Source organism: Atractosteus spatula, chromosome 17 (genome assembly GCF_055471065.1).
Source record: "Atractosteus spatula isolate fAtrSpa1 chromosome 17, fAtrSpa1.hap1, whole genome shotgun sequence".
In the NCBI taxonomy this organism is placed as follows: domain Eukaryota; kingdom Metazoa; phylum Chordata; class Actinopteri; order Semionotiformes; family Lepisosteidae; genus Atractosteus; species Atractosteus spatula.
The window spans coordinates 5,432,736-5,573,983 of record NC_142722.1 but is presented as its reverse complement, the minus strand read 5'-3'; the positions used below and the strand labels follow the sequence as shown (position 1 = coordinate 5,573,983).

At 44.7% G+C, this 141,248-nt stretch overlaps 8 protein-coding genes, 1 long non-coding RNA gene and 1 pseudogene across 15 annotated transcripts; 8 read left to right on the top strand and 2 right to left on the bottom strand.

Moving 5' to 3' along the window:
* Positions 1-4,614: 4,614 nt before the first annotated feature.
* On the top strand, positions 4,615-5,484 carry LOC148818905 (uncharacterized). The gene has a single exon (XM_088936184.1). It carries the CDS (start codon positions 4,615-4,617, stop codon positions 5,482-5,484), a length of 870 nt encoding a protein of 289 aa, XP_088792310.1.
* Positions 5,485-6,835: 1,351 nt separating this feature from the next.
* LOC148818904 (uncharacterized) lies at positions 6,836-8,816 on the top strand (annotated as a pseudogene).
* A 13,166-nt stretch (positions 8,817-21,982) lies between these two features.
* Positions 21,983-29,507, top strand: ube2l3b (ubiquitin-conjugating enzyme E2L 3b). Its single transcript, XM_088935815.1, has 4 exons — positions 21,983-22,030; positions 24,460-24,555; positions 26,025-26,211; positions 26,545-29,507. Exons 1-4 carry the CDS (start codon positions 22,004-22,006, stop codon positions 26,697-26,699), a joined length of 465 nt encoding a protein of 154 aa, XP_088791941.1. The 5' UTR covers positions 21,983-22,003; the 3' UTR covers positions 26,700-29,507.
* On the bottom strand, positions 28,803-38,673 carry ydjc (YdjC chitooligosaccharide deacetylase homolog). Of its 7 annotated transcripts, none has more exons than XM_088935808.1 (6): positions 38,029-38,673; positions 36,416-36,609; positions 35,041-35,200; positions 33,707-33,806; positions 32,650-32,827; positions 28,803-31,126 (listed from the first exon to the last, which is right to left on the bottom strand). In XM_088935808.1, exons 2-6 carry the CDS (start codon positions 36,577-36,579, stop codon positions 30,766-30,768), a joined length of 963 nt encoding a protein of 320 aa, XP_088791934.1. In that variant the 5' UTR covers positions 36,580-36,609; positions 38,029-38,673; the 3' UTR covers positions 28,803-30,765. The 7 variants fall into 7 exon arrangements, with proteins under 7 accessions (XP_088791934.1, XP_088791939.1, XP_088791938.1 ...); XM_088935813.1 differs by having other exon boundaries at positions 38,541-38,652; XM_088935812.1 differs by having other exon boundaries at positions 38,522-38,584.
* Positions 38,674-39,121: 448 nt separating this feature from the next.
* Positions 39,122-40,464, top strand: LOC148818901 (uncharacterized). Its single transcript, XM_088935572.1, has 2 exons — positions 39,122-39,880; positions 40,039-40,464. Exons 1-2 carry the CDS (start codon positions 39,122-39,124, stop codon positions 40,462-40,464), a joined length of 1,185 nt encoding a protein of 394 aa, XP_088791698.1.
* A 1,863-nt stretch (positions 40,465-42,327) lies between these two features.
* On the top strand, positions 42,328-47,281 carry sdf2l1 (stromal cell-derived factor 2-like 1). The gene is made up of 3 exons (XM_088936090.1): positions 42,328-42,630; positions 43,819-44,015; positions 45,971-47,281. The coding sequence occupies exons 1-3, from the start codon at positions 42,447-42,449 to the stop codon at positions 46,247-46,249; spliced, it is 660 nt and encodes a 219-aa protein (XP_088792216.1). The 5' UTR covers positions 42,328-42,446; the 3' UTR covers positions 46,250-47,281.
* A 38,242-nt stretch (positions 47,282-85,523) lies between these two features.
* On the top strand, positions 85,524-88,663 carry LOC148818899 (uncharacterized). Its single transcript, XR_016094360.1, has 3 exons — positions 85,524-85,660; positions 85,962-86,063; positions 86,170-88,663. It is a non-coding gene; the product is annotated as an uncharacterized LOC148818899 (long non-coding RNA).
* A 5,846-nt stretch (positions 88,664-94,509) lies between these two features.
* top3b (DNA topoisomerase III beta) lies at positions 94,510-119,592 on the top strand. Its single transcript, XM_088935989.1, has 18 exons — positions 94,510-94,578; positions 95,078-95,234; positions 101,779-101,910; positions 102,579-102,685; positions 103,182-103,256; positions 104,857-105,053; positions 105,937-106,093; positions 107,193-107,306; positions 108,482-108,572; positions 108,928-109,082; positions 110,000-110,105; positions 110,889-111,035; positions 112,253-112,426; positions 113,617-113,745; positions 114,581-114,730; positions 115,329-115,429; positions 117,670-117,871; positions 119,027-119,592. The coding sequence occupies exons 2-18, from the start codon at positions 95,165-95,167 to the stop codon at positions 119,503-119,505; spliced, it is 2,586 nt and encodes an 861-aa protein (XP_088792115.1). The 5' UTR covers positions 94,510-94,578; positions 95,078-95,164; the 3' UTR covers positions 119,506-119,592.
* On the bottom strand, positions 96,747-98,781 carry LOC148818898 (interleukin-17F). Its single transcript, XM_088935597.1, has 3 exons — positions 98,689-98,781; positions 97,794-97,984; positions 96,747-96,969 (listed from the first exon to the last, which is right to left on the bottom strand). Exons 1-3 carry the CDS (start codon positions 98,779-98,781, stop codon positions 96,747-96,749), a joined length of 507 nt encoding a protein of 168 aa, XP_088791723.1.
* A 1,267-nt stretch (positions 119,593-120,859) lies between the features above and the next one.
* Positions 120,860-139,274, top strand: ppm1f (protein phosphatase, Mg2+/Mn2+ dependent, 1F). The gene is made up of 8 exons (XM_088935918.1): positions 120,860-121,039; positions 122,312-122,512; positions 126,316-126,422; positions 129,142-129,341; positions 132,023-132,211; positions 133,013-133,156; positions 134,001-134,094; positions 134,757-139,274. The coding sequence occupies exons 2-8, from the start codon at positions 122,340-122,342 to the stop codon at positions 135,113-135,115; spliced, it is 1,266 nt and encodes a 421-aa protein (XP_088792044.1). The 5' UTR covers positions 120,860-121,039; positions 122,312-122,339; the 3' UTR covers positions 135,116-139,274.
* The last annotated feature ends 1,974 nt before the right edge of the window (positions 139,275-141,248 follow it).

Genomic DNA, 141,248 nt, shown 5'->3' with positions numbered 1-141,248 from the left:
TGACATTTAATGCTTATCTTTATTAGTAGCTGCTTTACAGCTAATGCATGTAGAGCCTTTAGTATGTTATAGTGAATTTTGGGGAGTGAAGAGAAATAAAATAAAAACTAAGGCCCTTTGGGATTTGAGTCTGATATATGATTTTTACATCTTTATGTTCTTGCATACACTCTCAATTAAACTGATCAAAACAGTGAAGGATGTCTAGAGAAATTATTTAGAATGTTTTACTGGTTTTGTAGTGACGTCAAGCCTTTTTCTCAAGGGAATATGAGAACAAAAAGTTGTCATGCACTGAACAATTAACTGGGTGTCAAGGCTAGGTCACTAAAATATTTTAATTTGCAATTGTGCACTTTACAGCAGATAGCCACCTCTATAACTACCATATACAGCATCACTAATAAAGAGCATCTAACCACTAACAGGAAGGTGCTTAGTGCTTGTAAGAGTGACACCAATAAGAGCCTTTGAATCTCTGAAGCAAGGGGCAAAAACTGGAATTATAATAATAAGGGAGGCAATATTTAAATATAATTATATTTAATTAAATTGTATGGGTAATACACAATCAAATCTGAAGGTTTGTACACTTCATTAATTTAGAGACCTGAAATTAAACAATGGTTTATGATTGTCATACTGACTCAAAGGAATGAAATAAACGTTTTGTCCGATCATGTCCCGTCTTCAAATTATTGGTTTGCATACACTCTTGAGGTCACTTACATTTTAAGGTGTAAGTATTGGCTGCATATAATCTTTATTTCTAAGCAGTTTTCAACAAATCCAAAGCAATCTACAACAGTACACACATAATGTATCATAAAGAAGTGAAAATGCCCACTGTTGCAGTATCTAGTGGGCTTGAGTGAATTCTGCAACTGTGCTACTGAACTTGAAAAGTTGAAAAGGACTTCAGCAGATTCAGAAAGCCATAATCAGCAGATCTCAGACTATACTCATACAAACAGTCCTTAAAAGAATTTGGACATACAGTCCAATACACTTCTTTATATTAAAAGGGGACAACCTTTATGTGCACTCTAAGTTTCACAGAAATCCTGTTCATTTTATAAAGGGCCAGTGTTATGTACTGATTAAGAACAGTTGCATTTAACACACAGTCCATAGAATTCTGGATATATATAACGCTATGAATTCTTACAAACTGGCGCCAATGAAGAAGCAGAGCACCAGATGGTCCACCTCAGACCAGATAACTTTTAAATCAACTTTATTTGTCAGTATACTTACAGAGATGCATAGGATCATGAAAAGTATTTCTCATTAGTCTCTCAGGTGCAGTATATACAGAACAGCAGACATGACAATAGACAGTAAATACAATAATGTAAACAACAATTATGGTACTAGTATGACAGCACCCATATCTGTTAAAAACAGCGCAAAAGTACACCGTGCAAACTAATACAGCATTCAATTCAAGTAGTACAACTCAATCAAGTACAGTTTTAAATTCAAGTTTGGCTTACATTCAGTTGTCTGAGGTATGGTGGATGTAGTGGTGTAGGAGGAGTCGTTGTGTGGTACAGGAGGAAATGAGGAGAGATCATAGTTTGGTGGTGGGAGTTGGGGGGGGGGGGGGTCACAGGGTTGACGGCTCTGGGGAAGAAGCTATTTCGGACTCTTGTTGTGTGCGACTGGATCAGCCGGAACCTTCTACCAGAGGGTAGGGGGACGAACAAGTTGTGACTTCCGAGTTCTCGCTCAGATCACACCTGTTTCTTACCACCTGGCTCGTGACAGGTACGATGGTATTAAACGCTGAGCTCAAGTCGATGAACAGCATTCTTGCAAAGGTGTTCTTTTTATCCAGGTGGGGTAGTGTGGTGTGTAAAGCTGTAGAGATCACATCCCCCATGGAGCGGTTTGTGCGATAGGCAAACTGGTGAGGATCAAGTGTATTTGGGGTGCTGGCCTTAATGTGTGGTATAAGTAGTTGTTACGAGTTCGGCCTGTAAAACGGAAACTAAGAAGTGAACCCAAATCCCGGAGCTGGAAAATAACCCTGCAAAAGATCTTTTCCGCAATACAAAATATCAAGTCAAAAAGGGAAACCAGTAATCCTAAATCCAGAGAGCACGATTGTGGAGTCGAAGCCGTAGTCCAAGAGCCGTACTTCAAGGGAGAAAGCCAGGAATCTGAAACCAGGGAGAGTATTTTCCAAAGCCAAGCCGTAGTCTAAACGGAGAAATGCAGGTCCAAACCGGAAAAGTAGTGAAGGGGAATGAGGCGTGACGCGGCAAAGTCGCTCACACAGAAAACCACTACTGAGCGAGGAGGCTAGGGAAAACTGTGCTTAAGTATAAAATGAGATGGAGGTGTGGTGGTGAATAAGTGATCTGAGAGGTTGTCTAATTCAACTTGGTCTACGCCTTCTTCTGCTGACAAAACTCCTTTGCCGGGAAGCAGGGATCGTAACGGTAGTTTTTCAAACCACTTTATTACGATGGGGTGAGTGCATTAGGGCGGTAATCGTTCAGGCATGTGGGTGCAGATTATTCTGGTACTGCTACGATGGTGGCTGTTTTGAAGCAGCTAGGTACAGTAGCCTGGGCCAAGGACAGGTTGAAGACGTCAGCGCAGACATCAGCTATCTGCCGGGCACATCTTCCGAGTAAATGGCCAGGGACGCCGTCAGGTCCAGCAGCTTTCCGTGTGTTCACTCTTCTTAGTGATTTCCGATAATCACCTCTTCTGACAAGCGGCTGAGAGCCCATCTGTTCTTCAAACGTCGGACTGCGATAGTGATCGGTTCTGATGTTAATCAGTACGAGGTGGAGCAACGATTGCTCTCATGAGTAGTGAGTAAAATAGGACTCGGATCACCCAAAAACACCTACACGGTCTCACCAAGCTCTCGTCTCACCTACAATCCCAGCACACCCACCTTCACCTGATTTTGAGTGTCAGGTGAGAGAGCACGTGGCTGGGGTCTTGCCTGAAGTATCTACCTGCTCACGACTTCCGAGTTACAGTCACAGCTCAGTCATGACGCCTTCTGTTGCTGCCTTCAGAAATACAGGACATGTGAGGATTTTGCATTTAAAAACGATTACCACGCAGGTGACAAATCAATACATTTCAATTTATTTTACTACATAGGTCTTTATTTCTTCGTTTCAACACTCATGTAATATATACATGACTGTAATTGTTTTTACAGAGCACTTGCTGTATATCTCTAGAATATAACTGGTCCCCAGTGAAGTCTCTCTAGAGAGGAAGACACATGGGCAGCTTTAAGTTAATTTCACAAGCTGGGTCGCTAAATTCTTTTGAAAAACTCCGTTCCTTGGTATTTTGGAAAGGAGTGTATGTGTACATGTGTATTCACAAATATATCGATCACTGAAAATGAAGCTTTTGTACTTAATGTAACTCTTGAGAATATACAAGTAACAGGTTTATTCCATGCTGAAAAGAGAAGAAAGGAAACACAACGTTTCGGCTGTACACCCGAAGAAAGCTCCGCAACCGAAAAGTTGTGTTTTCTTTCTTCTCTTTTCAGCATGGAATAAACCTATTACTTGATCCTTTGCAGCCCACGCATGCTGACGCAGCGACCCACCTGAACTACTCTTAAGAATACAGTCATTCAGAATCACTCACAGACGATTTTGTAAATCCTTTAACCTGCTGCTGTGATTTTTTTCTTTTCAATTTTGTTTTGTGCAGAAAAAAATGAAAATTGTGTAAGATTAACCACGACTACAACTATAATTACGTTTACAACAATCTTCACAGCAAGATACTATTGTTTACAAAAATAAAAAAAATCGAGAGATAGCTATGAGACTGTAGGAATATTATTTACAGTCCCTCAAGCGCCTGACCTGCTCGATTGTGGCTGTCTGATTCCATGAGAAACAGTACCTCTTTCGGTTTTATGGATTATGGCGCCATCTTTTGTCCATTAGTGGTATTTTCACAGGACTAACTGCTCTCCTGAAATAAAAATAATAATTCCTTACACATATATAGGAGACTCCACTCAAAGCGCTTTACAGGTAATGGGGATCCCCTCCACCACCACCAATGTGCAGCCCTACCTGGATGAAAATAATTTATGTTATTATTAGAATCACGACTAAAGGAAATGCGACTTTTGATTAAATCCTATAAATCATGCAATTTTGTTTTGTTCAACACGATAAGGGTTATAATAGAGAGGGAACCATTCGGTGTGAACAGAGATGAGCTCGTCTTATATTACCATCCTGATCGTTTTATGTTTATGCCAGAGAAGCTGCTTCTGTCCTCACAATGTCATGATGAACACGCTGTGTTAAAATACAGAAAAGCACTGACTTCAATTTTATGATTTCAGACGTTTTCCATTCAGCAATTTTGAAAATGTCATACAACGCTTCTTTAGGTAACAACACTTTTCAGAATGTAACTGTCATATTTGATAAAATGATAAAAATGCAACCTACCTGCAGATTCTGAGATCGCAAGTTAATTATACCCGGGAGGCCGGAAAAAAAGCAGACGTGCTGATACCGTGTTAACTCAGATCATCCCCTGGGATGTGTTCGCCTATTAAAATTCCAAGTCAACGTCGCCGGATCCTCATTTCGCCAAGCGATGGTTTCTCTGAACCTCACTGTGCCGTTAGCGGTGGACTTTAATGACGCTGCAGATTATTTCATTTTTATAACCAATCTACTAATTGCGACCAGTTCTGTTGTCGTGGCTGGTTCGGTTGTGTTGGGTATTATTTGTAAAAAAACACTCCGAAGACAAAACAGGTTTATTTTCATGCTGAACACCAGCATATGCGACACTCTGTCTGGGGTAGGTGGTTACTACATCGGACTGTTTGATGTGCAGGAGGGTTATCCGTCCAGGAACGGCACCTATTACATAGTGCCTTCGCTACTGGGAGTCAATATTCTGACCATTATGTTTGCACAGGTGGATCGATTCCTTGCTGTAGTTTATCCTTATACTTATAGTCATTATATAACAAGAACTATAGTTATAGGAGTTTGTGTTTTCTGCTGGTTTTACACTTACTTCACGTTAACGGTACAAAACCTCGTTACCATCGACGTTGCTGCACAAGTGAGCGCTTATGGCACTCTGTTGCTCCAGGCAATAATAATCGTGAAAGTGCTGTTGAACGTGAAACTGTACCTCATCGCTAAATACCAGATTGCTCGTGAGCCGCCGGGTCCAGAGAGAGACAGCAAGAAAGAGTCCCTGAGACTCATCATCGTGGTGGTAGTCTGCTTCCTGGCGCTCTGGACTCCTGACTTTTACTACATTATCCTGGTCCAGTTGACCAGATCCAGGTACATGTTCAAGAACAACGCCAGCGACCCCCTGGCAATGATGATAAGGTTCACTGCAACCTGTACCCCCGGACTGTACATCTGGGGGAGCCCCGCTCTCAGGGAGGCTGTGCTGAAGACCGTGTGGGGGAGAGTCTGTCCCCCACTGAGAAAAAGGTAAGAACTGTATCAAGAGAAATTGATTCATAGCGTTAGTGGTGATCGGAGAAATGTACTTACAAATATTTTACACTCTGTTTTATCTATACTGTTAAACAGTTCATAACTTTACTGGTGATTGTAGTACCAGTAGTACAGGAAGCTTGTACACTCCCCGTTTTATCTGTAGTGTAAAAATACAAATTGAGAGAATTGTAGTGTCAATTGTGTTAAAAATCAATTTCTTTTCCACAAATGTTTTTTTTTCGGATGAATTTTCAGTTCTAAAAATTGTTTCCTTGATTTTTCTAATCACGTTCTTACATGTTTTAACTTCAGAAAAGAAAAGTCACAAAGGAGATGACCCCGATCTGCCAGTCTTGTCCTTTTGGTCGTTAGCTGCTGATTCATTCAAGGATCTAACCAACTGTTTATCAGAAAAAGCCAGGTCATCACCACAAATGTGTATATCAGAATTCTGATAATTTGTAAAATTATTTTTGCTGTATAGTGGAATATTCTAGGGGGAGGAGATTAACCTAGAAAAGGAGCTCTTCCAGATATGAGGGGGGAGATAGGAGCAAGTTTGTTGTGAGGTAGAATAGGAGTTGTCTACAACAATTTATTTTTTTACATCTATTAATGTATATATTATTGTACTATACCTTTGAGGTTTTTTTCCCCTTGGTTTAGTTTGTATTTTTCACTTTGTTTTTGGGGTGTGGACTTTGGGACCACAGTTCCTCTTAATAAACACCGTTGCACATCTTTGCAATTGTGGCTGTGCCATCCTTATTGCTGCATCCCACCTACGCCTCTGAACTCTTCAAGGAGGAGACGGTGACAGTACTCCCCTATCTCAGTGCCTTGCCTGTCTAATGGTGCCATATACAAACAATCCTCAAGAAATAAAGTTTCACAATGCGAAGCTGTGAAAAGTCAGTCTTTTGTATAAAACATTTGGTTTGAACATCATGGGTGCTGTTTTTTAAACAGCTGTTGATAACAGAAGAGGATGTTTCCTACTGTCAGCAGTAATGCATATACACGTATAGTTGACTCTTACCTGAATGAAAACAAGACATAAGGAAAGGGTTTCAGAAATACAACCAAGCTTTATCCCCGTGCTGACAGGCTGGAAATTGGAGACTACTCTGAGTTTGTCTCTGTGCTGCTCCGCTTCCTACGGTCGTATACGGGTTGTTTGCATGAACGATGGCGTCACTCCTCGTGAACAGATCTCAAGTTAATAATTCGCAGGAGCCTAGAAACCCCAGACTTGCTTTGACCGAGTTAACACGTGACATCTCCTGTGTTTTATTCGCCTATTAAAACTCAAGAGCAGAATCGCCAGATACTCATTTTACCAAGAGATGATTTCTCTGAACCTCACTGTGCCGTTACCGGTGGACTTTAATGATGCTGCAGATTATTTCATTTTTATAACCAATCTACTAATTGCTACTAGTGCTGTTATCGTGGCTGGCTCAATTGTGCTGGGTATTCTTTGTACTGTAACGCATACGGCCAACATTACAGGTTGTGCTAGCCGGTTTACCAGCGCGGTGACGTCATGTGAGGGGCCGACCTGAGGTGGCAGCGGCGAGGGTGCAAACCCACGTGAACCCAAGAGTGCTACATTGGTGTTATAATGGGATGGGATAGCGCTTCTCCGAGGACGGCGAATTAAGCGGGGGAGAGTGTAACGCATACGGCCACCATTGCAGGTTGTTCGAGTCGGCTTATCAGCGCAGTGACGTCACTGCCCTTCCCTGTGGATAGCAGGGACCGCAGCCGCCGGGCTGACGGGAGAGCTCCCTTTAGCTCAACTGGCTGTTTCCCTGTTGAGTGACGCCGGAGGCCGGATTTGAGTCCCCAGCGGTGAGGGCCCGACCTGAGGCGGCAGCGGCGAGGGCGCAGACCCACGTGAAACCGAGAGTGCTACAGTACAAAAACACTTCGAGCTCAAAACAGGTTTATTTTCATGCTCAACACCAGCATATCTGACACTCTGTCTGGGGTAGGTGGTTACTACATCGGACTGTTTGATGTTCAGGAGGGCTATCCGTCCAGAAACGGCACCTATTACATAGTGCCTTCGCTACTGGGTATAAATATTATTACGATCTTGTTTGCACAGTTGGACCAATTCATTGCCGTAGTTTATCCTTATGCTTATAATCGTTATATAACTAGGATGGTCGTAATACAACTGTGTTTTTTTGCCTGGTGTTACACTTAATATTAACGGTTCAGAATCTTGTTACCATTGATGTTGCAGCAAAAGTAAAGGCTTAGAGCACTTTGACCTTCCTGGCAATAATAATCGTTAAAGTGCTGTTGAACGTGAAACTGTACCTCATCGCTAAATACCAGATTGCTCGCGAGCCGCCGGGTCCAGAGAGAGACAGCAAGAAAGAGTCCCTGAGACTCATCATCGTGGTGGTAGTCTGCTTCCTGGCGCTCTGGACTCCTCGCTTTTACTACATTATCGTGGTTCAAGTGACCAGATCCAGGTACATGTTCAAGAACAACCCCAGCGACCCTTTTAGCATGATGGTAAGATTCACTTCAACCTGCACCCCCGGACTGTACATCTGGGGGAGCCCCGCTCTCAGGGAGGCTGTGCTGAAGACGGTGTGGAGGAGAGTCTGTCCTCCACTGAGAAAAAAAAAAGGTAAGAACTATTTTAATAAATTTGGCTCATAGCGTCAGTGGTGATCGGAGAACTGTATTTACAGAGCTTTTATATTCTCCGGTTTATTTGTCGTTTTAAAACTACAGGGTTTCGTCCTTTGAAATAAAATTCTTTCAATGAAAGGCTGCCTCAGCCGTGTGTTCCTGCAGCTGTCTTATTTACTTATTATTAAGTTATTAAGCTTATTATTAAGCTTAATTAGAGATTGTAATGCTTGGTTTCACATTCTAAATTTTACAAGATTCCGAATAACGAGCTCTTGTAATACTGTTCTTTAAACTTAGGTCTCAAGTGGTTCACGAGCTGACAGGTTTTAAATTATCAACCAAGCGAGCTATGTCGGCTAAATTTCTTCCTCTCGATTGTGGGCTTCTGGGCTCCGAGAGGTATTGTAATTCTAAAATACTGGGTTCAATCCACTATCCCTATATAAAGGCAAAACAGGCAAAAGGTTTTTATTTCTCCCTTCATCAAAAAAAATGAATAATACGAGAGCGAATAGAAATTCCAGCTAGAAATCTCCTTATGAAACACAAAAAGGTATTAATCTATTTTTAAAAATGGTAATTGATTATGAAACATGGATTGTTTTTTTTTTCTTTTCTTTCCCAGGATCTCCGCAATCTCAAGGAACAACAACAACGCAGAAGAGATAGCGAAGGAGATATCATGATATCAGAATCCGAATGTAGCACATTCGGAGTGGAAAGACCACATCTGGAAATTCTAACAGCCTTTCAAGAAGAACTGATTTTCACGGTAATCTCCGGCTCCCCTGCGACCTGGAATTGGATGAAGTGGTTAGAAAACAGATGAATTCATGCACCTCTGTCTCTATATATACTTATATCTATTTTTTTTTTTCGTTCCTGCGGTATGATCGCTGTGTTTCGTCCGTCTCCACACTGGAACTGACGTGTTTGAAGTCGATACTAAAACAGTTTTAAAATGGTGATAACTGATTACTTTAAACTTTCATTTCTGTATCGGCACTGGTTACAATCCAACAATGACCAACAAATTCATGAAAATATTTTGGTAAAAGCGATTCCATTATTAGTACATTCTTGTTGTGAGATAGACAAACACTCGCGCAGGATGAACAGAAAGTTAAGCTTATGACCTGTGTCATTCGGTTACGCAGTTTAAAATATTTTTGAGGTATATAGAATTCTCTATTTCATTTTGTAGATGGTGTGTTAATATAAACCTTTTCTCCGTTCGCACGAATCCTACAGGTTACAGAATTCACGACGGTTCCCTACAATTTCACAGGAGCTCTTTACGATGTTTCAGTGAGTGTGAATGAATGGATCGAGGCTTTATAGATAAGAACCAGAATTTAGACTCATTCTCTAAACTCAAAACAGCCTTCCTCCTTGTGTTTTTTTTTCCTATTTCGAGAGCGACTTCAAACACCGGCTTCTTTTTCTGCTCTTGAAAAACCCGACTCTTGAAAAAGGTGCACCAGGTTAAGACAAGGGTAATATGTGTTTGAGTAGCGAGGGTACGTGACTTAGATGTAGGTGCCTTCGTTTTAGGCTAAAGATGCAGATGACTTGAGCAAAGTTACTTGACCTCCTATCTTTCTTACGGTAAGAAAAATATACAATCTGCTTTTCGGGAATCACGACTCTATGCGAATTAAAAATAGGTTAATGATTCCCTTCACATGCTTAAAATGGGCTGTCGTAAATTTTAAGCTAGCTACGACAAACACTCAACAAACCTTTCAATGCGCTTAATTTTAGGTGTTGTTATTCCAAGTGGATAGTGCATTGAATACACGTGTCTGTGACTTAAAAGACAAACGGCTGAATTAAACATTTGGGATCACCGCTTGCTTGTCACCGTTATTCTGTTGACAAGACCGGAGCTGTTAAAAACTTGTGATCAACAGCAGGAGCGCGACTTTTGCAAACACGGAGCTTTTTCAAGATACAGAGCCGAGTGCTCCCCCACTCCTCATCCCAAAACTTCAACTTCCTATCTTCTTCAGGCCAACACTATCTTGGAATCTGTTAAACAAATACATTTTATATAGAAACTTCGACTGATACATTACAAATATCCTACCTAATTCTCGGAGCTATATGAGTGGTCTACTGTAGACACCCTGCTCTGTACGTCCCTGATCTCTGAAGCAAGGGGCTCAAATTGTGATTAAACAGTACTTGAAAGGGAGGCAATATTTAAATATTATTTGTACCATCGTTGGGTATATACAGTAGACAAGAAAATCTGAAGGCTTTGGTTTTGTAGCTTGAAAAGATTTAATACTGTCATACTGTGACTCAAAAGAATGAAACACAAAAAACATGCTTTCTGAATTCTTGGGGGTCACTTACATTTTATGATGGTGATATTAGCAGTGTATAATTTTAAATTCTGTGTAGTTTAAAAAAAATTCAAAGCACTCTCCAATGGTGTGCACTTTATATCTCCTACTGAAGAACAGATGTCCAAATGTCACAATACCTGAATGAATATTAAATGAATTCTGCAGCTGTGCTACTGAGCTTGAGAAGACCCGATTGCACATTATGTAGAGCTTGGATTTAATTAGATTCAGAAGGCCATAATCATCAGATCTCAGACTATACTTATGCAAATAACTGATGCAAATAACCTGGACATAGACAACTTCATTGGATTATGTTTGAAGTGGACAACCTTAAGGTCCACTCTAAATTTCACAGAGATTCTGTTCATTTCATAAGACTGCGGGTTATGCACTGATGAAGAGCAGTTTTATTTAACACACAACCCATAGAGCTCTGGACGTATATAAAGCTATGAACTCTTACAAACTGGCACAAATGGAGAGGCTGAGCACCACATGCTCAGATAGTCTCCTCTTCTGAGGACAACAACACAGACCACATGGTGAGTGCCTCTTACTGGTTCCCCCAATACCAGCAGCAACCTTAGTTTTTCCCAGGAGGTCTCCCACCCAGGTACTGACCAGGCTCACACCTGCTGTGCTTCAGTGGGCTGCCAGTTAGGAGTTATACTGTTAGTGATATACTGTAGCTGCTCATCACTCTGTTCTCCTCCCCACTGAGAGCTGGTGTGTGGGGAGAGTACTGGTGCACTCTGGCTGCCGTCTCATCATCCAGGTGGGGCTGCACACTGCTGGTGGTGGAGGGGATCCCCATTACCTGTAAAGTGCCTTGAGTGGAGTGTCCAGAGAAGCGCTATTTAAGTGATAGGAATTATTATAATATTATCTTGTTAATTAGGCATTAATGTGGTTTGGTTGTTTTTCTTATTTTCAGAATTCAACTAACCCTCTTCCCTTTTTTTCTGTGAAATCCTTCCTTTTTATTTGGGGGATTTAATTGTGAAGAAGATAAGAGAGACACCCGGGAAGTGAGATAATATCATTTTCTTGTTTTTGTATGTTTTTGCAAACTATGTGTCGCAAGCAGTTCTTTCCGGGCCCTATGCGGACGACACGATCCAGAATAGTGAAGACACAAGGGGAAAAATGGTCATGCAGGAAAAGGGCTGGAGACGGGGGGCGTGTCCATGCAGTGCAGGTGTCCAGGGGAAGTGAATCCAGGCGAACAATCCATGTAGGAAATCCAAACGGGAAATCAGAAACAAGGGCTGAAGTCCATAGCCAGGCGATCCATCTGGAGGGGGGGAACAGGAACCGGGTCGGAACCGGCGAGGGGAACCAGGAACTAGGAACAGAAAGTTAAAAGCGTAACGGAGCCAGACGCAGCAGGACCCCGGGCTCTCATGATGTGGAAATCAATGAGGAACCAGGAGTGAGGTCCGCGTCTGGCTTTTAAGGGGGAGCGGGATAGGGACCAGGTGCAGACAATGGGGCAGAACAAGGAAGGGCTGGAGCTCCCTTAAGAGGAGGGGTTAGCGATCGTGACACTATGCAGTCTAGTGGCTTGACGTAGGCTTTGGGCTCAAATATATATAAGGATGCTGCCTGTCCTTGGTCAGTAAGATAAGGGGCATGTATTTGGTAAGATGGCTGTATGCCCAGAATATGAAAAGAACTAACTGTTGTCTAGTCTGCAACTTAGATATAATTAATTGGCAGGTGTTGCTGTTTTATCATTTGTTTAGAATATGTCATAGTAACTCTTTGTGTTTTAAGGTATAAAGGACCATCTTCAGCTACTTATTTTTTAAGTCTGGTGGTCGCAAGCCAGACTTCCATATGCATATGAATAAAGGGACTTCTGCTTCACAGACACCTGAACTTTGTCATTTGTTTGACACTACAATTTGGCGCTGCGAGCAGGGTACTCCCAGCTGAGGGGACTCTGACAGAGAGGTGGAGAGGAAAAGATAGGTGGCCGCTTCTAAAAAAGAGGTAAGGACTCCTCTTTTCTAAAAAGTCCCTTATCCTCTCCATGTTGCTGTCGAGGGTTTTTCTGAAGCTGAAGCGAGTACAAAAGAAAAATGAGTTTATGGTGTATGTGTTTGTAGACGCCTGTTGTGTGAAGGTGGGGTAGAAAAAGAGGGATTGCTGAAGGAATAGTGTCCCGCCCTGCCCGTGCGGTAAAACTGGGTGTTGTGTCCTGGTACGCGGAAAAATCCAGGTGTTGTATCCTGGTCGGGTGTTGTATCCCGATTCGCAGAAAAATCCAGGTGTTGTATCCTGGTCGGGTGTTGTATCCTGATACGCGGAAAAATCCAGGTGTTGTATCCTGGTACACAACTGCAGTACGGCTGAGGGTAGTAACTCAAACTGTACTCGCAGAAGAGCCGAGGGTGGTAACTTGATTCAAATGCGTTATTAAAGCCAGGATTTGAAACCTGGTCCGTGTTCCCGAATTGTGATAGTTCGTCAGTTTGTCTCGGTCGCGTGGGAGATGAGAACATGGTTTGGTGTGAAGAAAAATTAGTGGAGGTGTCTGACTGGGTGTCAAAAAAAAAGAAATTAGATTAATGCAAAGTGAAACTTAAAAAGAAATATGGACTGTCAGACGGAATTTAGGCTGAACAGGAATGTAGAAAAGTGTATGAACAATGGGCTAAAAATAAACAGAGAAGGGTTTATTTTAGTAGAATATTTAAGAATTCAACAGAATATCATAAAGAAAACGAAACGAAGTTATATATGCAGAAAAAGAAAAAGCAAAAGAAGAAATAGAATGCCTTAAGAGAGAATCTGGGAGAAGGGTAGGAATTAGTGTGGAGATTTTTGAAAGAGCATTACCCACCGAAAACTGAGTGGAGAAAAGTAACAGCATGTCAGCAGAAGGAATGTGAGGATGTTTCAGATTTTATGGAAAGGTTTATAACTTTATGGATAGTATACTCGGGGTTAGCCGATGAAAAGGAAGTGAATAAAGATACTTAAACTGTAATAAAACAAATTTACTTGAGTGGGTTAAAACCTGATGTTGCCAAGAATGTACAAATATGCTTTCCTGATACTACGGAGAGCGGAGACAGATTTGATTTAATAACTCGCGAAGCATGCATGCAGAAGTGCGAGCGCTGCAAATGGGAGGTAAAAAGACTCCCAAGGAGGAGAAAAAGGAGCCGCCAGTTTGTCGCAATAATAGTGTAGATTATATTAAGATTATACCGAGATATAAGACCCCTTCAAGAAAATAATGAGGACTGGGATAAATCTTCTGATTGGGCATATCCAGATGGGGGAAAAGGGAGACAAAACTCCAAAGATAAAACTACTAATAAGCTGGTGCGCAGTTAAAAAAAAAAACGGCGTTTTTTGAAGAAATTGTAAGAAAAGAGGCTTGATTTCACATTTAAAGAACATGTCAGAAGCTGTAACGTGAACTAATAGATTTAATCTAGTAAGCCCCTTTGTAGCCTTCCTAAATCTATCTCAGGATTTAAATAAAAGTGAAATAATCTTACAGTGTGCAGTAACTGGGGGACACAGGAGCACAGCTGTCCTGTTTTTAGACTAAAACAGCATAAAGATGTGATATATAGTTTTCTAACGGGTAACAGGAGGCTACAGGAGTAGGGGGGCAAGGGTTGTGTTTAAAGCAGATACAAGCTGTCACAGTATGCTTTGGAAAAGATGTACAGTTTCAACTACTGATGTGGGTGGGGGACATCCCAGACCTATTGGGCTAGGATGCCCTGCAGCGTTTATAAGGAATTTCTGTATGAAATAGCATTTATGTGAACTACCTCAATAGAGGTGTGTGATATTGTGATTGTTTTACCTAATGAGGGAATCCATAAGGCCAAGCTACTCCAAGTATTAGATCTTCGGACGGAAAAAAGGGTATAAAACCAACTACATGATAAAGCCAGGGTGAATGCCTTCTCAGAACGAGCTCGTCTGGTGACGTTTTGGCTTAAGGGGGGTAGTGCAGTCTAAAGACAAAATTGCCTTGACCCCTGCAGCAGAAACCGTTTTTAATGTTTTGAAACAAGCTTTCTTGCAGGCACTGGCCCTGGGCTGGATTCCCTCAGAAGGATCATCTGTATGTTATCTGTGTGTGAGTGAAAGAAATGGGTTGTGAGCTGTTGTGCTGGCGCAGGAGCATGGAGGTAGGCGTCGTCTGGTGGGTTATTATTCAGGACCCCTCGATGCGGTGGCCAAGGGGCCGTGTTTATGTGTTGTGCAGGCTACCTGCCTGGCTGTATAAACTGTGAATAATCTGGTGTAGAACCAGCAGACCGAATGAAAAGATTTAATTGAAACTTGTAAATATGCTAAATGGAAAATTGTAATGATTTATACAGACTCTATATATACATTTGGTATATGCCACAATTTTGGATGGCTGGTGAGGAATAGGGATTTCCCCAACATGGCAGGGACTCCAGTTAAGAATGCTGGGTTTGTCTCTGAACTGTTAGAAGCTTTGCAGCTACTGACTGAAGTAGCTGTGGTAAAGTGTAAATCACATAATAAAGAAATGTTTCCAGTAACTCAAGGGAACAGCTTTGCAGATGCAGCTGTCAGGTGAGCAGCCCTGGTAGAGCAGGAGTCTGAGACCCCTGTGAAACCTCCGTTGGTAAAAAGGGGACAGCTACAGGACATTCAGGCTGAGGCCTCTAAAGCAGAGAAATGGACATGGTTAAAAAAGAATGTGGGGCTGCATGATGATTGGGTGTGGGGCTGCTAGCACACTGGACGCCCTGCATGCCCTCACAGCCTAATGCCCTTTGTAGCTTGACAAATGCACTCTGTTGGACACCCGGGTGTGAGTCAAATGGTGTGCCGGTTACCCAAAACTGGGTGGGGACCGGGTTTGAAGCAGTAGCCACTTATGTGGTATCTCAATGTGATGCTTATCAAAGGAACTCAGCTACAGTTCAGGTGCGGGTGCTACAGCACAAAAGGCCTGCTCCTGAGGAACCTTTCATGCACTGGCAAATTGACGATTGTAAAGGGAAACCTGGGCTCTTATAATCAGTTTTCCCAGTGTGTTACTGCCACTGCTTCTGTGTCTACCAAACACTTGATGATGGAGATAAGCCCCCGGTGGGCACTGCTTCTATTATGATGAAGGGACGCACTTCACAGGGAAAGTGTGTCAGGCTGTGGCTGCATTGTTCGGGGTGAGATGGACTACAATCACCCTCAGTCTGCTGGAACAGTGGAATGAAGGAACAGAACTCTGAAAGATCGATGAAACATCAGACTAAAGGAACACCATGGGTAGATGTTCTGCCTGCTGTCCTGTGTAGCCTGCGGGCTGGATCAAACAGAACTGTGTAACAGAGCCTGTTTGATATCATCACGGGCCAACCAACGAAACTTCCTGGAGGGCCAAATCTGGCTAATGGATCGTTGAATTTGCGATCTCATTCTCTATTGCAGTATTGTAGGTTGTTAATTGAAGCGGTGCACTGGGCTGGTGAACAGGTGCTGGACGCTTGGAGACCTCCAGGAGAGGGAAGACACGACCTGATACCTGGCCAGTGGGTGTGGGTGAGGAAGATATACCCTGCCAGGTGTTGCAACCCTGCTGGGGAGGGACCATATCAAGTGCGACTGACTACTGACTCTGCCATCTGAGTGACAGGATGAGATCACTGGATCTACGCGTCGCACTGCCACCGAGCCACTGCACCAGAGACTGAGTGAACATTAATTATTATATTGTCACTGTTTCTGTGTTTGTTGAGCTTCCTGAGGGGGGGCCGACAGTGTGCCTATTAAGTGTAAGGAGTTTTACTTTGATAAATGGGGATATGGAATCAATACTGTATCAATCAGCCACAAATAATAATCAGAGCTCATGTTGGGTTTGTATTGCTATAAAAGATGCTCATAGGAGTAATCCCCTTTGATAGAGGTGATTATTTAGGTTTATTGGCATGGGTAAATAGTTCTGCTATTATGTAACTTAAATGTATTAGAATGGAACGAACCGTATGCTCCCTGCTATAAACACAGTTCTAGGCCATCCTCTATTAGAGTGATAGACAGCTGTTTAGGTGAGCGAAGACTAAGCAGTACTTGTATTCCAGACAATTCTGAGCACATTAATGACTTAGCACAGCACATCTATGATGGAGAACAAAAAAATATATCATAATTATAATGACTGGGGCATTGGTGTGTGGCAACAGTCTGTGCTAGGAACATGGGGAGGGTCTCTGGTTCAATACATATCTGTGGGTCTGGTATTATTTTTTATGATATTTTTATGATCCTGTTAATATCCTGCTTGAAAAACATGTGGACTAAAGCTGCTGCTTCTGTGCTAATTGTACGCCCTGAAGGGTTCCTTTAGTCTCTACATCTCTTATAATATATACACTATATACACTTATATAGCGCTTTTCTGGACACTCCACTCAAAGCATCCTGCTTCACCAGCCCAGTGCACCGCTTCAATTAACAAAGCACTCCACTTTTCTGGACACTCCACTCCAGGTATGCAGCCCCACCTGGATGATGCGACAGCAGCCATAGTGCGCCAGAACACTCACCCCACATCAGCTATCAGTGGGGAGGAGAGCAGAGTAATTAAGCCAACTTATAGAGGGGGTTTATTTCCCAATGGGAAATTTGGCCCTACTCTTTTCGAGAAATGCCCTGGGATTTTTAATGACCACAGAGAGTCAGGTTTTACGTCTCAGCCGAAGATCGGCATCTGTTTACAGTACAGTGTCCACTATACTGGGGCATTAGGACCCACACAGGCCCCACTAACACCTCTTCCAGCAGCAACCTTAGTTTTTCCCAGGAGGTCTCCCATCCAGGTAATGACCAGGCTCACACCTGCTTAGCTGCAGTGGGTTGCCAGTTGTGAGTTGCAGGGTGATATGGCTGCTGGCTATAATATAGTTCTACCACTATATTATCTAGTGGTAGAACCTGATTGGTAGAACAATATGGTTCTAAGGAAGTGAAATAATAATATAATTTCTTGTTTTTGTATGTTTTTGCAAACTATGCAGTCTAGTGGCTTGACGTAGGCTTTGGGCTCAAATATATATAAGGATGCTGCCTGTCCTTGGTCAGTAAGATAAGGGGCATGTATTTGGTAAGCTGGCTGTATGCCCAGAATATGAAAAGAACTAACTGTTGTCTAGTCTGCAACTTAGATATAATTAATTGGCAGGTGTTGCTGTTTTATCATTTGTTTAGAATATGTCATAGTAACTCTTTGTGTTTTAAGGTATAAAGGACCATCTTCAGCTACTTATTTTTTAAGTCTGGTGGTCGCAAGCCGGACTTCCATATGCATATGAATAAAGGGACTTCTGCTTCACAGACACCTGAACTTTGTCATTTGTTTGACACTACAATTGTTTGCAAAAATCAATGAAACTTAAAAACAATAAAAGGGTATACCAATGTGAGAGAATTCGCACCTTTCATTAATGTCCTCTCACATGCTATGTTAGAGTCCTTCCTCCCGTAAACTTGTAATTGTGTTAATTTACTGTGAAAGCAGAAACAATGAAAACGAAAATATTCTTGTTACCAACTGGGGGGTTACGAAACTGGTGCAAATCAGGAATTGATCGAGCAATTTAGTCAATAAGCGAAATAATTATTCATAACCCCAACTTGTAAGTAATTTCTAGAAATATACCTGAGCAGTTGGTATAACCGGAGGCACGTGAATTCTTTATTCTCTGGCACAGCTTTGTTGAGAGGAGTAATAATCCAGGCAGATTTAGTTATTTATTACAATGACACAAGACACAAACTACACTACACACAACAAAACATACAACACACAAGTTACTCTATGTACAGTATTTACAAACAAGGCGTTTCAGAGGCCTAACATTATGGTCACCCAGAAAACCCCAGACTGCTACTAAGCGTGAAACTCTTAATGCCTACAGAGGCTTCATAAGAGATGAGCTGCCTTCTAATTAAATACAAAGCAACCTGCAGTGAAATCTCTCTCTCTCTGCACCCCGGCTGCCACAAAATAAATGGGAGCCTATATCTCTATCCATAAAATTGCACCCTAAGCAGGAAAGATGTTTCTAACTGAGGTATCTTTTTCCCAGGAATCCCAAGTTCCCTAAAAACACGGAATAGCAGGCTCTCCCTAACCGGGTTCGAAAAACTCAGCTCCAGTCAGGTTTGGTTTGGATGATCATGAAGTAGGAGCTTAAGCTTCAAGTCCCAACTCCTCCGGACTCCTCTCTCTTCTCCTTGTTGCAGCTTCTTGATCTTCTTCCCTCTTCTCCTTCTGTGGTTTCTGCTCAAGGGACCCCCCAGAACTCAGCAAACATCCTCTCTGCCTTGAAGTTAGAAGTGTTCACTCTTCCAAGATGTGGACTGTGGGAGCACCTGGAGGAAACCCACCTCACAAGGAAGAACATACAAACTCCACACAGACCGCACCCCAAATACAGAATTGTATCCAGGGCTGCATTGCTGTAAGGCACCAATGCTGACCACTGTGCCACTGTGCTGCCCTCTAACCTTGTAAGTTATTAAAATAAACATTATCATCACATAACATAAAAACAATTACAGATGAGAGGAGGTCATCTTGTCATCCTGTAAAGCGCTTTGAGAAGCCACCTTTAAAGGCGCTATATAAAATAAAGTTTATTATTATTATTATTATTATTATTATTATTATCATCTAGCTTCAGACATGAATGTGGAGTACTGGATATAGTAGTACTGTTACTGTTATATACTGTAGTATAGAGGTGGAGTAGCAACATGTGGTATGATAGATGGTTTAAATTCAATACCCAGGTGAGGCATTCTGGTAAGTATTCTTTCAAATAGGTAAATGACTGAGGTTGCACTAGTAATTTGTTGCTCTCTAGGCCAGTGGTTCTAAACCTTCATTGCAGCTTCTCCTCTTAGGTTCTCAAAATCTGTTGTCAGACCCCTGATGAAAAAAGTTGAAGAAGTTCAGTTCTTAAAACCTAAGATTGATCAGAACTACAGAATGAACGAGCTAGAATTATATATGTATTTGAATTTTGCAGTAAAAGTAAGAATGCATGAAAAATTACAGTTTTTTTCAGTTTACCTTAAAACGTCTAGGTTTGATGAAACAAAGTAGCTAGACTTACAGCACATGCCTGTGCTTAATTAGTGTTTTTTCAACGATTCGCCTTCTAAAAAAGTGGGGGACGTCTCTCAACCCCAGAAGGGGCTTCTCACACCCTTAATGGGTGCAGGCGTCCGAGGTTAAGATCCACTGTTGCTGGCAGTCTTTATAAATGTCTTCATTTCATTTACAGTAATTGTATAAACAGGTGATTATTGTACAGAAACGTTTATGGTACAGGAGCCACGGACCCTACAGTTTGAGCTCCAAAACAGTGCCATGTTTCAAATCATGTGGAAAAACAGAATAAAACAGAAAAATATGATCAGTTGTGTTGACTTTTTGCTCTAAATACTGTTACTTGTTTACTGTTCATGAGCATGTGGCAATGCAATGATTTTTAAATATATATATATATATGTTCGCCTGTATAACTGAAATGTGCCTGTTATAATATTCTATACACCACATCAATGATTATGAGGTGGTTGCAAGCACTTCTGCAAAGCATTATTTGCAAGCTTGGGACTGTGCGACCTCTAGTGGAGATTGTTAAAAAGACAGCTTCCCCAGGGGCCTGCAGTATGTTCATCAACAAAACTGTAAATCACAATTGATTTCATTTGTCAGGCACGTTTCACCCAACACGATGGTAAAGCGCTTCAAATATAGAGGAAGACCCATGTCATTCACCAGTGCACTGAAGTACCCATCTAGGTGAGACATTGCCACCATTTTACACAGGTTGTCCGCTACACAGCTGTTCAAGCTGAGAAGTGAGAATCTGCAATTTGGAAATGAGATGAATATCCATCCATCCGTTTTCTAACCTCTTCTACCATTTCATTTCCCAGAAGCCAGCTAACTTACCAATAGGTCTAGGCTGAGGGAGGAAACTGAAACAACTGGAGGAAACCTATCCAAGCTCTGGGAGAACATGCAAACTCCACACAGACAGCACCCCAGGAATTGAACTCAGGGTCCAAGCACTGCGTTGCAGCAGTGCTAACCGCTGTGGCACCCGTAAAGATGAACAATGAAAACAAATCGAGAATAAGTATTTCATTCTTCATGAAATTCTCCATTTTCCCATGCAGCTGGGAAAGAGCTGAGAGCTCACTAGCCATTTGATCTGGGCCTTGTGGGTTGATGTGTTGGTTGTGGGTTTATAATACAATGAGTCAGACTCACAGAAGGTCACAACTTCACAGCACTCACACGGATCTGCAGCCAATGTGAACAGGAAGCTGATCGGTCTGCACTATGAGGTCAAATAGTTCCAGCATTTAGTTTCTGACGATTTTTTAGAAATCTTCTTCTCCTTTGAAACCAATGAAAGCACAAATCTGAAACTTCACGCAAAATGTGACCAGGACTTCTTCCGGACGGAGGGGTTAGATAAGATCACTTTATAAGATACGATCACTTTATTGGCCATATACAATTTCTTGTATTAGGAATTTGTCTTTTCGCAGACCCCAGCTTGCTCTCCATGAGACACACAGACAGGGAGAGAAGCTGGGGGTCAGAGCGCAGGGTCAGACATTTATACAGCACCCCTGGAGCAGCTGGGGTTAAGGCTCAGGGGCCCAACGGAGTAGGATTCCTCTGCCGGCCGCGGGGTTTGGTAAAGACGTGAGATACGGACTCTTATTGATCTAAATGATATCACAGCCCTACGCTGCTTGTATTGGCGCAGTGCTGGGCATGTCTGCCTTTATTATGTGATTAGTCACATTATGGCAAACACACAAGGTGCATGGCCAATTGGAAAACAATCTGGAATATATCAACTGGGGCTGGTTATCACACCCCAGACAAGTTGCTACATTAAAAAATATAGCTGCTGTTAGCCGATTAACTTTCAGGTAGGCTTAACAGATGCATCTTTGCATGTGTTGCTATGGGAATTATAGTCCACAACCTACTAATGTTGATTTGTCACATAAAAAAGTTACAAATAAAAGGAGGCTATTCAGCCCACCAAAGGTTGTGGAGAACCTGAAGCCTATCTCAGCAAGCAACGGGCTCACGGCAGAATACTGCCTGGACAGGACACCAGTCCATTGCAGGCCAGACACACAGACACAAACACAGACACTCACACGCTCTCACCGAAGCCCAATTTTCCTTGAAGGAAACCCGTGTGAACGCGGAGAGAACATGCAAACTCCACACAGACCGCACTCCTGGTCTAGTATTGAACCCAGGGCCCCCATGCGACAAGGCAGAAATGCGTAGGACTGTGATATCATTTAGATCAATAAGAGTCCGTATCTCGTGTCTTTACCAAACTGGCATACGCGTTTAATAGCAGTGCAGGAAGTGCAATAGCTTTAGCCGCCCTGCCGCCGCCGTGTATTCTGGGAGTAGTCAGTAGATCCAAGATGGCGGCGAGCAGGAGGCTGCACAAGGTAAGTCTCCTGATCTATTTTATTTTTGTTAGTAAAATAAAAAAAATAGGCCGGGATTCGATCGCTACGATTGGTAATACCTAACATTTTATCGATGTGGATGTTCCTAAACACGATTCGAGGACAATATGTCTCCGTTTTTAAGATGGTGGTGTTGCTGTGGTGAACGAGTGGCTAAATATATTGTCTGACAGCGAGTGAGGAACCACCGGCATTATTAGGCCGGAGATGAAGAGAGCGATTTTTGCGGATTAAGCAACTCATTTTCCTCCATATCGAAGCTCGGAAAGTGTCTGTTAGTTAATGATACACGTCCATGAGCGTCTTGTGATCCCCGGGCGCCCCTTTAAAACAAGTTTGCTTTAATTCTTTTGAGGTAAACGGACGCCTTGAATGTTAAATACACAGAAAGGACGCTTGGGTTACTTTCTGACACACAGGAAGTGCAGTCTTATTGTCTGAATCATTGTGGGATTATTACTTGAACTCCGAACCGCAGCGGTACGAGTTGAAAACTGTTTTAAAACCGGCCGGTTTCGACTTTTTCACCGTGTTAACGACCCGGTTGTTGAGGCGAAATTAAAACCCAGAAAATCCGGGGCTGTAGGTATCGATACGTCATAGTTTATATAATTCGTATAAGTCATCTTGACACTGTTATCGGACTGCCGATGGCTATGACAACATAAATCGGTCGGTCGTTTTTTTTTTTTTTTTACCCGATCACTAATTTTATAATGTATTTTGAAAACGATATATGTTTTTTTTTTGGCGCTTGTGTCACCGGTTACGTCGTTACCGGGACGGAACTGCTGCCCTTCCTTAAAATGCAAATAGAGCTCGGAAGTCGAGCTGTGAACTAAGCTATTTCTCTAAGGCTATTTTTTTTATAGTTCACCCAGCGACTAAGGATGGCGTTTCCCCCCCCCCCAGTTTTGAGGAAGCCTGGCACGGTAACTTTACAGTAGGGAGGTACGCGATACTGTATTGTGTTTTCCACCTCCCTTCTTCCAGCCTGCGTATCCGCAAATTGTCATATTTACTTTCTGCTTTAATAGGAATTCCCCCCCCTGTAAAGTCCTTCCTGTTCAACACCAGAAACAAAACCGAAAGTGGCGAAGCGAGTGTGAACGGCCCTGTCTCGGTTATCGCTGATTTCTGTGGCCGCAGAATCGCGAGTATTGCGGAACCCGAGCGTGGTGTCAGTTCGGTGCGGAGCAACAGGCTCTCGGGTTTCTTTAAATCTGTTCTTGAAAGATCAGGGTGGCACTGCAACGGACGGGGGTGGGAGATCATTGCAAATAATAATAAAAAAAAATGGTCGGTCAAAATTTGCAAACCGTTTTCAAAGTGAATTTATGTAAGAAAAGTTAAAGAGTGCATCTACAGCAGCTCTCTCTAGAGCACTGGTGCAATAACATTAAATCAAACTTAGTCTCGCCTTAGAGTATATGTACATATTGGGGAAATTGATGAAAGGAAGGAGAGGGATCTGAATGTGTAGGACGTTTGTGTGTTTAACTGAGCAGATTGTCCTGTGTCAAACTCGGAGGGATTCTTTTTATGCTTAGCAGCTTCTGGTGTCTGTGCCTGAGAGGCCTTCACATCATGGTGGTTCATTTTGATCTGTGCGGCCGGTTTCTGGTGTCTGTCATTAGAGTCAGGAAGTATGTTCAGAAAGTCCGGAACATCCTCAGGGATCCTGCATGCTGTTTTCCATGGCTGGCTGTGTGATTCGTACACGTGTAAACTGAGCCACACTGTCTGAAACCTGTCTTAGAGGTACGGGTCTTCGTTGAGGTCCAAGCAGACTTGGTTTGACTCTTGGTACCCCCCATATGTAATCTTTTGCTTATAAAACAACGGCTTAGGTTAGCACTTTTTATGCTCATATACAGAACTAGCTTTGCAATGTCATCACAGGCTCATTGGCATTCTGGTGGAACAGAGATATCAAAATGCGAGCTTGCCTTTGGAATTTACCATTCACACCTTAATGTGACACAGATCGCTGTTTCGTGGGTCCAGCTTTGTGACGCATTTCTTCTAAGAAATATTAGAATTAGATAAAATTGCTGTTTGTAGTAGTAATACAGGTTCTGAAAACAACGATGAAAGAGATTCCTTGATCAGAAAAGGTGTTTGTGTTATTTCATTGTTTGTCTTAAATTCCAACTTGTATGAGATCAATTGGCTCCAAATTCACCAGATACCCTCCTCTGATTTGCAGATTTGATTTTTTTTAATCTTGTGCTTTCTGCCTGTAGTTAAGGGGAAATTGTCTATGTTACCAAAACCACTGGAAAAAGAGTCAGATGAGGATGAATAACTTGAAACAGGGGGTGCTGCATTGCTTCATGTGGAAGAATTGCAATAAAACAAGTGTGTCTTCAGTAGCTAATCAGTTGTTTTCTTGTTTTGTTTTTAAGGAGCTTGATGAAATCCGCAAATCTGGAATGAAAAATTTCCGTAACATCCAAGTTGATGACTCAAACATATTGACCTGGCAAGGCCTTATTGTTCCTGTAAGTATTCAGTCACTTTAGAAATGTTCAAGTAGATGACAGGGGAATTTAAGGAAAGAGCAGTTGCAAAGTGCTGTCTGCCCCTTACGATGCTCAGGGTTCAACTGCTACCATTTTCTCAGCAGTGTGAGGCAATCAGACTTCATGGTACTGCCTGTTGTTTCAATGTTGTTGGTTTTCTTTCTTTTCACTTTTCAGTTTCTTAACCAAGAGGTATCAATTAGTTTTCCAAAGCAAAAGCTTGTAAACAATCGGAGTCAGATGTCTGAGCTCATCCCCTTTGTCCTCCCATTTTTTTTCCATAAAAGGCAATGAAAACTAGTGTGCCCAGCATTTTTTATTTTAAGCTAGCAACCTCTTTCTAAAATATTCCTAAATGCCCATGTCCCATTGCAATGGCCAGTTTTGGTGTTTTGTTTTCGCCTGTGTTTTGGTATGTTGCCTGCTGCCAGGAAGTAATCACTGCCAGGTCTGTACAATGATGCCATGCCAAAAAAGGAAAGAGAAAATGTGATGCATGCAATGGAGGACTTTTCTGTTAGCATTTGTTCACAGAAAATGGAAGTCACGTTATTAAATTGTTCGTTCTTCATAGATCACACATGCCTGCTTTTGACCTAGTCCTTCCACAGTACTGTTCCTGCACACAATAAGAGCTGAGGTTGAGCTGCTTTTGTGGTTGTCCACCTTTCGTCACGCACAACTGCTTGGTTGCGTATGCAAAGAATCCCAATTCGTTTGCAATGGAAACAAGCATGAAACGTGATTGAGAGTAGCATCAAGTAGTTAATTAATATTAACAACAATAATATTAAGTCATTGGATTTCACATTGTAGAGGTCCTTGAGGAAAGGACCCCCCCCCCCCCCCTTCAAGCTCTGGCTGGGTTATTTCTGAGTCTGTGAACAGAGCTGGCCTTGTCCAGGTGGCCCAGCAGTACTCTGGCGTGGGGTTAGTTGGACGTAGTTTCTTTGGTTTTAGGTGCAGGTGGGAATCTTGTCCATATGAGCCTGTGAGCTTTTGGTCGCACCAATCGGAGATGCGCAGCTCTCACTGTAAGGCAATGTGGAGCTTGTGCTCCGACAGGTGGGAATATCAAAGGAAATGCTTTCCCAACTCTGGGTTCTCCTCACGGGCAGAAAGGAATATGGCCATTAAACCAAGCTGATAATAACAATTTTCAGCTCCAGAATTAATTAGATCGTTTTCTGTTGTAAAGGAACAAGCAATAGGTTTATTCCATGCTGAAAAGTGAAGAGAGAAAACTCAACGTTTTGGCCGTGGAGCCTTCTATAGGTTTTTTGTTGTAGTTCTAAGGTGAATGGCACATGTGTATATATAAACGAGAGGTTCCAGAAAGAATCCGTCATTGATGGAAAACACTTCAACAACGCCCTCATGAGTTGTTATAACCTGTGTTGCCTGGTGCTTGACCTTTATTTGCCCTGTGTGCCTGTGTCTTTCTGAAGGACAACCCTCCGTACGACAAAGGAGCGTTCAGGATCGAAATCATCTTTCCTGCTGAGTATCCTTTTAAGCCCCCCAAGATCACTTTTAAGACAAAGATCTACCACCCCAATATCGATGAGAAGGGCCAGGTGTGTCTGCCGGTCATTAGTGCAGAGAACTGGAAGCCAGCTACCAAAACTGACCAAGGTAGGTGTGCACGCACAGTTATTGTGGGGCGCCGTCAAACATGGGGGTCAAAGTTCAAATCGTTTTATAGGCTGAAATCGCAGGTTTGTACTAAAGGTCATCTTGTTTTTCTAAAACGTAAACTCCAATTTTTGAAGGATTAATTGTCCGATTTGTTACAGCAAGCATATATTTTTTCATGATCTTTCTCTGAAGATTTGCTAGGCTGGTGTGCCCTCAGAAAATCCGCACCGAAACGGGCAGGATTGTGTTTTTTTTTTTTATTGCCACGTCCTTTGTGTTGGCGCTGTGTGGCATTTCCTAACACTTATGATTTTTTTTTTCCTGACATAGTTATCCAATCCCTCATCGCCCTGGTGAATGACCCCCAGCCAGAACACCCTCTGAGGGCTGACCTAGCAGAAGAGTACTCAAAGGACCGTAAAAAATTCTTTAAGAACGCAGAAGAGTTTACAAAGAAACATGGTGAAAAGCGACCAGTGGACTAATACTTGACAGTGTGACCCCCCCCCCACTCCACCCCCCGCCCCCCCCCCCACACACACGTCATTCTAGCAAACCTGGAGCAGTGCATTTCAGTCGCACCTCAATCTCGAAGCAGGACTCTCTGTGGATCGCGCGCAAGTGGCACCCTTTGGTGTCAGCTTGTGGCTGTTACTAACTTTCTACTGTTTTCTTAAAATCAAAAAAGGCAAAAAAAAAACCTGGTTAGAAAATAACCTGTAAAGATGGGGATTACAAAAAAGTTTTAGTTCTGCTTTCCTTGTTTAAAAAAAAAAATCACTGCTTCAGTAGCGTATGCATATATGTCGCCGACATTTTTTTTGACTAATGGTAACGAAGCCTGATATTAAGCCCTTCAGGAAACCAAACTTGTGGGAGTTATGTTATGTTATCTCGTTTTTCTTCACTGTCCCATCTTCTGTGTTATATCCCTCCCCCAAAAAAAACATGTCTTAGTAAAAAAAAAAACAGCAAAGTCCTGGAGGTGTGTGAGAAATGTTTCATATTTCTTTTTATATTTGCTTCTAAAGTTGCACTTGATCTGTCGGACTAGCCTTCTAACTTATCCTTACTTTCAGTTTGTAATATGCCGGATAATTGGATCTGCAGCCTAGAATCAATTTTGTCATCAATTCCAATGTGTCAAAAATAACAAAAGAAAAAAATGTGGGGTTGAACAGAATTTTAATAAGGTTTCTGTGCACTTCAATACATGGTTCTTCTCTCACAATTGTAACTGTATCCTTAGTATCCTTAGGCCAATTTGGTATTTCACAGCTTGCCATTAAACATGGTCATGGTCAGGTTATCCGAAACTTTTTAAATGACGGGGCAGTAACAACACAAAAACAAAACCCAACTGCACACTTAACATACAGAAAATGTCATTGGAGAATTTCTTAAATTGGAAAATAAAGTGAACAGATACTACCCTTAAATTCAAGCCCATGAGATGTAGATTTACAGAATAAATTCCTAAGACTAGGTAATATATATTTTTAACTCTAAAAATAATTGATCTGAATATCGGTAGAAATGTTTGCTTCGTATTTTGCCTCCTCCAAAAATTACATTAGTGTGCATCTTAGATCTTAAAGTATCTTAACTCATTGTCAATAATCAACTGTGTCTGGACTAAGCATTGTAGTTGTATATGTTTAATGGTTAAGCATTTTTTCTTTTAGATTGTACTTCACTTATATTTATTTAAATAGGAATACACAGTGAAGTATTGAACTTTTGAATTGGCCCCTTTAATGAGTCTAATATGCTGCTTTCTTACATCTTTTTGTCCGTCAGCTTTTTTAGGTGGAAACTTGCTTTCTCGGGACTGTTTATGATGGCGACCATTTTTGTTTTTACCTGTACAATGGGGGGAGGGGGAACCCCCAGCATGTTAGCCATTACCAGAGCTGTCTGACTCGGTCCTCTCTTTTGTAAAGCTCAGTGGAGCGTGGGTCCTGCCCAGCCCGGCACACAGCAGTCAATACAGCAACAGCAGTTCGATGATCAAGAAGTGAACAAGAGACAGAGGGGTGTTAAACTTAATTTTGATGAATTTGGAAGAGGAACTGTAAATTAAGTGTCATCTGTAATTTGGCCCAATATTTGATAATAAAGTAGGCTAACCATTCGCTGTTGTTTTTGGTTTTGGCACTAAGGTCTTGGTTTCTTACCATTGGTTTAATAAACATTCTGATCAAACGCTTGAATTAACACAGACATGCTAAGTTTCTGATTTGAGTCTCCCTCCCAGCTCCCTTTCTCTCTCTAATATAGCGTCTTGTTGAGGGGAAGTAGGAAGACCATCAGCCATACTTAGGAAACGAGAAGGCAACAAATAATGGCAAGACTGAAGCCTTTGTTTTCTCAAGGATCTATTTCCTAGCAACTTGAAACAATGCCTCCTCACTGCAGAGAAACCTATTTTTATCTAGATCTGCCAGGATCTATCCTACGGTCATCCTTTGCAAATTAGTGAAAATGTCCGTGGATGGGGTGGTTTTACCAAATCTCTTAAGGTCATGAGGTATAATTATAGTCGCATATTTTTAGTCCTCAAAACAAAAATAATCTGTGCTGGCTTAGACTGTTTAATTTGTTTTATTTTTTTTTGTCTGAAGATGAACATTCCTTATTGCCATTACATTTGTGTTGCAATGATTTAATACTTCAACATAATTGTAATCATGGGACATACAGTAATTGCAGTTTAAAATAATATCCTATAAAACTAAGAACAAAGGCTCTTTTGTATTCATGGTCTAAAATTTTTAAACGTTGAGTGCCTGTACGGTGCGTACCCGGTATTGCTGAGGAATAAATTTTGGACCATGTAAGAAATTCAGTTTCACAAGTGGGGTTGATAAGTAACTTGATTTCACCTTTTATACGTAGGACAGTCTCATCTTTAGTTTTATGTCCCGGGATTTCACAATTGCCCCCTTCCTTTTGTATGTATTTTCATTTCACCTAGACCTCAAATACGAAGTGAATTTGTGAAAAGGGCATTTTGTTCTTTTTTTTTTTAAGAAAAGTGAGTTCAAGATATTTACACAAATCCAGGGTGTATTGATGGGGGGGTTCTCCAGGGGTGGACAAGGTATATAAGCACTGAACCTGTGGATGGAGGCAGGTCTAACTGTCCGGGTATCCTTTTACAGGTGTGTATAATTACATAGAACTACCACAGAGGGGAAGCATACTACAGATAGTACACAGGAGTAGATGTAAGGCACCTGGTCTTGTTTCTGGGCTGCACTATTAAACTATTAAACTTGGTTTTGACTGAAGTCTGGGTTTTGTCTGTTCTATGTTGGTAAGGAGGAAGAGTACTGTCCTGTCGTGTCTGCCTTGCTGTAAGAATGCCCATGTGAAATTGCTTCCTGGAACGCCACCCACAAGGAAGTAAATGAGCTCTTTATCGTGGAGATTATTGTGTGCAGTCCTGTACTTTCCAACCAAGGGCAGAAATCCATGAACACATTTTGTACTCCAGGCCAGTAAATTACTGCAGGGCAACAGGATAGCAGGCTTGTTACTAAACACGTTTGCAAACCAGTTGCAAGAGGTCTACACCGAATAGACCAGTTAGATTAACAGAGTTTTTGGACACATACTGTAAGTGTGGATCCGGTGTATGAATGTCTGACACTTCCAAATAGAAAAATTGTCGCTAGCCATGTTTAATGTAGTTACAACAGCCTAAAACAGTTTCATAATACCTGTAACACTTCATAGGAAAAGCCTATAACGGTATAAATATGTATAGAAACTAATCAATTAATTTAGATTTTAATCCCTTATAAAAGGCCTTTATTAAAAAAACAGATTTTGGTTAAACTCAACGTGAGCAAAGTCGCTATAGTATATCCTTCAGCAGCAGGATAAATGTGCTTTCTTACGTGTGGTAACTGAACTACTAAGCAATGTAAATGCAGTCTTGCTTTAATTTTGTGTAAAACACTTTTGTATTGCACAATTACAACATGAAACACTTAACATAGTTTAACAGGGATTTCAGAAATGTAAATACAGTACTTGGTTTAAAATAGGAATCTGCAAGAAAGAATTCATGTGTGATCAGTGAAGTTCTGTTGTAAAAATATCAGTTTTTTCATAAGTCTTCTTAAGGTGTGTAGTGTTCATATATATTTCAAGTTTATGCACTTGTTTTTTCAAAAACCGTCTTATAAAACTGTGCTTTTAACGTCTGTCAACCCAAATCACCATGGCTTTGAAATAACTGATTTGTGCAGAACAGCACTGAATAATTTTAAGAAGGTAAACATTACACATCATACAAATTAAAATTAATAAAAGTACATTCTTTTGAGATACAACTAAATAATTTTAAGCCCCCCTTCAGTGGCCAATATGCTGGTGGAGTCTTTGGAATGAGGACAAGAGGTGTGTTCCATTGTGTTTCCAATAACCAACACACTAGAATGCGTGTTGACCGTATTGTGTGATTTCCACTGCAGTGTTAGCCAACTATAGTGACCCCCTGAAACACAAAAGGGCCTCAGACGAATTTATGTGCCGGGCTGTTTAAAGGTCTTTGAAAGCACAAAGCTGGATTTTTTTTTCCTTGTAAAATGTCAGCAGTCTGGGATCCTTCAGGGTCTCCATCTCGTGCTGGCGGTCGGAGGATTGCGAGAAGTCATCCGGCCCCTCCCCGCAGCCCCCTTCCAAGGGCAGGCTGGGATAGCCCGGGTGGACCATCAGCTCCATGGTCAGGACGTGGTCCCGCTCGGAGAGCCCGGACACCAGCGCAAGTTCAGGCCGGTGGCTCGTCATTCCGTTCTCTTTGGCAGGTGGCGTCTCCAAGGCATGGGAAATGGCCGTTTTAATTCTGGCGACTGACATGTTTCTGCCCATAGTCGTAAGGCCAATGTAGACATCAGGCCACCTTAGGAAACAACATTTAAAAAGAATAATATCGTTACACTTCCCCGCCTCTATCAGTTTTAATACCTACATACAAGTCACTGTTCGGGATATTCTTTGCAGAATCTAAATCTAAAGAAGTTTTAAACTTAAAGTATTTATTTCCTTTCTGTCCTCTTTCAACTTTGTTTAAAGGAATGTTCACTGAAGATCACAGAGGAAAATCACTGTCATTTATTTCATAAAGATATAAATGAATCTAGTCTTCCCCTTGTGGTTTTAAACGGATTGTGCAAGCTTCAGAATACACATTGAGCATTAAGCAATTGCTCTACCATTTGCTGTGCTCAGAATGCAATAACCACACTTTGGGGTATGACAAATTGTAGCCTCCAGTCATGTGCCACAGAGTATATTTATTGTGCATCTTACAACCATGTGCTGTTACAACTGTAGGGAAGGCAGTTCAATCTGAATTGTGTAAAAAACACCCAAGAGTGTCAATTCCACACCACACACCCACTAGTGGGATTGGACATGGACAAACGTTTAACATTGGAATGATCTGTCCTAAATGATGATAAAGACAGTTCCCAACATCTTTGCACAAAGCTACCGGAACTGGACAGATTCTTTGTGAAGATGGTCAAGACATGAGCTACAGAAACAGGGTTTTGACACTTGTTTTTAGAAATCTCAACAGCTGCATTCAGTCACCGAACCCCAAGTTCCTTCTTTTCTCTGTTGGCAAACCACACACTTCACAGTACATGAATTGGATGCACAATCCGCCCGGAGGTTTCCACAGGGAAACCCGTGCTGTTAGGGATATTTTGGAACTATATTTTCCTTCCAATCCAAGTCAAAATGTCCTTTTTTTAAAAAAAAAGATTCTGTAAACTGGGTGTTTTAAAGTGGAACTGTAATGCTATTTTTACGTTTCAGGGTTAGAAACAGCAATCAGCATTAATGAGTGCATTTCAAACCACTGTAAAAGTAAAATGTACACAGTAATTTGTAAAACCTCCAATTTACATCACAAAATAGACAATTTCCGGATATGCGCAGCTGCCTGTTCTGCAATTCAGAACAAGGCAACAAAACTTTTGGCAATGTGTTGCGCCCCTATTACACTGTAAACAAGGAGTCTTGTGAATACCTCTCTTTTAGTCCAATAGAAATATCACTTTCGATAAATTCTACCTATTAACTCTGCCTACAGGTCACGTTGGCAACTTTCTGCGGTGAAATGTCTGCTACACAACCTGTACATCACATTACAACAGTCATTACAGTGACTAGTGAGCAGGAAGGGCCGCATCACGTCGCAATTCATGGGAACTCAAATGCGGGTTTGCGACACCACGGTGACTTACGGTACTTTCACAAAGGTCACGCCTTTCTGCCTAATTCGATATTTGTCAGATTTTTCAGTTCATTTTGTTACCGAGTCATTTAATAACCAGTCTGAGGACTGCGGTTCCCCTTTCAAATCGCCTTGAGCCTCCACAGCGCAGGCCCGAGTCTGCCGTAGGCTCTCCCTACCTGATGCCATGCTTCAGAAAGATGCCAACGGATTCCCGGGCATCCTGCTGCACCTGGGTGTAGAAGTCCCTGAGGTGCAGAGGAAGCCAGGAGCAGGCTTGCAGGCCGGGCTCCAATGGGACACGAGTGAACCGGATCCGACAGTCGGACATCACGCAGGCGAACACCTCCCGCACTCCTGGAGAGACAGACAGAGACAGGGCGCAAAAAAAACAGCCGTGATCGTCAATGCTACGCTGCATACGCCGAAACCTCCAACTTGCATGCAACTTAACCTCTCTTCCTCGCTGTCACAGTCTTTCAGGTACGCCTTCCTGCAGCTCAGGGAGGGGCAAAGACTCCAACTGGGCCCCAGCTCTCTGACTTAGTGAGCAAGTAGGGGTGTCACCCCGGCGTCCTGCCAAATTTCCCCATGGCCTTTACCCATCATGGCCTCCTAATAATCTCCCTCTCTGAACTGGCTCCATCACTCTGCTCTCCTCCCCCCTGAGAGCTGGTGTGTGGGGAGCAGACTGGCGCATCATCCAGGTGGGGCTGCACACTGGTAGTGGGGGAGGGGATCCCCATTACCTGTAAAGCGCTTTGAGTGGAGTGTCCAGAAAAGCTCTATGTAAGTGTAAGGAATTAATAATAATAATATTAAATATGAATATGCAGCAGAAACGCACACTTGATCCATCTCGTCCCCCAGTGTTTTCATGCCATGCCTGCTCTTACTGATCAACACAGCTGATCAGTCACTTAGCTGGGTGAGTTTAACGCTCCTCCAAAGGTCTTTGGGCATTGATTTAAAGAGACCTAGGAAACATTCTTGCCTTAGAGTACTTGGGAGTAGAGCGCTTGTGCCTCAGCCAAATGGGCTTCAGCAAAAAAAGGCACACACAGACACACCTGGAAACCTTAAGGCCCACGAACCAGGAATGAATCCAGCTCCCTGGTCAGACCGCTCTCCACCCACAGCAGTGAGAGAGAGAGCTGCGGCACTGCGAGCCAAGACAGCCAGCTCTGTGCAGCGCCAGGAGCAGCAGGGGCACGTCTCCCAGTTGGCAGCGCCTACCTGGCAGGATGTGGACATGCTGGTGCCCGTCCATGTGGTGAGGCAGGTGGCCAGTCAGGTCGCAGAACAGGGTGACCTGAGCCCGGAGCTCCAGCTCCACCTGGAGAAACCGGCAAGCAAACACGAAAAGGAAAAAAAAAACACTTACTTGGTGTGTCTGTGTGTATATATATATATTACCGTATCTGATTTCAACAGCTGAGGCCGACAGCATTTTCACCACTTTAATGAAACACTTAGCAGGCAGTTCAAACATCCAATCATTGCGGGTTAATTTCTAAAGAGAGCTGGAGGCTTAAACAAGGTCACATACTGCACAAGGTATGTGTCAAACCGTTCTGCTCATTTTTGTTAGGTTTCTCCACAGTCAGACATTTTCTGAACCCTTCTAAAAACTTGTTGCGAATCATGCAGGCGTACCGGCGGCGGTTTCGTTTCCTATTGTTAGATCAGGAATGGAAGCTGGAGGAAAATCGCTAATTAATACATTTAAGTAGCTTGACTTAAAATAACATCAACGACCTCATTAATTACTGTTGGCATGCTCTCGCCAGCACTCATCTATGCAACACTATACCACACATATTAATGGCATGAAACCAGAAGCAAGCTATTAAAAATATACCTGATCCAATTTCTGCACTCTTGGGAGGATTTAAGGTCAACAGTCCGACAGCCAAACTGAAACCTGCATGCGATCTCAATTGATAAGAAGGACTTCAACCAAAAAGGCTTCAGTTAAAACAGCCGAGTTGAACATTTCTTGGTAAATGAGTAAATAAGTCAAAGCTGCAGCTCACTTCTATCCAGACTGCAACATCAAATGAAATCTGATATCCGATACAAAAATCTTCACCTATGTAACCATTAAGGAAATTCATCATAGTGCTGTTCATCAAGTACAGGCTACAGACCACATTCCAAACAAGAAAGCTTTGGATAAGATTACAAGCATCGTCCTTCTTCTCTTTATTCCTCCTAAAAGGCCGGAATTTGTACTGGTTACATTTTTAAAAGCTCTGTGAGAAACATTTTGTATTGAAGAAATATGTATGGAAGGTGACACAGTGGTTAGCTTGGCTGTGTCACGGCACTGGGGCCCCCCCGAGTTCAAACCCAGACCTGGGGTGCTGTCTGTGGGGAGTTTGCATGTTCTCCCTGCGTTCATGTCTGTGTGCTCGCCTCCTCCCACAGTCCAAAGGCATGTCGGTAGTTTAACTAGCTTCTGGGAAAATTGGCCCTGGTGTTTGTGTGTGTGTGTGCACATGTGTCCTGCGATGGACTGGCGACAAAAATGGATCTATGCATTTAAAGATTTTGCTGCCGAACCATACCTCTGCCATATTCAGCTGCCCATTCCATAAAGCCTTCCGGAAGCCCATTTTTCCATGGAAATACCCCTTGTGGTTTACCAGCGAGGATCCCTTCCGGAGCTGCTCGCAGATCGGGAGACCCTCCGAGAGGTTGGCGTGGAGGCCGATCGGAATGCTGTACCTTAAGCAGCAGGAAGAAAGAAATGAGTGGAGTTTTCCGATGACTGAAGAAATTTGTTTGAAGAGCAAAAATGTATATTCACATACCTGCAGAAACAGAGCTAATAATGGGAATATTTAAGCAGACAACAGCAGTGCCTCACCTAGGAGCTCGGGGAACAATCTTCCCATTGTGAGTCTCCATACTGCTCAATACAGTAAATATATATTCACACGCTACACTGGAATGTACACTTATGCCAAATGGACACAGTAGCTTCATGTGGGGAGCTGTGTCAGTGTGCACTGGCTGCAAAGGAAGCAGCCCCTTGGGCCTTCTTCAAGTGTGAGGTTAAATACATGGCCAGCAGCCATGTCACCCTGCTGCTCCCAGCTGGCAGCCCACTGGAGCTCAGCAGGTGTGAGCCTGGCCAGTACCTGGAGGGGAGACTCCTGGGAAAGCTGAGGCTGCTGCTGGAAGAGGTGTTAGTGGGGCCAGCAGGGGGCGCTCACCCTGCGGTCTGTGTGGGTCCTAATGCCCCAGTATAGTGACGGGGACACTGTACTGTAAAAAGGTGCCGGACTTTGGATGAGACGTAAAACTGGGGTCCTGACTCTCTGTGGTCATTAAAAATCCCAGGGTGTTTCTCGAAAAGAGTAGGGGTGTTACCCCGGTGTCCTGGTCAAATTTTCCCTCTGGCCCCTTACCAATCATGGCCTCCTAATAATCCCCATCTATGAACTGGCTTCATCACTCTGCTCTCCTCCCCACTGAGAGCTGGTGTGTGGGGAGCGTTCTGGTGCACTATGGCTGCCGTTGCATCATCCAGGTGGGGCTGCACATTGGTGGTGGTGGAGGGGATCCCCATTACCTGTAAAGCACTTTGAGTGGAGTGTCCAGAAAAGTGCTATATAAGTGTAAGCAATTAATTATTATTATTATTATTATTATTAAATACTCCACATCAGTGAACTGGCTTCACTCTGCTCTCCTCCCCACTGAGAGCTGGTGTGTGGGGAGAGTACTGGCGCATCATCCAGGTGGGGCTGCACACTGGTGGTGGTGGAGGGGATCCCCATTACCTGTAAAGTACTTTGAGTGGAGTGTCACAAAAAGGGCTATATATAAGTGAAAGCAATTAATTAAAAATGATGACTATAAGAAAACTAAGCTTTTGTTATTCTCAGTTGAGACAGAACATTGGGCTGAAGCCCCAGCGGGCAGTTCGCCACTCACCGCCTGGCTAGCTCAGCGCCGTCCTTAGCCGAGCCGGCGTTGACCAAGAGCGAAACGTTGGAAACCGCCCCGGACAGGAAACACTCGACGATTCCCCGGTTCCTCCGCGGACAGTACCCAAAATCGTCGCCGGTCACCACCAACCTGATCCTGGGCTGTGGCATCCTCTCTGACCGCAGGTACGCCCGCTCCTGCTGGGAAGGGGAAAGGACAGGGGGGAGCGCTGTAGCGTTGCAGGGCGTTAGAAATCCAGCACGCCGCTCCTGGGGTGAGGGGCAGAAGGCACCCTGAGACAGACCTGCCCCTTCCCTGTCACCGTCTCGGCAGGAAGTCGGCTGCAATTTACTGGAACCGAGAAGTTAGCCAAGACTGACACTGTTTACGAGCCTTTTACACTGATTATAAACGCCTTTTATAGGGTTTTATGTAATGTACTGTAGATGACACTATATAACGGCTCTGTATATAGGCAATGTAGCTCTTTCGCTGATATATTACGATATTTGTTTAAAACTCCGATCATCATTCCAACCTGCCTAGATGGTTCTTGCAAAGGCGTTGAAAATACGCTAAGGATAAAGTATTTTTTCCAAGTCCGCCCGACTGTTAATCCCTTACGTGACCTTTAAAATATCACTTCCCTTTAATTGCCTTTAAAGCTGGCACCGGCCGGCGCACGGCTTTATTTTCATCGTCCGTTTTCGACAGAGGAAAAGGACGACCTTTCCGTCCGAAATACGCGCGGCCGCGCCTCTCGGGGAGAGACATGGAAAACAAGTCGATAATTTGGAAAGATTTCGCGTTGCGGTGGCTTCGGTTTTTCAATTGCTCGAGCGACAGCAAGGCAAAAAAAAAAAACGGCGCAAACAGCAGCAGGATGTGAAAACGCACCGCGTTTGCCTTCGCTGAACACTTGCGATTCAGTTCAGAATTGGTTCTTAAAAGTTAGCACGCAATAAAACCGACTACTGTTGGTCTCTGAGGGTGTTTTCAAAGGCGGCCACTTACCCATTTTTAGCACACGTGTGTGTCCATTTAAGCACCGGATAACCATTCGGAAGACGATTACAAGCGCCTGTAAATATCAAGGTTCCTTTTCCGGATTACCGCGCCCTCTAGTGTGAGCTACGGGAATATCTTTGTCACGGAGTGTTTGTTTCAGAAGTGTAGCTTTCGTGCCAAAATTGCTCTGGGTAGGTGTTGTAGTACACAGTAGAAATGATCGCGTAGCCAGATCAGATAACCTCGAAAATAATGTCCACGCTGTTCTAAATCGATATAAGGCGTTCTGTGCCTTTGCAACAACGAGCCGTTTCATTACAAGACATTTTGCGTCATTTCTCACTCCTAATCTGAAAACTGTACCGGGAAGTAACTCCTGATGAACTTGTTATATCAGTGCTAAATTAATAAATATGAGCAGGTGTCATTCTTACAGTACTATATGTTAAATATTTTAGTTTTTTTTTTAGTTTAAGACTTTATATTAGGTTTATAGCCGACATTCACTCAGAGATTTAAAATTAAAATGGAAAATTTTTTTTTTTTTCGAGCCAGTTTATTGACCTCGGAAAACTTTTGAAATCGAACTGGAGATGAAAACCAAGTCTTACCAACTCGCGCCAGATGAGTAATTCGGGGCTGGGAGCGTGTTCAGCTATAGTCTGTGTCAGAGTGTTATCTGTTGTCTTCGTGCTCCGTATGCGGCAGAGAAACTAGAGAAACGTGTCATTAGTTCAGGTCAAACACAGGTGCGACCCGCCTGCTTACACGTCAAAAGCGCTGCCTGGAGTTCTTTTCCATCCCGACGTGCGCGTACATAACGACGCTGTTTTTCTGACTCCCCGGGGGAATGATTCAGGAGTTGCGATATTAAGACAAACAGACTGGCGCGCACAACATTATCAAACTGATGGACTGAGGAGAAATAGTTTATAACTGAGTAAAACGTTCTACAAATACCCACACTAGCGCCTTCATACTACATTTCACATAACATTTCCTCATTTTACTGAGAACTAAAGGGACACTATATCCAGCCTTTTCAATACTGGATAGCCAATGTCGGGATAATACGTTAGGAAAAAAAAATGGTATTTTTCTTACGCTACATTCTCAGAAATACCCACTGAACCGGCGGGGTGGAGAGGAGCGCTGCTGATTCACATGTTCTCTTGAGTGCCCCGGTCTGCGCTTGCAGTCCAAAGAGGTGGGTGTCCAGGTTAATCAGAGTCTCTGGACGGACTCCGGCCGGTGTGCGTGTGCACGGCGAAGGCTTCAGCGTGCCCCTCGGGGACGCGCCCGTGTCTTCCAGCGGGAGGCTTGAACAGGATGACGCCCCCCACCCCGATCTAACCTAACAAGCGACGTCCTGAAAGGTCTGGCACGGGCACTACCAAAGAAAACGCCCGCGGGGGCTGTTCTGCAAATGCCCGGCTCCCTCGCAGCAGCTGTTAGAATGTCGCTAGAATATCTCAATCGCTTCCGACAGTGACGCGACAATGGATCTGTTTCTGTTATGCGTGCAGTTCTATTTGGCGACCAACCGCGCAGGTCTAGTGTCGGGGAAGGCAGAATGTCCACATTGCAAGAGGTTCGGCGTCTATGATGGCAGGGCGCTGGTCTTGAATGGGGCTGAACGAAGGCCGCTCATCGGTTGGGTTGAGTCCGCTGTAGCGGTGGGTTTTGCCCTCGAACCCGCTAAAAATGGAACCGTGGCACCAGAGCGAGGAGACCTCGTTGCCCGCAATAACGCCCGATTCAAAACTAGACGCGACCTGCTCGGCGCGCAACGCCTCTGAAGACCCAGAGAAATTCATCAGACGCCTCGGGGTGGAAGAAGGTCAGAGTTTGATGGCGGACAAAACCCACTATAGGAGACCGTCGTGGTCTCCGAACATCCAGAGTGACCAGTCCCGCTCAGAGATGGCCGCCCCCGGGCTTGGTCACCCCCACGCCGACGTCAAGGGATTCATCGAACAGCGCGGGGTTCTGGACGCTTTGGAAAAAGTTGTTTCTTTGCTCTTTCATAAACTGGTGGAAGCCAGGAACTCGGACGGGCACCCGCTCTTTAACACGGACCGGGGGAGCGACCGCTGCCACAACGTCGAGTCCAGAGAAGTGGCTGACATGCTGGACAGGGAGATCCGTCTGTGCGGGCTGGTGAAGGGCCGGGAAAGCGTGTCGACAGCTGCCCCCGACCCGGAGCCGGCGCCGGTCCAGGAAGCGGTCCCGGGGTCCCCGAAAAAAACAAAGACCCCGAAAGAAAGGTCCGAGCGACCTCCCGCGACACACGCCCAGGACGTCGCTTTGGGAGGGGCGGCGTGTCCTCACTGTGAGAAAAACACGGGGCACCCCGCGCGAGAAACCAGGAAACCCGGCCCTAAAACCGCTCCCCCGAAGGCAGGCCAAGGAAGACAAAATAAAGCAGCAGAAATCTCGGATAATAACGCCGCACGGAAGAAGGTAAGCAAAAAAAAAAACACCTCACCCACGTGTATTTTTTTAATTACTAATAAAAGTAGTCTCCGACAGACCTGTTCTCTCGCGTTAACACTACACGTGCGTTCGTGCAGGAGATCAGACAAGCCAGCCAGAGTCAAGGGACTGTGTTCTTTGCACAGACTGGCGGGGGAGCCGCTGAGCAGCCCAGTGATGAGCCCAGGGTGAGCCTCAGACGGATTCTGGAGGAGGCCTACTGGAACATGAATGACCGGATCAAGAAAGACGCGGAGCTGTCTCACAAACTGGGCATACTTTTGACCCCGTCTGAAAGAAGCTGGCAGGAAGTTAAGACCCTGGGTGGGAAGGCAGAGCTCAGGTCCCAGGGCCTCGTGACTGAGGGTCCGGCCCCCCCACACACTGCTGCCGCCGGGCCCTGCGAGACCCCTGTCCAAGCTGAAGCAGAGGCGACGCTCTCTGGGCTCGACACTGCCATGGCAGCACAAGAGACCATCTCTTCTTCCCACAAGCTCCCTGCTGAGAAGGAAACAGCAGAGAGGCCCATCTCTCCCACAGACAGTGCACCTTTCCCACAAACAGAGGGATGAGGAGTGTTTGGGCGACTGTCCAGCCAGACTATTCCATGTTTCAGCAGCCCTTCAGCCACAATAAAAACAAAGAGGTGATCACGTGCTCTTGTACCATGTAGAAAATGCCAAAGAGCCCTGAATTATTGATACCCTGTATGGAGAGGTCAATGTTTTGTTTTAAAACAAAAGCTTTTACTTGCTTCCGATCCTAGTCAATTAACCAGTTTCTGCCCTCTCCCTCTCTCCCCAGACACCTGAAGAGGCTCTGCTGCTAAAACACATTTCTTTCTCTTCTGTTTTATTTAACACAGTGTAGTAGTTTTCCACAGTGTGGGATTAGCTCGACTGTATCCCTTTGCAAACTTAGTCGAGTTCAAACCTGATGCCAAATGCAGAGCCACAAGGGACCGGCACAAAGATTTAGGTATAATTCAAGACACCCAAAACTCACGACCACAATGCAAAGGCACCTGCAGAAATTCAGAAACATTTTATTGTAGAAAAGTGCAGAGTTACATGTGTGTGTAAATAAGAGTGTTTGTAGCTCAACCATAAACTTGGGAACACTGAGCTTAAAAGACTATCTATGAAAAAGCATTAGATATCTATTTTAACTCCTAATTTTCATCTCCTAGACAATGAAATAAATAAATTTTAGGACATATAGCTAGTCATTCAAACTTAAAATAGGGGTACTTGTTTTAGAATTGTACAGTGCACTAGTAGGAATTTAAGACATTTAGAATATTCTACATTTTAATTTAGGTCACCACAGCATAAACATATATTGCTTCTCTGGAATCTGCCAAGAGAGCAGCAATCAGATACATACAGGGGCCTCAAGAACTCCTGTCTTCCCGTCAAGCTAAAAGAACGTCTTTTTAGTCTTAAACGGAGGAATACTAGGAGAAATGGTTCTAGTCTCGTGGACTTCTTCAGAACTAACAGTAAGACACAAATCACCGAACACAAATGGAAACTAAGAGGAAGTTAATTTTATATCTGTACACACAGAGCTGTGGGAGGCTGGAACAAGTTTCACAGTCCTGTTATTGATAACATTTCATCCATTTGAGAAACTGCCAGAAAAAAACCTTCAGGTGTAAAATCTACTAGAAATTGAACAAATGAAATAGGCTGAAAGGCCTCCTGTTCTTTATACTATTTCGTAAATTTCAGTGATTTTCAGTCCACCCAATCCAAGCCATATAGACCTTCATACAAGTCTTCAATTCGTGGCCGACAGTCTCGTTAATCCTGACTAGTTAAAACAGCGATGTAATCGAGACCTCTGCTGGAATAAAATTCCATTCCCGGCCTAAACCTCATAAAATGTCGGTATACGTTCATTTGTATCTGGGTGTGTATAAGGAAATATAGTTTTGGTTACTGCAATTCATAAAAGTATATGCATAAAATTCGGGAAAATCGCTTTTTTGTGTTGTATATTTAATATTTGTGAAAGATCATTCCGCTCTTCCTAGGGATTTTCAGAAAATAAATTTAGACCGAGAAAAAGAAAAAAAACTTTTTTATTTCATGCACTGCATTTCCATACTCTTCCCGAAATTCCTGTCTACATTTCAAATTTACAAATAGTAAACTTTTGTTGCGAAATTACACATTACTTTATAAGTGGTAGACCTGCCAAGCTAGTGCACAGAGACTCTGGCAGCTCATTGGGTGAAGCCGAGCAGCCAAGGTTTCTAAGGAGCCAATTAAATTCCTGCAGATGTACTTACGTTACGGAACGATATTGGCTCTTGTGGCCAGGAACAAAGGAGAGCCAATCAGAATAAGAGAATCTGTTTAAAATCCCCGCCCCCAAATCCTCTGTGACCAATGGAAAAGCAGCATGTGTAGCCACTACTTCCGTACACCACGACTTGTCAAGCGCTGATTGGCTGAAGACTGCCGGTTTGAAAGCGTGTTGGTGCCTTTTCTACATCCTGTCCCTTTTGTAGAAATAAAAGAAATTAATTCCGCTTCGACTTCGAACGATGAGGTTATTGCGGGATTTCCGAGATCACATCTTTATGAAGCTCTTTCTGCTGCTTTACGTTTTGTTGCAATGCGAGGGTCGTGAGTCGGAGTTCAGTTACGTTACCTGCGGGTCCCTGGTAAAATTGCTTAACACAAGACACAACGTGAGGTTGCATTCCCACGATGTCAAATACGGTTCAGGTAAGACTGCTTGTGTGGGTAGAGTTACTGTTGCCATGCTATGTGTTTGCGAACCCTTTTCGGTTTTGAGGCAAGTCTCTGTGTTCGAAGTCCAAATGCTTTTGCGTTCCGAATGTCAGTCTCCAGTGAAATTCACCTCTAACGTGTATGAAAGCGAGGATTTCTCTATCTGTGCATTCACTTGTTTCTTCACCTAACGCTTAACAACACAAATCTATCATAGTAACCATTCCAGGTTCTGTTAGTACCGCCTGTGGTAGGTAGCATTCTTTTGATAAATTGTTCCTGTGATTGTCAAGTAGTTTGAACATGTAAAGCCTCTATAACGGATAATTTCATAGCAAGCAGATCTCTTCTGGGAATTTGAAGCCGCCCGATTAATGCGTGTTGCTGCGCACCTGTGTACCAGCTATCTGTTAGGTGTCATTTCCGGTAAGTGGGCGGCTGCGCTCTGAAACGGGTTTAGTTTATTCCCCTACGCGGCGAGTGTTCGCACACATCGGACAGGCTGTCAGCTTCCCAAGAGGGAAAACGAGAGCGAGCTGTTAAGGAAACGAGGGTCAGGTGTCGGCGGAGCCGCGGTTGAGTCCGCGACCAGGACTGTGCTGGTCTGCGGCCAAACGCAATATTGTTCCTCGCCCTCTCTCGCATCCCCATCTGGCGGGTCGCGTCTGCTGATGACTGAAACGGATTTTTTATTTACACTGGGTCACAAATGGTAAAGGGTAAGAATAAGACAAGTTAACTAAGAGACCAAGCAATAAGTATAAGGACGCAGAGAAAGGATATTTTTTTTTCATTTCTATAGATTTTATTTGAAAAAGTTAAGTTTTAGATCCTTGCTCTCTCTCTCTTTCTATACACTGCAATTACTTTTTTTTCTGAAAGCTTTTTGCAATGTGTGAACTTTCTGTATTCTCTATCTGTTTTGCTCAAAGAAGTGTTTTACCACTTATCTGAAACAAGAAACAGCTGGATGAGATTTTCAGATGAATTGGCTACTCACTTCCAAGTGAACTATAGACGGGCCAAATGGCCTTCTCTCTCGTAACCTGTATGCTCCTAAAAGAGAGTGGAAGAAGGGAGAAGTCAAGTTTCTGCTCCTTGTTGCTCTGTGCTCCCAAGCCTGGACCCCACCATCGTGACCTCCTGAGCTGCGGTGTGACGCTGGCGGTGTGTTTCCGGCAGGTAGCGGTCAGCAGTCGGTGACTGGGGTTGAGAACTCGGACGATGCCAACAGCTACTGGCGCATCCGGGGCAAGCCCAACGCCCCCTGCCAGCGAGGGGCGCCCGTCAAGTGCGGCCAGGCCATACGCCTCACTCACATGAACACGGGCCGCAACCTTCACACGCACCACTTCGTCTCGCCACTGTCTGCAAACCAGGTACGGGCTCGCACCCGGGACTGCCTTGTCGGGGTACAGGTACTGCATGTTAAAGGAGGAGGGGAGACGCAGCGTTTCGGCTGTAGAGCGTTCTTCAGGCACCTTGAGACCCCTGGAAAAGGCCCCACAGCCGAAACGTTTTGTCTCTTTACCTTTCAGCTGGGAATAAACCTTTACCTGTTCCCCTGCAGCCTACGCATGCCGACGCAGCTCCCTACCTGAACTGCTATCGCCTCACAGCAGGCAGATGTGTTTCACTCTAGAGTATTCTGTGTCCCGAGACTCCTGATGCAGGGGAGAAGTTCTAGCTAAAAGCAGCCATTAAAATTAAAAGCTGAATGGATATTTGAGCCGTAATGTAAAAAGTCCTTCTGACAGAGGAATTTTGCTGGATTCTTGGCTTGGATTCTGGGAAATGCTGATTTACATGTGCTTCTGTATAATTTATGACTAGCACTACTCTGATATAAGTCATTTTAAAAAGACTGGATTGTTCTCAGAGACAATTTCCCTATACCTAGTCAGAAGTGCGGAGTCTGATACAGTACAGCCGTAGGGGGTTGAACTGTACATATTCATGATCTGCAGTAGTCTAGCTTTAAAAACTAAATAGAGAATCATTCTGAGCAAAAACTGCTTAAATAATTTTTGATATAGCCATAGCAGCTGTGAGCGGTGTTTCCCAGAATTTAAATAAGCCATCAATTGAAGCCTGTAAGAACGACTGCTGGTCGTTGAGAATCTCAGAGCTCTCTGTGCTCTCTTCCACCTGAGGGCCTTCTCTTTAATTGCTTAGCTGGCCTAAATCGGCACCATCCATAAGGCTCTTATCCCTTGAGGGTTGTAGCTCAGCTCCAAGGGAGGGACTGGTACTTGCTGGTGTTTGTTCCAACCTGAGAAGTCAATTAAACAGTTAGCCTCATTATTTTCTTAGACACATACAGGATGCTGATGCACCAAAAGGCTCACTTCATTAAAGAGGAACTGCAGTCCAATTTCTCAGACTGGTTGCTATATCTTGGTAACAAAACATTTTCACGGCCAGTATAGAAAAATTTATCCAATTTTGAATTAAGCACAAAATCATGACTTTTGTCCAAATATTTTGTGTATGTTGTCATTTTGTCACAAATCGTTGTCTTGCCATGAATTGTGGAGTGAGGAGGCCCTTCCTGCTCACTAGTCACTGTCATGACTAATGTAATGTGATGCAAGCGAATAAGTACAGGTTGTGCAAATGTGCAGACATTTCACCGTAGAAATGTTCCAACATGATCTGCGGGCAGAGTTAAAAAGCAAGTAATATTTGTAGGCAAAAGCTTCTCGAAATTGAGAGCAATATTTTTCTGTTAAAGAGATGTATTCACAAACCTGCTTGTTCACAGTGTAAACACTAGAACTTTTGTTGGCTCATTCTGAATCGCAGAATATTGCGCTGCGCATACCTGGAAAATTTGGCTATTTTGTGATGTAAATCAGAGGTTTTACACGTTACTGTGTACATTTTACTTTCATTGTTTGAAATGCACGCATCGGTGCTGATTCTTTTTAACCTGGAAATAAAACACCTCAGACCCACTGTACCAGTATTACATTTATGCAGTTGATTTTACAGCAGGGCTCTGGGTTCCTCATAATCCAAAAACATGCTGGCAGGGCTGGCAGGTTATTTGGCTTCTGGGAGTGTGTGTGTCTGCCCTGCGAGAGCCTGGCATCCCTGCCTGGTGCCTGTTTCTTGCCGAGATAGGCTCCAGCTCTCCCGCGACCTTGCACTGGATACGCGGATTAGAAATCGCATGGGTGGATTAAACAGTTCGAATCACCATAGAAGGAGATCTCAGGCTGGCACAGCAATCGGGGGACGCCAGCTGGCCGTGCCTGGGGCGGTGGCTCTCTGTAGGAGGCGGGCACGGGCATTTGAGGGGCAGAGAGGGTGACCTGTGTCCCCCCCACAGGAGGTGAGCGCCTTCGGGGAGAACGGCGAAGGGGACGACCTGGACGTGTGGGCGGTGCAGTGCAGCGGGGCGCACTGGGAGCGGGACGACGCGGTGCGCTTCAAGCACGTGGGCACCGACGTCTTCCTGAGCGTCACTGGCGAGCAGTACGGGCACCCCATCAAGGGGCAGAAGGAGGTCCACGGCATGGCCGGCACCAGCCACCATGCCTACTGGAAGACCATGGAGGGCGTCTTCATCAAGCCCAGCTCCGAGCCCGCGCGGCACGACGAGCTCTGACACCGCCCCGGCCGGGCGGGGAAGTCCCTTGGGCTTGTGGTTTTTTACTTTTGTTTTGTTTTTTCTAATGCAATCAGAATGTTTCCCAAACCCCCCCTTCCCTCGTTCTCCGGTTCAGGTGTAGCTGTGAGCAATGCAAACCGCAACCCCAGTCCAGTTTTGCAGAAAACCCCATTGCCTCCCCCGTGTGCACGTTGCACTTCTCTCGAAATTCTGTCGACGACTGAGGGCGTTAGAACTCTGAAATGTATCTCTGCCTCATTTCTACTGGGTCGTGTGCGATCGTGAATGTACGAAAGACCAGTTTTTCCAATGCTCTTACCCCCTAAGCAGAATTCCAAGGAGACTCCCTTTGCTTTCCACCTTGACTTGACAATACAGGATTCCTCTTCCTTTGGAACCTGTTATTGTCACCCTTTGTCACCGCTGGGGATGAATAGCTGAAAAACCCAAAATACTGTAATAAACTTTAGATTTTGTACTGTTTCGTTTCCTATGTAAATACTGTTTTCTTTCCTCTTTTGTGTGCGTCAGAAACCAGACTGACCATCTTCAGCTGCTGAGTTTGTATACGAGTAGGTGTGCTTATTTATTTGACGGCTGAGCCCTAGATAAGATCAAAACCTACAGCGATCCACCTGGCGTAAATGAGACGCCCCGTATTTGGGTGTATCGGTCTCCACTGGGAAGAAGGACAAAGTGGCCGATTAGCATCCTACATCTAGAGCTAAGGGTGTGCAGTCTTGAGCTGGCCAGTGTGAATGGATGTCTGTTGAATTGGAGATGAATTTTATTCTTCACTGCAGTTGGTGGTGATTAGTGCCTACAGGGGGAAACAGCTACTGGCAACTTAAGAAAACATGGTTGTTGCTGCTCTGTAATGTTACTGTGTTTCAGCCATCTCAAGGAAGACTAACCCTTGACTGTCGAGCTGCTGTTTCCTTACCTTTCACCCCCTTGCACGAGAGAGGTTGTAGTGAAGCTGTCGGAGCCTTCCACGTGAGAATTGGATTAAAGATCTCGGCTGAAAACCCACCTTGTTCTGTGTTTAGTGATGTGATTTGTGTGAGGTATCTATTGCCTGTTGAAATGGCTTTACCTGTGGGTAAAAGATGTCTGGTAAAATTATTCTAGCCCTAGCAGATCTTAAAGCAAGAATACGCGAGAGGATAGCTTTGCCATTCTCAGGTAGGTGGGCACGTACCCGTTATACACTGGAGAAACCTTGATTCGTTCCATTCTGAGCAAAGGACTGGTTTACTGCTTGGACACTGTACATTGCATATTAAATGTAAACATTAAATTGTATGAGAGGAAAACATACAATGGATGATTGGGCCCACTCCAACCAGTGGCAGCTAAGTATGAAGGCAGTCCTCTTGCTCCCAGTACACCAGGCAAAAGGAAAAATAGAGAAGAACAAGAAGCCATATCACCCTGGAACTCACTGGCAACCCTCGGAAGGTGTAAGTCTGGCCAGTACCTGGAGGGGAAACCTCCTGGGAAAGCCAAGGTTGCTACTGGCAGTGGTGTTAGTGGGACCAGTAGGGGGCACTCACCCTGCAGTCTCTGTGTGTCCTTGTACCCCTAGTATTGTGAAGGGGACACTATGCTGTAAAAGGGTGCCATCCTTTGGAATTGGACTTAAACCTGAGGTCCTGATCTGTGGTCATTAAAAATCCCAGGGTTTTTCTTGAAAAGAGTAGGGGTGTTACCCCAGTGTCCTCGCCCCATTTCCCCCTGGCTTTTACCAATCATGGCCTCCTAATAATCCCCCTCTCTGAACTGGCTTCATCACTCTGCTCTCCTCCCCACTGAGAGCTGGTGTGTGGGGAGAGTACTTGCACATCATCCATGTGGGGCTGCACACTGGTGGTAGTGGTTGAGTAGAGTGTTCAGAAAAGAGCTATATAAGTGTAAGGATTATTATAACGAGAAATTGAGAGGTCATGTGGTTAGAAGCTGTTTTCTTGTCATTTTGATCTTTCTCTCACCAAAGTAGCTAAGGCGAGGATGGAGTAGCTCCTAATCAGGTTTGCTTATCTGAATTTATCCAGGGAAGGCTCGGATTCAGGGATGTATGATGCTGCTTTCATAAACTGATCCCACACTGTATCCCCTCCCCTTTCTGAGCAAATCTCAAAAGTAGAATTTGAGCTCCATTGTCAGAGTGTGAGGAATTTAAATGCACTAAAATGTGAGAAAGACATTTAACAAATGCACACAGTGATTATGTGGTATTCTTTAATCAATGGAAATGGGGAGAAGAACAATTGATGAAAAAATAAGTTGCACACCACACAGGGTAGTGTAAAGCAAGCCCTTACCGTTTGAAATTCGTCTGCATAAAAGGAACGCTTTTGAAAACTTTTAAGTTCACAAATGATGTTTTTTTTTATGGACTAGATTCATTAGTTTGTATTGTGAATCAAAGGGGAAGTTGATTTTATTAAACAAAATGACAAGAGACTTTTCAAATGACTGGGTTAAAAGCTGCTGCTTTTAAAATAAAATAAACAGCCAGAGGTCAGCGCAGTGCAGCGCAGAAACAGGACAGGTTGTAAAATTGGGTTAAGAAGCACATCACCTTCTTCTTACAGTGATCTGTGGGTAACAAGAGGACAGGACTTAGCACGCTGGCGTGATTAATTCTTAGGCACTGCTTACCAATACAATCAGGGATGTACATTTTATTTACAATTATTAATTATTTTATTTTTTATTACTTTTGTTAAAATCGCCAGCTAATATGAAGTTCACCCCTTGTTTAACTCAATACGTAACACGCGAGAAGGATGTTACAATGGGGTATCCTAACTCGCTTTTCAAACAGCTGTTACCTCTCAGGAGCGTCCAGCTTTGACTGGACAATTAAATTAATTCTCCCTGCATGAGAACTGATTGGAACACGAGGCAATTCGGACTGGCGGCGCTTATCCAGTTACTACCCGCTCTGCAGGTGGAGTTGAGGTGGCCCCGACCGCCAATCACTGTTTTAGTCAGTGTGTATGCGCTTTAAAATCTCTCTGTCCGATTTCGGTCAGAACTGAATGATCTATTATTTTAGATTGATGCTACGCTTACCCGGACCTGTATGAGGTACGTTTGCGTCTTTTATTATTATTGTTTTTTTAAACTGAAGAGTAGCTTACTTGTTCATTCTCAGCAAGAAAGAAAGAAAGGGAGTTTCCTCATTGCTATAGGATGAAGTGTGTATATAGCTATATGTATTAAAACGTTTCAGTGATTAATCAGCTGTATAAACTTGTTGGTATGTTGTTGACATAATGAATTACGGTTTGTGTTAATTCTGTAACACTGGTGTTGTATTTTTCCCCATGTCAAAGACATTTTTAAAGACCTATTTCCCTCCGTACACTTATTTAAAGGGGTATATGAAGAATCAGACGACCTCATTGTATTACGCTATTTTTCTGGTATTTTTGGAGCATTTGCGCCAGCACAGTGTCTTCATTTTCAAAGTTTCTTTGCGACACTGAACGTAATGGCCAGATGGTGGCGCCATAATTCGTAGTTTGAGTTCAGCGCTGGTAAACGCTTCTTCATACAGGTTGTTGCAAGAGCGTCTTCCATCTTGGAGATCATATTGATTACAATTAGCTGCTGATTTGTACCAGATATGAACTGCTATTTAGAGTCAGGTGAAAATGCGCTTTTAGAGGTACGTACAAATGCAGTATAACCGTCTTACTGACTGCAATATGCCCTGTCCCTCTCTTTTTTTTGTTGTTGAATGCTTTATTTTGTATTGAACCAGAATTTTTTTCGTTCAGAAGATCTCGTTTTCCAAGAGGCAGCTGTGGATTAATCACACTCCTTTTTGCAACATTATGACAGTAAGGTTATTGCAATTAAACCATGCATTTAAAAGGGCAATTGAATTAGTTGAGGAAAGAACCCTTTACCTTCCAAGTCTTTTAAAATATATGATCTGAAACCAATACGTTAATATAGGAATTCCAGGACTAGAGGGAAAGTTAAAAAAATCAAAGCCTTGTCCTCAAATCCACACATTCATGAAGAGCTCTTGCTAGAAATGACTAGTAACTAGCTCACAGTTAAGCTGAGAATTTGACCAGAACCATTTCACATCGTAACGTACACCAGTGCTTCAGCCTACGCAATGAAAAATATCTATTCAATCTGCTCGACTGCGTTGGTCACAAAAGAAAACAAGATTCGTTTACCACACAATCCAGGTTTCTGCTTATGATGATGCTCTAAGCAAATAAGTGAACAAAGAATCGCTATTTCCCCACCCTCGTAGCATCAGTATTCAACGAAGAAATATTATTAAACACGAAAAAGAAGAATTAATGGATAGTATTGAGGCTTACGCTTCAAGCATTGTCGCCCATGTGACTCAGCTCCTCTTACTCTTCTCTCGGAAGAAAAAAAAAGGCTTCAACTCACCTCGCTGAAACCCACACGTACGTCGCTCCTGCTACGTCACACCCTATTAAAATATTTTATATCTTGACATCCCAGTTGTAGCGGCACCTTTTTCCGGCTATATCCTGTCCTCTCGGGGTAATACAATTATGAGGTGTGTAAGTGTTTGATAGTCAGAACGTCTCAGCCTCGCTACAAGTAAACTACAGAATCTTTACCTTCTACGTGAAAATGTTTTGCTTTGGTTTTTTTTTCAAAAGATCGTGTGTGTGTATTCTATACTCTTTAAATCCCGACGCAGGGTTTTTTCCCCAACTGACTTAACTACAAAAACGTTTCCCTATTTTTAAGTGTTAATTAACACTAATGAAGTTGTTGCACTCGTGAATAATGGTGATGTAGATAACGTTTACTAAAATCTATATTTCATTACTTTTTCCCTGGTCGAAAATCTTTAAATATGTTTAAAGAAGTTCTTTAAATTCTTCACAAGACACGAAAAATGTTGACCCACCTACTAAAAACCATACATTTCTTTTTTGGGGTTTCAAGCAGGCTTAATTTACTTGCTAGCGATTCCTATTTTACTTTCGTCTTGGTGATCATCACAAATTGCAAGCATGATCATTAAGTTACCAAACCGACTGAGACCTGGTGTGGAACAGGCAATATTTTAAAACAACGAAAACACTGACCGTTCAGGAATTAATGAAATATTTTTCAACACACAGTAAACGCATCACGTTATTTCTTTAGGTTTCACCACACATTATTTCGTAACGTGGATTGTCGTTCACATACTAGAAACACTTAAATATTGCCTCCATACACTGTTGAACAAACCGTTTAACAAATTCATGAAGAGGGACTCTGTTTTTCTGGGTGAGATACGAGATGTGCTCGGTTTGAATCCATTTCAACACGTCCCGATACTTCAAGGAATAGGGCCGATAAAGACATTTTCCGAGATAATATTAAGAATGACTATCACTATTACGAATGTTATTTAATACGCTGGTTTACGTGTTGGTTTTCCAATGTTGTTGTCTTTTTACTTAAAGATTTCGCCTAAAACAGAATCCTTATTTGTCCTAAAAGGTATATCATTTTCTTTACTTCGTGTATGCATATCCTGGGAAGTTTGTCATTAGTAGCTATTTTTTTCTTTATTCTACAGCTTTTGTACCTCGGTTTGTTGACATTACTAATGGTTGCAGGATAAAACGTTAAACTCGCGCAAAGGCAGAGCGACATGCCTGTATTTCACGGATGAGGGTTAAGAATGTACAGGTGTGATTTCAGGGACACTAGATGTGGAATTAATTTTTGGAAACCGTCATTTGAGCCTCGTTGACCGTGTTTGTTGTGAAACGTGGGCCTGGTCGTGCGCCTTATACATGGGCTGGGGAAACGGTTTTAAGAATACCCTGTACCGATTAATGTTTGTAAGCGATACATGTTACATGTTAAGTTTTTAGAAGAGGTTTTGCCAAGCTCTCAGCCGTGTTTACCTCTAGGGGGCGTCACCTAGATACGCCTCAAGGAGACACGTTGTACCGCATTGTAAATGAGAAGCTTCCGAACACTAACCAAAAGACTGGCCAAGAAATTTACAGTGGTGGATTACATGAAATATACATGCAAGGCATATCATTTCTTAATTCGAAAAGCAGGCAGAGTAGAAGACAGGTCGTTCCGTTGCTCTTCCCTGTGCTTCTCTACATAAAGTCTAATCTATTTCTCGGATGCGTCCTTCAGATCTTTTGTCAGCTCGGACGACTTGGGCATTATTATTCTAATTTTCATTATTAACATTGTCTGTAGTATCCTGGTATATATATATACAGATCCCTAAATGGTGGCGATGTAGCATACATCACATGGTTTGTGGTTATACCTATTTTTAGCTTAATGATACGGCGTCCGAGAATTCGGTTTGATTAAAAACCTTGAGGCATGAGATTATGAAGAACCGTAGAACAGACATTAGCGTCATGGCTTGCCGATTGGAAACTACTAAACGAAACAAGAACACTGCCTCGTACGTTTTCCTACGCAAACATGGAACTCTAAAGTAATACTACAGCTCCTATAAATTACATGCAATCTTACAGACGCTGATCAGACACCTCATCCTAAGAGATTAAGGATGCGGCAGGAGGGATGCTAGGTCAAAGAGTTATTCTTAAGGAATAATTGACCGGGAGTATGCAATCTGAAAATAGCATGGTGAGGCGGTTTCATACCCTGCGATTCGTGTGTTGCGAAAAGAGCAGGGTCTCAGGACCCAGTGGAGCCTACGCGTCGTGTCACACGTGTCTCACCTCAAACCTCGGGAATGTACATTTACGGTAAACACTGGTTTGCCGTTAAAACTGCAGACAAGGGCTTTGTGATTCTTTAACCAAAGATTTTGCTGGCCTTTTATGAATTTAGGATAAGCGTTTGAAAGGAAAACGACCCCCCCTAAAAAAAAAATATTCGCGGTCCCAGCAGTATTTTAAGTAATCCGGGCTTTCACATCACTGACTGCCTGTCTTCGAAGTGAGCCCGCTATATCTCCCATTCACTAAAGTGGAAGTGATTTTCTGGAACCTGCATTCGTACTTATCTTCCTCACTTCAAGTAAACACAGATAGCGAAAGAGAGTAGGCACCATCTCGTTTCCCGGACTGACTCGTCAGAGACTGGGGGCCTGGGAGCAGAATGGAGGGAGGGAGGGAGGGGGCAGCTGGGTTGGAGGTCACGACCTCCTCCATCTTCAAAAGCGCTGCCGCCTCCCGGCAGCTGTCGCGGTTCGCCCCGACCAGCCCCGCGGCAGGTCAGCGCAAACCAACAATGGGGTTTTATAGGTCCTGCTCTGATGGTAACCGGGCATTACTTTGACCGGCAGTGCCCATTCCTGACATTGCTGACACTTGAAAGACCCTTTAACACCACAAAGCCCCGCGGAGAAGAGAGAGAAAACTGGAGCGCTCGGGAGTGAGAAAGAAGGGAGGTTTATCGCGCGTCCCCGGCCCACCCAGGAGCCGGGTCACCTCAGGCCTAAAGAAGCGCTAACGCAAGGGGGGTCAGAAGAGACCTACTGTCAAACAGAAATATATGACATTATAAAAAGCTGCTTGGATTCCTTGGAGTATTAGGAGACAACAGGTTTAAGTGCAGTTGTAAGAAAATTTGTAACCCTCCCCCCCAAGTAAACATGTGCGTTATACTTAATGGGAACAGGAACGTCTTTGAGGTGGACTGGGGGCAGTGTATAACCACTGTACGCGTTAGTGTCGTGGGACACTCGATCGCTCAGCGGGGGCAAAGCACGACGTCTGTCCATTTGTGAAAGAAAAAGATGAGGTCCAACATGAGATCACGCATTGTATTTTTATTTCAAACGTCGTCAAGGGCACAGCACAATTTTCTCAGAACAGTTCCCTTTACAACAATTCCGAGTGCCATTACTCCTCTTCTTTCTTCTGGCATCGTATGATCACATTACCAACAGGGAATGGCGCTGTCAACATTCCAGTAACTTACACGTATTCTGCATACACAGTGTTGAAATCGCGTTTCCTTTGCCTCCTTAACACGCTTTTAAAATCTTATGCAAGCCAGCGAAGTTGTCCCCGCTGCAATTACGTAGTTTGACCTTTCCTCCAGCAGAAACCCCACACGATTCCAAACGCCCTTCAGCGCTACACACCGACTTCACGGGACAGGAACAGCGGGAATGGAGGCAGAACGGATTACACGTATTTATTTATTTTTAGGGACAGTTTACCCATTCGCTTTTCCCTTCCACGGCGTTCATCGCGTCGGAGAAACCGGTGACACGTTTCTTGTCAACACAAAAATACAATTGCACGCAGAGATGTCCACACTTTTATTTCAGATCAAGGGCCTTTCCCCCCCGTCTTCTCACGAACACGCCGGGCTCCACGGTGTTCACGCTGCTGCTCGGGGGAGGAGATAGCCGTGTGTCTGACGCCCTTTCGTTATTGCACTGCTAGCTGTAGCTGTCACAGTAGTGCAACAGGGAAAGAGTCTCAGGCCACACGCTTGCTTTCGTCCGCTGTAGCCCAAGACAGCGCGTCACGTCCAACGAAGGTTCGAGAGAAGTGCTCCCAACGTCCAATTCACACAAATAACCTCAAAGGCAGCTGGCGATGGATCTGCTGTTACTAGGCAGGGCCCACCGCCACCACGAACAAACCTTTAAATCTCTTCATCATGCTAAGGGTGTTTTTTTTTTCCCCTCTCTCTCTCTCATTACGAGGACTAACCCCGAAACCTTTGCCATCGGGCGGAGGGCCCTGTCAAGTTAACCATCAAAAACTGAAACAAAGTTATATTTATATACAAGACCAACACAGACTAAATGCAATAAAAGCAGGTTCATCGCACACCGCTCCAAACACAAAAACCATCTCCCACCACCTTAAGCGAGCTGTTAAGCGCATTCATCATCATCCTAACTACAGCCAGCTCCAGTGCACTAAGAGGGATTCCAGTTCACTGCAGTCGATCTAAATGCATGAAACTTTCAAAGGTGTAAACAATGTTGGTAAGCTGACCTATCGACTTTTCCTAATTTTCCTCACGCTACAAACTTGAATTATGCCTTATTATACGTAAAACCGAAAAAAAACATAAGCAGGATATGAACATTACATTTGTGAAACAAAATACACCAATTTTATAAATATACTGGTCAGTATTTTAGGACAGGCTGACCGGTCCTTAGCCACAGCTAAAAAGTTTACTGTCTTCTGACGTTTGAGAAGCAGGTCTTTGCCGGGTCGCCGTCCAGAACTAAGAGACGCTCCTTACTGTGGTACAGGGCCCCCCCCCCCCCCACTCCGAAAGGGGACTATTACACAACCTCCCCTCTCCCTATCGCGTCAAAGTGAGATTCCTTCTGGATCGATTCGAAGCGATCCCCAATTTCGCTGTTAACGCAAAAGAAGAAGGGGAAAAAAAACTTCAAACTAATTTGTCCTGAAACAAAACAAGCGGGATTGTCTTTTCCTGCTACTTTGTTTTAACTAAAACTCCACAGTACACTGGCCGGTCTGCTAATTTGTTAATAGATCACAATGACCCAGGACAGACCGAGGTCGAGGGAAAAAAAACACGTTTCCTCGCACTAGAAGCAAAGTGGGCCACAATGACGACGGACAGGCACTAAAAAACTTTCGACGGTTCCAAACGGTGCCCATTTCCCTCAAGGCAAAAATGAATCACGAAGGGACCACATTGGGGTTAAATGTCTCGCTTTTCTTTCTTCAGGGCTCTCGGAGAAGTCTTGTGAAACTTGCTGTAGTTGACTCGGTAGTTATAGTCCCAGTGGTTCCGATTTCAAATTTCAATCGCCTAAGATGGGATGCTTGTTTTTAAGCCTTTGTAACAAATTCGTGTCCAGAATTTGCGTTGTGTTGAAAACGTCTGCAAGCAACTTTCACCCAGAACCCACCGCTTAGTATTCTACATTACGAAACACCCGTGTGATCCATTCCGCAATTTCCTCCTACAGCCACTATCTGCAAAACTCCAGTCTGACACTGTGTTAAAGCACGTCTGTGACGCTTCAGCTAAATGTGCGTAGCTTCACCAAATAGCAATTTACCACGAGAGACGGATTTCTTCATGGCGCCGTCATTCGGCATAAGTTATTACCATGCATGCAATAATTCAGACGCCCTCACAAAATTAACTACTGCCACACTCGGAAGACATTCCTTCGAAACCAAGACCCTATAAGCAATATTGCACTACTCCACATATGCACAAAAAGCAGAGGCAATATTGATAGGGTCTCGTCTAGAAGGTGGATCGTGGTTATGCTGGTGGGAGGCCGTCTTCTTATCTTCCCGAGACACAGGGAGCGAGAGAAGAAGAGGGGGAAACGGAACAATGATAAAATACCTACCTGTGTAGCTTCGAATGATGAAGGCGGCCAATAGAAACGCACACGTCTTCCCAGCCCCGTCACGTGCTCGCTGCGCTGACGTCCGGCGAATTCCGGGCCCTGCTGGTGGGCACGGAAATGGCGCGTGCCTGAAAGTCGGCCATGAGTCTGAATTCCCCACCAATGTGCATTTGGATCTTAAAAGGAAAAGAAAACCCCACAATCCCATTCGTATTCACGTGAAGCCCCCCCCCCCCCCCCCACCCGAGCGGACAGATAAAACTGAGGGCACGAGGCGTTTTTTGACGTTGCCCAGATGAATAAACTTATGAGTCGAATAATCCGTCCAACCTTATTTCGTTAACAGCGATACGAACCCGTCTCTAATTTAAAAAACGTCAAAAGTAAGCACACCACTAATCGGAATAAATGCACTGCTTAGTTTTGGTTTTACAAAAACAAAACTGGTCAATCCTAAGCGAACGCTAGGTTAACATCCGTAAATAAATAAAAAATCAGTTACACAAACAGTTTTTGTCATCATCCGCGGCAATCAACGCATTGGAAGTTTATATGTAGACGAGCAAAGCAACAACAGTAGCAGAAGTAATACAAAGTAAACAAGCTGATTGTCACAAACACTCTCCCTCATACTGTCTCACACTCTCCCTCTCCTTTCGTTGACACACACACAGAAACTTCCCCTGCTAAGCTTCCAAAAGGATTAAAGGAAATGGAAGTACCGAGACAATCCCCTAATTCATGGATTCCTGGCTAATTTAAGAATTCCTCATTGATCTGCTCTATGCCACACAGATCCCTCACGCTCCGCACGGCAGTGGTAGCACATTTCCGTCCTTTGATGTCTGCGTCACGTTCGGGGTGGGAGGGGGGAGATCAACCGGACCTTGAGGCAAACAGAAGTATTTTTCCCAAAGGTGATTTTTTACACGTTTGTTAAAAGCTGAATAAAACCCTTACGTCTGCCTAATTAACAGTCCCGTTTCTATTCCTGCTCTGTGCGTCTGTTCGATTAGCCTACATCCAGTGTCCCAAGTTGAGCCTCGCTTTTAATAACCTCTTTACTTTTCCCAACTTTTTTTCTTCTTCCAGTTTTGCATTGCTTCTGGAAAAAAAACACTTTCACCAGGCAGATCACACACTGGAAATGCATCTACGCCTCAGCGCGGTTTTTTTTTTCCTGCATTCAGTTTGCCTCCCTCGGTAAAAAAAAATACGCAGCCTGGAATGATTTTTAAGAACTTTTAAAGGGGGGGGGAAGCTAGTGTCGTTTCTGGATTTTGCAGCTACGCGTAAGAGCTCCGTGTGTTCCGAGCGAACAAAATACACACTAGCTCGAATGCCTGACAGCTTCCTGTGATCCATGGTTTAATTCTGGCCTTGTTGTTGTTGTATGTACGGGTGTGCGCCTCTCAGTTCGGAAGTCACAAGCTCAATTTTTCATTTTAAAGCTGGACTGCATCAGCTATTGGGAGCGTTGAAAAAACAGTTCAAATGTAATTCCACTATCTCGTACGAGGTCTTAAACTTCGCCTTTCTCCATCGCTTCCTTTTTCAGAAACTTCAATAATGCTTCTAAACCAACAAAATGGGTTATATAGCGAGGTTAATGCATCTGCGCCATGTTGTTCTTATTTGAGAGAATGCGAGAGGCCTTCTCCACACAAACGGCTTCCAGAGGCCCCATTATTTTCAGTGGAAGAAACTCTGAACCTTGACCCTCATTAAAATAGAAACTTTGAGACGATTGGAGAAAAAACAGATGTGAGTGATACTACTGTTTTTAATTATTTGGTGGTGGTGGGGGGGTACAGAATATTTTAAAAGAGGCTTTCGCCCTCCCTCCCACCCCCCATCCTGTGTATTTCCTTGAAATATATCTTGGAAATACCTCGTGTTGCCTCTTAGATGGGTAACAGCGAGATACAAACAGTGTCCTTAAGTACAATGTCATCTTCGCAAATAAAACCAGAGATTTTCAGCACAGTATACCGAAGAAACAACACGAAAGCTAATGTCCGAGTACTATCCTCCGAGATGCGTCGTCGTTTTCTTCTAATTTAGCTGGATTCCCAGAATTTTTTTTTTAAAAAAACCGAACGCCCATAGAATGAGTCTTAAAAACTCGTGTAAATGCATTAAACAGCGGGGGAAAGTGCCCCTAGCTGCGTGGGCCTCGTGTTATTCGAGTAACACACATTCCCAAAGTGTTGTACGGTCCCATGAGCTTGTGCGAGAGCCCGGGTGCTCTTGAGCTGGTGAATTAGTACGGGGTACTGCTCTTTCTAATTCTTCGCATTCCACTAACGTTTGCCTGAGAGCATTCAGCAAGCTACTACAAGCTTCGTGCCTTCCCCTCGGATTCCACGCTACCGAACAAGATTTGACCTGTCCCAGAATTTATGGCATAATTCTCTATTGCAAAAAAAAAAGGCAAACAAACACTAAAACGTGTTTATTTAAAATGGCGAACACACCGACAATAGCACGTTAATAACAAGAACAATAAATAGCAAATGCATGACTATACCAATTACATAGACAAAGCGACGTGCTCAAGGCGGAAGCCCTATCCAATAGATTTATGCGTTTTAAATTTGTCCATGAGAATTTTTCTGTAGGCCTGTTAGCACACAGCCTGTACCTATGTACGTGTGCAAGCGGGAGAGGAGAGCCGATGAGCAGCCTTCTTTACAGACTCAATTTATTGTTTTATTGTGTTAAAAAGCTCATATATCACATAAACAAAGAACTAAGTGCCATTTGAGGCTGTATTCCACGTCTCCGTACACCGCTCGTTTTGTTTTCAATACATGGACGGGCATCTAGAATGCAGAATGGTGGCGTATTATGATGGCGATCACGTACGTACTAATACGTCAGAAATACTTCAGGAAAAGATACCCAGCAGAGGAGGGACACATTAAGCAGGATGCTGTAGCAAACGTGAGGGCTATAGAAGAGACAACCAAGTCCAGAAACTCCTAAGCTCACAGGCCTACCCACACACTAAACCAAGGCCGGCCTGTGGGTTGAGATTTTAAAAACGCGGTGGGGGGCAGCTAATCATTGGTATGTTGCACCTTCAGAGCAAAATCTAAGCGCGTACCCAGCGCTGCGAGTGGCAGCTATGATTCTTGATACAGATTTTATTGCGGCCGAAGAGTGAAAAGTTGTACCCTGGCGTCACCCCTCCCCCCCCCGCGCCCACTGTAGGACCTGCCTCCCGACATTCCACAAAACGCGCTCCCCTCCCCCCGCGACCTGTCACAAATTGGATGCTGCCTCCGCGTACACATTTCGCCTTCAGCCCCTTCTCTCTTTCTGACATTTGAACCTTTTGAGGGGTTTTGTGGCGTTATTGGCATTTTCTGTTCAGAAATCAACTCTTCACAACACCCTTAAATACGGCAGTGCGCAGCTGTGGCATTTTATTCTGTGTGTATTTTTTTTTTAAATAACAGTTCCACAAAAGGCATTTTATACTCCCAGAGTTTTTATTTTCGTCAAGCCTAAATAGCTGGAAAATGGTTTATTAAGAGCTAGCCGCTCCTGCACAACTGGTTTTGTTTTTTATGTCCTCTTTTTTAAAATATTATGCAATAAGTTGTTTTCGGTGCTGGCTAATTAGTTGAATCTCTTCAGCCTAAAGGATCTGTGGGGTATTGTTCAATTTCTTTTCAAATCCTAAAACTATAGGCCTATGACAAAATACAACCAAAAGACATTTTTAAATAACGTTCTTCCTCTGTCCGCGTTTCAATACGTGGCTTCCCGATTCAGAGACACAAGAATATGGTTTCTTTGAAGTATTTAAAAATATACGGATTGAAACATTATAAAATGGTCAGACAGAATTAGCCTGTGCTATTACATCTCTCTGCATGCAGTCAGTAAGTGTGGAAATAATTTAAACTCTGTTGTGCTTTTAAATCGTAATAATATCTTATAATACTAACCTCAACAACTAAAAGCTAACAGATCTTGCTTCTCTGACCATTTTAGTTGATTCTCTGAAAATCAGAAATCACACACTATTATTAAACACGCGCATCCTATTTAACACCCTGATGTTTCGCGAATTTGCAAAATGGAGACTTGCGTTCCTCACGCCGTCCTTTCAATTCAGAGAACAGACAGAATTTCTCTTGTCACAAAGTTTAATAAGAGACCATTCTCTTGAGTGAAACCCCTTCATTGGAATTGTTCATAAATTAGTTTCTGACGTGGGCCATTTTAGAGAAATCTGAAAACGTATTGCTCATGTCAGCATTTTCTCGGTGTCAAGATTCCTCATTCGAATTCAAACAGAAAAGCGAATTGGATCCCCTATCTGACAGCATTGAGCCAATGCATATATGGTGTGTGTGTATATATATAAGTAATTATACAACAACGCCCTTAAGAGTTTCATTTAACAGATTAAGAACACCATTTCATCATCGGTTAAAGAAAAGAACTTCAAATGCGAATAACTGAAGAGCAAACTTCAACCCGCATTCCAACCAGCAGCAAAAAACTTTAAAACACGTGTCAAAATGAACTCGGAAATGTGTGGAGTTAAAGGTTTTGTTCAAATGTAACTCAATCCAACACGTGGTTTACAATGCAAATCAAGACTACTGTGTTAGAACAAAATGTTCCCTTTTCACAGAGGCGGGGTCTGTGGCTGTTTTTTTTTCCCCCCTAAGGTTAAACCTATCAAGCTAGGTTGAACGAAAAGGACGATCACATAACTCACGTCCCCCCTGCGATTCCAAAGATCACTGCGAGTTGTCATGCATCATGTGGCGGAACAGGGCGAACCCCCAAATTCGCGTTTGATGCTTCCACACTGGGTGTTAGTGTAGGGGACTGGGGAGGAGAGGCCAGCGAAGGGAGTTATATAGAGTGCTCTGGGCCCAGCGGATAACAGGCCCGACCCTCACGTCTTTGGAAGCGCCAGAACGTCGCCCGTATTGTGCGCTCAGCCACTCGTTTTAATTATTTAGGAATAAAAATCGTTTTAGGCGGCTTTGGAACGGCTCGACCCGGTGTCGTGCGTGTCCGCGGAGACCGCATGCTATGACAATACTATTGCACTGCTTGAGTGAGTAGTACAGTAGTGCAACATTGTCATAGCAAATGGCCACAGCATAACTCGGAAAACCCCAGTCGAGGGATAACGGCAAAATATCAGGATACGGGGACTCATAACACTAGGAGCAGCAGGAGGAGGAGCTGGGTACCCGTCAACGATATCAAATAATTCCTTCCTTTATGTGACGGAAAATAAGGAAGAAGCTTCGTGGAAAAGCTACCAGACCCCTAAAAATGCCCTCTAAAAACAAAAGCTGACAAATTAATATTAACTAAAAAAAGAAGGTGTTCTTTTTCAGTTGTCCATCTGGAATTTAGTGTTCGCTGTGTGGTACAGATGTCCCTGGTCCTCGCCGATGCTGGTTCAGCACCGGCGTTCGGACCGATCGAAAAGCTTTGCGTCAATACATTTCAATACAACGCTGGTTTTAGTTGCGCATCAAAGGTGTGAGCTAAAAAGTGTAAACACGCTACAAAAGGGGATCATTCTCACACGTGACCCCGTAGTCCTGTTATTTAATTTGAGACTACATGTATTTTAGAAATGAGCTACTCGATACGTTTTGCTTCCAAATCAAACCGTGGCCTGTAAGTCTTTCAAGTAAACAGGCTCAAATTAAATGCCGTTTACCGATCTTGGAATAAATGTCGTGAAATCCATTTAAAGTTTAGTTTTCTAGGTTCTGAACAGTTCCCTGGTTCTTATATTCTTCTGTGTGGGCTATTGAAATCTCTGGTCACAGACAAATGCAGTTTCCAACGGCCCAAAATCAAGATGGTAAAAAAAAAACACACCTCAAACCACCAAACAGCCGAGAATCAAGCAATAACCAGTCCATCATTAAATTATGGCTGGGACTAAGCCCGCCCCCCTGTTAAAAAAAATTCTCCAGCCCCCGTGAATCTGACGACTCAAGGAACAATTCTTGAGTTTAATCAAATAAAGAACACTTTTTATCTCTACACGTGGACAGAATAGTAAAATCGTCAGAAATAACTTTTCAGTAGGTTTGTTTGTCAATCCGAACAGGGTGGGAGGTTTTAGGAAGTGAGGGGGCGCAGAAGGGGAGTTTAGGAAAGGGGGGGTCGCATTTCTGTCAGCCAATGCCCTTTTAATATTGCACTGCTCATCTGTTTTTCACAGTAGTACAACAGAAAAAGAGCCGTGGACAACAAAACAGTCAAGCCATGTCAGTTAAAATGTACCGCGAGCCGAAAATTTTAAAAAATGGATTAGCGTTACTGTTAATACAGTATTTTTTTTTTTTTTGAAAAAAGGCTACGTTTTAGTTTTGTTAACTTTTCCTTCTAACAAAATCCTCTGGCTGCGGTCAGCGATTTCAATTTCAATTTTAACGACACGAAACCATGTTCGCCTCGGAAAAACTTTTCATTGCCCTGCTCGCGATACTTAAACGTCAGACACAAAACGACAACAACAACAAAAAAAAGTCGCTTGCCAAAATTCATTTCTTGTTACAAGAATGAAAACTGTCGATGATCACACTGGCAAACACGAAATGCGTTCCCGTGTGTTCTTCAAGTGCAGAGGCTAAGAAAAACAAGCCACATTTACAGATGTAAACTAAAATCTCGTTTCATTTATCGAAAACGCATTCACGGTTTTTTTTTTACTACGGTGAAGTAACGATAAAAAAATGCACTTGTGTTAGTTACATCATAGCACAAATCACTGTGTATTTAATTTAAAAAAACAGCATTTGTATACAAGGCTCACCATTACGTTACATAATTATTATTACGCTTAAAAACTTGAAAGTTCAGATATTTCAATTCAGATATCAAGATATTGAAACGCACCTTTTTCAGCAAGGTCCAAGAGACACCGTGAAAAACACACGCACATGCACCTTGGTAAATTCTTCCAAAACTGCATTCCAAGTCGCTTGAACAAATATACCTCTTCACGGAAAAAAACACATCCCACGTACTGTATGAAAATCGCGTTATTCAAGAACAAAACACGAAGGGAAAACATGGAGCAAAGTGCACACTGCCGCGACACAATACCAGAAACTTTCATTTAATATGTACTATCTTTATCCCCTGTGCCAAAGTGGCAACTTGAAACTCTGCTATCACTTTGGGAGAGCAGACAAGGGCGGGGTATTCCTTATTCAGTATAGTGGTACTAAGCGACACTGTAGCTGTAATTACAGAGTACAATGAAAACCTCAATACTTTCAGTGTTTTTGTACGGCCATGTAGCCTACTGCTTAATCTTCAGCAATTTCAGAAATGTTTCTGGGGGATACTAGGAGGATCTTTATCTGCAACATCTGCAAAAAATGGAACCGTTTGATTTTGCGCGTCTGTTCCGAGATTTGCAGCCTGATGTGACTGTCCACAAAAACTTCTCTCATCAGAAAAAAAAAAAACCACGCATAAAGCGCCGTCCGACTCACTATCGACTCAATCCCAAATACGCTACTTGCTAAAAAAAAAAAAATCCCAAATTCCATCCAGCCACCGGGAGAATACGAAACATTTTTCGTCTGTTATTGCTCAATAAATCCACGATTTCATGTAGGGTTTCCAAATGAGAAGCCTGACGCCAGTGAAAGTTGTGTGCGTCTTCTCCTTAATCCGAGCTGGTTTTAAAAATACACTTGCCCTACACAGACCGATCATCTTCAAAAACAAAAACACCTCATGAAAAATAACTGCCCAAATGCATAAGGAGCACAACCCAACTGGCCAGTTCACACGCCGTGAAAAAACACGAGATCTTTCTCCGGGGAATTTTTTTCTTTCCCCCCTTTTTCGCGTCGGTCCAGTCGGAGGTCTGTCACAAGCTACATTTTAATAACACGGCGCACATGTCTACGAAATAATGCGTTTAGTTACGAGTTCATCAGCTCCGATCGGTTTCGCCGTCAACTCGGGTCGGCGGCGGCTGGAGACAGCCCCGGCTCCACGGATAGGTAGGAATTCACTGTACTAGGCACGCGTAACATTTTTTAGTCTTTTCTGCAAAATCTTTACTTCAGCTACAATGAAATGGTCCAGCAGTCTTTTGAAGACAACAACCTGCGCCTTATAGCGCTTTGACACCCCCCAATTAAATGCCCCTTAATTGCCACGGTACCTCACTCCCCCGCAGTTGGGTTAAATGCCTCCCGTCCAGAGCTACCCCCCCCCCCCCCCCCCCCCAGTTTAGCCGTGAGCTCCCGCCATTTCCGCCCAGTCGCCCGGATGCTACTCACAAACAGAAAGAGGACCCCCAAATTTTCATGAATGGTACCTGGGCCAAGAGAGAGGCAATCCGTAAGGAGGAGGGGAAAAAAAGGGGGGAAAAAAGGGGGGAAAAGGAGAAAAGTTGGCGAAAGGACTAGGAAAGCAGGCTTCAGGGGAAAAAAAAAAACTCCAACTTTTTTTTTCTCGCTCCCCGGTATTTTACTCCGTCTGGTGTTGCAGGAATTGCGGGTTTTTTTGCCTCGGCTGGTCAGATAAATCAAATTTGCAAACCTTCCATGGTCAGACTCGCGGCCTCCGCACTCCAGACTCCATCTTTGACTAGTTGACATTCAGATCCTGCCTGAGCAGATGCCTTATTTGCATGTCCTTTTCCGATTGGCCGCTTCCTGCGCTAGTCTTTGCCACGTGATACGCCATTGGCTAAATTTTGGGGTATTTAACAATCTTACCGGGGCGCGGATTGGTCACATACCAAGGCGCGTCATAGTATACTTTTATTTTAACAATGAATACACAAACACTCTCTTCCATTCACAAATTCCATATTACCCGCCTTTTCTCTCGTAGATCTCCATTGATTTTTTTTTTCCCCCCCTTCTTTATGGAGCTCCACTCTCACGGTTAGGAGATAAATCAATTAGCACATGCATGTATACACCACACTGATAATGAGTTGATCAAAAAGAACAGACCGGGGCTTTTCTGTAAGAGAGTTATTACCTCACCAAACTCTCTGACAAAATACCGTGCAGAAACAGGCCTGTTCGCTGCCTTACCTGCTAGGGTCAGTGGAGTCGGACTGCCGGTCAGTTACCTTTTGACATACGAGGGTGCGCCGATCACAGAGCGCAGAGTCGTCCGCGCTGGGCTCCTGTAGTTTTACAGCTGTTATTACCACGTTAGCAATAAAAAAAAACTAAAAACGTTTGAAGTAGCTCGATTTCGGAAAGATCCAGACGAACGGTAAAGTTACAAAGGCACTTCTCTCCTGCCAACGTTGAATGCGTCGTTAAAAGTTTGTATTCGCTGTTTTATGTATGGAAAGGCGTGCATGAGGTCGATAAACATAGCCAGGCTGCGTCGGCGATATTCTTGGACTGGAATGTATAGGCCTGACTGTCCGGAAATACTACAGATATCGATCCCTCTTTGCAGCTGGATTGACAGTTGTTCCGAAGGGAAAACAAACGCCTGTTTAGATTCCCCTCCCGAAGTCCACTGAACATTTCGTTGGGGGGAGGGGGGAAAAATATTTATCCAGAAGGGGCAACTAAGAGTAAATTTCCAGTTACCATAACGGTTCGCTAACTCGTGTTTACAACAAAGACATTTACTCGAGTTTAATTGAAATGACCAAGAACAGAGCCGATACAGTCAGTCCGTTTCCAACTGAACTGAGGCGCCTGGATTACCCACGGGCTTCCAGCCACTCGGTAAAAAAATAAAATAAAAAGGGGCAAACAAACTTTTGCACTATGGGTGGTATATGAATGATCATGAAGTGTGTGTGTTAAAAGTTAAAAGTAAAGTTATGCTTAACCGTTGGGTTTGAAGTCGAAGTTTCTCCTCCGAGCAGCGCAATGATCGCGAAATAACAAAAGTTCCTAGGAATGCAGTGACGTTTCCACACCCATGAAGTGGGACCCGAGAGTGGAGCATTACGAAATTAATTCACTCGTGTGGTTGTTGTTGTTTTAGAATCCTGTTGTGTCATTGTTGACGGATAGTGGTTTTCTCCAGTCCCAGTCTGATGTGCGCTCCTTCTTAAATAAATTCCTTAATAAATATTTTCTTGGAGGAGGGGGGCTGTTTTCTGCGGTTCTAGCTAGTGCGAGGCTGGAGAGAGGAGCGAGCGTTCGGGTGGCCGCTAGGCTGCTCGGGGGCGGCCGTCCTGTGGCAGCGCTGTGGTGGCGCCCGGAGAGGAGGGAGCAGCGGGCTGTGAAATCTGGCATTCCTGCCCAATGGAGCTGAAATAATGGTATTGTCCAGCGGAAAGGAGCCCGCCTTTCTCTGCCTCACTCTCCCCCTGTTCTGCGGGAACCTGATTGTGCGGTTAATCGCCAAAAAGCGTTTGATGTAAGTCAGGGCGTGAATTCAAAAGGGCTTCAGGATTTGAAGAGGAATACTTCTTGTCTGTGAAGCAGAGAGTGTCTGTCTCTCCTATTCTGAGCGCGGGGCTTGCTGTTAGCGTGTAGGTTACCGTTTCGTTTTTTTTTCCCCAAAACAGATCGGTTTTACATTATTCAACTAAAACGTGACTCTTGATAAATAAAATGCACTGTCATTCTTTTCTGCCTTTTTTTTTGGTTTGGCTAAAAATAACACGCCGTATTCTTATCCCTAATAAAATCAATGCATAGACATTTTCTTTGGTGGTACGTCTTGATCTGTAGAATATTAGTTATAGGGGCTTCGGACTCAAAAGGTTGTGGGTTCAAATCCCGAGTGATGCACCGCTGCCTTTGGTACTTCACCCATTTCGCTCCAGTAAAACGCCTGGCTGTATTAATGGGTAGAAACGTGACCTTGGATAAGGTACCAACCAAATAAATGAATAACAAGAGCAACAGTGACTACTTTACGTGAAGGACAGGTGAGTGAAGGTCTGTAGAAGATAAAGGGTGTATAGTGAGTGCGCGATTAAAAGATTAACAAATAAAATCTACCGAGAAAACGTGTTAAAATAACACCGATCTCTTCTAATTGGAGCCGAAATAAAGGATATAGGGCTATATCGGGTTTTTTTAATCTGGAATAGTGTGTTCAAAGGACGCAAGTGATGTGGTAAAATGCATGGCGCTCGGGACCGAGGCCTTGTGGGACAAGAGTCTCTCGAAAGCGAGTTCTACGAGGGTTCTGACACCGAGGGACTTCATTTCTACATATTATGCACTCTAGTGATGTTCATCAATACACCCAGGGAACTCCCTTTTATTGTTTTCATTTTTAAAAGTTTGCAAGTTGTTTTTTTTTTGCAAGTTCATTCTCTGGAGTCACGTGTTAATGCTGGGAAAACAATGCGCCGAAAAAGACTGCTTTGCAAGCGTTTCAATGTATATTGGGTATAATCCGTGTTCTATTTGTGGTATAAAGCTCGGAAGGCTCGTATCTCTTTGTAGTTTTCTGTGTAATGTTGTATTCCAAAACAAGATTTAACGCGCTCAACATTTTTAGCAATAGCTAAATATGACTAGAAAAAACGACTTCATAATGTTAAAATACTTATTTTAAATGAAATATTTAATCAAGCTATAAAAGATCGATAAAGCAAACATCATTCTATCATAGAGTTGTAGCTGAAAGGAATTGTCTGCTTGTAAATTAAAACACATCTTGAATTTTTTGGACACAATAAATATAGGTAATAATTGAACGTACGCTATAGAAACACGCATTTTGAGAGACTACTAAAGATTTTAAATACAGCCGCCGTGTTTGTGTAACAAAACAATGCAGAAGATCGCTTATCAGTGTTTCATAATCAGTATCACTCACCGAATTTAAATAGATTTAAAATAGAACACACCTACTTCATACAAAGCCTTTAGTGAAATGTTCTTAAAACACGCTAACAATACAAACGAAAGATTTCTACACACATTAGAAACTATTCTCCAGAACAAAATCTTTTGTTGAAACGTGACGAGAAAAAAACCCAACAAACTTAATCTTGATATTTTGGGCTGAATGTTGGGTTTTTTTAACCATATCTCTAAAAATTAACATTGAATTAGAGCCATTTATATAATACATTGTTCACGAAATTGATGCAATCGCTTTTCATCGAGGTTGTCTGCTTTGGAGAAGGCTGGTGGTAGGGTTGCCTGTCTGTTTTGGGGTGAGAGTTGGGGGTATTTTTTTGTTGTTGTTACGCTGGGGGGCTTCAAGGAAATGTGGGGAGGCGGGACATCCGTTTTCATACTGTGGGGTACCGTGTCAGTTTGTTCTCAGACATCCTGAATTTCCTCTGTGAACAAAATGGCGCAGACAACCATCAGTCTGCAAGGAAGCCTGAAAATCACAGGCATGAAGCAGTGTTGATGTCACCTATTGTGGAGAATGTTCGAGGACTGAATGACACTTTGTCATAAAAACTAAGCTGGCTACACTACATCATTGTGTAGCAAAACTTAGACTACAGTTTGTCTCACCATAAAGACAACATCAGGTCTATTTCTAGTGCTGTTTTTGCCTTTAACTCTTGATTAATTGGCTTGAAAAGCTCACGAGTTTTAAGATAAAACCAATGCAGTAAGTACAGTTGTTTCCTTTTCTTAAAGGAAAACCACAACATCTACTTTTGTTTCCTGAAAGGAAGTTATCTGAACGAGGAGAGCATAACTTTTAATACAATGCCCATCTCCAGCGATTCAAGGACAAACGTTTTAAAAAGTTTTAAGATTTTATCGTAGGTATACAAGCAGGAATTGTACTAGGTTGTTTGTCTTTCGTGCTTTGGAAAGGTACTTTTAAAATCAACATCATTATATCGTAGAAGGTGTGATAAAGTATTGAAAAATAAAAAGGACAGTAGCTTCCATGCACTGTCATGAAGTCTGGGCAGAGTTTAGCCAGGCTAAGGCAAAGAGCAATTTGATTAAACCTTTTAACACATTTCAAATTAGCTAGAAAATACTGTTCTGCTCTTTGTTTCCAGCTTGTTTCCGGCAACTTACTGAAGTTCTGGTCTTGCAACACCAACGTACAACTTAAGTCTCTTAAAACTTTTAAAAGAGCAATGTTTCACCTTCCGATTCCGCGTCACTTATTGTTTGGTAATTCCTAATCTAGTTTTGTGTTTGGCCAACAAAACCTTGAACATAAATTTGATGTTTGGGTTTGCATTGAGTCAAACCTCAATAAACAAAATTCAAGAAAATAAAATAAAATATTCAGCTAAATTAATTTGGAGAAAGATACTAACTATACATAAAAACAATTATTATTATAATCCAGTTTATTATAATATGTTGAAAATCTAAACGTTAATCTACCATCTACTTGATAATGCTTAATTCATATTAATATTAACATTACCGTCATTCACAGCAACTCAATTCTTAAAACAAAACAAAGAAAATGACGGATCTGCCGTAATAACAGGAGGTATTGCGTCCAGGAGTTTTATACTTAAATTGTAATTCACGGTATGTTTTTTTTTTAAATAATGCAACGAAAAATTATTTTTTTTATAGTAGCCAGAGATATCTTTTAATTTAGACAGCGGGTTGATCTGGCCCTTACAAGCGTTTCGATCTTTGTTTTAAGCTGGAGTTTGTACGTGACTTCGTCTTCAGTTGTGCCGGTGTGCGGTGTGTTTTTGAGAAAAAGAGAATCATCCATAATAATTGATGATAATTTTACGGATCCATAATCCATAAGCGTAAAAATATATATTTTTTTAAAACCGTTTTTTTTCCCCCCCAATGTGCATATATTGGTTCACTAATTCACTTATTGGTTTCAGCAGGAAAATCGAATTTAACATAAAGGCTCGGTAGTAAATGACCTTTGCAGGCCATGTTCTCATACACATGAAACAAGAACTCTTCCGCCTCGTGCATTCATTGCATTGCGGGGTAGTGCAGAATAGTAAAATCTCGTTCTTTACCGCATGATGGGTGTTCTGGAGGGGAGTACCGTGACAACCTCCCTCCCTCCCTCCGACCCCACTCCGTCTTCCTCGCTGAACCCCCAGTCCTCTGCAACTCGGCCCACCCCCCGGTTTCCCCTCCCCGTCACACTGATCTCAGCTTCCAGAGAAACATCAGCAATTCACACACCTCGCAGAGCGCCGGGACAGGAGGGTCTTCCCAAAACCCGTCCCCACAGCCTATTTCGAGGGGAAAACAAAACATCTGTAAAATTGGGGAAGATATATCCGATCAAAATAACTTCAAAGTGGAACGATTGTTCTAGTATCTTTTTGTTGTTGTTGTTTCCAGACGTCTTCGCTGCCTATTAGAATTGCCAGTGATAATAGTTAAATTCTTAATTCGGTGAAACCTTAATTGCAACTTTTAAGTGACAGATTGAACAGCGATACTGTAAATATTTAGTCTGAGCTGAAGACAAAACTGCCTGTTTTACGAGCTGTACATTTTTCAAGTATTTGTTTCCCAAGCCTTTCCTCCATATTTTCTCACAAACAGCTAAAAACTGAATAACTCGATACCATTTCATAATGTATGTAATGTTGAGACTGATACTTTTAGGAAGAATTAACAAACATTTTTTTTAAATGTATTACACGAAAACTTCAAATGAAATATTAACCGAAGAAGGAACTGAAATACGACTGAGTACTAGAGTTTTATTTTAAAACGATAATTAGTGAGTGCCTTTTAAATTTTATACATCAAATTAAAGTACCATAGCGAATTTTAAAGTGATGTTATTTTTATGGATTAGGTCTGAGAGTACTTACATAATTTAATGCCAAAACACGTTCTGTAGAAACTAAATTTGTTCTGTTCTGTAGAAACAGAACAAACATGTTCTGTAGAAACTAAATTTGCTATTCCTACAAATACTGTAACGTTTTTATTAACAACAATCCACGTGCTAGAAATCCACATCTTACATAGTGAATGTGTAGTTTGACGCCTACATGTTAATTGTGTAACTTTTATTACATTTAATGATGGGTTTTATTGAGAAAAAAAAACGATTTTGTATTATTTTACTGGCCACAAAATTTAATTTTGTAATTTACTTTTATTATTTAATCTACAACTTCCATGAGGAGGAACATGAGAAAATCGCTGTCACTGAATACACTTGTTTCATTTATATATATTTTTTTCCATTTTCAAATATAATAATACATGCCATGTGAGTACTTTGCACAAGCGTTCCCAAAGAGTACAGTTCTCTGGAAAAGCAAAACAATGTTCCCAATCATAAGAAACTGATATACTCCATGCCACAATTTACAAATCGTATAAAAATAATCCTAAATAATCTATTTAGAGAAGGATAAAGATGTAAATGGGAAAATAATTCCAGCTAATTCTCCTAAAGCGATGAACATTGAATTCTTCCAGCTCAGATCCATGCCAATGTTATTACATCCACACGCGATTTTTTATTCTATATATATTCTGAAAAAATAACTTTGCAATTATTTAAAAGAATATTCTTTTGTTTTAATTTATCTTCGATAAAAAATATTTTTTTTTTCGTGCTTTTTAGCCCGGCCAAATCCTATTGACAAATTTTCGCTTACTATTTTTTAGAAGTTCTTAAAACTAAACAAATGGGTTTGTGTAGAGTGTGTTGTGCATGGGAAGTTTTACGTTTCCTTTCTTACTTCACAATATCGATGATTGAATTGCTCGTAATCTAAAACACGCTAGTAAAAGTAGCACTCTTCAGTTCAGACCCTCAGACTTTAAAGAAGCTTGTTATGAAAGCCTGTGTTAAAACTCTTGTAAAGATAATGGTTAACAAAAGGTTTATTTATTGTAACAGCTCCAATTAATAATGTTTTTTCGTTATCATAAGATTTAATAGACTTGGACTGTTAGTCTTAAGATAAGACCAAGGCAACATGGAAATATAAGGTTCTGATCTCTATTGTTTTGTGCAAACATATGGACAATAAAATAGAGTGATATTTGCTGAATGGGGTATTTATTTTATTGATTTTCTTGCACTTTGTTTGTTGCTAGTTGCCTGACATTTGTCATCATCTCTACCCCCATGTGTGCAAAAGACGCCTTCCTTGTCCTTTAGACACTCACCCTCACGTCTTGACTTTGGAAACACAAAAACCTTTCAGTTCGGGCAGCTCATAACTAAAACAAAATGGCTGCACCCTTTCCAAATTCCCCGCAGGGTTAATGTTTACTGCCGATCGGTATTTGAGCAACTAAATGCGTCTACGCGTCATGATTTTACAATACACGATTCGGCAGCTGAAGATATTTGTGATGTTTGTGTGTGTGTGTGGGGGGCGATTATTTTATTTGTCAACTCGGGATAATCAAGGTTTTATGATGCCCCCTCATTCATTCATTTCCTTCCTCCTTTCCTTGAATTTTACAGCGGGTGGGGGGTCCCTCACCCCTCCTCTCTCCCCAGCCAGCAGGAACAGTATTGATTACAGACCTATCATCATTGATAGGTATTGATGACTTTGGAAGGGTTTAATGGATTAGTTGTTTGTGGGAGGTGTGGAGTTCCCATTCCTTTCTTTTTTCCCCCAATGTGAGCTGCAGTACGTCTCCCAGCCCCCACTGGCTGCTAGAACCTCTACTAATTGCATGCATGGCATTCCTTCTGGGTGGGTGGCTTGGTCTTTTACTGGTTCTCCTTTGCACGGGGAAGGCTTTAAGAAAAAACACACACACTCACTCTCTTTCATGTACCTAGAGATCAACATGACAGAAGCTCCACGCACATTCTTAAATAAATAAAGTCAGGAAAGTTATGCTTTGTCCAACCAAACTTCTGTCTTCTGTCCCTTATGATGGCTTGGGAGTCATTTCACTCTCTTAAACAGCCTTTTTTATGGGGGGGAAAAAAAAGACAGAGAAGTTCCGAGCTTTCTGACGAGAAACCTCATCAGCGCAAGAGGTGTCTCACCTCAAGAGCCACTCCCGGACATTTTCCTCTCAAACACAAGTTCCTGACTGATTTTTTTAAATTCTCGTTTGCTTGCTTTCTTCCCAACAACTGCGCTCATGGGCTGGTGCTTTCTGCAACAGTTCAAACGTGCTGGTTTCTTCGTTTCCACACAATTCTCCAACCAGAATTTTTACAATGATCTATAAAAATATACAATGGTAAGTGGGACATAGAATAAAATACTCTTTGGGGCTTCCGTAGCTGTTTGGTTATTTTCCAGATCACTCTCTGGGGGGAAAAAAAAAGCTCAATAGTCTACATTACATGACAAAGGTGTTCCTGAGAGTCCTGGATATATGAAGATACAGGGCCAGAACAAGTTAATGGACACCATTGGAAGTCTTTATTTTAGCAAATTGAATTGTTTTTGTTTCTGCTGGGTTTTTTATTTCCAAACAAATTGCGTCACATGGGCGACTAAAAGCTGCAGAAAACCCCTGGACATCTCGCAAATTGCTTGTGAAATGTGGGCATCTTCAGTGATGTGGCATTAGTGGGGAATATTGCTGTAGACTGTGCTTGGCTGTGGACAGAGAGTAAAATCTGGAGGATGCAAAGTGCCCTCAGGTCTTTCCAGTTACGATCTTTCTTCACTTCTCCGGAAATTTTCAAGAATTTATTGATCCTACATTTAGCAGCCAAATTTCTGGGAATTGTGCTCCAGTGTAACGCTGCCCGTGTCGGGCGGTTGCCTGGTGGAGTGTTTTAAACCAGAAGTTGTTGCGGAGAGATAAGGCAATCATCTCACACCTGCTCTATGCGTATCTCCTGATCACATCGCAGCTTGTAAGCTTTGCCCACCAAATGTTTCGACATTATGAAGGTAACAGGGGTTCCTCAAATTCTGATGTTGATTTTTTTGGGGGGATAAATATTAAATTAATGTTTTTCTTAACATTTGCATAACAAGCAGAAAGAAATATTCAGACTATATTTACATATACTTAAATTACTGGATGGTCACGCAGAATAGTATCCATAAAAAGGTCCAAGGTGGTAATGTTTTTTCCACAGCTCACAGATGTGTTTTGGAAGCTCAAAAGCTAGGTTATGGAGTTTACTGTTTTTCATTCACTCTAAAGAGGTCAAACATTGTGACCAGATATGGGCTCTCCTTGGTTTCGGAAGAATGCACCAACCCTCGAAGCCATCTGGATCCAATGTTTTTAAGGTTTTGCATCAGAAAAGAGGGTACTCGCAGTGTGGATTTCACAGGTCTTTGCCCTGGTAGATAAAGGTTTAAGGCTCCTGTGCTGACAGAAATGGATTTGAATATTGTTGTTTGACGTGGAGAAAAATCGAGTCCAGCAGAAAGGAAAATATCTTCCGAAGTCATTCTGTTGTTTCCGTTTCTAAATTGAATTGCCTTCAATTTATTTTATTCTGGAGGTTCTTGTTCGAAGAACACAAGGAATGCTACAAATGAGAGGGGGCCACTCAACCCATCTTGTCCATTTGCTCGTTGGTAGTTAATTGACTAGAGAATCTCTTCCACCGAGTTCTGGAAAGAAGCTTAGGGTGCCAGCTTCAACAACGTGTTCCACGCTCCCACAACACTTTGTGTCCAGAAGCACCTCCCCATTCTCATTTTGGACGCACTTCTGTCTCGTTTCCACTTATGCCTCTCACTTCCTGTTCAATGTTGCTTCCTTTTCTGTTGCAACCCTGTGGATGTGCGCTTCAAAAGGGCGCAGACGGAGACGGGGATGGATCTGTCTCCTGCCAGTGCCTCTCAGGTGTGTTACTGATGTGCAGGGGATGGAGGAGGAATATAGATCAAGGCCAGACAGGCTGAGCCACTGGGACAGAGTTTTAGAACTCGCCTGGAATTAGGGGACTGTGATGGGAGCCCAGAAGAGTACCCTCCCTCACTGGGGTGCTCCAGGGAAAGTACTGTTTCCTCTTGGCCTGTTCTGTGGCGTTGTACTTGTGGCCACTCAGCGAGCCGAGCTTGGGGAGGTGGAGAGCTCTGTGAGTTGAAGAGAAAACAGGCCCATGTCTATTTCTCCCATTGGTGTCTAGGCAGAATTGTTTGATTAGTGTTTGTTTACAGTTCAACAGTCTCCAGTCAGACATGGTGCACCGGTCCTGTCAGGAATTCTCTGCTGTCAGCCATTGTTGACCAGAGCAGTAGGGCAGTGGGGGTGGTTGAAGTAAGTCTGAAACCATTTTGTTTTTTTTCCAAACCCCTGCTTCCACTGCAAGCTCAAACTTCAAAAGCTCTAGAAGGTTTTTGCAGAGACTAGCTAAGGTAAAAATATCCGCAAACAATCGAGAGAAATGAGGAGATCGGTTTAATCCTCCATTTTAACATATGCTTAAAAGTTCTTTAAAAAAAAAACTGCCATGGCCCTTTTTTTAACAAAAGAGATGAAGAGGTTGAAAGGGTGGAAGATTAAAATGTAAACAGCAGAATTTATTCTAATTACAGGAGTGTTTCAAATTATTCCCCTAAACTGCAACATATTTTACCCTCAGTCAAGGTCTCTATTGGTGCTGAAAGAGGAAACTGCTTGACCTCAGCGTGACCTCTAACCCCAGGGGTCAGCACCTATGGAATTCCCAGATGTCACGGTTCAGAAGTGGTGTGCAGATTCCCAGGTCTCTCAGGCAGTGTGGCGCCAGGCCCCAGCCTGTGTCCATGTGCGTGCACCTCTCTCGCCTGCTGCAAAAATACCTGGAGCAAACACTGCAATCACCAGCCCACACAAGACAGAGGCCAGTGCCCCTCCGCTGACTCACCCCCACCATTGACACGGCGCATTCTCTGGTCCACAACTTCCAAGTGTTTAAAATCGTTTAAAATCATTGCTATAATCACCTCCCCAGGGGCTTGCTGTGCAACTGATCCCAGCACTCGCGCACACTGGGACTGAGTATGATTTCATTAGCAACAACTTTGAGTTTGGGTTCAGACAGCCTTGCAGTCTGGAGCCCAGTCTCCAGTTTGGAATGTAATAATAATAATAATTGCTTACACTTATATAGCGCTTTTCTGGACACTCCACTCAAAGCGCTTTACAGGTAATGGGGATCCCCTCCACCAGCACCAGTGTGCAGCCCCGTCTTGATGATGCGACGGCAGCCATAGTGCGCCAGAACGCTCCCCACACATCAGCTCTCAGTGGGGAGGAGAGCAGAGTAATGAAGGCAATTTATAGATGGGGATTATTAGAAAGCCATGATTTGGAAATCTGGCCAGGACGCCGGGGTTACCGGTGAATGTACACACCTGTAAAACAGTTCTCCACTTAGCTTCCCAAGATGACACAGGGGAAGAACATTTTTGTGTGAGATGCAAGTCCAACTGAGTCACCAAAAACAATTTGATATTGCAACACATTAGGTGCAAGAAAAGAATTAGCTTTACAATTATGTACTTTCAACTTATTTTGATATATATTTATTTTTCATTTGCAGAGTAATTTCTAAGGTAGTATGTCTAGCATAGTGCTCGCAGCAGAGGTAACATTCATTTATACGCCACCTGAAAAAGGAAATGAATTGCGATATATGTCAAATGTTTTCTTACAATTTCTGGATGGTGTTGGTATTATTATCTTGTAATGCAGGATTTTTCACACGGGAAGAACTTGCGATTAGATTAAATGCGCATTAACTTTTGATAAGCAGTTATTATAAACTGCCTGGGAATACCGCTGTACTTTTCAGCAGGTATTTAGCTCAGCTTGCGCTAGAATATATCCTGCAGAAGAGATGCGAGTACGTTCCCTATTGACGTTCCTCCCGAAATAAAGGAATAAGCAAAGAAGAGAGTAAATAAAGTTGAAGTTAACAAGAATAAGCAAAGAAGAGAGTAAATTAAGTTGAAGTTAACACGCATAACGCGCAACGTTAGAGGTCGCAGCAAGGTTACAGTTTATTTCCTGCTTCATTTCCTCTGTCTCAACCTAGTCTTCCTCCTCTCTCGCTGTGTACTCCTTCTTATACGGGCATTTCTGGGCATTTTGTAAACTGACACGGACACTTGGATTATCGTCCCAGTTAATTATTAATGACCATCCTATGCCATATTATCGTTTCCCAAAAACGGATAGAAACCATGTGCACGGATACCAGAAGAAGCTCAAACTTCAGCTCGCATGCTTTCAAAATGACAACATCACAGTCGGGAGCAGGGCTCTGTGCTCCAGTTACGTAGGATGGGGGTGGGGGCGTGGTTAGCCACTCTGTGTAGGCGTGTCTTACTGCACGCAGAGTCCGTCCACCACTGTGTTTTTTAATGATTTTAGCTTTATTTTCTCTTAGGGAAAACCGCACTTGTGTGTTTTGTTTCGTGCTTTGATTATGTGTGTTGTTGTTGTTGTTGTTGTTTTTTTTGCTTTGTGCGAATTTCGTGTTTCCCAGATCGCAGGCGGTATTCAAGCAGCGATGGGTTCTAGATTTAGACAAACAAAGATGTAAAAATCAGAAATAATTAACGCGTGTTTTTATTACTCTATACGTGTGCTTTTTATTGTGCAGTACATATCTTGAAACAATCCAGTAATTCATTCATCTTCCAGCCACAACTCTAACCCTCCTCACTCTTCCAGACTTAAAATAAATATTAATTTATTTGTAGAAAAAACGATAAACGTTCTGAATACATGTGATTGATAGTGCGATTTACAAAAAAATATTTGAAATCGAAAAACACTTAAAGGCATGGCTAAAGATTTATTATTGGTTATATTAATGTTTTAGAAACCTCATGATTACTTCGAGCAAAACATATGCGACAGGCTAAGCACGTGATCGTTAAAAGAGTTTATTTTTATATATTACAAATAAAATAGGTACGAGACACATAAACTGATGGCGATACTCTGACCAAATATTTACATCTGATCGATTCAGCCAATCTGCATTTACTAAGCATACAGGAACTGAAGAAAATATGAAAACAGAGTTTCGAAAACATTAAAGGATTTCTCTTGTCAAAAAGTAACCTGTCGAAAACTGAAAGATATAATTGCAATCACCTTTCGGGTTTTCTTGCTCAAGTCTGCGTGTTGCTAAATGCTTTAAAAGAACAGACAACTTCTAAAACAAAACACACAGATTCGCTGCGTTAACACGTATACACATGCGCTCTATGTAAGTCGCGTTGTAATCAGGTGATTTAGCTGAATCAAATGAATAGCTGGAAATTAAATTCTGTCTTAACACAAACCACAATCTCTTACATTTATGATATCAAATCAATGCCTAATCAGCTAAAATGTAACTTGATGTGCACATTATATACCGTACAGAGATGGTGAAAAGAAATCGGCTAGTGATATAGTTCTGGAAGCAGGATGTTGACTATTCGTTCAGTCTGACAATGTAAGAAAAAAAAACAGCCCCTTTTACTTTCGACTTATTCTAAAAAGACAGCACAGCAGAACAGCCTTTTATAACATCATCAATCATCACTATAATACCAATGGTACCATTCACGTTATATCAAGAGACCTGTTTTTTCCTGTACTGGACTGAAAACGCTTTTGAAAACCAATGAAGAAAATCTAAGCCAACTACGTTTTGTGTTTTCTAACGACAAAAAATACTGAATACACAAGCGGTCCGATATTCATTTCCACCGGCATTAAAACCTGTCACTTTACATTTTAATAAAGGAATGGACCGCAGAACATAACGTCGAGCGGGGTCTGTCTGTGTTAGGCGCCTGCTTGGTTACCCCAATAGGGGTCCCCAATTATTATCCCGGTCCCCCACACACCTGAGCACTCAATTAAATAACGCAACCATTTTTAGACGTAATAACAGCCTTGATTTGAACACTTTAATCGTCAGCACTCTATGAACACGGAGGAGGTCGTCTTTTCATCCATCACATTTCCGGAAAGAAAAATTAAAATCTCCAACTTCTGGATAGAATACATACCAAATAAATAACCAAGCAGCTTGTGGGTTCAGTTAAGGACTGAAGTAAAGAGCTCAGCTGCAATGAAACCAGCAGGTGTGGGGGGTCCCTGCACTAAGATTGGGAACCCCCGCATGACCTTATTTTAAAGCAGGTTGTGTCTATAATTTCGTGTCTCTATTCCCCGACCAACGTTAATTTCAGTCCACGGCGGCTGCTCTGGGAGTTTCGTCTATAGGCTAGGGCTCATAGCAGACTAGCTCGGCAGCTCGATCTGGAAGTAATTCGACTTTAACAAGTCATCTTTCTATCAGATAATTGCCAGGGAGAAAATGTCCTACCTGGCTAATGGAATAGCTATTCAGATGAATGTAGCGTTCATAATGATACAGAACAAATAAGAGCAGGGAGACTTGGAGGTGCAGTTACTTGTTTGCTGCTGTACTTAATGTTAGCATTTTTTTTTATCTGACGTTTTCATCCACAATTTAAGCCACTGAGTACTAACCGATTTACTGACTTCTCCACGTGTGCATCACGCTCCGTGTTTGCGTTTGCAGTTTTTTAGATGGCTAATTTAGAAAACAGAATAGGAAAATGCAGCGAGATTTGGCTTCGTGCGATGGGCGGAACCGAACCTGTAGTATTCGGAAACTACGACTGTTCGAACCCGTGTCTTTGTTTTTGGCTTCGGAAATGGAAAAAAAAAAGTGATTAAAGAGTTTTCTTAATTACATGTCTTCTTCACTTGCATACAGATGTCAAAACACTAAAACCTACAGTAGTTTTAAGAATGTGGCGGTTTAACGGGAAAGGTTCCCTTGAACAGAAAGATGCCCTTGTAAATTCAATATCAACCCACTGTCAAGTCGAGGTTTTAAAAAAGAGCTGTGCTATTGACAAATTGTATATCTTAAGTACTGCCTAAGTGCGAGATGTATGTTAAGGTTAAAAACATATCTAGCCAATAATGCGATGTGTATATGTAAGCAGCTGTTCTACGTGAACTGGGCATAGAAATCAATCAGTTGTGCTATGTTGTATTATCCCATTTTAACCGAGGGATAAAAAAAATAACGAGAATTATTGCAAGAATGTTCAACCTTTCATTTTGAATGCTTGGCACAGTTCTCTCCTTCTTTCCCTTGCGTGGGTGCTGCAGGCTTTTGGTACCGCAGCAGGTGAGAAAGGTGTGAGGGCTCACTCACTGCCTGGCACAGGGCAGCAGGAAACCAGTGGAGATGCACTTTGAAGTCTCCCCATTCTTCAGCTTCTGTGGTGGAGCTTTAAGAGAGATGTGCCCTGGTACTCATTAACAGTCCAGCTTTCGGTGGGTCTCTGCAGGTCTGATCTGGTGAGGTTGTGCAGAGAGGTTGGCCAGTCGCTGTCTACTTGGGTGGGGGGGGCGGGGGGGGAGTGCTCTCTTTACTACAACTGGGGTTTTCTCATGAAAACCCGCATGCACAAAGATTGGTTGTTTAAACTTCTCTCTCATCCTCTCTCTCCCTCCTCCCTCTATCTCTTTCTCAAACTGTGTGTGTATACAAATTCGACTTCAGAGGCATTCCTGGTTTTTTTTCTTTACTTTGCTGTCCACATACCTAATACACTGTGTGTCAAAGGGCAATTGGCCGGAGGCAATTGCATTTCCATGGCAGGCTGACCTTATTCAAACAGTTCTGGAATGCCAGGTTGGGGGGACAGAAAGGAATGCTAAAGAGACTGGACTCATGGCAGATAAAGGAGGGGGAAGAGAACAGGGCTGGAGGTCCTTCCCCCACCCAAAAAAAAAACACTTCACTGAAGAGAGGAGAGGACTTCAAAAATGTCTGATTGCACATGTCACTGGTTGTGGGGAATATACTGCAACCGGGCGCATTCAGATTGCTTTTGCAACTTTGTCTGTCCTTGTGGGTGCCTGTCTGTCCTTTTGGCTGCCTTTGAGTGGGTTATTGACCAGCATTACAATGTTTCTCAGTGATTGTATCCTGTGAAGATTGTTTGTGCCTTTGGAGCAAATTGAGGCAAATGGAGACTCCATGTATCCCTGGCTTTCTGAAGACTTGAGTAAGCGATGGGAAAAGTACTGATACTTGACATCTTATCATCAGAATTGAATGATCTTTCAAGTGAAGTTAAAGGTGCCCGGTGTTCTCATATTTTGGAAGTCACTCATGTGGTAGGCAGGTCATAAACCTTTTACGGGCATCAACAAATTCAACCCACCAGATTTCTTCTGAACTTAGCTGTGGAGCATGAATCAAAGGGCAGGAACAAGTGGAAGCCACATTGAAGTGGGTACTTCATTACACAAAGAGTTGTAGGGGTGTGGAACAGGCTACCCAGCCATATTGACATAACTGAAACTCTGGTTTCTTTCATGCAAGCTACCAAATGGGTCAGATTTGCCCAATGGCCTCCTCTCTCTTATAGCTCTTATTATGGTCTTAACATCCTTACCTCCTCATGAAGCTGGTGTTTGGTGTTTTTGGAAGGGGAGGGGGTAGAGCACACCCTGCTGGCCCAGAGCAGCATCATTTTCGGCCCATCAACGGAGCCTTGAGGCTTTGTGTTATGACCTGTGTGTCTGTTCACCTTTTCCGCCAATACTAGTCACAATTCCTTGTGGAAGTTTGCCCAGGAGCCGAGGGTGGGGCTGGTGTTGGGCTGTCGTATGTCTTTGCTCCGAACACATCCCTTCGTGATCCACAAGCTGGTGGACAAGGACAGAACAAACATGTGCAGATCCTAGCCCCGTGCCTGTGGCATCCTTTTATGAAACACCACCATCCGAGCTAATAAACTGTGGTTTCTATTTTAGTAGTGGTAGGGTGTGTTACAAAAAAGCTTCATTTTTGCAAATTTGAAAAAAGAAACATTAAGGAGTTTCAGACTCATCCACGTGATGCGGAAAGAAAATCCAGATTAGACCAGAGATGTTTTTTTCTTTTTGTGGAGGGGTTGTGGGAGAGAGTACAGTACACAGTATAATCTCACTGTGATTTAGCTTTTTTTTCCACCATAGGTGACTTGACTGAAAACAGTGACTCAGCACTTCTGGTTCTCATTGTTTCTCATGTATATTCTGTGTTCTTTTTGCATGGTGATTTTAGATAACTCTGACTCAGCATCTTTTACGCTAGACAAGACAGCTATTTAACACATCAGCTCAAAGCCGGCATATTGTGAACTATGCACAATAAGTAACTCTGCAAGCCTGGGTATAGAGTTGAGGTTCACGGAATTAACTGAAAGCCTCAACAAAGTGCTTTTAGATATTGAAAGCATAAAGATGCATAATTAATAATACAGTGCATGCTCAGTGTAATGCTGTCTTCCTTCAAATGCAAGAATATTTTAAACAAAGGCTCATCTTCTGACTTGTACACTGCATAGTCTTATTTCAGATTTAATTAAATGCATCCAATTTATTTAGTCTGCACTGGATAACTGCATTATCATAATATTTTGCATAAAAGTACATTAAAAACAAAAAAGCACACTATCTACATAACTACATGTATTTCAGTGGCAGCTGTCTTAAACTGTGAGCCATGAAGGAGCAAGTACAGGTGATTTCATTGCTCTGCTCTCCTCACCACTGAGAGCTGGTGTGTGGGGAGCGTTCTGGTGCGCTATGGCTGCCATCTCATCATCCAGGTGGGGCTGCACACTGGTGGTGGTGGAGGGAATCCCCATTACCTGTAAAGCGCTTCAAGTGGAGTGTCCAGAAAAGCACTATATAAGTGTAAGCAATTTATTATAATAATTAATATTTCCACAGTGAACAATTCCAGCTGGCCTGTTCCTATCTGCCTACAGTAGTTATTTATCTAGCTGTCAACTATCAGTTTTCAGAAACCTGCAGTGCTTCCCTCGAATGGGGTCAGAGCCAATTGGCATCATGGGGAGAGACAGGGCTCAGAACATTAGAAAGGTCTTTCACTGGATGAGATCCCTCTCCTCTGCTGGGTTAATATGTACAGACAAAGCAAAATGGAACCAATTTTCTTCTTAAACCCCTTACTAACGGGACTATCCAATATATTAATTCTCACCTCATACAGTGTACACATGGTCTACCCATGATTGTAAGTAGTGTAGGTTTTCCTGTATTCAAAGCGTGTTTCTTGAAGTTGTCCCAATGGGCTGCATGGAAGTGTGACCAGCATGAAGGACATGGTCATGTCTGTGGGCATCCTTACAGCTCACTGTTTCCTTCCTCCTTCAGCCCCATGGGCTACATTGAACCTGCCCCAGACTGCTGGAAAACCAGATACCATCAGGGTCCCGGCATCCCATAATCCCTGGCTCCCATGATCCTTTGCTCCCGTAATGTCTAGGCACCTACAAGGACTTGGTCCAATCCAGTTGAGGAATATTACTCCCGACATAAATAAGAGCATCAAGAGTTCACCCCGAGTTCATTATTTGTTAATACACACTTCACGAAGACCAAGTGTTGTGGCACCTTTCTTGGCAAGATGCTCATTTCACATGCTCCCAAAAAACACCCACTAGGGCCTCCGGGAGGCTGTGCTGAAAGAGCAGCAGAATTTAGACCACCACCCAGAACCAGCTGCTCCTGGAGGTTTATTCGGAAAATTGTTTTTTTTTTTTAAAGTAATGTTGTTTATGAAGGTAAACTAAAAAAAAATATTGTTAGTTCTCTGAAGCTTAAAAACCGAGAACCACTTGAAACATTAAACTCTTAGTTTGCAAAAGTTCATGTGGGTGTAGGCTATGTGTAGGCACTGCCAGCAGTGGGTTTGCCATTGAAATAGTTTTAATTCACACAGTTTGGTGGCCATTACGGTCTGGGACACTAACCAGCTCCGGGATGCCTATAGGACAAAAATAGTGTTTTCAAATACAGTACAGCTTAAAAAATGTGGGCAAGTAATAATTAATAATAATTGCTTACACTTATATAGCACTTTTCTGGACACTCCACTCAAAGTGCTTTACAGAGAATGGGGATCCCCTCCACCACCACCAGTGTGCAGCCCCACCTGGATGTGGTACAGTCCAGGAGGAAGCATGCAGGGGGTGTTGGAGACCTACTGCTTCTGCGAGTGCATTGCCTGTGTAGGTGGGCCACCTATCTCTTGAACACCTCAAAGGACATGGGCCAGTCTTTGAGAAAGACCAACATGTCGTTTTAGCATGCTGGGCCGTCTGGGTGCGTGTGATAAAGCAGGAATTCTGCCAGCAAAACAGCAGAGCTCATCGCAGGCGCTGATAAAACAAAGCCTGCCAGCTGTTTCCAGTCTCTCCGCATTCCCACAGTGCAACCGCCACTCCTGACAATATCCCGTCTCGTCAGGTGCATCTCAGGAGCGGTCTCCTTCATTTTAAAACCCCTTTTCATTTAGTGGAATACGTAAAAAGAGAGTCTAATTTACAACAATGGCATGACGAGCCATCGATAAGACGGGACACTTAGCAGTAGAAATTTGAGTTGCATTCCTCGTTCCAACGGCCAACAGCAGTGTGCACCCCACTGCTTCTCTATTAGGTAAGCTAGTTGGTACGGAAAACCGGTTCTTGTGGAACTAGCTGGTAAAGTCTGACCTTTGAACGGGCATATGGCCACGCGTTACTGTTCCCAACAGCGTTCTGATATTGCTAACATGATTATATGACCGGTCAAGGCTGATGCGTGAAGACGTGTTTGGGACACTCCGCTCATAGGATCCAGTCACCACAGCGTCTGTAATGACCAAAGTACCGTGATTATTTCTAAAGATGACCGGTTACATTTTTTTTTTCTGATCTGGATTGATCCGTTCACAGCTGACCGAAAGACGAGTGGTTCCGAGCTTCCCGCACTGCGAGGACTCTGAACTGGGAGGTCAGGGCATCTCGGCATTTGTGTTGCAGGCAGTATTTCCGTCATGACCTCTGCCCTGTGGATTCTCCAAACAAAATGCTCATGATGCCTGCAGCACCGCGCGCTTCAGAGCGATCGGACATCAGAGGGATGATTCATCGACTTTTTTTTAGAGCGGGCACCTCTTACACTGAGACGCCAGGGATGTTTAACGTATTTTTGCGGGTTATGGTTTTCTGACTCACAACTTACCCCCCCTCCAACAGAAACATATGTACATGAACACAGGCATCACATACGGTGAGCTGGCATGTCGGTTCCGCTCTCGGGGCAGTGACTCAGGGCATTGCTAGGCTGTGCGTCGCCTGGACCGGACCACACGTGCTGTAGCGGGACGAGAGAGATGTGTGTGAGGAAGGGTGTGATGGTAAAGATAGACAGGTTAGTCACAGTCGTTCAGGGGCATTTGGGACGTATCAGGGCTAAATTAAGGCAACATGGAAAACATTTCCCGTCATGAAACATGCCTCTGTAATGTTAGAGGCCAAGCTAACAGTGCGCATTACTTTTTTTTTTTAAATAAAGAAAGCGGATACAAGGTTAATGCGAGAGCCGGGTTTTAAGTAAAAAAAAAAATTTTAAGAGAACGTGCTTACCGGAGTCCCTAAAAATATTTTTTGTTCAGTTTTTGTTTTAAAATCGCACTTTCGTCTCTTTTTTTCGCCCCTTTTCCCCCTTAAAGGCCCCTTTAAGACTAACCCGTCCTCTTCGGGAAGAGGTTATTTTAAAAAATGAAAATGCTGAGCAGGTGAGGAACCACTGAAGAGACCAGACCAAACTACAGGTAACTAACTCCCCCCCCCCCAAAAAAAAAACACAGGCTCTCGTCTCATTTTGGTTTTCTTGGTTTATTTTTGGTCTTTTTTCGCTCTTTCCTAATATCGTTGCAGGACAAGACGAAAATCAATATCATTTCCATCACTGAGACAGACCAAGGAAACGCCTGCTTGGATTAGATCAGGAAAACGGTGTAAAGCGGACTGTTCACAATTTCACGAACACCCGTGACAGACTTGATCACACAACCGTAGAGGAAGGACTACGCCTCACAGATATTATCTGAAAACACCCCCACAGTGAAAGTATACTTTGAGAAACTGTGGTAAAAGCCACGCTCAGATTTAGCAACGCTTGATCTAAAAACAGAGATATGTAAATAAACGTTAAGGTAATTAAACAGATATAGAAACGGACTAAAGTTTGAGCGTTTCTATGTTAAAGATGGGGGAGACAAACTCTAAAATGAATCTAATATACAATACGATTAAGGACGAATTTCTGATACAAGTTATACAGCAACGGGTGGCACGGGTTCTGTGTGTGTGTTTTTTTTTTATTAAGAACAGGGCTTGTACACGATTTATTGGCCAAACATCATCTCTTCCTCCCAGGATTATTATGTTTCAAAAAAAGACACAAGAAGTTACTAGAACATTTCCTAATGGCCTGTATCTATCAAACGGGGCGTTAAATAAACAGCCGCACGCAAACAAACGGATTGAATGGGGTAGCGTGAAAAGGGTACTGCGCGGAATTGATTATGAAGGCAAAACAGGGCATCTGGGTCCCCGTCACCTGCCGGTTTGTGGGGTCATTCTGGGACCATCTGGACAAGCTGGTGACTCCCCACGTACACCCGCAGTCGCGGGGGAGGGGTACGGATTAATCAAACGTGTAAGGCGCTTCCTACAATAGGGCGTTCTTCTAAGCAAAATCACAGGATACTTCTGTGTTTGCCGAACGGCACCAGACGAGCCACACACTTTCATACAGGACTGATTAGTCTTCTGATCCCGGCATTAAAACACATCTAGGCTTAAGCTGAACACCGTTTTTTTCTTAGTAAATAAACCGAGGCGCTCAGTTACCACTAAGCGTTATTAGAACGCGTCTAGAGTAGTGTTGTGTGTAACAAAGTACAAAGTTAATATCTCGCATTTCGACTGTAGTTTATTTCTTGATCCAGTTTTACGGATTCAAACATTATGAACTCGGCTCTGCTCTCCCGCTATTTCTGACATCTTCCTGATTCACACCGACTCCTCGTAAGACGTCAGCAGTGCTGATCATCTGTTCAAATCGTCTGATCAGCGGACGCCTTTATTGGCAAAAAGCGAATAACCCAGTGATGTAAGTCCGCTTAGTTTAGACGTTAATTTGCGGCAATTTATAGACAGTATGTAAGGCCTGTTTTGTCTTTAGCTGAAATGGAGCCAGCTCGCAAACTCATACACTTCTTAGAACATGTTTTATTCTATTTTGAAATATTGGTATTTTAACTGCGTAGATAAGAGTGCGCACACAATGTGATCCACTAATTCATTAGCTCTTTTCTCCATAACGCGAGTAAAACTTACAATATCATTTTTTGTAACACTGCTCTTTAACAATAAAGGCAATGTTGGGTTTTATAGTTTAAGAGTTTGTGCGTGTGTTTTGCAACATTTGCATCGTTTAACAGTGATAGATTCTATATAATTATATTAACTGCTGGAATGTAGACGCCTGCGAATAATTTGGATTCTTTATTCTAAGAGTTACGTTCTGTATGGCAATCTCATGGTTATCATGTCGAAAACAACTTCATAATTAAAAACAATCATTTCAGGGTAATATTTAATCATAAAATACCATCAGCCAATACTAAGGCCCTGAATATGTATTTCGGGTGTCAACGTTTTGATGGTCAAACATTCTTGTCTCCTCGTTTCAGGACAAGCATCTTAATGAAGCAACGTTCATTAAGAAGATGCAGTGTTCCCCGGCTGCAACAGAGGAAACTTTAGACGAAGAAAATATTTTTATAGAACGTAGCCTCATTTACTGCAGCCGGTCAGAGCGACAAGGGTCTGAACCAGAGCAGACTCTCCTAAAATTCAGAATAGATTCCAGGGGTAAATAAATAAAAAAAACAGACACTCAGAAGTGAGCAGGAAAAAACGAATGAATCAATTTGGATGCTAAAGGACGGTGGGGTGCCGGGCAGGCCGAGCTATTTCAAAGTCTGTAGAGCCATCTAGCGGTGAGAAGCATGCAATGCAAATTCGACCTTTTACTCTTCCGACACTAAAGCGTGTTGCTGTTTTTTTTAACCGAAAGGAGACGTCGTGGCTGTTGATAACGATTTCTTAATAAATTAATTGACTCGATTGTTGCGATAATTGCTTAGCTAATTAGCCAACGGTTGTTCCAGGTGTCTAATGGTTGACGGAGATGGTGAAAGACCTGTACCCTCTACAGAAATTAATTCCTTAAACGATTAAAAAATATTTCTATTAGGGTTACTACCACTCTCCATGTTGATAATGGGGATGGCCCTGTAAGAACCTTGTGTCAGAGATTTAATGTTATTTGTCACTGTTGTGGAAGTAAGAAATTGTGGCACCCAACATCAGGTTATAGTTTTAGTCTTTGTGAAATATTTCCAAAACTTCAACTTCCAAAATAAATACATTTTATTATATTAAAAAGAGCATTTTCTCAGTCTTTCTTACCCAAAGAGGCGTACATCCAGTCTGCAGATTTCAGATGTACATATATGATCTAAACATTTTCAGTGTTATTGATCAAATCACACACAAAAAAAAAAGTTTGTTCAGTGGGAAACTGAGGAGACGTATTAAGCGTGGTTCACTCTCAAACAGATACAGGCCACTGTGACACTCTCCAGTGTCAGAGAAACCCGGGCGCCCCCTGTGGAGAAGATGACGGGGATCCTCAGTTTCACCTCTGCAGAGGTCATCGAGGGGTCATGCCCTCCGCTGGCGGTGCACTGGCTGTCGTGACACTCCGCCCTCTTGATCAGAAACGGAGACCTGATGGGATTCTTGTCGTCGCTAGAAACCGAACAGGCAGGTGGCTTTAGACACAGTCGGTCATGTGCAGTCAAGGATTTTGCAAACAAGAATCCAACTTGAATAACATTCCTACCTTGAAAGCTATGTTACTGTACACCTACAGAAAGTCCTGATTTGCACTTATCTGTTGTAATAGTAATAATAATAATAATAATTGCTTACACTTATATAGGGCTTTTCTGGACACTCCACTCAAAGCGCTTTACAGGTAATGGGGATCCCCTCCACCACCACCAGTGTGCAGCCCCACCTGGATGATGCACCAGTCCTCTCCCCACACACCAGCTCTCAGGGGGGAGGAGAGCAGAGAGATGAACCAGTTCAGAGATGGGGATTATTAGGAGGCCATGATTGGTAAAGGCCAGGGGGAAATTTGGCCAGGACACCAGGGTTTCCTACTCTTTTCGAGAGACGCCCTGGGATGTTTTAGTGACCACAGAGAGCCAGGACCTCGGTTTGATGTCTCATCCGAAGGACGGCGCCTGTCCCCATCACTATACTGGAGCATTAGGACCCACACAGACCGCAGGGTGAGCGCCCCCCTATTAGTCCCTCTCACACCTCTTCCAGCAGCAGCCTCAGCTTTCCCAGGAGTCTCCCATCCAGGTACTGACCAGGCTCACACCTGCTGAGCTTCAGTGGGCTGCCAGCTTTTAATTGCAGGGTGATGTAGCTGCTGGCTATGTAGGCTATTGTAAATAACCTCCATTATATGCATCAGGTCTCAACATCTGCAGGATGAAAGCTGTTCTTGGCAGCAATATTAGTAGGTATTTAAGTAGGTCTGTTTCAGGGGTGCATGACTAGTACTAGAAGGTAAGTACCCCAAAATCAGGTTTAAAAAAAAGAAACACTTCCTAATGTTCCAATCAATTAATTTAATTCAATGAATGCTTCAGTTAGGTAATTAAATTGGACTGGAATGAAAACCAGCAGGTGTGGGGACCTCCAGAACTATGACTGCATGACTGAGAACCCCTGTATTAATGCTTTAAAATGCCACCTTAAAGTCTTATAACTGCTCATGAGGCTGATGAATGAGGATCTAGACATCCCTATTTACAATGGACCACTCTGCTTGAACCAAAAGGGTTGAAGGACTAACTGGGCAGTTCTTAAATAGCAAATGAAATTGACCTGTATAAACTGAGGCACTCACATGTATATCCAGTTGCTGGGGTTTCTGGAGTTTGCATTCTCTGGAAGGATCAATGCGATTTGATCAATCCAGGCTTTCACTTCCTCTACTGAAAAACTGGGACCATCAGCATGGGAGGGGGGTGGTTCTGCCCCTTCCTGACCACAGGTTTGGAGCAAAACAGCAACTCCCAGCCACAGCTGCACCTGAGGGTGGTAAAAGAGACCCAGGTTTTTCCAAAATCTTCAAGAGAAGAAACATGATATGAAAAGATACTAAACTCCACTGTAGTCCTGGAGACATGAGGGTTTTCTAGCTCTGTTGAAAGAGGCTGCACCTGAAGAACTAAAAGCAGTTCTTGAACTGGTCCATTTAAGACAATAATGAGTAGATAATCAGTTCAACAGGACCTGAGCCGAAATGAAAAAACGGCAGACACACAGGCCCTGCAGAACCAGGAATACAGAACCCCTGCTGTATGAAATTTAAGAGCTACTTGAAGTATATCTTAAAGAGATCACTGTACCCAAACCCACTGGAACACTGTCCAAAACTGTTGTCCAGTCCCTTGGTATTGTCATGGGTGTCGGAAGGGACGAACCGTGGAGAGGCAGGAGAGTGGAAAAAGACCCATATGCGTAGCAGCGGAACGGGGGATTAGCCTGGGCTCAGCAGGTCAGGGTTCGTATAGAAATCAATGCCCTCAGGCAGCGGATGTGGGGCGACCTGGATGCTAGGCAGGTCTCAGGACATCCGAACATCAATGCTGAGCGAAGGTGAATGAGTGACCCAGAAATATATAGCCCCAGAGAGAGAGACACCAGAAGGACAGCAAAGCACAGGAAACTAGGGACAGGACAGAGTAGGAGCGCCCTCTGGCTGCAGAGGGCGTGACAGGTATACTTAGATTTTCAGAAGCTCTTCAAATTTTAAGGAACTCTGTAATTGCAGATGCTAGGCATTCGAGGTAATCCATGCTCTTGGGTTAAGAGCTGGTTAGTGGTCAGGAAGAAGAGGTTAGAAATATGGTGTAAAAACTCAAATTTAGGTTCTGGAATAGGATCACCACTCTTCCTAATTATATCAGAAATATCAAAGACATAGATCCTGGAATAGTTATCAAACCAGAAGGATTTGTGAACTTTATTGAAGCTGTGTAAGAAATTCAAAAAGATTTACTTTTGGATTAAGAACAGAGTTCCTCATTAAGACCTGGGCCAGCACTTGACAGAAGACATTTAATGTAGACAAGCACAAGGTGTTTCATGCAGGCAGGTTAGATTAAAGAGGTTACTTATAAAGACATCATTTCTCTTGATCCAGATGAAGATATAGAGTTAAAAGTTTGGAAATGAAATCAAGGGATGGTATACTGAAATTGTATAATGCACAAGTCAAACATCATTTACAAGATACAAGAATAATACTGCTTCTGTGGCGACAATCCGGATAAGAGCAATGAGCTGCCTTCCTGGGCTCTATGGAATGTCCTATTCAGACTAAAATAATTACACTTCTCTCTGCTTGGACCAGAACAATTATGAATAAGACAATTCAAGGATTTACACAAATGCAGACTATGGGAAAATGCATTTAAATGTGCACTTTAAATTGTAGTACAGGAGGCATCTTTACAAAAAGGTTTGCAAGAGGAGGACTCAAGCTCCCCAGTCTTCTTGTTAAAGCTGATACACTAACTTCTTTCCACAAATGGCTTGATGAGATTTCTTGACCCTTGATCAAGTAGCTACTGAAATACTACACAGACAGGAGGGTCTGAATGGTGTCCTTGTCCTTATAAATCACAGGTGTTCTTTCTCTCCTGCTTTAAATCTGGTGTCCAGACAGAAAGAAAATGGAGGGATTAGAGATGGTTACTGTCCAATACAAAAAGCAGAGCACCATCAGGTCTTTGAAATGTGTGTGCCTATGATGTCCTAAATGGCTGAGTTTATGACACTTTATGTGGAACAATTCCAGTTAATCTGAGAAAAAAATCATTCAAGGGCTTTACATGTTTGAAGGAACAAAAGCTTGCCATACCTTTGTCTGTGATAGAAAAGCCATTGGACTTCTTTCTTCTCTTCTTCTGCAGTTTTGCAGTCTTCGAATTGGCTTATGACTTGAAAGCAAGTGACCATCCCTTTATATATAGTGTCTACATCACAGGAATGAAGGGGGCAGCAGCTGGGCTTCTTGTTTTCCAGTCAACAGTCCCAGGTTGTCCTGGGATAAAGAGGAAATTTCCATAACTGATGAATTCGAGGTAGAGCGCGCCTCACTGCATGTTCTTTTCATTCAGCCCTCGAGATTTTGAAAGCACCTGTGTGGTGACACCTCTGTTAGTCAGAAGCAAAATGGATTGAGAAACGAGCTAATTCACACAGTGTCGAGGAGCATCAGGTTACAATATTTACTTCAAAAAGCTTGAGAGGGTGCCAATTTCCAGAGCCACCAATTATCTCATCTGCCCTGCAACAGGACAAAATTATGATTTGCATTTGAGTTATTAATTGCATATTTTGCTTTATAGATTACATTAATCACTCATATAGTTTATTACTCTTCTACACATTGTACTTTTGAGAATGTTTCTGGAAGATGAAGACACCTCTTAGGACAATGTTTCATAGTCCTAATTACAGAGGAGAGTCAAACCCTTTGACTAAACTCTTTGTTTAGAAAGACATTTTAATTGAACAATTTTCATCATCCTCAAGGTAATCCAGGTGTTTGAGTGGGGCTACTTCTGTGTTGAGCTCTGGGTTTTAGAACATTCCTTAGTAATGTGTCCTGTTTCAGTAACAGGGTTTTTGCAATTTCAACCGTCTAACAACTGCCACGTTATCTTGAGAGTGTATTGCAAAATATGGTTTAACGGTTTACTTACAGGCTAGAGTAATTTGTCATTAAGAGCAACAGTTCCATGCAAATTGTGTTACTTTTGTGGCAGTATCAATATGACATTTGTCCACAACATGGAAAAATGTGTATGTGAATGAAATAAAAGCAAAGGGGGTTTTATTTAGCCAGCTCAAGGAAAGCCCCCAATCCACTCACTCTTATAGATCATCTGTTTCTAAAGATTAGCAGAAATAAACAAGACTTCTGTTTAATTATCAGAACTCTGCCTTTGAAGGCCCATGGGTATTGGTATGAGGTCACAAAGGATTACCATCACCGCGGTATGGTGACTCTGTGGCTAACGATCTGCAGCTGTGCCTGGGAGGTTGCCGGTTTGAATCTTGCGGCCGGCAGGGGAATCCTACTCCGTTGGGCCCCTGAGCAAGGCCCTTAACCCCAACTGCTCCAGGGGCGCTGTACAGTGGCTGACCCTGCGCTCTGACCCCCAGCTTCTCTCCCTGTCTGTGTGTCTCATGGAGAGCAAGCTGGGGTCTGCGAAAAGACAAATTCCTAATACAAGAAATTGTATATGGCCAGTAAAGTTATTAAAATCACTGTTCTTTTGTACTTAGAAAGCGGTGAGTTATAGAAGTTGCTGAATTGGGGCTCTACAAGGGGAGAGGATGGAGATCCCCTGATTTAGACTTTGAAATTGAATATTGTTCATGTTTACGTTATGCGGCTCAGATCAGTTGCCAGACCCTGTTTTGGATCGCGGTATTGGGTTTTTAAAGGATGTGTGCAGTGTGTGGCAGGAGGAATTGACTGGACGTCAAACATCTGGTCCAAAGCAATTGACATCATTTGCAATTGTTAAAAATTGTCTAGCAAAGCATGTGCATGAGTACATTCATTCATATTGAAGCCTAATGGTAAATATATTGCATATTTGAGGCGATCAGAAGTAATTTAGATGGAGTTATACAAATTTACGATATAGTTATATCTGCAGAAAGACGTTTGCAAGTCTGTCTTGTTTATAGCTATATTGTTTATACACTGTATATTTTCTGTTCCCGCAGCACAGTTACACGTCTGGAGTCTAAAAATGTAAATGCGCCATGTTTTATAAAATTAACTTATCAATATAAGCTAAACAAACAGCCATTATTCGTCGTATCGTCCAGGCGCGATTAAAAGCAACATCTCACAAGTATCAAAGTATTCTTGAAATTGGTAACAATTGCTGGGGGGAAAAGGAACTTCCTGTCAGAGAATCTGCTGATCATTTCAAAATACCCACACCCCGCAAAAAACTAAAAGAATCGAATTGGATTATACTCGATATTTTACTGTAAAATCAAGGAGCTGAACTCGTCGTGACCCGGAAGTGTATCAGCCAAGTCGTGGGTGTCATGGCGGCTTCCAGTATCTTCATAGCACGACTCCTGCTCTCTTCTGTAAGGTTTTGTTTGTATTATTACTGTATCATTCTAACTACTGTAGGGGCTTTGAGCGTCACTGGAATAATCTTGATTACCCTTTTTATTGGTAAAATTTAATTTTCAGCTGTGAAGGAACTTATTTAGAAAGGGAAGATTCTGAAGCGAAAATTTAAGTTAGAATAGCGCAGCTTTTTATTATGTATACCATAGGACGTTTGACGTTGTTAATCTATTTTCAGTCTAAATTTAGGCTTTTATTAATTATATTAGCATCTATGTAACTCAGATTACACCAGAGTATTCATAAAAGCATACTAATAATACAGTATTTAATACTGATCAAAATTAGCTATAGGAATGAACTTGTAGTGTGTTCAATTATAACTGTGTTCAGCATCCGCCTCGGCCTATTATGAAACGTCTTCTTAATAAGTTTCAAGTTTAAAGTATGTCGTTCGTACAGTAGCAGCAGACACTGTTAACTGACGCTGATGTGAGATCGTTTTGTCTTCAGTCGCAGTGAGTAATAACTGGCCTCCAAGAGTTATCCGATTGTCTGCGTGCGAAGTCGAACCTGCGACTCTCCATCTGCAATCCCGAAATGAAGACTGTCTTGATGGTAGCTGAGAAGCCCTCTTTGGCTCAGTCTATAGCGAAGATCCTGTCAAAAGGTGGGTCAATACCGGTGGGGGGGAGCACAGTGTCTGTACTGTTTCTTTCTCCCTCTGCTCATGTGATATCATCAAGCTCAGTGTTCGCATACATGGACCAGTGTCACATTTATCTGAGGTCCTCATTGTGTTGAGGATGTAAAGAGCCTTAGAAAACCTGCTAGCCCCTCTCTCTCAAGGGGCCAGAGCTGTTTAAGTATGGACTAGTGTCTCCTGGGTTTTGTTTAGACCTGAGCGGTTAATAAAACAATGGAAATGATTTTTGAGTCATGTACAGTATAGAATGCCTCTTGAAGTCTTTTAACAATTGGTTACTCAAGGGATTCACATCAATGCAGTCCGCTCTGAGTCCTGCCCTGGCTAGGAGTATTACTGTCCTAAAGTTACATACACTATGTAGTCGAGAGCCCGGGTTTAATGAAAAGGACAAGAGATTGAACCCTCTTTTCGGAACTGGTTTGGGACTCCTACTTTAAATCTTTATGGAGTTGTTCTATTTCCTTTAAATATGCATAAATTCTAGATGTAGTTTACAGTTTTAGCTATACGATGTGTTTGGTTTGTTCTTTTATCGTATTTTAGCTGTGGTTATACTGGTACTGTGTCCAGTATAAGATTATATGAATTGTAAGTCTCACAAAAGCAGCCAGTGTATTTTAAATGATCAGTCAGGACACACATACACAGTTAATGTTATTCATTTTATTTTAGAATCCAACATTGAAGGCAACATTAAGCAAAACCATTAGAAAAGATAGTAACATGTTGAAAACATGACTAGCTTACATTTTCTGACATATTCACTGTTTGTTCTGGCATTCGTGTTTAATGGCAACTGCCATTGTTTTTCTGGATTATTGCTAGATGTCTCGAATGCATATCTAACCCTTCGTCACTGCTATTTCAAACCTTTACAGGAGGTCTTATCCACGGACAATTTCTGGACTTTCAGAGTAGGCTAAACTCCAAAGGTGCTGTCCCAAACCAGATAGATTTAGCCCATTCTGACTTTGCAACTCTAAGAAAAAAAATGAAAAGCTGTTGTGACTCTGTAAAGGAATAAGAGACTGCTCCCCCTTGTCTTGGCAACCCCTGTGATTGTAGCTGCAGCACCTCTCCCTCTTTCTTTTGAGCACTGACAGCCAGAATTTTACGTAACTCACCTTAAATATACCTGAATACCTCAGCTACATATAGGTGTGTATTCATGTATTCTTCTTTCATTCTAAAAGTCTTAAGCGCATTAGGTTGTATTCAACATGTACCATTTTGCTTGTGGTCGCTGGAGTGTATTAGTTCTGTATGGATTGATGAAGTACAATGGAAACATTAACCACTTTTTTCCTTCCTTTTGCTTTGCCTTCAAGAGGCAATCAGTTTCCAGCATCAAAACATGTAATGTCCACATATTAACATTCTAAGTTGTGCAAGCTTTGTGAACATTGGTAAAGTGCATTTTTTAAACTTTTTAAATTATCTTTTTATTCTTAGTTAGGCTCGTATTAGTCGAGCTTACTGCTGTCTGGCTGTGGCACATATACAAGCTATCCTAATCGTTTCCTGCTCCACTGAATAGCTGGCACACTTGTCTTTTTTCTTAAGCACAGGGATTGTGATGGAAAGGGGGATGCTTTCTAAACTGGAGGAGCTGTCCTTCACTTTCTCACAGTTGTGACTGGAAGTGCAGTGGGCTTCGTGGATAACCTGGGGTACCCGGTTCACGTCCATCTTCACCCTGCAAAATAAAATTAACAGTGCTTGCCATCAGTTTGCTCGTGGTACACATGCACCAGAACAGAAATCTGCAACCCCAAGGTCTGGGTTTTGCAGCAGGGAAAACTTAAGAAGTGCTGTGATTTTAACAGTATTGTTGATGTGCTGCCAAAGGCCTGGAAGTTGAAAGGAGAGAATGCAGTAACTGTATCGACAATGACGCTTCATAAGTTAAGACTCTCTGATGTGCGTGGCTTCCAAATGAACTTTTGCACACAGCTGTGCATTTTTACTGGAGCTGTCTGCATAGAGCACCTTGCTTTAGAGTACAGCAGCAGTTCCTATTGATCCAAATCCCTACAGCAGTGTTAGTATATAGGTCCAACACAACTACACCCATCAGCTGACTGACGTGTGTGTCGCTTGCTAAATTAGATTTCTGAGGGCTTTTCTCAAGACTTCAGTTATTTTTAACAACGCAAACGTCTGTCTGTACAGATATACAGAAACTCTCTGACAAGTATTGCGGGAAGTCATTTTGTGCAACCTTGATCTTTCCAAGTCAGGTCATCAATATTTTCCATGTATGTTTAACTACCACATTGCATTCTGCAGGATAGAGCTTCACTAAATGGAAGTTTGTGCTGTAATCCATTAGTTTTAAACCAGATGTCATGCATGATTTCACTAAAATGTTACATTCTGTACAAAACATTAAAACAGTTAAATGATCCTTAAGCCGTTGCTGTGATTAGACATGGTTTCGATGGTAAATCTAGCTAGTAATACACTGATGTCAAGGTGAAACATGAAGAATCATAGCTGAAAAACATGAGGTGTACTTACACATAGTTCCAGGGTGCCACGCTCCGCTCATAGAGCTTGTCGGGCATGTCGATGATCTGGAAATCAAACTGGTCTAGAATGCCTGAGCAGAGCACAGAGGACTGATTCTGTGTATCTTCCTGGCACCTCACCGGATTGCTGCTGCCGCTGGGGCTTAAAATCAGCATGGCGAGACAGCAGGCTTGGAGGAACTGGAAAAAAAGCAGTGTGCTTAGAAGCATCTTACTCCTAGTAGCCATATGATGGCTGCTTCTAGAATGCGTGTTGCAATGCATTGGACTATAAAAATATATATGTTTGTGCTACCCTACGGTGTGCAGGATAAACAAAAAATGATTTAAAGTAAAACATTGGAGTCTGAACAGTCTTGGAGTTTTGCTCATTTGAATTATAAAGAAAACATTGCTTTTCATAGTGTTTTACTGTACATTGAAATTGCTCTTCAAAGAAGGTAAATATTCCTATATTTACAGGTAACGGTGAGGTATAGCCTAATTACTTTTCTTTTTTGACATACAGAGTGTTAGGTAAGTCTTTTTAGCCACCAATATGCAAATTGTTTGGAGGTTTTTGTTCTTTTGCCAGAGAAGCAGGACATACAGGTATCAGTAATCCCAATCGCACAGTTTCTCCATTATGTGGTTTTGCATTTGCTGATGAGAACATAGCATGAATCTTTCAAAATGGTCATTCATAAAAAGAGAGGAGAAAAGGCTTTGCTCCAGTCTGAAGTGCAGAATTAAAAATTCATGACTTTTTTTGCTCATAAATTGACAGCCATAAGATTAACACTGTTATAAAATGTTAACAGATAGATCGGCCAGGAGCGTTTGCAGTCTAAACTCTTTTGGTTAGCAATCCTACCGCCTTCAAAGCAAAGCAAAAATATCCTTACCTTTTTGTGAAACATTTTGTTTGCCACGATGATTCTGGATCGTGAGACGGGACTTGTGAGGGGTTTGCCCTTTTTGAAGCTTACTGTCTCCATCGTTGGAGCTGCCCTATTTATGTGGGAAAAGCGGAATGAAACGGCTAATGGAGAGGCTGAAAGAACGTCACTGGAGGACCTCAGCAGCTCTTCACAATAAAGAGTTTTATTAATGCCGGTAGCCTTGGGAAGCCGTTAGTTAGCCACGTCATGTCAGAAGTCTCTTAGGTATAGAACTGTTTGCAAAAATTATAGCCACTAATAAAGCAGAAATAGCCCATGTGAATACCTCTGATTTTCCAAGTGTATTGCTCTTGAAAGATGAGTCAAAATCGTTATCCATGTAGTCCAAGCACAAATTGTGCAAAGTGCATTGCCAACTTTTTGCATTATGTTTAAAATAATAGGCCTTATAAAGTGTTCAGTCTCTTTTTGAATTTATTCTTTAACTGATTGATAATCTTTCCCCATGATGAAGAGTTGCAGCGACCATAATTATGAATATAGATTAATTAGAAGAGACCAAGCAGGTCTGTAGCCTCTTCAGTCAGTCTTCAGCAGGCAGTATATGAATCTCTTGTGAAGACTTAGCCTCTTGAACTGTCTGAAGCTTGCTGTTAATCGATAATACTGGAAAAAAAATAAAAGTATAGTAGAGTATTCCCGACTGTTTTAGTCCTTAAGTCCTAGAGTCTTTGCTCTTTTTATTGACATTTGCAACATTATAAAAATTACTTCCTGGTGAACCAAGAAACCTCTTTTGTACATGACGGTCTCTCTTATAGCTGTATTTCATTAACAAGTCATGAATGGTCTAACAGCAGCGAAGGGCAGCCCAGGATAACCAGCAGCTGCATGTGTTCAGAGCTGCTTATCGTGTGCTGTCCTGGGGTTAAAGGATGGATACTTTAGGAAATTCTTCAGTCCCAGTGAGAGCAGCAGGCTGAAGAAATGGTGTCACAGTCCTATCATCCAATATCTTTGGCATCCATGAAGTTTATATAGTAAAAACTGCTTCTGCCTCATGCTCTGGAAACAGTACATGGTCAACCTATTCTGCATGTTGTCTGCAAGGTTAAAATCTTTTCTATTGAGCTTTAAAAAAAAATTGTTGCCATTTCACTTCTCCATTCTAATTACCAGTGCTTTTTCCAAGTATTCATTTGTCTTTTTCAGTCTCCGAATTTCTAAGCGGCCTTAATCACAACCTTACATAGGAATGATGTTTCATCATTATTTCAATGGACCGTCAAATAACTTTGTGGCTGATGAATGAGAACAGCAGAAGACCGTTAAACTTCTGTTTCGGTAGATTGCTCCTGGATAGCCCGGAGGCAAGCATTGTACTTGACGCACAAGTCATTGTGTCAGGGGCTGCGTGGATGAACGTCATGACTAAATCCCCCCAGACTTTTGGTAATGAGTGCTGGTTCCCCCTTTTGGGCGTGGACACTTTCAATACCGAGAGGTGAGTTTAGTCACTCTTTAGTCAAGCTTCTGTAACATGAAGTCATATCCACTGAGGAACACGAAGAGAAGCAGTTTCACCCTCCTTTTTTCATTTTTTAACACCAGTCTGTGACAGAACATAAGAAAGGTTACATATTAGAGGGGCTACTTGGCCCATCTAAGGTTTTTAGTAGCTGATTGATCAAGGATCTCATCCTTCTGTTTCCTAAAAGAAGCAATTAAAATGTCTTTGAGAGCACAGGAAGGTAGTATGTTCCAGATTCCCACCTTGTGCCTCGTGTTCATAATGGCTGATTGATTTTGTTCTACCCATCTGGTTCGGAGTCGTCAATTGAATATTTTTCACATCCTGGTTCATGGCTCTAATCTTTGCGACTGCAATCAGGGGTGAGTGAGTAAATCCACCCACTTTTCAGCCCCTGATGTTTTAACCTGTTTCTGGCAATACATCCCTGTACGGGAGAGGTTCAGAGCTGACTGGAGACGAGACCCATCTCTCATCAAAACCACCGCATATCTGCAAGGATCCGGGAGGCAGTGGGGGTCACTGTGTCACTAAGGGATGAGAGGACTAATCTTTAGTACTGATCTGGTCTTTTCGAGATTCTTTATCTGTTTTCTATCCCTTAACTACTTCTCAGTCCAACGGTGTGTATTTCCTTGAATGAGGAACTTGAAAATGATTTTTTTTTTTTTAAATGAGGAACTTTTTGAAAATGAATTTATCATGAGCTCTGTTGATTACTGCTGTTGCAAGTTCAAAGACCTGTACCAGCGTAAACAGGATGTGCCCTCTCTAAATCCATGTTCTTAGAATCCAGTTGATATAGAGATGATAGTCGAGCCTAGTTCCAGCTTTCTTTTCCATAACCTTACAGGTAATAGAAATAAGACTTGTTGATCTATGTGGACTTGGTTCTGTTATGTCACCCTTGTTCTGGATGGACACTACACCAACAGTTCTCCAGTGCCTGGGTACTGAATACCCGGCCTTGATGTCTGCTGAAAGGACTGGTTCCTGCCTATTGCTGCAGAGAGTCAGTGCTGCTTGACAATACGTCAGGGATAGAATATTCCTGTCACACAGCAGCTGGGACCATTGTGCATTCCTCTCTGTGCTGCAGAGCATTTTGTTTTTGCTTCATTGGTGCAATTCATTTAAAAAATAGAAATACTGAAATAAGTGTCACCGCCATTGCACGAGAGTCTTAATTTCCATTCCTCACTATTGCACTCTGCACCATCATTTACAGGTCGTTCATATCACTTTGGTGCCATTGCCCACTTTGGGGAGCTGATGTTCTTAATGCCTTCCTGTTTAGCTATTTTATATATCAAAACTAAGAAAGTTTGCCACCTGCTAGGTATCTTCAGCTTCAATGCAATAACAAGCACATACTGAGTGCATATGTTCTCTCCTTTGATTTGCCTCTTTCCTTCACAAAGGAATTGTGAAATTCCTTCACAATTCCTTAAGCGTTGTAGAGCGTCCGGTTTGTCTGACTGGTGAGCAGAAGCCAGTTAAAGTACGTTGAACCCGGAAGATGTGCTTGTCTTGTAATCCCATTTTTTTCATCCCCCCGGCAGGGAGCTGTACGAGCCGCAAAGGGCTGAACGGCGCATGTTCAGTCCATGAGTACACGGCTGGCTTCATGGGACAGACCGTCCGATTCAAGATGACCTCCGTCTGCGGTCATGTCATGACCCTGGATTTCATAGGTAGTCGTTTCGAGCTTGCTGGTTGGGTTTGTCTTTGCAACATGCAGCAGGTCTCTCAATTGCACGTCCAGCCGTGTAGAATTCAGGCTGCTAAGGTGCTCCCTCTGACTGTGGCTCAGCCCAGATGTCGCCGGTCGCCCGTGCTCAGGTGAACCCCGCAGGGGCTGCGTTGGGGTGGAGTCAGTCAGGAGCTCAGCTGGCCCTCCAGCAGTGACTCCTGGGATCTGCAGAAGGAGGGCCTGTGTGCAAACCGTTTACAGAAACAAATCAAAACAACAGGTCGCTCCGAATTGTGTGGCTGCAAAATAGAAATTAAAATGATGACTCCAAATGTTTTAAATGTGACAAACAAAGCAAGATGGATATTTCCATAGATGAAGGAAGTGATCATCATCTATGGTTTAATTGTGTCATAATGCTACAGACAAAATCAGCCTTTTCCTCAACCCGTATTTTTGTCCCGTTATTCAACTGTATAAGGGTTTTTTTACTTGCAAAAATCGAAGGTGCTATAAGCCGTCTACAGCTGTGCCACCTTTCTGAATCACAGTCTGTAACGTAGATCATTGCTCATGAGTAAAAGTGTGTCAGTGCTGCATTTAATTTAATTCCTGAATCTTCCAAATATCACTTCATTTTCTAAACAAAATTCTAAAACAAATCCGCAGGGAAATATAACAACTGGGATAAGGTAGACCCTGCAGAACTTTTCAGCAAAGCTCCCACAGAAAAGAAAGAAGCCAACCCCAAACTCAACATGGTCAAGTTCTTACAGGTAACTGTCCAGATAATAATACACTGTTTTCCAAGTCTTGCTGTACTGGACTGATCTCAGACAAGGGAGCAGTGCTGGTCATTAACTGAATGAGCTCTGTGTCCATATTAGATCCTGCAGTTTAGTCATCACTTTTAATTAATTGATTATTCATTAGTGTATGTCTGTCTCTTTGGTTTTATTGTTGACTTGAAATGATGTGTCATGAAAGTAACATAATGTTATAGCTTTTGCTCTCCTTAATGTGAATGTGGAGAAGATTTCGTCAGATAAGGTTTATGAATGTAAAGTTAATGGACACTATTTAATTAGAACCAGTATTTTTAATTATTAATCTTTAATATTTAAAGATTTGAATATTGCATTTTTAATTTGCAGTTGCAGGAACTTAACTGGTGACGGTGGGAGGCAGAAAGGTGGATAATAAGGCAGTTTTGTTAGATCTCCTTTCTCCATACATGGAATGTCAGTCTTGATTTCATGTTTTTCTTATTAGGTTGAGGCAAAAGGATGTGACAGTGTTGTCCTGTGGCTGGACTGTGACAAGGAAGGTGAAAACATCTGTTTTGAGGTATGGACCTGTGATGGGCAGGTGTTACACACAAAGGAGATGGAAATTGCCAGTGAAGTCATGGCGACAAAAATATCTTAACTGCGATTTTCGGTTGGAGTGTTTTTATGGGTTTCTTTTCAATGCGAAAGCAGAAAAAAATGAACCACCTGAAAAGGTCTTTGTTGCAAATGCGTACATTCTCAGTTCTTACATTCCCAGTTTACTTTCATACTTCTTTGCAGTTTGTGAGCTTTAATCTGGCTGATTGGATCTGGCGTCCCTTTTAAGAGCTTGATTTCAGTTTCCAGCGATACGGTGAAACTTCTGTCTGGATCGCTCTGTTAACATGCAGGTTCTGGATGATAATAAAAATAAACTATTTTATACAGCGCCTTTAAAGGTGGCTTCTCAAAGCACTTTACAGAATGACAACAACAATAAATAAAAAGAATACACAAGATAAAACACAATTACAATATACAGAGGAAAGCGTGGATGGTGCTACTTTGAAAAGCAGAGGGGTGAAGAATGGAACCAGTTCAGTAAAGGCTCTTCTAAAGAAGAGGGTTTTGAGTCTGGATTTGAAGGAGTTTAGAGAAGGTGACTCTCTGATATCCTTGGGGAGAGAGTTCCAGAGCTTGGGAGCATAACAGGAGAAGGCTGTTATGGATCTTAGTGGCAAAGACTCAGTGCTGCTTGACAATAAGTCAGAGACAGAATATTCCCGTCACACAGCAGCTGGGACCGTTTCTCATGGGTCTATGTGTTGCGGAGCATTTTTCTTTTGCTACATCGGTAAGCGCCTGCATCTTTTAAAAAAAAGAAATACTGACATAAGCGTCACCGCCGTTGAACGAGTCTTAATTTCCATTCCTCACTATTGCACTTTGCACCATCATTTACAGGGCATTCAAATCACTTTGGTGCCATTGCCCACTTTGGGGGACTGATGTTCTTCATGCCCTCCTAGGTAGCCACTTCTATATGAAAACCAAGAAGGTTTTCCACCTGCTAGTTATCTTCAACATCGATACCTAAACAAGTGCAGATTGAGTGCATATGTTATCTCCATTGAATTTGCCTCTTTCCTTCACAAAGTCATTCATTAAGGGTGGAGAGGTGGCTCTATGGCTCAGGATCTGCGCCTGTGGCTGGAAGGTTGCTGGTTCAAATCCTGTGGCTGGCAGAGGAATCCTACTCCGTTGGGCCCCCGAGCAAGGCCCTTAACCCCCAACTGCTCCAGGGGTGCCATATAAATGGCTGACCCTGCGCTCTGACCCCAAGCTTCTTTCCCTGTCTGTGTGTCTCTTTTGCAAGCTGGGGTCTGCAAAAATACAAATTCCTAATACAATAAATTGTATAGGGCTAATAATGTGATCTTAAAGTGATCTTATTAAGTCTTGTAGAGCGTCAGGTTTGTCTGACTGGTGAACATTGGTCACTCTTTTCTATGAGCAGCTCCTTCTGGTTTTGCCAGCCCAGCCAGTCACAATTAATGGCTTTTAACCCCCTCCCAGGCACGCAGCACTTTGAGGGTGATGATTGTGAAGTCGGGGGCTGTGCTCGGGGTTCTCGGGGGTCTGTCGCTGTAGCTGAGCGTCGCTCTGTTCACGCGCAGGTGCTGGACGCCATCACGCCGGTCATGAACAAGCCTTACGGGGGCGAGAAGACCGTGCACCGGGCCAAGTTCAGCTCCATCACAGACACGGACATCTGGAACGCTATGAACCGCCTGGGGGAGCCCAATCGGAACGAAGCCCTGTCCGTAGATGCCCGCCAGGAGCTGGACTTGAGGATCGGCTGTGCTTTCACGAGGTACCCCCACCCCTCCGCTGCCCTTCGATGAGCTGGGCAAGTCGGAATGGTGTACCCCCAGCCCCGGCTGTGGAACCTTAAACCAGCTCTGTGGCAGGGATAAGCAAGGTCCTGGAATATCGGATGGACCTTGAAGGGACAGCTGGAGTCTTATTCTGCTGAAAGGGTCAGCGCTTTTCTGGCTTTGGGTGAAAAAATACATTTTAAATTGAACCTCCCTCAGGAATGATTTGCTAAGACCTGTTTGGCCTGCATTGCAAGCAAGTGTAATAGTTTGTGTGTACCTCTTAGAAATGTACTGTTGGCGACTGAAGCCCAAAGCCTTTTGTTGGTTGGGTTTAAATTAGTCCCCCCGTTGCGCATAATTGCATTCATAGCTGGGTATTGAGTGGGATTTAGCATCTTTACAGATCTTCTGCTTTATTAAACTTTAACATGCCCGTTTCGAAGATTTAGTTCTGTAATCCTGAAACAGTGGCCCTGTAAAATCCTTGTGGTGATTCACATCTTTTTTTAAATGGGACTTGGCCTCTAGAAAATAAACGCGTACCCACATGTATTAGGAAATTGGAGAGAGACTTGAGGTATGAAAGTTGTTTAGCGACCGTGACAGGGTGTAGGTGTTTTTCCACACTTCACAGTGACAGGCGGGCGTGGAGAAGTTCATTCATGAGGCAGAGGTGCTGTAACAAGTAACAAGGGTGGGAGGAATGATGCAGGTTGCAGGAAGTGGTTATGCTCTTTCCTAGAAGAAAGCCTTCCGTGTCTTCCAGGTGCTGGCGCAGTTGGAAGGTTGGAAATCAACTTAGGCATGCTTTTCCCAGTATCACTCCTGAGTGCTGCAGTTGCCTTTGTGTGCCTTACCAGTGCATTTGGGTTTTAGGTTTCAGACTAAATACTTCCAAGGAAAATATGGCAATCTGGACTCCTCTCTGATCTCCTTTGGCCCCTGCCAAACCCCCACCCTTGGTTTCTGTGTGGAGCGTCACGACAAGATACAGTCCTTTAAGCCAGAGCTCTACTGGGTGCTACAAGCCAAGGTTAGTACAGACAGCCCTTATTTTATTTTCCTCATACTGTTCTTTTGCAAAGTATGGCTGGCTAGTTTAAGAAGGGGCTGCAGTTCACCAGCCTGCCCCTAGAGGCCACTATGCAGCCTGTAGTTACTTGTAAGTAGTCACTGAAGGTGATCAGTGTGTTATTGGTTATTTGGTAAAGGGTTTATAAATTAGAATTCTCACATGGCTGTAATTAGGCTTTTGTTTGGTATTTGTAAGGTGTGCGTGTTGTCGTTGGGTTTTTTTTTTAGTATTTTTCTTTTGTTGTTTTCTGTCTGGCCCGAAAAGGCAAACAATTAAGCCTCCTGAACTTCACGACGCTTGGCCTTCGGGTGCTTTTTCTTCGTGCAGAGCCCTGAGGCTGCCCTGTTTGAGATCTGGCACACAGTGTTCTTCTCCACCTGTCTTGTGTCGGAAGACCCCCGAGTTCTGTTAATTGTGCTTTTATAATGGCTTTACTGCATCACAGTGTAGATATAGAACTGTTGTGACATAAGGCCTTCCCTTTAGACTAATAACCACACACCCGAGGTGTAGTGTGACATGTGAAAGACTGCATTTGGGAAGTGATGTCTCCAGTATCTCTTTGTTATTTGCCATTTTTTAACTTATTATTTAACAATGAAAGGATTTACAAATACCACATATCCAATGTTAAATAATTGACAACTTTCCCCTTCTAGAATTTTTGTCACAGCAAGACATCTTTCCTGGAATCTGATTCCCAAGTAGTGCTGTGCTCTCTAGAGTTCTATGTTTCGGAAAAGCAATTTTGAAATTGTATTTCAAAAAGTATTTCTGACTTTCTTTCTAAAATGAACATAATAGCGTGTGGTGTGTCCAAAGAAGTCAGTTCTTTTGCATAGCGTGTGAATGTGCACCCACTTCTGAACTCTGGTTTAGTTAAACCCTGGTGCCCCCATGTATGTATATGTGTGCATAATCAGAGTGAGGAAAACCGTTAACCTTTCAAATTGTGCTTTTCTGTTGAATTGCTCAGACCGAAACTCTTTGCCTTTCTCGTTTAACCAGAATTTCTCGCATCCAAAAGTTGAAGCTGTACGTGTCTTTCCTTTGGCAGGTCTCTAAGGGTAAAGATGGTCCCCTCACACTGGACTGGGACCGGGTGCGAGTCTTTGATAGGGAGGTGGCACAGATGTTTCTTAACATGATTAAGACTACAAGGGAAGCCCGGGTAAGACCTGGTTTCCTGCATTTTTCTTATTTTCCCTGGTTGTTTTTGCACATGTCCTTTTTTCCCTAAGTCATTGACGTGTCTGCAATCTAACCTGCGATATGGTACCACATGCTGCTTACACCAAGGGTGGTGGGAGTGTGGAACACGCTGCACAGCCAGGTTGTAGAAGCTGTACCCTGACTTCTGCCATTTCTCTCATGAGACAGCTGGATGAGGTCTTCAGATTGATTAGCTTGTAGCTATCAAATGGGCAAGAGGAGCTGAATGACCTCCCCTCGTTTGCAGCCTTTCTTTCAATGAAGGGTTCCCATCAGAACATGGTCATGAGTCACCACTTCAAGAACCTTCTCACAGGCACAATGCCTACTGTGATGTGAGATATGCACCGTCCTTTGGATGAGACATAAAACCGAGATCCTGGCTCATTAAAAATCCCAGGGCGTTTCTCGAAAAGAGTAGGGGTGTAACCCCGGCATCCTGGCCAAATTTCCCAATGGCCCTTACCAATCTTGGCCTCCTAATAATCCCCCTCTATGAATTGGCTGCATCAATCTGCTCTCATCCCCACTGAGAGCTGATGTGTGGGGAGCGTTCTGGCGCACTATGGCTGCCGTCGCATCATCCAGTGGTTGTTGGTGGTGGAGGGGATCCCCATTTCCTGTAAAGCGCTTTGAGTGGAGTGTCCAGAAAAGCACTATATAAGTGTGAGCAATTATTATTATTATTATTATTATTATTATTTCCACACTGAACAATTCTAGCTGGCCTGTTCCTATCTGCCTACAGTAGTTATTTATCTAGCTGTCAACTATCAGTTTTCAAGAACCTACAGTGCTAAGTGTAAGCAATTATTATTATTATTATTTATTATTATTATCATTTTTAAACTGCAAGAACTACCAACCCTATGGAGTATTGCTCACTCCATCTGGGAAACAGACCAAAGCATGTGTGGAGAGCTGCTGTGCATTGTAACACTGTGAGCAGTTTCTGACAGTACTGCGTCACTGAGAAGGCTCTTCGGTGTACTGATGTGCAGCTTGTCTCACCTGGCGCCAGTGTGATAATTGAGAAGTGATTGCACCCACCTTAGAAAGTCTGTATCAGTGTCTTCACATACCGGCTGGAGTCGCGACAGCAATTTTTCTTGGTGTCCTGTGTTCAACTTCCAGGTAGAGTCTGTGACCAAAAAGGAGAAGGCCAAGCAAAGACCGCTGGCTCTGAATACAGTGGAAATGCTCCGAGTGGCTAGCTCAGCCCTGGGTATGTCACGCTGTGGACTGTTCTCAGCTTCCTTTCAGGACTGCTCCTGCAGTGCCCTCTTCTTTGCATGCTGACATGGACAGTCATGTCCAATCACGTCAGTAATGCCCCCTACATTATGTCCAATCCGTAAAGCAAAGGACTGTCTTTTCAAGTCCTGGAGGGAGCTCAAGAGCTGATTAGCATTTGGGCTTCGATAAACAGCTCTGTTGCAGCAGCGGGGTTAGCACTGCAGAAGGAATTGTGTGGCACTTGTGCACATTCTTTAACAGGCTTGCCTGGTTGTGAATTATCATGTGTTCTGTCTCATCCCCTCTCTTCCCTCACTCCCTTCCCCGTTGTCCTGTTTGGACAGGAATGGGGCCTCAGCACACCATGCAGGTAGCAGAGCGACTGTACACCCAGGGCTACATCAGCTACCCCCGTACCGAGACCACGCACTACCCCGAAAATTTTGACCTCAAAGGAACTTTACGACAACAGGCTAATAACCCCTTCTGGGCAGACACGGTGAGCTCTGGACAGCTAGTGATGAACCCTGGTCTGATGCTGCTACAGTTGAAGTGTCCTTTTCTCCGATTGACCTGTGTTGGACTTTTCCTCGTCGATAGGCAGCTTTTCATTGCTGCTTTGGGGAATTTATTTATGCCGGCTTTATTATTTGGAATTTGAATCTTTGATAATTATTCATTATAATAATAAAAGCAACAGAAATCTCTATTGATCATGAAGCAGTTTGCTTTCCTAAGGAGTTCAGGAAGTTCGGAGGTGTTTAAGAAACCTTAACTACATGAGGGGTCTTTATTACAGTCAAAGGAGAACTGCGGTGCTATTTTTATATTTCAGGTTCGAAAGAACTGGCATTGACAACTGCATTTCAAACCACAATAAAAGTAAAATGTGCACAGTTACTTGTACCTCCTCCAATTTACATCATAAAATAGATAAACTTTCCGATTTGTGTTAAAAAACGAGGCAACAAAACATCAGGTGATGTGAGGTGGCCTTATTACAGTGTAAAGAAGCTGGCTTGTGAATGCATGTCTTTTGATCCAATAGAAATATTGCTCTCGATTTTGAGAGTTTTGCCGACAAATACTACTTATTTTTTAACTCTGGATGCAGATCACGTTGGCACATTTCTGCGGTGAAATGTCTGTTGCACAACCTGTACTTACTAACTCGTAAATCACAGTACATCAGTCATTACAGTGACTAGTGAGCAGGAAGGGCCGCATCACGTTGTCATGGCAACTTACAGTGCCTTCACAAAGTCCACGATTTTGTGCTTAGTTTGAATTTTTAATATTTTTTTATAATGTCAATGAATTTATTTTGTTACCAAGATATAATAACGGGTCTGAGTAGTTGGAAAATTCATTTGACAATTTTCCTGTTTGTTGCTTTTTTGTTTTATTTCGTCACAGGTTAGGGCGCTGCTGTCGGAGGGGTTGAATCATCCCAGGAAAGGGAGCGACGCAGGAGACCACCCACCTATCACCCCAATGAGATCTGCCTCAGAGAGCGAGCTAGGTAGTCAAATTCATGCCGTCTTTGCTGACACTGTTCCTCAAACATTTCCCACTCTGGAGTTTCACTGTTGCTCCGAGGGCGACAAACGTTGAACAGCAGTTTCTGCGATTTACACACCTTGGCATTCATTACGTGACCAAATCTCTCTTCTTTTTCCTCCTTCTTCATGAGGCCTGTCCTTGTTGTGACCCATTCACTCAAGCTGCTTGGTGTAATGTCAATGAAATGTGCGTTTTCTAACTTTGCATTTTCACTGCATCTATCTTTTTGTCTTGTCGCGGTGGTATCTGTTCACCTTGAGAAAGTGACTTGTCTCCTATCAGTTTGGGCCTGTCCTCACGGCCTTTCTCATGGAACGAAGACCTCCGCTCTCCGGGAGTCTCTGATCTAGTGCTGGCATACGACATGCAAAATCAAAAACTCACAAGTTACCACCAAGTGCAAATGCACTCTTATTCACATGTCTTGTTTTAGGAATTTTTAGAAATGTATGGGTCTTTAATCGCTTAAATCAGTGTCTGATTTTAGAAATCCCCCTAGACCTGTTCAAATTTGTATTTTTTAAGAAGTCAGACTTCACTGGCCTCCTCCATTTTCCCCCTGGACACATAATAACTTACAACTTTCTTTCCTCTCTGAAAGGTTCATGATTTTCGTTGTGGTTTTCAAAATACCCTTTCCTTCTACAATGAAACAGGCATGGCGGCAGTCCTGAGTTGCCCCGGGAGCTGAGTCTTTCTTTTTTCTGATAGTCTCTTTTCTCCTCTTCTCCTCCTTGCGCAGGAAGCGATGGCTGGCGTCTGTATGAGTACATCACCCGGCACTTCATTGCCACAGTTAGTCATGACTGCAAGTACCTCCAGACCACCATTGTCTTCAGTATCGGCACAGAGACTTTCATCTGTACTGGGAAGACGTTGATATCTGCTGGTAAGGCCTGCTTGAGTTCCTCCCACCCTACTCACGCTTAACCCACATGAATAACATGCTGCAGGATGTTAGTCAGAACATTGCACTTGCACCTTAAGTTCCTGGAAGAGTCTTTGAAGACATCTGTACTTTCTTGGCAGGCTCTTGTGTTGTACAATAGTCTTTAATAAGTCATACATTTCATGAATTTCATCTGTATTTTACCTCAGCTGCATTTCCTAAAGTTTGAATGAAGATTTGCTTTCACAGTCCGACTTAGAAATACTCACAATGATCCAAAGCTTTTTGTCTCTTCTCCTTTCACTGAATCTGTTCTTGACATTTTCTTGGGCTGCAAGAAATCGTTTTCTTTTCCTGTGCCATTGTATGTGAGCAGTGTTTTCGGTTCGTTGGACCCGGTGAAAGATCTTTCAAATTCTCGAGCCATGCAACTCTTGTCTGGGCTTGGAGTAGATGGTATCGCAGGTTCACGCTGTTTTGTCTTACAAATCCATGTTTCCTCTTATCCATCTGTGGTTTCAGTCAGGGTAAGCTGTTAATCTGCTTAATATGTAAATATGACCTCCTAGTTGTGTGCATGCAGGACGGTGAACTCAGTGATGTTTCAGTAGGCCTGAGTTAATCAGTCAAGGAGGGCTGCTTGTGGTTAGTGCTGCTGCCACACAGTTCCAGGGTCCTGCGATGGGTTTCTGCCCGAGTTGATCTCCTTATGATTATGTGGGTTAGTGTCAACAACCCCACTTTCCTCCTGCCTCCTTCACACAGGAAAGACATAGGAAAGCCAGCTGACCGCGTTATAGGATAACATCACTTTATTGGCCCTATACGATTTCTTGCATTAGGAGTTCATCTCTTCGCATACCCCAGCTTGCTCTCCATGAGACACAGACACACAGACAGGGAGAGCAGCTTGGGGTCAGAGCGCAGGGTCAGCCATTTATACAGCACCCCTGGAGCAGTTGGGGTTAAGGGCCTTGCTCAGGGGCCCAACGGAGTAGGATTCCTCTGCCGGCCACGGGATTCGAACCAGCAACCTCCCAGCCACAGGCGCAGATCCTGAGCCACAGAGCCGCCGCTCCGCCCTGCCGTGCGGGGAAATGACATGATGAAATGACACGCCCTCACACGGTCGCCCCCTGGCAAGGGCTCGTGCTCCCGTTGAGTCCGCAGGCGTGGCACACGCGTGGGGTAGCTCACCACCCCACCTCCTCTTGCAGGGTTCACCGAGGTCATGCCCTGGCAGAGCATCCCCGAGGAGGAGAACCTGCCGGCCTGCGAGAGGGGGGACGTCTTCGCCGTGGACGACATCAAGCTCCTCGAGAAGCAGACCAGCCCCCCCGACTACCTCACCGAAGCCGAGCTCATCTCGCTCATGGAGAAGCACGGGATAGGTGAGGGCCGGGGGGGGGCTCAGGCGCCTGGCGAGGGGGCGGTCTGGTCCCCCCCGCGTCAGCGCCAGCCGGGAGCACGCGGGGGACCGGGCCTGAGGAGCAGGTCGGCACAATCCGCCACTTCGCTTCACGTCCGACCTCAACTGCAAATGAATTTTTAATCGCCGGCTGGGATTTCCTCTGATTTAAGTGTCTTAATCACAAAAGCTGTAAGAGGACCTGTGAGAGGCGAACTCAGAAACTCAGAAACTTGGCAAGGGAAAACTTTTGTTTTTTCCTCTCTTCTTGTGTCTCATCAGGCCACTTTCAGCGGGCATAAAAGATTGCGTTGAGCAAATGGTCATATATTAAAAAAACACATTTTAAAAAATATGCTCTGTTAAAGTCAGATTAAATCAAGCCTCCTGCCCGATGCAGATTACAAACCCAGTGATTTCACACACAGTCGTTTCTCCTCTCTGAGTGCTGAGTCAGCAGCCATATCACCCTGCAACTCACAACTGGATACCCACTGAAGCTCAGCAGGTGTGAGCCTGGTCAGTACCTGGGTGGGAGACCTCCTGGGAGTGGGGCCAGCAGGGGGTGCTCACCCTGCGGTTCATGTGGGTCCTAATGCCCCAGTATAGTGACGGGGACACTATACTGTAAACAGGCGCCGTCCTTCGGATGAGACATAAAACCAAGGTCCTGACTCTCTGTGGTCATTAAAAATCCCAGGGCGTTTCTCGAAAAGAGTAGGGGTGTAACCCCGGCGTCCTGGCCAAATTTCCCAATGGGTCTTACCAATCATGGCCTCCTAATAATCCCCATCTATGAACTGGCTTCATTACTCTGCTCTCCTCCCCACTGAGAGCTGATGTGTGGAGAGCGTTCTGGCGCACTATGGCTGCTGTCGCATCATCCAGGTGGGGCTGCACACTGGTGGTGGTGGAGGGGAGTCCCTGTCATTACCTGTAAAGTGCTTTGATTGGAGTGTCCAGAAAAGCGCTATATAAGTGTAAGCAATTATTATTATTATTATTATGACTCCAACGGACAACGGTGGTTAAGAAAGTACTGCAGTCATAAACTGCAACTGGATTATAATTTTGGATCATATTTCCAGCTGCATGCGCTTACATTCAGATAAAACATGCAGTCTCGTAGCTGTGGTGTGCATCTTTTGTTACTTATACCTGTGTCTTTTGCAGGCACTGATGCTAGTATCCCTGTGCACATCAACAATGTCTGTCAAAGGAATTATGTCACCGTGGAGAGTGGTCGCAGGCTCAAACCAACTAATCTGGGAATAGTTCTAGTGCACGGATATTACAAAATAGGTAAGTTGCTGTCTGAGGTTTGAGAAACAATGAATGGGAGAGAAAATCATGATGGCAGAAATAGCAGAGACTCCCAGTAGTGTTTACATTTTGATTGAGGGATTCCTATAAAAAAATGAACCTCAAAGAATTAACATGTGTGTGTAACTGTGCTGCCTGCGATCCCCACAACCTCTCGCTGTGCATCATGGGCACAGGAGAATCGAAGGGTCCTGAATAAAAATTCGATCCAGGTGGCCCAGGTTTCCCAATGAACGTTATTAAATGTTGTTAAAAGAATCTTAGCTCTTTATTCAATATCCTGTTTTTAACGTTTATTTTGGAATGTCCCAAATTAAATGTTTTGGTAGACTGTAAGCAGGTGTTGCTAGTTTTAGGGTTTTAGAATAAGTTGCACTCAAGCGCTCTGCGTGGAGAGGAAGAGTTGCTGGCAGGTGTAGCCCTCTGCCCTCAGCGTAAGACTGGAGGAGGAAGACCCCCTTACAGAAGGACCCCTGGCAAAGATTCAAGCACCGCAGCCAGATGCTCAGTAAGGCCACTGTGTCAACGCGGTTTGGGCTGCTCTTCCGGCAAGAGGTGCTTCATGCTTTATTTCTGAAAGATCAGGCCAGATGCTCCAGTTTCCTCCCACAGTCCGAAAACCAGGTTAATTGGCGTCTCTAAATTTTAACCCAGATTCACATGAGAATATGTATGCCCCACTGTGATGGACTGCTGCCCTGTCCAGCTCCTCTCCTGCCTTGTGGTCAGTGTCCACTTGGGTCCAGGGTCCAGGGAGGGGGCAGATTGTGTCTGGGAAAAGGGGGTGACGTCGTGGCGTGTCTGTGTGCCGCAGACGCAGAGCTGGTGCTCCCCACCATCCGCAGCGCCGTGGAGAGGCAGCTGAACCTCATCGCCCAGGGCAAGGCCAACTTCCAGCAGGTCCTGCAGCACACACTGGACATCTTCAAGAGGAAGTTCCACTACTTCGTCGACTCCATCGCTGGTGAGCCCGCCCACCCCTGCCCCTCCAGCAACCACCCCGAACCCCCTTCCCCCCCCGAACCCCTGTCCTCTCCAAGACCTTGTCAGAGTAAACTTCAAGGACGAGCGCTGCCAGCGTGTCCTGTCTTTCCCCGATTCCTACAACGCTGAGCTGTAAAAGCTGAGCTCTGGGGCGGAGAGGTGGCTCTGTGGCTCAGGATCTGCGCCTGTGGCTGGAAGGTTGCCGGTTCAAATCCCGCGGCCGGCAGAGGAATCCTACTCCGTTGGGCCCCTGAGCAAGGCCCTTAACCCCAACTTCTCCAGGGGCGCTGTACAATGGCAGACCCTGCGCTCTGACCCCAGGCTCTCTCCATATCTGTGTGTCTGTGTGTCTCATGGAGAGCAAGCTGGGGTCTGTGAAAAGACAAATTCCTAATGCAAGAAATTGTATAGGGCTAATAAAGTGATGTTATTGTTATTATTATTATTATAATAACGTGCTGTCGTGTGGTGCTCATGTGTGAGTGGATGTGAGATTTGTATGCGTTGATTGATTACAGCGAGTTTGTGACCGTAACGTCCCGCCCCAGACACCTAAAGCAGCTCTCTTCCCCCGGCAGGCATGGACGAGCTTATGGAAGTGTCCTTCTCCCCCATCGCTGCCACAGGGAAGCCTCTGTCGCGCTGTGGGAAGTGTCACCGCTTCATGAAGTACATCCAGGTGCGTCGGCAGGGCGTGGCATACGGAGCACAGATTCGGCTCTGCGGGCTGCTAGCTACGCCTGGAGCATTTCTCTTCATTCAGTTCCGAACTCTTCCCTGAGGAGCGTGACCTGCGTCGCTCCCAGGGAGATAAATCGAGGACTGGGGTCACCTGTGGTCGTTAAAACGAAACATCCCTATGTCCAGGTTAAATCCTGGTTAAACCTCAGGCCGTGCTCAGTCCGGCCTCCAGAAAACGTCCCCCCTCGGTTCAGTTGCTCAAGGAATTTGCCACGGCTCCAGCTGATGTGGTGTGTAGAGAGGCTGCTGGTGCAGAATGGCGGCTCATAAGGCCGGCAGCCAGATCACCCTGCAGCTCACAGCTGGCAGCCTGCTGTAGCCCAGCAGTGTGAGCCTGGCCAGTACCTGGATGGGAGACCTCCTGGGAAAAACTGAGGCTGCTGCTGGAAGAGGTGTTAGTGGGGCCATTATACTGTAAAAAGGCACCATCCTTTGGATGAGATGTAAAACCGAGGTCCTGACTCATTAAAACTCCCAGGGTGTTTCTCGAAAAGAGTAGGGGTGTTACCCTGGTGTCCCAGCCAAATTTCTCCCTGGGCTTTATCAATCATGCCCTCATAATCCCCGTCTCTGAACTGGCTTCATCACTCTGCTCTCCTCCCCACTGAGAGCTGGTGTGTGGTGAACAGACTGGTGCACTCTGGCTGCTTGGTGGTGGTGGAGGGGAGTCCCCATTACTTGTAAAGCGCGTTGAGTGGAGTGTCCAGAAAAACGCTATATAAGTGTAAGGAATTATTATTATTATTATTATTATTATTATTATTATTATTACTTTTATTAAACTGCAAGAACTACCAACCCTATGGAGTATTGCTCACTCCATCTGAGAAACAGACCAAAGCACGTGTGGAGAGCTGCTGTGCATTGTAACACTGTAAGCAGTGTAAGAGGAAGGAGCTCGGCTTGGACGGCCTCCCCCTGGCCTTATTGAGGCATTAAGACAAACGTGACTCCTGCTCTGCCCGTGTCCTTGTGTGAGTCGGTGTGAGCAGGTGTGCGTGGGAGCCGCTGGGATCCTCCAGGTCTGGTGAGTCACCCTGAACTATCATGCTGTGTGCCCTTTTCCTCAAGGCCGGGCACTCACGAACCCCACTCCTGAACTCGAGCGAGTACAATTCGAAAAGTGGGAAGTGCTCTGGGTGGTATGGAATGACTTTGCTGACTCCTCTACCTACTTACTTTCCTAGCTTTGTAAATTTCCATTTGGCAGGCTCTGATTATTTTTTGTACAGCGACCATTCAAAAACTACGAATTAGTGAAACTGCTGACGTAAATTCACTGTGTTGGTGGGCATCGCTGAATTGCATTAGTGTCCTTGGGTTAGTGGGTTTTTAGAAAAGATTCTAATGGATTGTGACGTCCACTGCAGGGTTGTTAGGCAGCTGTCTACAATCTGCATGCCGTTCTAAATGCTGTTACAAAACCCTACTGATTTCCACTTGCGTGCATGAATAATGAAGGCTAAAATAGTGAGGAAAAAGCCCAGTCAATTTTTACTTGCATTGTATCCTTTGAAACCATTTAATGGGGGTCTGAGGGATAGAATCCTTTTTCAGACACTGAGTTTAGACATTTAAAATTTAGAATTATAGTTGTACCTCTTAACATTATACATTTCAGAACACGACCTGTGAGTATTCATTCATTTAGGATCCTGAGCTATGAGCCATTGGGTGTTTTTTTTTTTCAAGGTTATTAATTCAGAGCAGAGACCCGTCATGTTAAATGCTTTGTGTGGGATTTTCAAGGTTTTCATTTTACCCCAAACTGCAGATTTTGCATTATTTATTAAATGTAGTTATCAGATAACTTTCCATCACCACATACACATTTAAGAACCAGAAGATCCAATATATTACTTTAGTTGATCTAGAGATTAAGTAACTGTGCCCTTGAACACAACAGATCATGCAGGACTGGGGAGCCATTGAAAGTGTAGCGTCTGCTTTGGTCACTGGTCTTGACACTCCCTCTAGTGGACACTTCGAGGAATGAATCTTGGATCTGGGTTCTCTTTGTGAAATTCTGATGTGGCAGGTGTCCTGAGATAAGCCGGTTAAAAATAAGCTTGTTTTCCAGTCTTAATAAAACAGAATTGTTTATGTCCATCGCACAAGAAGGCTTTGACTCTTTTTTTTTAGACCTGTCTCAAGTTTTCATCTCCGTGTCTCTAAAAGGCAAAACCGACTCGTCTGCACTGTTCCCACTGCGATGAGACCTACAGCCTGCCCCAGAACGGCGCCATCAAACTGTACAAAGAGCTGCGCTGCCCCCTGGACGAGTTTGAGCTGGTGCTGTGGTCGTCGGGGTCCCGGGGGAAGAGCTACCCGCTGTGCCCGTACTGCTACAGCAACCCCCCGTTCAGGGACATGAAGAAAGGTAAGAACGAAGTGCAGAGCGGACGTGATGTCCCCATGGTGCTCTGTCGGTAGTTTAACTCATACTCTTTACAGTGAGCTGAATACACAGTGCTATATCCTGCTAATACACCAGCAGTGCTGTGCAGGTATTTTATCACGCCTTTACGTACTTGGATCTAACTGAGAAATTACTGGGTCCTGCGGGGCTTCCCAAATAGCACACTCAATTCATTTTTAAGTGGGGTAGGTGGTTTAATAGTCAGCACCTGTGGGAGGGCCAGATTCAAGCCTTCAAAATGTGCAAAGGCACTGACGGAGTCGACCCAGTGGACCTGGGTCACAAATGGAAAGACCGTGGAAGAGCGTTCAAAACTAAGAACGAGGGGGCACTTCTTTACGCCAAGGGTGGTGGGAGTCTGCAACACGCTCCCCAGCCATGTTGTCAAAGCCGGTATCCTGGTGTCTTGTCAAGAAGCAGCTAGATGAGATCCTCAGGTCCTTTAGCTACAGGCAGACAGGCTCACTGGGCCAAATGACCTCCTTCTCTTTTGTAACTGCCCTCATGTTCCTATAAAAGCACAAGCCCAGGTTCGGATGTGGCTGCATTCCTGTAACGGCGGTGATAAAAAGTTTGTAAACCCTTCGGCACTATCTTTACTCCTGCATTATTTTTTCCTAAAATGTGATCTGATCTGCATCTCTGTCATATTATAATAATGTTTCATTTTGACAGATCTCTTCTGTGAAGCCTCTGTTGGTACCTAAGCTTTGTGGGGGTTTTTATAGGGCACCTCAGACTCGCACCTGAATTTCATCTCATTAATTGAAACTCCTGACTCCAGTTACCCCCCTTTAACTAGAGGTCATGATTCTAGAGGTTCACATACTTTATTTTTCTGATATAGATTAGAGGTACAGTTGTTTGTGTGTTATTTGTTTCATCAGATTGGGTTGATCCATTATTATGACTCACATTTTAGCAGCAGTAAATGCAGGAATACCAGGGGGTTCACAAACGTTTCCTCACCACTGTACAGGAGTGGCTCAGCTTTGGGGAGGGAGTTCCAGCGAAGTCGCTTTCTTGGGGATCCCTCAGCTGCGGCTGAGAGCCCCCCCCCCCTTCTGACACCACCCCCTCTTCGTTTACTTCTCTCCTTCCTTTCTTGTTTTGGAGGAATGGGGTGCAGCGAGTGCACCCACCCTTCGTGCCAGCACTCCCTCAGCTCGCTGGGGATCAGCCAGTGCGTGGAGTGCGAGAGCGGGGTGCTGGTGTTCGACCCCACCTCGGGCCCCAAGTGGAAGATGGCCTGCAACCGGTGCAACGTGGTGGTGCACTTCTTCGAGAACGCCCACAAGGTGCGGGTGTCCCCCGACAGCTGCGAGGCCTGCGAGGCCTCCCTGCTCATCGTGGACTTCAACAAGGCCCGGTCGCCCCTGCCCGGGGACGAGACCCAGCACGCCGGCTGCGCCTTCTGCGACCCTGTCTTCCAGGACCTGGTGGAGCTCAAGCACGCCACCATGAGGCACCCCATGCACCGCGCCGGGGGCGCCAGGAGGCAGGGGGGCCGGGGCCGGGGCCGCAGGCCGGGTGGCAGGGGGAACCCCAAGAAACCCAAAGACAAGATGGCGGCCCTGGCCGCCTACTTCGTGTAGCGCCGCCGCCGCCGTATCCAGCCAGACGCGGTGGCTGGGGGAGTTGTTTTTTTTTATGTGTCATCGCAAATAAATTTTTAAACAAAAGTATTTCTGGATCCTGTTGCTTGTTGGTGGGTAACAAGAATTTGCTTCACTCTTTGCCTTCCAGCAATCTTTCTTCTGCAGGCGTCTCCTGATCCATTCCTGGGGTGCCTAGTGTCCCCCAGTTTCTGTCCCGTCCGCAGTGGTCAATTAAACAATTCATCTAATTGTTTTCTTAATTGGAGACGTATGGGAGGTTTATTAAGGCTTCTACAGTTGATTCAAAACGCTCAATTCATTAATGGTACAGCTAGCTATGGGGCACAGTGTGGAACCAGGTTAGAAGTATAACAGTTTTACACCTAATTAACTAATTAGACCAACGAGGTAACGGGGAGCTCAGGCAGAACAGGAATCATAAGTCACTGGGCCCGTGGCTCTGTTGTTCCACTTCTATAGTGTTTCAAAAAACTATGAATAAGCACCCTGCACCCTGATTATCAACCCCTGTCACCTTGAGCTGTTGACGAGCCGCAGGTCAGTCCTGCATCTGCCCGAGAATGAGACTGAGCCTCGCACCCCAGGAGCAGAATGCGTTTCGCCTCCGTTTCCCGTGACTGAAGTGATCTCATCCAAAGGCTGGGCAGCTTGTTCCACACTCCCAGCACCCTTTGGGTAGAGAAGTGCCTCCTGTTCTCCGTTTTGAAAAGGACCAGGACGTTCCCTGGCAGGGAGTCGAATCCAGTCCGCAGCAGCGAGGGGATGGAACCCCAGCCAGCAGATCGCCTTGGTTTTTGTGCCTATCCACAAGAAGCTACACGTGTATTATAATATGCACTGCATATTCACTAGTCCCTTCATTACAGTTGTTTTTTTGACGATTCTCATTCAATTTTCAAAGCTTAATACCTCCACGAGACAATAATTCCTTACACTTGTACAGCTTTTTTCTGGACGCTCTACTCAAAGCACAGTCTGTACTAGTAATGGGGATCCACCTCCCTCCACCACCATCACCAGCGTGCAGCCCCACCTGGATGATGATGAAGACGTCAGATTTCTTTACGACTCTCGATGCGACCTCCGTTTTCTGAGTGTTTTTACTTTTATCTCGGGTCAGCGGTTTTAATCAATACCAAACCTTGAAATCTGACCGCTGAAATAATTACGGGCGATGTCGGACAGAAATCGTGCCGACAGGAATAAAAATAACGCACCTCTACATCTTGCCACTAGAGGGCGGTGCGGTATGGTGTTGGGTAACCCGGCCCCTACTGAGCGTGCGTACTGGGGCGGACGTGATTTGACTGCAGGACTAGCCGAGACAAGAGCGCATGTCAGTATTTTTCTGGGCTGGTGAGTGTGAGCTGTCGGGTGTCGGGACCCGAGAGACGGGCGTGAGGGGGTATCGGCAGGGCAGGGCAGGGCAGAGCAGATCGATGAGGCTCCGCATGTTCCAGTGACCCGGGACGTCCCGTACATGCCCGTGGGGAAAAGCCGCACGTTTGAGGTTTGAGACAAATTAATTTCTGCTGGCGTGCCTTGATGGTTGCGACGGGGTGGTATACTGTGTACACCCTTTAGTAGGGGGGAGCGCGTCTGTCTTTTCTTGTCGTTGTCTGGCGAGTGACCCCAGTACCGTAACGGGGTGACCGTGTCACGGAAAAGGCGCAGAAGGAGTTGCAAATGAGTCTTTGAAGTCGCACTCGGCCTCCCCTCTGCGTGTCAGATCGGGTAAAAATACAAATGTAGTGGACATGTGCTGTGCTCGGGTTTTTTTTTTCTTGCAAAGCTGCTCACGGGTAAAAGGAAAGGTGGAGTATGTATCGTTTGTCCGTGCTCCTTGGCTGCAGATCTGCAATGCACACATGTCACTGTTCCTTCTCGGGGGTCCAGCTTGGTTTCGGACCTGTGGCCTGCGCTGCTGCAGAGCATTGGATCGGCTGACGCTTTGCACGCGTTCGAGGAGACTAATTAGGGGTTGCGCTTACAAGGGCGTACATCTGGGGTAAAGTTATTCTGCATGCTTCTATGCGTGTTTTCCAGTACCGTAGCAGGAGCGTGTTTTTTTTAAAGAAATCTTCTTCATTCTTGTCGAAACCAGATGCTTTTGTCTGAAAATCCAAGCTGTATATTAAGTGTTTTCCTTTTCACGGGCTGCTGCAAACGCCGATAAAGGAGAAGCGCGGCGTCATGTGCGAATATCGGTGTCAAAAGCTTCTTCGCTTCCTGGAGCTTTTGCGCGATTTAGTCGTTTCTGATAGGGCGATAGGGCGCCGAGAAAGTGAGGGATAAGGACAGGGATGTATTTTGCACCTGGCATCACTTTCTGATTTTATACGGAGTTGCTAAATCTCGATGTGTTTTTCGGCGCTGTTCGCTGTTTATTCGTGCGATGCCACTTCTGAACCCGTTGGCTTGCCGCTCAGATGCGGTACAGGGAGGCGCGCACGAAGCCTTCAGAGATTTAAGATATGCCATGTTAGATTACAGTAGAGTCCCAGTACAGAGCACGGCGGTTTAACACCGCATTCTGTTTGCAGAGTGCTTTTTTTCCCCCAAGTTGTTTGGAACGCTTTTCTTAATTGCCCCCATTTCAGATATAAGATTGCTCACGACGCCTTTCACATCGGTTGCTCTCCTGCATTTTTACCTTTTGTGTGGCGCCGAGGAACAACAAAATGCAAAGGCGGGTGTGTTCGGCGCTGTTCCCGGAGCTCACGGCGCTGAGGAGTCAAGACCCGTCTCTCTCTCTCCCCCTCTCTCCTGTTCGGCGGTGCAGAATCCAGGAGCTCGCTGAAGCACCGGTCATGGGGACGGAGGAGCAGGCGGCCCGGAGCTTCCTGGACGAGCTGGTGAAGGAGTTCCCCGGGCCTCTGGGCGCCGAGCAGCCGCTGCCCGTGAGCCCCTTAAGCGGCACTGTCAGCCAGGCTGAGATTCGCGGAGAGTGCCTGGACCTGGCCCTGCGGCTGCTGAGAGCCAGGTAAGACGACTCTGGGGTGGTGGTGGGGGGGGGCTCACCTGACCCCTGACCCCTGCGCTCAGAGGGCAGGGCAGGGCAGTGGGCAGCGCCAGCGAGTGTGCGGGCAGGAGGGCGAGGCCCATTCCCCTTAGAGCAGGAGGCATAACCAGTTTGGGTAATCGTTCATCACGCGCCGCCCGATGCTACTTGTATCACTGCAAGCGGGGGGACAAGACCGCGGTTGGGTGGGAGTGAGGTATGTCGGAGCAGAGCGTCTCCCGCTCAAGCCACAGACGCCAAGGGCAAACCCTTCCCACCCTGCATGGGGGCGCTGTCCGTCGGGCCTCTCGCTCATCGCCCTGGAGACCAGCAGCAGCAGCAGCCTCTGGGTTGTGGACGGGAGCCTGAGGGCTGAGGAAGCTGAATCGCACTGAGACTCGACTGAAGGGTAGCGGGTTCCTTACACAAAAGGTCAACTGGTGATGTGTGAGGTTTTGGAGCCTCATCGGGCGAGTGTTAGAAACGGGAAACGGGCAGTGCCGTGTCTCTCATTGTCTTGCGTTCACGGCCGAGCCTGAGCTGAGGTCGTGGTAGATACCTCAGGGATTTGCAGCTGTGCCTTTGCTGTCCACCTGCGTGTTTAGGCACAGGGTGGTGAATAATTCTCTTCTGCTTCCCTGGAGTTCCTGCCCTACAGCGCCCAGCAGTGTCTGACAGTGCCCGCTGCCCTGAAACAATACGGTTTCCAAAACCTGCAACGCCATTTTATGTATATAAACATGTTTATGCTATGTTTGCAATAGAAATGTCTTCTGTTGTGTGCAGCTTGCTCAAATGGGATATTCTGCACAGGTTTTGAAGTCTGCAAGCTTTCTCAGACCCTTTTCCAGGGGGAGGTTTGGTTAAGACATGTCTCCACTGCTCTGCAGGTCTGGTGTGGACTCCAGGTTTCAAGCGCACGCCGTTGCCGTCGGTAACCGAGTTGACCTTTGACCCCCCTCCTCCCGGGCTCTCTGGAAGTTGGCGCTGGCTTCCTGTGAGAGGGCGCGCCATTGTTCTCACTTCCTGTTTCTCGGCCCGCTTCCTCTCTCAGTGCAGCGGTGCAGACTCCCGGCCCCCCTCCTCTTTCTTTCTCTTGTGCCCTGAACGGGAGGGAGTTTCCAGCCCTTTCCTCTCAGAGGAAGGGATGGGCAGATGTGACTCTTTTTTTTTTCTGCCTTTCAGAAGTTTCTATTCTTCTGTTCCTTTACGTTTCCTCCTTTAATTTTAAACCGCGCAGAAATCTTACAGGGAGGCAGTGGGAACATCGCCTTCGTGTGTGTTCGAGTGTCAGGAGTCGGGAGCCTGGTGTCTGTACAGTGTGGGGAGGTTCCCTGGTGAAGCCAGTGTAGTGGGGGGTCCTTCCTGTCTGTGCTGGGGGGTGACCGGCAGGAGTGGGGCGTCCTTCCTGTCGGTGCTGGGGGGTGACCGGCAGGAGTGGGGCGTCCTTCCTGTCTGTGCTGGGGGGTGACTGGCAGGAGTGGGGCGTCCTTCCTGTCTGTGCTGGGGGGTGACTGGCAGGAGTGGTGGCGTCCTTCCTGTCTGTGCTGGGGGGTGACTGGCAGGAGTGGGGCGTCCTTCCTGTCTGTGCTGGGGGGTGACTGGCAGGAGTGGGGCGTCCTTCCTGTCTGTGCTGGGGGGTGACTGGCAGGAGTGGGGCGTCCTTCCTGTCTGTGCTGGGGGGTGACTGGCAGGAGTGGGGCGTCCTTCCTGTCTGTGCTGGGGGGTGACTGGCAGGAGTGGGGCGTCCTTCCTGTCTGTCTGTGCTGGGGGGTGACTGGCAGGAGTGGGGCGTCCTTCCTGTCTGTGCTGGGGGGTGACTGGCAGGAGTGGTGGCGTCCTTCCTGTCTGTGCTGGGGGGTGACTGGCAGGAGTGGGGTGTCCTTCCTGTCTGTGCTGGGGGGTGACTGGCAGGAGTGGGGCGTCCTTCCTGTCGGTGCTGGGGGGTGACCGGCAGGAGTGGTGGCGTCCTTCCTGTCTGTGCTGGGGGGTGACCGGCAGGATTGGGGCATCCTTCCTGTCTGTGCTGGGGGGTGACCGGCAGGAGTGGGGCGTCCTTCCTGTCTGTGCTGGGGGGTGACCGGCAGGAGTGGGGCGTCCTTCCTGTCTGTCTGTGCTGGGGGGTGACCGGCAGGAGTGGTGGCGTCCTTCCTGTCTGTGCTGGGGGATGACTGGCAGGAGTGGGGTGTCCTTCCTGTCTGTGCTGGGGGGTGACTGGCAGGAGTGGGGAGTCCTTCCTGTCTGTGCTGGGGGGTGACCGGCAGGAGTGGGGCGTCCTTCCTGTCTGTGCTGGGGGGTGACCGGCAGGAGTGGGGTGTCCTTCCTGTTGGTCCTGGGGGGTGACTGGCAGGAGTGGGGCGTCCTTCCTGTCTGTGCTGGGGGGTGACTGTTAGGAGTGGGGCGTCCTTCCTGTCTGTGCTGGGGGGTGACTGGCAGGAGTGGGGTGTCCTTCCTGTTGGTCCTGGGGGGTGACTGGCAGGAGTGGGGCGTCCTTCCTGTCTGTCTGTGCTGGGGGGTGACTGGCAGGAGTGGGGCGTCCTTCCTGTCTGTGCTGGGGGGTGACCGGCAGGAGTGGGGCGTCCTTCCTGTCTGTGCTGGGGGGTGACTGGCAGGAGTGGGGGGTCCACCATGTCCACCTGGGAAAATGCAGGTGTTCGTATGTGTGGAGAGTTATTTAGCACACTAAGCATTAATCAATCAGTTCATTGATCTGATTTGGCTTAAAGCATGTAGGACTGGGAATTTAAGTGATTTTTATTTTGACAGCACTTTTGTTTCATAACCAGTATATAATAGAATAGTAGCAGTTGTGGAAAAATATACCGAGGTGCAGTAATAGCACAACACACACTCTTGGTTGCAGTACTTTTCTGTTGCCTATTTAGTGTCTCTCAGAACGTTCATCTATGTTTTCTGAACCACGCTGTAACCAAGGCGCAGTTTGTCGTCTGCTGTTTCCTGTGAAGACCTAACCCTGAGTTTCCGCTGCTCAGACCTGGTGAAAGAAGCCAGGCCCTTTGAGCCAGAGCGCGTGTGTGTGGCGGGAGTGTGTCCGCCGGCCGGTGCCTCTCTGTGCTGCGGTCCGGCGGTAACTGCTCCGCCTCTAGATGGGCAAGCGCTTCGGGTGACCGCTGCTCCCCACGTGATGGGAGTTGTTTCCAGAGGGAGATTAGGGTGAGCCTTTGGAATTCCGGAAATGCCAGGAATCCAAGCACCGCGGCTCCTGCCTGCGGCCAGGACGGGCGCTGTGCTTGCCCGGACAGGCTCGGCTGCTCTGGGCTGTCCGGGCAGGAAGACACGGCGAATCCTATTTCCTTGTCATGTTGGACTCTGAGATTCTGTCTGCACACGTCCCAAAACAAACCAGCACGAGGGCAAGACTTCTGCTCTTCTGTTTCTACTGAACACGGTTTCCTTCTTAAGACCTCAAATCTGTGTACAAGACAAAAAACAATAAGACCCTTTTTCATGTTATAGGTGCATATTCGTGAATTTAGTCAGGTATGGAAAACTGCATGCTCTGAGTTTTGTGCCAGCAGTCTCTACTGGTCTCAGGTCCTTGGAGTGTTCCCCAAGTCGTCTCCCACTCCCTCAGAGCCCCCTGTGTGAGAGGTCAGAGTGCAGACTGTGGACATGGGCTCCCCAGAGGAGAACCCGTGCCCCCGGTCGGCCTTCTGCTCTGGGAGTGTCCCGTAGGTGTCCCGGCGCGCGGCGCTGGGCTCAGCGGATTCCTGGGTTCTGGCACCTGCTGATTAAGCCCCCGGTGTGTTTGCTGCCCCCTACAGGAATGCCCCGGAAGGGCTCAGTGCGGCCCTGTCCCACGCGGCCGTTGCAGAGCTGCTGAAGAGTGACCTGTCGGCTTTCGCCCAGGAGCAGGAGCAGGCAGCCCCCTGTGAGTGCCCCGCGGCCCCCCTGTTGGGGTATTCTAGTCCTCAGAGAGGTTACAGCCGAACCATTCTGCCCTCCGAGCCTGTCCAGGCCAGAGTGTCCTGTGTTCCTGTCGCGTGCGCTGGACTGGGAGGGAGGGAAGACTCCCATCACGCACAGCAGTGGGATCCAGTTCACGTTTCGCCAGCTGCGGGCTTTTTACGGACGCCTGCTCCGGGCTGGCGAATGTTTCAGGCCCCGTTTGCGAGAAGATGAGAGAGGCTCCTGACGAGAGGCTGTCTTTCAGCCCTCGTGACCCGTGTGGCGTGAGAGCCTGGAGCCAGGAAAGCCTGCAGCGGAGCCACCGGCCACCCCCAGCAAGTCCTCCCCGCTCCCCAGTCAGAGCTTGAGTGGCAGCACTGGCTTCATTCGCTTCTCCAAGAGCACAGTCGCCTCCGAAGAGGGGAGTGACTGGAGTCGTAGGCGCTCCATCACTGAAACTGCTGCTTTAGCCGTTTTTAGACATGGTTGATAATTGCCTTATTTGTTGTGTAAATGTAAGCAGCGATAAGCAGTTGGAGAGCGGGGGGCCAGATGCCTCTTTTAGTGATTGTCGGGCAGATTTGGAAGGGAGGGAGAGGGGCAGGAGCAGCCCGGTCTCTGATTTGAATCCTGTCTATGTGGCCCAGATTGAGGTAGAATGATCTTTGCTTTGCAGCATTTGAGGGGGAGGGATGGGGCAGTGTTTTTATCTTGTTCATGGCTCCTGTCCCATCCGACCCCTGCGCTCAGCTCGGCGCAGCGGGCAGGGCGGCGGGCAGCGCCAGCGCTGGCAGCCCAGGGCTCATCACGAGTGCGCTGGCGGGGGGGGCGAGCAGCACATTCGAGACCCGTTCCCGTTAGAGCAGGACGCAATTAACATCATTAGCTTTGTTATTGTGCAGCCAGATTATCCATGGGCTGACCACAACCAAAGAGGAACAAAGTAGTGTCGTCCCCCCCCCTCCCCAGGCACTGAGCAGGGCACTGTACCCCCTCTGGGCACAGCCCCCGTCTCCCAGTTGGCATTGAAAACTGGAAGGGAGGAGCTGATCAGTCCTGTACCCCCCCAGCAGGGATCTGTGCAGATCGCCGAGTGTTTGGGGAAGGGCATTGTGAGCAAGCCTTGGCTAACACGAGGCGCTGTGTTTCGCTCAAGAGCCTGTCCTTGTGCGAGTCTGCCAAGCACTGTAGCTTTACGGCCGCAGTGCTGCACAGCATGGGCTGCAGATCCTGGCTCCATTTAGAGAAACGACCCGCTGCCCTGTCTGTACCTGGTCCTTCAGTCACAGCAGGTAGAGGCAGAGGCAGACGGACACCTCTAGAGCTAGAGGCTGAAAGTGCTGATCGTAATTAGCTCCTTAAAAAACTGGCTGCTTTTTTCTTCCCTTTCTAAATGCTGAGGATAAAAATACATTACACACTCGTTACTTAATTCACTTAATTGACATTGCACAATAATGTACCTACGAGTTAGCCTTACATCTTGATCTCCTCTAACATTATCCGTCACCAGCTTTTAGTTTTCTGTAGTGCACAGAGCTCTGAATGCGCTGTCTGTGTGTTGTTAATTCAGTTTACTCTGTGGCAGCCATGAACAGCAAATGAGACCATTTTTAGGCTGTCTTTGATCTCTTCCCTCATGCACCACGCAAAGGGTCTTTCTCGTCTGGACTGAATGGCTGTACAAAATGCAATTTCATGTTGCATTTAACATGCATTGTCCCATCAGCATATCATGCTTTACTGTGCAGTCAGAAAATTGAACTTGTGCCTTGTGGGAAACTTGTGCCTGTGTCCCAGACATCGCACTTTATTAGTGCTAAGACACAGTTAGCTGCTGAGACATGCGCTGAATAGCAGCTGGCAGGCAGTGTGGTTGTGTCTGTAACCAAGAGCAACATGGCCAGCAGCCATATCACCCTGCAGCTCACAACTGGCAGCCCACTGAAGCTCAGCAGGTGTGAGCCTGGTCAGTACCTGGATGGGAGACCTCCTGAGGAAAAACTAAGGTTGCTGCTGGAAGAGGTGTTAGTGGGGCCAGCAGGGGGCGGTCACCCTGCAGTCCATGTGGGTCTTAATGCCCCAGTATAGTGATGGGAACACTACACTGCAAACGGGCGCTGTCCTTCGGATGAGACGTAAAACCAAGGTCCTGACTCTCTGTGGTCATTAAAAATCCCAGGGCGTTTCTCGAAAAGAGTAGGGGTGTTACCCCGGCATCCTGGCCAAATTTCCCATTGACCCTTACCAGTCATGGCCTCATAATAATCCCCATCTCTGAACTGGCTTCATTACTCTGCTCTCCTCCCCACTGAGAGCTGGTGTGTGGGGAGCGTTCTGGCGTACTATGGCTGCCGTCGCATTATCCAGGTGGGGCTGCACACTGGTGGTGGTGGAGGGGATCCCCATTACCTGTAAAGCGCTTTGAGTGGAGTGTCCAGAAAAGCGCTATATAAGTGTAAGCAATTATTATCATTATTATAACAGAGTGTAGTGAGCAGCTCTCTTACGACCCCTACTGGCCACACTGGGAATTTCAGTTGTAAGTGCTAAATGAACGCTTGTCGCGGTTTTCATTCTTCATTTTCGCGCTCATTCTGTACTGTAGGTTTCTGGTAAATCGGGGGCTGAATGGGGCTGGGGAGCCTGTCGGGGGGGTCAGCTCTCACGCCGTCTTGCTTCTCCGCTGTCGTGTCTCCCAGTGATGCGCTCGGAGCCCCTGCAGCGCTGCTTCCTGAACAAGCTGCTGGAGGTGTGCCGGGCCAGCCAGCAGAGCCGCGAGCCCCCCCCGGCCGGCCGGCGCTTCCTCCGCACCTCGGTCCACGCCATCCGCAACACCCGCAGGAAGATGGAGGACCGCCACGTGGTGCTGACCCACTTCAACCAGCTCCTCGGCCTGGAGGTGAGCGGGCCACCCGTCACGGCAGGGTCTGCGTGGGCCGCCCAGGGCTTGAAACCCGAGCACATTACCCCCAAAACTAGTGAAGCTTTTCTTCCTGGGTTTGCACTTTCCAACTTTGCTTTCAGAAATCAGGGAATCAAGTCTTTTCCTGGACCACAAGTCTTAGAATAGCCTCTTGGTACTGTGCTTAATAATAATAATAATAGTAATAATTTCTAACGCTTATATAGCTCTTTCCTGGACACTCCACTCAAAGCTCTTTACAGGTAATGGGGATCCCCTCCACCACCACCAGTGTGCAGCCCCACCTGGTTGATGCGCCAGTCCGCTCCCCACACACCAGCTCTCAGTGGGGAGGAGAGCAGAGTGAAGCCAGTTCACTGATGTGGAGTATTTAATAATAATAATAATAATAATAATAATAATAATTAATTGCTTACACTTATGTAGCACTTTTCTGGACACTCCACTCAAAGCGCTTTACAGGTAATGGGGATCCCCTCCACTACCACCAATGTGCAGCCCCACCTGGATGATGCAACGGCAGCCATAGTGCACCAGTCCGCTCCCCACACACCAGCTCTCAGTGGGGAGGAGAGCAGAGTGATGAAGCCAGTTCAGAGATGGGGATTATTAGGAGGCCATGGCTGGTAAAGGCCAGGGGGAAATTTGGCCAGGACGCTGGGGTAACACCTCTATTCTTTTTGAGAAAAAGTGCTATTTGAATGGTAGTTAAAAGCTGCGTCTTCATAGCTTGTAATTCACAAAGTCTCGTACGTTAAAATGATCTCCCTGTAAGACACGAGATGGACAACTCTTTGGCAGCCCTCTGCATGGTGCACAAGGCCCTCATACTGCTGTGTTAGTGTCTGCTCCGTTTTATGCCCAGTGTTGCCACTTTTTGTCATGTCACTGGCAAGTCCACCTCTTTTTAAACCAGGAGGGCTATTTTGTGTTATACCGAGGAGCTGCAGGATTCCCTTTCAAGTAAGAGGTTCTTCATCTTCAGGAAATGGAATAGAACACAGCAGTGTCCGTCATCTCTGATCTTGTTCAAAAACGCCCAGTCCACAGGGCCAGTCCAGTAACTGACTGGATTTCCAAAGAACACGAAGTGTTGGGCGACAACAGGGACACGAGGCAAAGGAAGAGACGCACACACACAAAAGCACCAGAGAGCGGGGTTCGAGGACGAAGAGGGAAGTCGAAGCAGCTGATGTCGAGCTGGGGGGACTCGGAGGCAGGAGTCCCCGAAAAATTCTGAACGGATAGTCTTCAGAAACAAAAAAAAATTCACAAATTTCACTGAAGAACTGAATCCAACAGATACGGGGGCAGACGAGGCAGAAGAGTGGGTTGAGTGCAGCAAGGCGTGGGGTGCAGACACGGGGGGGCAGGGGTCACTGAAGACTCGCGTCAGACACGGAGACAGTTAGAGATTAAAATGAAGGGATCTCTGGAGGGGAATCAAGGAGAGAAAACCTGAAAGTTTAAGGACTTCCAGAGGAAAGTGAACTGAGTTTGTCGAAAACTCATCAAAACACAGCTCGGACTCCCCCCTGAACTTGACTTACAGATTGAAAGAGCCCATGGAGCTCTGGGTCCAATTCCCAGCAGGCCAAGCCCAGGTGTTCGAGATACAGGACCAGAGAGAAAGCAGATCCTTCTCTTTTCATCATGTGCTTTTTTCTTGCCGGCAATCAGTCATGACTATGCACCCAGCATTCGACAAAACGTCTGGAATATAAGGAAATAACAGCATTTAAAAAAAAAATTAAAGCGCCCTTCCCCGTCAAATTGAGGGTGATTTTCTACTTGGGGGTTTGGCTGTAATCTGCCGCAGACGGAGCACAAGGCCTAATTCTCGGATGCCTCAGTGTCCGGAGCAAGCAGAGCCGACGGACAGCTGTGTATTAGGAATTCTCCTAGCCGCTAGTGAAAAAGCAAATCGTGTTCAAGATCCTCCAACACCTGTATGGTGGATTAATACTGTATCGTGAATATGATGTATATCGGGGAAAAGATCATGTTTTCTCTCAGTCTGCAAGCAGAAAGGTTTAGGAAATACTGATTAACCTGGAAAGTCCATTTCCCAATTAAGACCCAGTTTCACTTTTTGAAGTAAAATGTCATTTTTGTCTCAACGTTTATAGTTTTCTATGTTGCTGAAGTAGTCATGTTTCTATATTTAACCTCCGTCTCTGCCTGATAATTCGAAAAAACGTCGTCTTAACTAAGAAAGAGAAAAAAGCTAAATGTTGTATGTACATTTTACAGGTAAACTGTTTCTTTAATAAATTAAAAGTTAACAAACAAAAGAAAATCGTGGGAATTCCAGACGAGAGTGGTCAGTACTGCAGTGCTCCGTCAGTCCAGCTTCGGAAGCTCAGGTGCTTGTTGTTGGAAATGGAGGAATGGGTTTGACAGAGAGCCGGTCCAGTCAAGAGATGGAGAAGCGCAGAGACAGAGTTTTGGATGGGAAGATGGTTTCTGCTGGCCCTCTGAGCCAGCTGTTTTGTGCACTGGTGGGCTAGCTGTTATCCGTGGCTCAGCGTTCCTCTGATCCACCACTACGCGCACAGACCCTGGGGGGGCCAACGGGGGACGCTGTCCTGCGAGTGCCATGTGCATGATAAAATGGCTGACATCCGAAGGGGTGACTTTCTCCTCTCCTCTCCCAGGACCAGACCGAGCGCAGTTATTTCGCGGTCTTCGACGGGCACGGCGGAGTGGACGCGGCGACGTACGCAGCCACGCACTTGCACGTCAACCTCGGCCAGCATGAGGCGCTGCTGAGCGACCCAGCCTTGGCCCTGAAGAGCGCCTTCATCCAGACGGACGACATGTTCCGGGAGAAAGCCAGCAGAGAGGTGAGCGTCTGTTTCCTCTATGGATTTCCCACCTGGCCCCGAGACAGTTTTCGCAGAAGCTGGCCTGTGAACCAGGTTCCAGAAACTGGCTTCGCTGGGCTCTGCAGTCGTTAATTCGAGTTCATGCCCTGGACGGACTGGGTTGTGGGCGGGGTTGTCTTTGGCTCAGCTGGTAATGGCACAGGCTGAGCTCTGTGATAGTTTGCCCAGCCTGAGTCGACAGGCCGCAGCTCGATTAGTTTCCCTCGGCTGTCGCGGTGATGTCTGCGGCCGCTGGGCATGTGCAGGCTATCCGTGAGTGAAATGCCTCTCGTCCAGTCAGAGCTGATCCTCCAGTAAGGGGGCGGTGCTGCCTGCGACGTGTTGAAAGATGATTGGCTCGGAAGGTGAATGGGAGGCGGAGTCTGCCTGCCCTTCCTCACCTTAGAGTACAGCTGTGCAGTTCGCTACCATGGAGACGAAAAGGCACAGGTGGCGATTCCACAATCACATGGGTGTGACAAATGTGATTGTGGAATCGGGGGGGGGGTCGGGACAGAGTGTTTCGCAGTCACAGAGTGTTTCGCAGTCCTAACTGTGATGAAATTAGAAAGTTTTGCTGCCCAAAATAAGGGAGTGTGAATTCCTACTGCAGCCTCAAACAAGAAAAGTCGCATTACGCCAGTACGACGCACAATAATAGTAAAGGCTGGTTCCTGTCTCTTAAAAAGCACTGTGCTAGTGGTTTTTCCTTGGCGTGACAACCGTACTGTCCTGTGTGTGTAAGAGGCCCCTCTGACAGCTGTGTGTGCTGCTTGGCAGCGTCTGCGCAGTGGGAGTACTGGGGTGGCGGTGCTGCTCGCGGGAGACTGCCTTCACGTGGCCTGGCTGGGCGACTCGCAGGCCATGCTGGTGAGAGAAGGACAGGTGGTCACTCTGATGGAGCCCCACAAGCCTGAGAGAGAGGTAAGGGCCGGTGGCCAGTGGACAAAGACACCACAGCTCTGGAATCAAGCTAGGGAAAAGCATTCGTATACATTCCAGGTCTGATAGCAGTACCCTACACCAAAAGCCTACAAAAACTGAAGCTTTTCCGTTTTGAACAGACTAAAAGTTAGTTTTGAGAAGGAGAAGGAGGAGGAGGAGGAGGACCTGATCCAACTTTTCAAAACCCTCCCAGGTATTGACAAAATCAGCCAAGGGGGTGAGCAAGAACCAGAGGCCACAACTGGAAGCTGTGGGGAAGTGCATTCAAAGCTGAGAATAAGAGGCACTCATTTACACAAAGAGTGGTGGTGGTGTGGAACAAGTCACCCAGGCATGTTGTTAAAGTGGATACAGAATGACAGGAGTCGCACGGATGTGAAACGGTTAACCGTGCCAGCTGTTAATCCATCCTGTTGATGAGACTCGTGTCCTTCTGAACTTTCTTGATCAGCTGCGTGTACAGTCCCTGAAACGGACCCTGTGAAGAATTCCATTTATAAAAACACCCCACTAAACAAAGGGCTGGTTTTGTATTAATGGATTAGCAGATGGCCAGGTGAATGCTTTAGGGAGGCCTATTCTTCAGTGCACACAAAAGAAGAAACTCGCCCACTATGAGATCTGACTCTCAAAATGTACCAAAAATAAAAAGCGAAGAGGTGCTAGGTGCTCCTGAAAGGCACCTAATTGAAACCGCTGGTCAGACCGTGCCTGTAGTGTGAAAACAGACATGCGGCCCAGCTCAGCAGCTGAAAGATTTGACCTTCAGATGAGGGGGGAATCTGTGGGGTTTGGTAATGATCGGGTGTCCCTCCCTCCCCAGGATGAGAAGAGGCGGATCGAGGATCTGGGAGGGTGTATAGCCTTCATGGGCTGCTGGAGAGTGAACGGCACCTACGCGGTCTCTCGAGCCATAGGTGGGTGACGTCTGCCGAAACCGCACGAAGGCTGGGATTGCGCTGGGATACTAACCGAGCGCACTGGATGTCCCGTGCAGTATTGAATTGTTTCCGAGCTGCGACCGGGGGGGGACGTTGTCAAGGCACGCTCCTCTTCTCTGGTTTCACATCCGCTCGGAACAAAGCGCACCATTTCCGTGTGTGTGGCGAGATCTCGGCAGGCTCACAGTGAAGGAGTTATCGGTTTACGGGCAAGTGCAGTTAGTGGTTCTGTGCAAGAATGAAGGGGGTGTTGTGCAATTAAAGGCTTTTCGAGTGATTGTGGGTGGAGTAAACTTACAGGTTCGGGGAAGCTGTGTGGTTTCCTGTAGGAGTGATGTGTAATGACTGTGTTATGGGTTGACGTTTTTATGTAATAGTTTAAATGTTTATATGCACCGTGTTTTTGGTCAGTCTCTATATGTGCCAAACATAGCTGCTCGGATGCAAGAAAAGCAGCAAGAAATGGGGCTGTAAAGTATTTTCGGATCATGTCTGGGTCCTGCATGGCTCCCGTCCTGCGGCCCTGTTCTCAGTATGGGTCTCTGACCCAGCAGGGTGTTGTAACGGCCCCAGTGGAAGGTGGCGTGTTGGAGTCCTCACGTGAGCCCTCCCCTCTCCCCTCTCTCCCCGGCCTCCAGGCGACTTCGACCAGAAGCCCTATGTCTCTGGCGAGCCCGACGGCGCCTCCTTCCCCCTGGGCGGCGCGGAGGACTACGTGCTGCTGGCCTGCGACGGCTTCTTCGACGCAGTGCAGCCGCGGGAGGCGGCGGGGGCGGTGCTGGAGCACCTGCGGCAGGCCGGGGGGGCGGCGGCGGGGGCGGCCGAGCAGCTGGTGGCCCTGGCCAGGGGCCGTGGCTCCACGGACAACATCACCGTGCTGCTGGTCTTCCTGCGGGAGCCCCAGGAGGTCCTGCGGGGGGCCGGCCAGCGGCCGGACGAGCCCCCCGCCGAGTTCGTCTTCTTCCGGGACGACAGCGGCCGGGACGGGGCCCAGTGAGGGGGCGGGAGGCGTGGGTGGGTAACCCTCTCGTTAGGCCAATGGGTAAGCTCCGCGCTAACGACCTGGAGAAGCAGCCAGAGTCGTGCCCACCGGTTTGCCTCCCCCTGGTCCTGAGGCTCGGACCCCGTCAGCGTAAAGAGTTCTGGATCTGTACTGCCTGGATGTGTGAGGGCTGTCCTGTCGTGGTGTGTACATGTTTATATCTTGATCCAGTATATCTGTTTTAGGGAATATTAAGGCTCTTGTTCGTAATACACACATTCCTATTTATATGGGATATTACCCATCCAAAGCTTTGCAGTCAGTAAAACTCTCTGTTTCTGACTGTTCCCGTGAAAACGCCGATCTTGAATACGTGGAGTTTCTGAGAGCACTCTGATGTTGCAGTATTCTGAAGAAGGCTTCCTGTTCTTTTCGGCCCACTTCCTGTGCCTCAGGAGCCTCTAAGAGATCAAAAACAGTGTTAAAAAAAGAGCTCTTCTTTAGAGGAACCAAAGATAATCTCGACATGATGGGCCTAACCTCCTCCTGATCCGTATTTCCGCCGTTTTTCAGCGCGACACCCTGTAAAACGAGCTCGATGACCTTTTTGAGGTTTAAGGATGTCATATTTTTGCTTTTTCTGAACGTTTCATTTACCACTTCTTCAGAACAGCGGATCTCAGCCCTGGGCCCAGGGGGATCCTGTGTCTTGCTCCAGTCCAAGTTTAAATCGCTGAATAACTGATTTCAGCTTTCTGTTAAAAAAGGTTGTTGAAAGTTATTGTCCGCTCAAGGACTGGACTGTGTGGGGATTCGATTTGGAGTCCACTGTGCTGAAGAGTGGGTTTCCGGACCGCGCTCGTGCAGTGGGTCAAGCAGAAAAGGCACTCGGTCTGGAGTGTCGGTGTCGTCCCCACCTGCGTCTGGCCATCGTAAACTACTTGCCCACAATAAGGGAGCCGATTCTTCATTCGCAAGTTAGGGAGAGGCTGCATGAAGTTAGGTAGGCCGCGGTTGTTGCCGATCATGTGCTTTGGCCAAAGTATTTTTGGAATGAAAGCCTGAGTGCAGAAGTCTGATCAAGTAAGCACTAAGAAGAGCCCAGCAGGCACAGCAGAGCGGGGTGGACGACTGTTGCTTTAGATGCTGTTAAAGCCACAGTGCTGCTAGTTCCATAAGGCCGCTGGAATGCAGCCATCTTACACTCATCAGCAATGGTGCGCTCTAAAAGACCGAAGTGTCAGGAGATTTTTTCGAATACAGTTGGATCACTGCGTTCCCACTGACCGTTGTGCTGTCACTGCAGCTGACGTGACTGTTGGTTGAACCTCCCTCGCCCCATTCCTTCCATCCCATCTAGGATGTGGGAGCTCGCCTGCAGGGCACGTTTTCCCCCTTCGGATACTTTGCCTTGCAGAGCAGTGCTTCGCTCGGCGATCTGCGCCAGAGTCCTGGGGATTTGCCGGCTCCTCCCCAGGAGAGATGTAATCTGAGAAGGAACGCGCTCCTTCCTCACTCGCAGTGCCGCTCCTCCGTGATCGGCGGGGGGTGGAGAACACTGGAGCTCTCCCGGGAACGGTCTCTTCCAGGGAGCCGCGATTCGGCTCTCCTGCCGCTGGTTCTTGGTACTCTGGCCAAGACGGGACTTGGAACGTCGTGGGCGCCAGGCTTGTGCCAGCTTTTTCCCTGCGCCTGTTAGGAATGATAGCAGGGCACACATTCCAGCGCTCCTAACGTGGGACGTGCTCATCCTTTTGAGACTGGAGTCGTTGCCCATTTCAAGAGCTGGTGGCCCCGGCGCACCATGGCCAACCTGTAGTCCTCGTCCTCAAGGTCAGGGTGTGGAGCTCTCGCCAGTGCGCAGCAGCTCGAGGAGAGACTTGTTGCAGCGCTCTGCAGCTCGTTGGGTTGACAGCATGCAAATGAAACGGGTTTCAGCAGTATTTGACCTCGGAGCACTGGTGGAGGTTTGTGTGGTCGACCGTATTCTGCCTCTCCGTTCTTTTTAGCTGTGGGCCAGCGAACAGCCGCCTTATGGAAATGAGTCTTCCCACCCAGCAGTTTTGAAAGTTAAAGTCTAGGGAAAAAAACCTCATAGATGTGCTTTTCTTCACACAGCGGCTTCTCTCCGTTTTACGACTTGGGTGATGCACACCAGAAAATGACCCACTATGTCAAGCTGCCTTGAAGTGGGGGGGTGGGGTTTCTACAGTATTAAACTTTGTATTACTTGTGTGTTAGTGTGAATGTGTGGTGTGGTTTGTGGTCTCAGTTATTGACATCATGGAAAATGGTCTTAATAATATCTTTGCAGTAGTTTACCACTGTCATCATTTACTTTTTGGTCGTGTTCCAGCCTGCAGGCTGTTTTGTTGATTCGTGTCGGCATGGGCAGCCTACACTGCTGCCTCAAGATCACTGGTTCTGCCCCTCTCCTGCACTATTGTGTCTGCAGTACGTAACTGGTCCAGACTCATCGGTTTCTGAGTGTCCCACCGGCGTGGTTCTCTTTACTTCTCCTCCCCTGCCCGTTATCAACTCGCTGTGCTCCACTTAAGGTCTCTGCCGTGCTCAGGACCCTTAAGGTGTACCCCAGTTTCAGCACTAAGATTAGCGGTCTGCCATATTTCGGGATGGCACCAGTCTCTGGCTCTCTGATTTCTCAATCCATTTCAGAATCCCACTGCTGACTCCAGCGTCGCATCAGCCCCTTTCTTTGTGGTGTTAACAAGGTGGCACAGAACAGAGGTGCAGTTTTAATGGTTTCTGAACCGCAGGCAGCAACTCTAGAACTTCAGAACTACAAGCACACAACTGGCACACACACATATACCAAACACAACCGACAGTTATTGCTACAGGGGTCACTACAGTATTGTTTTGATAATGCTTTTATTGACATTGGAGGAAAGGTTTTGTATGTGTATTTAAACTTAGCCTAGCTGATATTGTTTTAATATATACTATTTCTACAGCATTTAAGCTGAGTATTTACCGATTTTGTTACAAGCCATTTTAATGCAGGTCATCTTTAAGTGCCTTATTCCACTTTCTTAATAGTTATTTACGTGTTACACTTTTTTCATTCAGACAGATACTAGCGGAACATTGATGGGTAAAAAACAACAAAAAATTGTAAATTCTTTGAAAGTGTGACCGTTTATTTAAGTTCTTTTGAAATCTTCTGGTGTTGAGCAAGTTAATTTTTGACTCTTTTGTGTATACTGATTTGGGTGTGGTTTTGATATACAGCATTAACATACAACTGCCTACTGTATTTTTTATGTGGTCAGAGCCACGGACAGCTCTTACTCGTCCGCAGCACTGGGTTTATTGGAACAATCAAAATCGAGTAATCTCAAACTCCTCATGCTTTTTCCTAGAAATATTCACAGGGTGTTTGCAAGTTTGAGTGCATGTGCTCTTTCATTCCAGCCTCTGAATCTGCCACAGTGATTCGTAAGAATCAGTGTGACGTAGTTCTGCAAAAAAAGAAATCTCTTTCCAGTTTTATAAATGCTGATTTTCTAGGATCTTGTGGTTCTGTGGTCAATAAATTGCTTGAATGACCACATGACTTAAGAGTTCAGGGCCCAAAGCAGACCAGGTCTTTTTTTATCACCTCCATATTAACTACACCTAGGTTTGGATTATATGAGGCCATCTCTCCAATATCTCCAAAATCAAATGATTATAACTGCAGCTGAATTCATACAGCACGTTTATATAGGAATACATGAGGCTCCTATAGAGTCAAGTGTCACAAAGTTGCTCATGATGATTTTGGGAACACAATAAAAAAGACATTTGATGCAGCATTTTTGTGCACAGTAAATGAGTTTTGGGGTTGGACTCTGTCTGGGAGAGGTGTCTATTCGAATAAAGACTTCCTGTAAGGTTGCTGGTGTCCCACATGGGGGGTCTTGAACTACACAGCAGTAAGTCACTGGTCTTAAACTGCAGTGTGGTGAAGTGCGCTCAAGAGTGCGTTTCATTCTGCAGGCGGACACCAGGCATTAAACAATTCACTTTTATGATTACCATTCATTTTCTTTACCCATTTGTATCCATCTATAACCTTTCGTAACTGTGCTAAATTTCATGAATAGTGCCATGTACTTGCCTTTGAAATTATAACGTGGTGTTTAAGTGCTTAATAAAGTTTGGTTTCCTGTTTATTCTGGAGTCTGTATTTTATGTTTTCCTTCCACCCACTCCAACAGGAGAACTTTAATCCAAGCCCTAACACTCAGAGCTCCATGTGTCTGGACAGGTTCGCTGTCTGCAGAAAGTGCAACACCGTAAGTCTGGAATCTTCGAAACTGTCAACATTCTGTCCCATAACAGGCGGTTGTGCTGGAAAACAATTCAAATAAAAAGCCACATTTGAAATGAAAAGGGCATACCAAAGAGTGCCCTACCACACACACTGTGATGAGTGCAGAGATGTGTTCAGAGGTTTTCTGTGCTTTAGCATGCACTTGCTTAACTTGCAGGTATGTACAGTAAGTGTAAGTTATATATATCATATATAGCTTTTTTCTGGACACTCCACTCAAAGCTCATTACAGGTAATGGGGATCCCCTCAACCACCACCAGTGTGCAGCCCCACCTGGATGATGTGCCAGTCTGCCCCCCACACACCAGCTCTCAGTGGGGAGGAGAGCAGAGAGATGAACCAGTTCAGAGAGGGGGATTATTAGGAGGCCACGATTGGTAAAGGCCAGGGGGTAATTTGGCCAGGACACCGGGGTAACACCCCTACTCTTTTCAAGAAACGCCCTGGGATGTTTAATGACCACAGAGAGTCAGGACCTCGGTTTTACATCTCATCTGAAGGACGGTGCCTTTTTATAGTATAGTGTCCCTGTCACTGTACTGGGGCATTAGGACCCACACAGACCGCAGGAAGAGCACTAACACCTCTTCCAGCAGAAACCTTAGCTTGAAAAGGAGTCTCCCCTCCAGGTACTGACCAGGCTCACACCTGCTGAGCTCCAGCAGGCTGCCAGCTGTGAGCTGCAGGATGATATAACAACGCCAGGCAGCTGTAGATCATGTGTTGCTCTCCATCCATCTTCGAACCACTTGATCCAGTTCAGGGTCACAGGGGAGCTGGGGTCTATCCCGATAAGCAACAGGTGCAAGGCAGGATACACCCGAGATGAGATGCCAGTCCATCGCAGGGCAGACAGATGCAAACGGACATGCACACACACCATGGCCACGTTTCCCAAAACCCAATTTACTTGCCAGGTTAATTTGGACTGTGAGAGAAAACGTGTGTGTGCACATGGAGAGAACATACAAACTCCCAGCTGATGGTATCCCAGCCTGGAATGACAGAAGGAGGAACTGAACCCAGGGTCCACCATAGCCAGGCAGCAGTGCTGACCACTGTACCACCCTACGGTTAAACAATTCAATGTGCTTTCACCATGCTGTACCTCACTCATTCACTAAGCATCACCACAAACCAACAGACACAAGTGGAAACTAACAGGGAGTACATTTACAATTAAGAACTGGAGGCACTGTACACCAAGGATGGTGGGGGTCTGGAACAAACTACCCACACATTGTGCTGAAGCCAATGCCCTGGCTTCATAGATAAGAAATGGATGAGTTCATCAGCGCAATTAGCTTTGTCAAATCAAACGAGCTAGATGGGTCAAATTGTGTCCCCTTATTTCTGTCCTTACAGTTTAAGGGATACCACCATTTACGATTTGTAAGAGTCAGTAACCTTCACCAGCAGTTCTCTAGTTCTGTCCCCAGCAGCAGCTTTCTAGTGGTTAATTAGGTCTCTTTCAAATGTCAAAGTCAGAGAAGTTGCTTTTGGTATAAAATAATGAAATTTTGTGAATCACCTCAGGAAACTAAAAAAAAGTGGTGCACAGTGGAGTAATAAGACACAAATCATGACAAATTGACCCAGTGACTCAGAGAATACAACCACATTCCACAACACAAGCTTTAACAGCAGGATAGGTCTTTAAATGAGTTCTGAAAAGGGCAGTCTCTGATGGATTTGGGCAGTGCATTTCACTGATGCAGAGCATCATGTACTGTGGGGAGCCTGGATTTGAGCAGAGTAAGAATCTCAAATTAAGATGAAGGATTGTGGCAAATGTGTCAGATAACCTG

Bases quoted from the DNA above. Each gene is read 5' to 3' on its own strand.
- LOC148818898 (XM_088935597.1), bottom strand. From the start codon at position 98,781: ATGGAGACAGTAAGCTTCAAAAAGGGCAAACCCCTCACAAGTCCCGTC. The intron at 97,985-98,688 runs GTAAGGATATTT...CTTTTTTTCCAG, and splicing joins ACAAAATGTTTCACAAAAAG to TTCCTCCAAGCCTGCTGTCT. The intron at 96,970-97,793 runs GTAAGTACACCT...TTTATTTTGCAG, and splicing joins GTGGCACCCTGGAACTATGT to GGTGAAGATGGACGTGAACC.
- LOC148818905 (XM_088936184.1), top strand. From the start codon at position 4,615: ATGGTTTCTCTGAACCTCACTGTGCCGTTAGCGGTGGACTTTAATGAC.
- ydjc (XM_088935808.1), bottom strand. From the start codon at position 36,579: ATGCCACAGCCCAGGATCAGGTTGGTGGTGACCGGCGACGATTTTGGG. The intron at 35,201-36,415 runs GTGAGTGGCGAA...CTGCTGCTTAAG, and splicing joins GGCGCTGAGCTAGCCAGGCG to GTACAGCATTCCGATCGGCC. The intron at 32,828-33,706 runs GTAGGCGCTGCC...CTGTCTCTCCAG, and splicing joins GCATGTCCACATCCTGCCAG to GAGTGCGGGAGGTGTTCGCC.
- ube2l3b (XM_088935815.1), top strand. From the start codon at position 22,004: ATGGCGGCGAGCAGGAGGCTGCACAAG. The intron at 22,031-24,459 runs GTAAGTCTCCTG...TTTGTTTTTAAG, and splicing joins CGAGCAGGAGGCTGCACAAG to GAGCTTGATGAAATCCGCAA. The intron at 26,212-26,544 runs GTAGGTGTGCAC...TTCCTGACATAG, and splicing joins AGCTACCAAAACTGACCAAG to TTATCCAATCCCTCATCGCC.
- sdf2l1 (XM_088936090.1), top strand. From the start codon at position 42,447: ATGAGGTTATTGCGGGATTTCCGAGATCACATCTTTATGAAGCTCTTT. The intron at 42,631-43,818 runs GTAAGACTGCTT...TGTTTCCGGCAG, and splicing joins CGATGTCAAATACGGTTCAG to GTAGCGGTCAGCAGTCGGTG. The intron at 44,016-45,970 runs GTACGGGCTCGC...TCCCCCCCACAG, and splicing joins CGCCACTGTCTGCAAACCAG to GAGGTGAGCGCCTTCGGGGA.
- LOC148818901 (XM_088935572.1), top strand. From the start codon at position 39,122: ATGGAACCGTGGCACCAGAGCGAGGAGACCTCGTTGCCCGCAATAACG. The intron at 39,881-40,038 runs GTAAGCAAAAAA...TTCTTTGCACAG, and splicing joins ATAACGCCGCACGGAAGAAG to ACTGGCGGGGGAGCCGCTGA.
- top3b (XM_088935989.1), top strand. From the start codon at position 95,165: ATGAAGACTGTCTTGATGGTAGCTGAGAAGCCCTCTTTGGCTCAGTCT. The intron at 103,257-104,856 runs GTATGGACCTGT...GTTCACGCGCAG, and splicing joins GTGAAAACATCTGTTTTGAG to GTGCTGGACGCCATCACGCC. The intron at 117,872-119,026 runs GTAAGAACGAAG...CTTGTTTTGGAG, and splicing joins GTTCAGGGACATGAAGAAAG to GAATGGGGTGCAGCGAGTGC.
- ppm1f (XM_088935918.1), top strand. From the start codon at position 122,340: ATGGGGACGGAGGAGCAGGCGGCCCGGAGCTTCCTGGACGAGCTGGTG. The intron at 122,513-126,315 runs GTAAGACGACTC...TGCCCCCTACAG, and splicing joins CTGCGGCTGCTGAGAGCCAG to GAATGCCCCGGAAGGGCTCA. The intron at 132,212-133,012 runs GTGAGCGTCTGT...GCTGCTTGGCAG, and splicing joins GGGAGAAAGCCAGCAGAGAG to CGTCTGCGCAGTGGGAGTAC.